Source organism: Chanodichthys erythropterus, chromosome 8, assembly GCF_024489055.1.
Source record: "Chanodichthys erythropterus isolate Z2021 chromosome 8, ASM2448905v1, whole genome shotgun sequence".
NCBI lineage: Eukaryota > Metazoa > Chordata > Actinopteri > Cypriniformes > Xenocyprididae > Chanodichthys > Chanodichthys erythropterus.
Genome location: NC_090228.1, coordinates 33,783,844 through 33,911,567, shown reverse-complemented (window position 1 = coordinate 33,911,567; position 127,724 = coordinate 33,783,844). Strand labels below are relative to the sequence as shown.

General features: G+C 39.7%; 9 protein-coding genes across 11 annotated transcripts in view; 5 read left to right on the top strand and 4 right to left on the bottom strand.

Annotated features, from left to right (window-relative positions):
• The first annotated feature begins 6,252 nt into the window (after positions 1 to 6,252).
• Positions 6,253 to 11,113, top strand: LOC137024796 (oocyte zinc finger protein XlCOF6-like). The gene is made up of 3 exons (XM_067392679.1): positions 6,253 to 6,299; positions 6,947 to 7,103; positions 8,959 to 11,113. Exons 2-3 carry the CDS (start codon positions 7,019 to 7,021, stop codon positions 10,290 to 10,292), a joined length of 1,419 nt encoding a protein of 472 aa, XP_067248780.1. The 5' UTR covers positions 6,253 to 6,299; positions 6,947 to 7,018; the 3' UTR covers positions 10,293 to 11,113.
• A 10,823-nt stretch (positions 11,114 to 21,936) lies between these two features.
• On the bottom strand, positions 21,937 to 28,694 carry LOC137024784 (uncharacterized). Its single transcript, XM_067392662.1, has 6 exons — positions 25,201 to 28,694; positions 24,925 to 25,093; positions 24,046 to 24,263; positions 23,478 to 23,750; positions 23,269 to 23,375; positions 21,937 to 22,845 (listed from the first exon to the last, which is right to left on the bottom strand). The coding sequence occupies exons 1-6, from the start codon at positions 28,692 to 28,694 to the stop codon at positions 22,634 to 22,636; spliced, it is 4,473 nt and encodes a 1,490-aa protein (XP_067248763.1). The 3' UTR covers positions 21,937 to 22,633.
• A 69-nt stretch (positions 28,695 to 28,763) lies between these two features.
• On the bottom strand, positions 28,764 to 47,594 carry LOC137024787 (uncharacterized). 3 transcript variants are annotated; one of them, XM_067392664.1, is made up of 7 exons: positions 44,526 to 47,594; positions 42,219 to 42,343; positions 41,193 to 41,274; positions 37,711 to 37,933; positions 35,075 to 35,173; positions 30,701 to 30,951; positions 28,764 to 30,605 (listed from the first exon to the last, which is right to left on the bottom strand). In XM_067392664.1, exons 3-7 carry the CDS (start codon positions 41,259 to 41,261, stop codon positions 28,764 to 28,766), a joined length of 2,484 nt encoding a protein of 827 aa, XP_067248765.1. In that variant the 5' UTR covers positions 41,262 to 41,274; positions 42,219 to 42,343; positions 44,526 to 47,594. The 3 variants fall into 3 exon arrangements, with proteins under 3 accessions (XP_067248765.1, XP_067248767.1, XP_067248766.1); XM_067392666.1 differs by having other exon boundaries at positions 42,219 to 42,307; XM_067392665.1 differs by lacking the exon at positions 44,526 to 47,594 and having other exon boundaries at positions 42,219 to 42,423.
• A 63-nt stretch (positions 47,595 to 47,657) lies between these two features.
• On the bottom strand, positions 47,658 to 67,544 carry LOC137024786 (uncharacterized). The gene is made up of 2 exons (XM_067392663.1): positions 66,986 to 67,544; positions 47,658 to 56,405 (listed from the first exon to the last, which is right to left on the bottom strand). Exon 2 carries the CDS (start codon positions 52,543 to 52,545, stop codon positions 49,813 to 49,815), a length of 2,733 nt encoding a protein of 910 aa, XP_067248764.1. The 5' UTR covers positions 52,546 to 56,405; positions 66,986 to 67,544; the 3' UTR covers positions 47,658 to 49,812.
• Positions 67,545 to 67,757: 213 nt separating this feature from the next.
• On the top strand, positions 67,758 to 70,691 carry LOC137024806 (ladderlectin-like). Its single transcript, XM_067392695.1, has 7 exons — positions 67,758 to 67,870; positions 68,410 to 68,509; positions 68,629 to 68,707; positions 69,214 to 69,308; positions 69,793 to 69,918; positions 70,199 to 70,307; positions 70,458 to 70,691. Exons 3-7 carry the CDS (start codon positions 68,647 to 68,649, stop codon positions 70,523 to 70,525), a joined length of 459 nt encoding a protein of 152 aa, XP_067248796.1. The 5' UTR covers positions 67,758 to 67,870; positions 68,410 to 68,509; positions 68,629 to 68,646; the 3' UTR covers positions 70,526 to 70,691.
• Positions 70,692 to 87,185: 16,494 nt separating this feature from the next.
• On the top strand, positions 87,186 to 89,780 carry LOC137024807 (ladderlectin-like). Its single transcript, XM_067392696.1, has 6 exons — positions 87,186 to 87,279; positions 87,399 to 87,477; positions 87,674 to 87,768; positions 88,887 to 89,012; positions 89,306 to 89,414; positions 89,565 to 89,780. Exons 2-6 carry the CDS (start codon positions 87,417 to 87,419, stop codon positions 89,630 to 89,632), a joined length of 459 nt encoding a protein of 152 aa, XP_067248797.1. The 5' UTR covers positions 87,186 to 87,279; positions 87,399 to 87,416; the 3' UTR covers positions 89,633 to 89,780.
• A 4,472-nt stretch (positions 89,781 to 94,252) lies between these two features.
• Positions 94,253 to 96,454, bottom strand: LOC137025166 (E3 SUMO-protein ligase ZBED1-like). Its single transcript, XM_067393199.1, has 2 exons — positions 95,360 to 96,454; positions 94,253 to 95,044 (listed from the first exon to the last, which is right to left on the bottom strand). The coding sequence occupies exons 1-2, from the start codon at positions 96,452 to 96,454 to the stop codon at positions 94,253 to 94,255; spliced, it is 1,887 nt and encodes a 628-aa protein (XP_067249300.1).
• Positions 96,455 to 101,925: 5,471 nt separating this feature from the next.
• Positions 101,926 to 103,839, top strand: LOC137025165 (ladderlectin-like). The gene is made up of 4 exons (XM_067393198.1): positions 101,926 to 102,058; positions 103,101 to 103,226; positions 103,517 to 103,625; positions 103,772 to 103,839. The coding sequence occupies exons 1-4, from the start codon at positions 101,927 to 101,929 to the stop codon at positions 103,837 to 103,839; spliced, it is 435 nt and encodes a 144-aa protein (XP_067249299.1). The 5' UTR covers position 101,926.
• Positions 103,840 to 127,158: 23,319 nt separating this feature from the next.
• Positions 127,159 to 127,724, top strand: part of LOC137024804 (ladderlectin-like) — a 2,580-nt gene continuing 2,014 nt past the window's right edge. The window contains exons 1-2 of the mRNA XM_067392692.1: positions 127,159 to 127,190; positions 127,631 to 127,724. The exon at positions 127,631 to 127,724 is cut by the window's right edge and continues 102 nt beyond it. The gene's annotated coding sequence lies outside the window, so the exon portion shown is untranslated. The remainder of the gene's footprint in view (positions 127,191 to 127,630) is intronic.

Sequence of the window (127,724 nt, the reverse complement as noted above, 5' to 3'; positions counted from 1 at the left end):
CCATTGCAATGGCACTGAAAATTAAAATGACTAATTTCAGAGAAAAAAAAGCTAAAATAAAAACTAGTTCAATCAGTGAGGTCATGAGCAACTCTTTAACAAATGCCATCATTATTCAACAACTCACATCTGCAGGCCAAGAAGAAAAAGATCTGAATTAGTTCCAGTCTTAACGTGCATTTCATTATGAAACGAAGTTGTGAAACACTTCATCCAAACTCATTTGTTAAACAGTCAGTGATTCCTCTGTAAGTCACACACAAAAACAAGCAGACACATTTTAACAAGCTTGAAATTAGGTAAATAAATTCACTCTGACCAGAAGGTCACTCAAGTTCATTGGTGCAATAGCAAGCAGAGACAGGGGCTCTGGGCAAAAAAAAATAAAAACTTAAAATAACCTAAATTTGAAACGTGTTTTTACCGGGCTGCTGCACATTTAAAAACAAAAATTAAATTTAGGCCTTTTTACGACCTGAATAAATGAAAATTAGTATCGTACACACATAAAGAACAAACTTACCATTCTCAAAATACTTTCAACAGGCCATTGAAGTCCACTATAAGGAGAATAATTCTGGAAGGACATGAACATCTTGGATAACATGGGGGTGAGTAAATGATCAGGAAATTTTAATTTGAAAGTGAACTAATTCTTCAAAATCAGTCAGGTAACATCTTAAAACATGTTATAGTGCTTAGTAAAAGTTCAAATATTACATGGATAACTGGATGTGACGTTACTGATCAAATAGCACGTCAAATGAGTGTTTTTTTCAGTCTAATGTTCATCCACCATCCTACTGGCATTTCAAAAACCAAAAACCATCATTCATTCCACACTATAGCGGTGTTCTCCGTTTTGATCCATAATAATGAAAGTTAACATAAGTAACTGTTTCATCGGTGGTCCAGCACCTCAGATTGCTGTGGGTAAGCGCTGTGACTTACAGAGCATACCTACAGCAAGAACCCACAAAACCTCAGCATTCAGTTTTGCTGATGGTGCAAAACTTGCAACTTGGCAGTTGTGTTTGCAATTGTGGTCACCAGATTAGAAGAGCTGCTGCTAGAGGAAACATCATGAAAGTTGCTCAACGGTACAGAATTAAGTTACAAAACAAAAGAGTGTCCCACTTTATAGTGGGTGGCCTTAAGGATTAGTCCACTTTCAAATAAAATTTTCCTGATAATTTAATCACCCCCATGTCATACAAGATATTCATGTCTTTCTTCAGTCGAAAAGAAATGAAGGTTTTTGATGAAAACATTCCAGGATTATTCTCCTTATAGTGGACTTCAATGACCTCCAGACAAAATTACAGTTTCAGTGCAGCTTCAAAGGGCTAGAATAGGGAAGGCTTAGGACACACAGCGTAAGCGTTTCGAAGAATGGAATAATTGTTCTACCTGGTCGAATAAATGGTGCGATATGGAAAATGCATTAGGGGGCATAGGAATAAGGTGGATAGAATGGGCTTCCTGATCCAGCAGATCACTCGAGCCAGCAAACGAGGACTGAGGAACTGAAATCCCTTCGTTAAATTCCTCGGCCAGCTTGACCTGCAGTTGAAGTCTCCACTGTGCCTCAGCAGCAGCAGGAGCCAAACCATGGAGTGCAGATGCTTGTGCAGAACTAACTTTAAGATTTACCATGAAAGCAAGAAAAAAAAACACAAATTATCTTAAACAGTCTTAAGAATCTGACATGATCACCTCTTACATAGTATTTTATTCTCAAAACAAGATAAATAGGATTTTACTGATTCAAGATTGCAAGTCATTTCAGTGTAGCTCTTTGGGGCACTTCCTTTAATGTGAGAGAAGAGAACAGAAACATGTCAACGAACAGCAGAAAGAGGAAACCAGCACTTCAGACCGCAGCCTCAAGATACACTTGACACCTAACAATCATAGAGACACACATACACAGCAAAATCCCCAGTGTTGAAATGAATGAGATAACTGTGAAGATTGAGCATTAGTGAAGACATCTGTTAACAAGCAGAATCACTGAAGAAAAGAGGAACAGATGAGAAGTGGCCACAGCCTTAGATTAAATCAACTGTACATTAAAACTCATATCAGCTAAGTGTGATTAAACAACTCCAAAAAAAAAAAAAAAAAAGCATTACAATCACTTACTACTAACCAGTTTGACTTTATTTCTTTCATACATCTACAAAAGTTCTTGCTGAGAATTAACAGAGGTTTAGTTGTAGTTACTGTTGATATTTCGGAATAGATTGTTTTATTCTGTTGGCTAATTACTAGTTGCACAGGAACATGAAACCAGCATGTCAGACCGCAGCCTCAAGATATACTTTACCCACACAAACATTCAAAGGTTACACAGCAAAAAACACAGTGTTAAATGAACACCGCTCAGTGATTATATAATCCACACACATTGTTAAAAGTAATACCATGACCACAGGAACTACGGGTGCTGAGGGTGTTGCAGCACCTCCTGCTGACAGCTGTTTCACTACATTGAAATTTAAGATGTCACGACTTTGTTTTTCAACATATCTTTAATTTTCCACCTTTATTCATGCAATTACTTTTTGTTTGTATATGTTGTTAAATATATATTGAGGACCAGCTGTTACGGTATGCTGGTGCAGAGATGAGGCAGACATGTACAAACATGTAATACTTTTAATGAACAAAAGGCAGAGTACACCAAACATACACTTAACATGACAGAGAACGGACCAGGAGTGAAGGGAGTGAGTGCAATATAAAGGGGGTGCTGATAATAGAGTCCAGGTGCAGGTGATCCGTGATGATAGGAGATGACGAGGGAAGTGAGTGCAGGTGAAGAAACAGGAGGATCATGGGAATTGAAGTCCAGGGAGACAGGGGATCTGTGACACCAGCATGTCTCAGACCTCATTTAATGCATGTTTATGTAGACACTTGATTAAAGCATTAATCAGCATTAGGTACCGTCGCTAGAGGGACATGTTTAACCGTTGCGCTTTGCAGATTTATGTGCTGCCGGCAGGTAGTGAAATATTTAGTGTCTTTTACATTTATTTAATAATGAGTTATAAGTGTTATCTAATACCTCAGTCCCCTTTTTTTATGTTCATCTGTAAGTGTTGTTTAGGCTGTTTAATAGAAGGATTTTGTTTAAAGTCCTCCACTACAGCACTGCCCCACAATATCAAGCCATGTCCCCCAGCACCCCCTTGATAAAATATGTTTCTGTGACTATGAGTAACACTAAAGCAGTGTTGCAGCTAATGAGATAATTAAGTCATTAATTGATTATTGAGTATTAGTGAACACCGGCTGTTAAAGGATTAGTTCACTTTCAAATGAAAATTAGCCCAAACTTTACTCACCCTCAAGCCATCCTAAGTGTATATGAATTTCTTCTGTCTGATGAACACAGTAGGAGTTATATTAATAAATATCCTGACGCATCTGTGCTTTATAATGGCAGTGAGCGGGATCAATGAGTATGAGCTGAAGAAAGTGCATCCATCTACATCCATCCACCATAAACGTACTTACTCCACACAACTCTGGGGGGTTAATAAAGACCATCTGAAGCAGAGCGTATCCATATTTCCATATTTAACAAGTTATGAAGTAACATATCTAGCTTCTGCCAGACTTTCTTCTGTATTCAATGTACGAAGAAAGTGTAAATCTGTTATAGTTCAAAAACCTTACACAACATCCTTGTTACATGTGCACTGGGTCCGTGCTCTATTCTCATTATATGGACTCCATTTCCCACAATTCGCCACCTAGGAACCAATCACACACTCACACCTGTTTTCCATCAGTGACTCTTTATAAGCTACACTCAGACACACACATTGCTGAGTATTGTTTATCCATTGGTTTGCATTCCACTTGTTCCTTGTCCTGTGTTTTTGACCCTGGGCTGATTCCTTGTTTGATGATCGCTTACTCTTTTGCCTTGCCTTCCTGTTCCTGTTTGCTGGTGTTTGACCCACTGCCTGTATGACTACGCTCTTTCTGTAAATAAAATCTGAATGTGGATCTCCAACTACGCTGTCCCGCTTCCAGTCCGTTACAGAATTCTCAGCCATACCAAGATCCAGCAGCTTTTATGAGCGTTTCCAGCATTTCACATCTCAGTAGATCTTCCAGAGCCTCGTCCTAAGATGGCTGCCATGCCTGAGCCCTCAGAGATTGCAGCATTGGCCATTATGGTTTCCTGTCTGTCTGGACACGACCACGGAGGTCGTCTCTTAGTTTCCCATTTGTTCTGACACAACCGCTGAGGTTGTTCCTGAACTGTTTTCCCACCACAACATGACCAGAGAGGACATTTCAATCAGAGCCCTGGAGGGCTTTTCTGAGCTCATGGCCCTAGTGGCCAATGCTAACCTCTCTGTGCTTCATGTTTCAGTTTCTCCTATTCAGCCATGTGGGTTTCCAGTATTACCTGATCTGCTGTTGTGGTCATCTGCTCCGCCGTGGGGGTCTTCAGCCCGTCTGAACTGCTTTGGTGGTCATCTGCTCCACCGTGGGGGTCTTCAAGCCCGTCTGAACTGCTTTGGTGGTCATCTCCGCCGTGGGCTCTCCAAGCCCGTCTGAATTGCTTTGGTGGTAGTCTGCTCCGCCATGGGGTCTTCAAGCCCATCTGAACTGCTTTGGTGGTTGTCTGCTCCGCTGTGCGGGTCTTAAAGTCTGTCTTCCCTGGCCGTCTGTCCAGTCTTCTTCGCCCTGGCCGCCTGTGTTTTGGATTACTCTTTTGTCTTGCCTTCTTTTTCCTGACCATGTGAACGTAGCCTCAGACACAGTCATCAAGAACCAGTGTATGAATCTCAGTAACGGTGACATGCTTCCTGTCGGAATGCATACTAGAAGCCACCATGCTATAGAACTTGTCCATGGCTTGCTGACATCATGCTTTTATGTGCACATGCTCATGGAATAATCGGAGATTAACAATCAAAGTCTGAGTTGACAGAGAAAGTTGATGATCAGCGTCATGGTACCAACAAAGCCTGGTAGAATTGGTTTGGTTTTGTCAACTCAAAACTAATCCTGTAACCCTGAGTTTGTCCGAGAATGGTCTAGAGCTGATATGTGGAAAGTTTGGTCTGACAAACAGCAAAGGAGGAGAAAAAGTCATATTTAAAATGGAATAAATTATAATAAATAAATAATAGAGCTGAAAGCAATGTTTCAGAAGAAAAGAAAATTGATTCTGCCACACATGGTTGTGGAGTTATTGGCCAAAATGTAAAGTTGCTAATTATAGTGCCACCTTGTGGCTGATTTTCGTAATCGGTACACATTCATTTTTACACAATGTACAAATACATTATTGTAGCAGTAGGCCATTCAGATTTACTGTTATTAGACAGTGTCATATTGGACATATTAGAGGATATGTTAGGACGAAATAATGGATACCAATTTTCAACGTTATGGATCATATGGTTGTGGAATCATAATGTTTTTTTATTATTATTGTTTGTAGCACACCCATTGTTATGCAATGTTAAAGTCTGCTTATGCTAATCATTGCGATAATAAATACACATATGTTTATAGAAAATACCATAGATTGCTTGAAGAACTTATATGATTATAAAAAATTTTAAATTGTACATATTAAACAACTCATATGTGATTATTATTGAGTATTTATTTGGTTTCATGTTTCATCTGTCTCTTCTCTGTGTCTTTGTTGATACCGTACTAATGCATATGTAATAAAAAACATGCACTCCGGTTAAATCGTATAACACATAATTTTGTGGGAAAATTAATAGAAATGCACATTCTTTCTAAAGAAATGTGACAAACATATATTTTATCTTTTAAAAACAGAAGCAGACATGACTGAATAAGTTTTCAATATTCAATAAAAAAGTATACACTCTTTTATGTGAGATAATGACAAATACCAGTTAGATTTTAACTGGTATAATAGGTTTTTAAGAATATTAAAGATGGTGTAAATTTTTTAGGCAGAAATGGAATTGAGATGTACAGTTTGTAGGCAAGCTTAACCCAAGGATTCTGGGGAAAAGATGTTTTTGCAGGAGATAAAACTAATACATTGTTTCTTTACTTCTACAAAACTCTTTAAATTGGTAGTTCTTTTCAGCACATCACAGAACAGCATGCATTTAAATATATATTTGATCAAGAATTCAATGCTCGGACAGTTTTATTATTATGCATTTTTGTGATTTTATCCTCTGAAGTTGTGAACGGGACTTTTATTTTGGTGTGTCGATGTGACGTCATAAGGCTGCGTCGCGCTCCAGCATCTGTTGTGATTCGTCTGAAGAAAGGTTTGTGTTTTAAGCATTTTAAATGTTTAAATCGATGCAACCCGTTCAGACAATTTTCTACTTGTTACAATGACCTCAAATTGAATAATTTATAATTGAATGTGACGTTGTAATGCCTTATCTAACATTACTGAACGATATTTAAGTGAGTAACGCGCAAATCCACACGTGAATAACAGAAAAGTTGAGTCTCAATTCGCCCCTTATACTATATCATGAATCAGTAAATCATAAACACGAATTCAAGTACTGGTTTGTTTGTCAGTGATGGGAGAAACTGAGCGAAACTGCGAGTCATTTGAACTAATTCACCAAATGATTCACTTGAAGCAGCGCTCGCTGACGACACCTGCACGTCACAAGGGGGTCATTGCATACCAATTAAAATGTTTATTTTCATGAAAGCTTAATTTAATGATACAATGAATACATATGTGTCTATTATAATACACAAATCAAAACATATAAACTAAGAACAATAACTAAATATGAAGTGTCAGTAGTTTTTGTTCTTTTAATTTGTAGCTTTTTTTCTAATCAGATTATTAAGTCCACTAACTCTTACTCTGACTCTCACCAGTCACCTGAACTACTGAACTAGAGCTGATTGAGATTTAGTTTGGATTCATTTTTCTCATCTTAAACAGGACAAAGTGTCTATAAACAAAGGAAAAACTCCTGGTGAAGCGACTGAAATCCATGTGACATCTATTATAAAGATGGCGTTTATTAAAGAGGAGAGTGAAGATGTGAAAATTGAAGAAACATTCAGAGTGAAACATGAAGAAACTGAGGAACAAACAGGTTGGTTCCATTCTCAAAGCTGAACTCCTTATTACATGTCCAGCTCTACAGAAATGAATGATATTTTTGAAGAATGTCATAGGAGTGTCCTAAGTAAGGCAGTTTTATTGGAGAGACATTGAGATCACATGACTAATGCTGCCTCACTGAGAAGATCCAACTTCCACATTGTTGTATAGATTTATGAATTTGTTTATTCCTGCAGTGATCATGTTCTTACCTGTAAACAGAGCTGGGTAGAATCAGTTACTGATTTCAAGTTACATGAAAAAAAAAACGTATTCCATTGCATTACATGTGCAAATGTAATGTAATCTAACTACTTTTAGATTACATTTGAGCAAACTCATTTATCACATAAATTTGAATAGGGTAATCTTGTACCATATTGAAAAAAAACAAAGAAATAGGTAACATATTCCATTCTTTATCAACAACATGAATTGTATTAAATATTGCATTAAGTCAGGGTTTCCCAGACTGGGGTTTGTGAAGGAACTGCAGGGGTTTATTGAGTTTAATGAAAAACTATTATGTAATTAAATCATAAAAAATAAAATTTAAAATGAATAATTTTAAAATAAAGAGCTATCAAAATAAAACGCTTACTAAAAAGGATATGTTAGGCAGATATTTTAAAGCAAAATAAAAAAATAGATACCTGGAAAAGACACTGCAGATGTAGACCTGTGAAATGATTCTTGACAACATAAATAATGCTGTCATAGCAACGTGTTAAACTTTAATATTTTTAAGGTGTTTTTGAGACTTTTTGCATGCTTCAAATTGTATGAAACTCAACACACACATCAGGGTTGTCAGCCAGAAGATATGGACAAAGTATTATAAATAGTTGTGCAAGAGTGGCTCTATAGCACCACCTTTTAAATAAAGTTAGAGGTTAGTTTTACCTACAGTCCAGTTACCAAACTTGGTACATTTGTTGTTCTCATTGAGCCGGACAACTTTCTAATTTACAGTCCGACCAACAGTAAGTCTGCTATATTTGTTTGTGGATTTTTTTTAAATCAAGCTCTGAGTTTTTAACTAATGCTCCAAAGGCTGTCTTCTGCTTTTACACCATTTATTTCTACTATATAAAATAATAGACTGGCAAACAGACAGACAGACACACACACACACACACACACACACTGAGAGAGAGAGGCAGAGTGAGTTGGATAATGTTTATCAGTTAGTTGAGCTAGAAAATTCAAATTATATGTCATGTTTAATCTGTGCTGTGCCAGGTTGCCTCAAAAACTTGGTTTTAGACCACATCGAGAGCAGAAGATAGTTCCTGGTATTGGTGTTTTTGCATTATCTAAGCCACGTAAACTCCATCAGCCATTCCTGTTGGAAATATAGTTGCCTTGCCTTTTTCACCACAGCAGCTTCTTTTGACTCGTCAATTGTTTTTTTGTTTTTTTTCTTCTCTGCAATATGTTGCCCTGTGGCACATTTTTCTCATTTGATGAGATGTCTCTTCATTTATACTAACAAAGTGGTAGCAGTTGGATCGATTGGAGAGAACCTGTGTTAATGACTGTCCACAAATGTCAACACACATCTCAAGCTAAAGATGTTAAGGAGAATGCTCATATGTTTTCGTAAAATCTATTTGCACTAGAAGAAAGATGTAGCTGTAATCATAAGTAATACAAGATGGCTTAAATCCTGACTAAAATGCACAAATGATGTTTCTCTGAAAAAGAGAGCGAAGAGTTACAGTTAACATTTTTCCAGCAGCTTTGTGGGTATTTGATCTATTATACACGTTGTTGGATGTGATGCCTAAATGTTGCTTTTTGCCAATAAACTGGGGTTAATTTGTATTTGTCTGTTTTTGTCTTAGACCTGACGCCACTGAAAGAGGAGAGTGAAATACTCAATGAAAATGAAGAGAAAGAGCAGTATGAGATACATCATGATTTAATTACTGGAGAAAAATCTTTTAGTTTCTCACAGGATAAACAGACTTCCTCACGAAAAATGGCTCAAAAGACAGGAACAAGAAGTTCTTTAACTTGCCATATATGTGTAAAGAGTTTCAGTTGTCATGGAAATCTTAAAGTCCACATGAGAATTCACAATGGAGACAAGCCTTACACCTGCCAACAGTGTGGAGTAAGTTTCACTCAAAATGGACACCTTAAAGTCCACTTGAGAATTCATAGTGGAGAGAAACCTTACACCTGCCAACAGTGTGGAAAGAGCTTCACAACAGAACTAAACCTTAGGTATCACATGAGCATTCACACTGGAGAGAAGCCGTTCACATGTGATCAGTGTGGAAAGAGTTTTTCACGTAAGGTAAACCTTTATAACCACTTCAGGATTCACTCAAGAGAGGACTGTTGTCGTCACTGTGGAAAGAAATTCTCAGGCACAAACAGCCTTACCCGGCATATGAGAACTCACTCTGGCGAGAAGCCTTTTGAATGCCACGAGTGTGGAAAGCGTTTCACTCAACAAGGAAGCCTTAGCACCCACATGAGAATTCACGCTGGGGAGAAGCCTTTCACATGCCAACAGTGTGGAAAGAGTTTCACTGTAAATGGTCACCTTAAAGCCCACATTAGAATTCACACTGGAGAGAAGCCTTACACCTGCCAACAGTGTGGAAAGAGTTTCACTGAAAAAGGAAGCCTTGAAAGGCACCTAAGAACTCACAATGGAGAGAAGCCTTTTACCTGCAAATTGTGTGGAAAGAACTTCATTGAAACCGGACACCTTGATGTCCACATGAGAATTCACACTGGAGAGAAGCCTTACACCTGCCAACAGTGTGGAAAGAGTTTTTCTCAACAAGGAAACCTTAAAGTCCACATGAGAACTCATATTGGTGTAAAGCCTTACACCTGCCAACAGTGTGGAAAAAGATTCACTGAAAAAGGAAGCCTTGAAAGGCACTTAAGATCTCACAATGGAAAGAAGCCTTTTACCTGCAATTTGTGTGGAAAGAACTTCATTGAAAACGGACACCTTGATGCCCACATGAGAATTCACACTGGAGAGAAGCCTTACACCTGCCAACAGTGTGGAAAGAGTTTTAATCAACAAGGAAACCTTAATGTCCACATGAGAACTCATACTGGAGCAAAGCCTTACACCTGCCAACAGTGTGAAAAGAGTTTCACTGAAAAAGGAAGCCTTAAAAGGCACATGAAAATTCACAATGGACTTTGAACTGCAGACAGTGATGAATAAGTTTCACCTGAAAAGGAAACCTTGAAGTCCACATGAGAATTCACACTGGAAAGAGTCCTTACACCTGCAAAATGTTTGGAAAGAGTGTTTCTTGAAAAGAAAATACATGAGAGTTCACACTGGAGAGAAGCCATGTGATTAGTTTCACATGTAAATAAACCCTAAATTGCCACATAAGGATTAACTCGAGAGAGCTGTTTTTTGTAATAACTTGCTTTGGAGAGCAGCGTTGTCATCACTGGAAAGTGTTTCAATCATAAAGTAAACCTTAAAGGGTTAGTTCTCCCAAAAAAAAAAAAAATGTTCATGTCGTTCCAAACCCTTAAGACTTTGGTTCATCTTTGAGACACAGATGAATATATTTTTATTGAAATCTGAGAGTACCTCCATTGAGAGATTTCAGTCCATGCAACTACTACTTTGTTGCTACAAAATGTCATTAAGATATTGTAAAACTAATCTATATGAACAGAGTGGTTTAGTCCAAATTTTATTTTATGTATTATTTTATGTTATATGATTAATAGATTGAATTTAGGCTTTTATTCCCATATAAACATTCATCAGCATATATAAACAGAAGCTCAACCATACATGCGTGAAGTGTGAGAACAAACTTTATTGGTTTTTGCAGCTCAAACGTGCTGTGTAAAAAGTGAATGAACCTCACTGGGTCTTGCTGAAGCTCAAACTTGCTGAGTAACACAGGAAAATGAACCTCACTGGTTCTTGCTGAAGCTCAAACGTGCTGCGTAATACAAGAATGAACCTCATTGGTTCTTGCTGAAACTCAAACGTGCTGCGTAACACAAGAATGAACCTCATTGGTTCTTGCTGAAACTCAAACGTGCTGCGTAACACAAGAATGAACCTCATTGGTTCTTGCTGAAGCTCAAACGTGCTGCGTAACACTAGAATGAACTTCATTGGTTCTCGCTGAAGCTCAAACGTGCTGCGTAACACGAGAATGAACCTCATTGGTTCTTGCGGAAGCTCAAACGTGCTGCGTAACACGAGAATGAACCTCACTGGTTCTTGCTGAAGCTCAAACGTGCTGCGTAACACGAGAATGAACCTCACTGGTTCTTGCTGAAGCTCAAACGTACTGCGTAACACGAGAATGAACCTCACTGGTTCTTGCTGAAGCTCAAACGTACTGCGTAACACGAGAATGAACCTCATTGGTTCTTGTGAAGCTCAAACGTCCTGCGTAACCCGAGAATGAACCTCACTGGTTCTTGCTGAAGCTCAAACGTACTGCGTAACACGAGAATGAACCTCATTGGTTCTTGCTGAAGCTCAAACGTACTGCGTAACACGAGAATGAACCTCACTGGTTCTTGCTGAAGCTCAAACGTACTGCGTAACACGAGAATGAACCTCATTGGTTCTTGCTGAAGCTCAAACGTGCTGCGTAACGCACGAGAATGAACCTCACTGGGTCTTGCTGAAGCTCAAACGTGCTGCGTAACACGAGAATGAACCTCATTGGTTCTTGCTGAAACTCCAACGTACTGCGTAACACGAGAATGAACCTCATTGGTTCTTGAGGAAGCTCAAACGTACTGCGTAACACGAGAATGAACCTCACTGGTTCTTGCTGGAGCTCAAACGTACTGCGTAACGCACGAGAATGAACCTCACTGGGTCTTGCTGAAGCTCAAACGTGGTGCGTAACGCACGAGAATGAACCTCATTTGTTCTTGCTGAAACTCCAACGTACTGCGTAACGCACGAGAATGAACCTCACTGGTTCTTGCTGAAGCTCAAACGTGCTGCGTAACACGAGAATGAACCTCATTGGTTCTTGTGGAAGCTCAAATGTGCTGCGTAACACGAGAATGAACCTCATTGGTTCTTGCGGAAGCTCAAGCGTGCTGCGTAACACCAGAATGAACCTCATTGGTTCTTGCAGAAGCTGAAACGTGCTGCGTAACACGAGAATGAACCTCACTGGTTCTTGCTGAAGCTCAAACGTACTGCGTAACACAAGAATGAACCTCATTGGTTCTTGCTGAAGCTTAAACGTGCTGCGTAACACAAGAATGAACCTCATTGGTTCTTGTTGAAGCTTAAACGTGCTGCGTAACACAAGAATGAACCTCATTGGTTCTTGCTGAAACTAGAACGTGCTGCGTAACACGAGAATGAACCTCATTGGTTCTTGCTGAAACTAGAACGTGCTGCGTAACGCGAGAATGAACCTCATTGGTTCTTGTTGAAGCTTAAACGTGCTGCGTAACACGAGAATGAACCTCATTGGTTCTTGCTGAAACTCCAACGTACTGCGTAACGCACGAGAATGAACCTCACTGGTTCTTGCTGAAGCTCAAACGTGCTGCGTAACACGAGAATGAACCTCATTGGTTCTTGTGGAAGCTCAAATGTGCTGCGTAACACGAGAATGAACCTCATTGGTTCTTGTGGAAGCTCAAGCGTGCTGCGTAACACCAGAATGAACCTCATTGGTTCTTGCAGAAGCTGAAACGTGCTGCGTAACACGAGAATGAACCTCACTGGTTCTTGCTGAAGCTCAAACGTACTGCGTAACACAAGAATGAACCTCATTGGTTCTTGCTGAAGCTTAAACGTGCTGCGTAACACAAGAATGAACCTCATTGGTTCTTGTTGAAGCTTAAACGTGCTGCGTAACACGAGAATGAACCTCATTGGTTCTTGCTGAAACTAGAACGTGCTGCGTAACACGAGAATGAACCTCATTGGTTCTTGCTGAAACTAGAACGTGCTGCGTAACACGAGAATGAACCTCATTGGTTCTTGTTGAAGCTTAAACGTGCTGCGTAACACGAGAATGAACCTCATTGGTTTTTGCTGAAACTAGAACGTGCTGCGTAACACGAGAATGAACCTCATTGGTTCTTGCTGAAACTAGAACGTGCTGCGTAACACGAGAATGAACCTCACTGGTTCTTGCTGAAGGACACAAACACATTGCTTCACTTCAGAGGGCCTTTATTAACGCACTGGAGCTGTGTGGAATGCTGCGTTCACACCGAACGCGCCTGTGGCGTCTGATTTACATGTTAAGTCAATGTAAATGCGCGTCTAGACGTCCTGCGGCGCGAATCAGCCGTTGACACGCGAATGGTGTGGCGCGAATTGAGCGTTCACGCGCCTGATGCACAAATTGAGTGTCTGACGCCCGAGTTGAAAAATCTGAACTTTGGTGAAAATTCGCGGTGCGTTAACCAATCAGGGACTCTGCTTTGGTAGTAACTTGGTTTAATTGAACTAATCTTTTAAGATTAAATGAGGCTTTATACTGGAGAAAAGCCTTTTCTGTGCCTTCAGTGTGAGAAGATTTTCACCAGAGAGACCCGAATTATGAACAGTTTACAAATGACTTGACCTTTTAAATGTGGCCTCTATTATACTCATCAGGTGACACTCTCAGAACTCTCCACTCTGGCTATTCATCACAAGTTATTTGTGGCCATTTGTTGTTTGCATCTTTATTGTCTATAATTTGCCTTTATGCCTTTTTCTTTTCTTTTGGCATGTACAATGAACGATACCACACCTAAACATTTGCTTTTCTATTGTTTCAAATATTGAGCAGTTGCAGTCGGTGTCTAATTTATTCTATTGAATAGTACTTTTGTTTTGTTACGTTGATTCATGTCATTTTAAAACCTCAGATTCACACCCGCTATTTTTGTTGCCCTCTTTGAAGGAACTCAGTTCATCAAAATCTCACAAAGTTCTGTGGTTGAGTTAACTTAATTATAAGTTCTTAATTCTAACCTCTGACTGGCCGTTGTGTTCAAGAAATCAATAAACATGTCAAGGATAGAGTGAGCATTACTGAGTGCTAAACACGCATCAATTTCATTCATATTGGAAGCTAGAGGGCGCCCTCCTGCAGAAACTTTTAATATGCCTCACAAAAGTAAATATTGGGCAAATTCCAAACAGCATTTTTGCACCCTTGAAGGGCACTTTGAGAAGGGGACGCCATTTTAATTAAACACGAAGACAATAAACACACAACTGCTGCAATATTTTGTGCATTTTAGTTCTTCAAGACTTTTGGGTATTTTCATAATAATAAAGTATATATATATAACGCAATGATAATCGACATGTTATAATCAATATGTTGACTGCCTTTCTATGTTAAGTAACTGCTTTAGATCCCAAATGGAAGTTATTTCAAACACAACAGCTGATAATATGAATTGAGTTTGGAATAAACACATTTTACTAAATGTTGTCTTTTGTTAGACAACGGGTTTATAAACACTTAGCATTACAAGTTTGGCAAGATGTTTGTCGCATGTAGATTTTTCAAATGCATGATGTAAGTGACTGAAACTCCCAGTGCTTTTAAAGATGGAGCAGCATGTACTACTGAGCTCGGAGTGCATACTAAATAATCAAAGCGCATACAGCCAACAGCTCACCCCAAATTAAATGATTATTTCTCTGTGATAACATACACTGTTAGCAATTTCTGTAAATAACAGTATTTAACTGTAATATGAACTGTATTTTACTGTAGGACATTTATACAGTATGTTACTGTATTTTAAAGTTGCATTGTGGGAAATATCCACCATTACAATACAGATTTTTAATATACTGTAAATCGAAATACATTACAAAAAATGAGTGCGAAACCTGACCAATCACCGAAAAAGGTATTGATTTCCCGCTTGGAGAAAGAAGAAAACCAAGACACAGATGCAAGAACCTGGCAGCTGCAAGGTGTGTGCAAGTATTCCTGCATTTTCTTAACATATTTGATATTTTTGTTTTAATTTAGTAATTTTAAAAAGGGCGTCACTTAATGACGCACAGTTACCTCACACATTATGGTGTAGACGAGAGCTCAGCTAGAGAGATTTGTGGCGGAACCTAAAATATTTCTTTTCTTTCCTTTTTTTAGAACATTTGACCATTGAAATATAAGCATAAACGGGTCTCTGTCTTGGGGTGACCACGTTTGGAAGCAGGTGAGTGTTCATGTGAACTGTGAGCCGACAAACCAAGCTTTTGTGGGTTTACTTTGAAGTCAATTGTTTTGTTGTTTTAATCTGTGTATAATCGTTTTTAGGTAACTTGTTAACCCATATGAATGTACAGCATGCATTTATCGTTAGCGTAACACCTGCAGTGTTCGTATGCAAACATTGTTGCGTCTCTCCCTGCTGAAAAAAACCCAGCATATGCTGGTATGGTAAGTTTTGGAACTGGTATGCTGGTTTGAGCTGATCTATGCTGGTCCTAAAATCCTGGAATGTTTTCATCAAAAACCTTCATTTCTTTTCAACTGAAGAAAGAAGGACATGAACATCTTGGATGACATGGGGGTGAGTAAATTATCAGGAAATTTTAATTTGAAAGTGAACTAATCCTTTAAGTTTTTGAGAATGGAAGAAAAAAAAAAAAACTCTTTAAAGGCTCATGAAACGTACTCTGTTACTAACGTAACCTCGGTTCCCTGAGATACGGAACGAGTACTGCGTATGGGGAAAGGTCTCCCTTTTTCCCCGCTGCTGAAGCCTTTTTCAATAACGCAGTGTAACTGCACCGTCATTGGTTCACTCATAGACAAGTTGTTGAACCAATGGCGGCGCGGCATAGCTGCGCGGCCTATGGCGACAAAGCGCGCGAATATTCCCGCCGAAATGGACGGGGTATAGGGCTATATAAGCAGGCGTTTCGCCATAGGATTTCAGTCTCAATCGACTGAAGCAACGACCCTGAGCCGCAGCCTCGTGGCACGGCAAGTGACGCAGTACTCGTTCCGTATCTCAGGGAACCGAGGTTACGTTAGTAACCGAGTACGTTCCCTTTCGATACTTCACTCGTACTGCGTATGGGGAACGAATTCAACCACGCCGTGCCACGGCTGGGAACGATATAGCTTGCATTTGGCCAACCCAGAGGGGGGCCAAAAGGACAAGCGGAGGCAAAGCCTAACCGAACCCATGGTTACACTGAAGGAAGATACTTCCTATGGTGGCGTGAAGCGGGACTTGTTGAAGGCCGCTAATCACACCGACAGGACCCGAGCTTGTAAGGTCGGGACATCGAGGTGATAGAACCTGACAAAGGTGGACGGCGAAGACCAGCCGGCCGCCTCACAGATGTCTTGGATGGAAACTCCGTTGGACCAAGCCCACGAGGAAGCCATTCCTCTAGTGGAGTGGGCCCTGACTCCTATGGGGCAATTAGTGCCCAGTGAGGAGTAGCACAGGTTAATAGCATCCACTATCCAACGGGAAATGCGTTGTTTCGAGACCGGAGACCCTTTGGTGCGGCCGCCAAAACAAACAAAAAGCTGATCCGACTGTCTGAAAGACTGTGATCGGTCTATGTAGGTCCTCAATGCCCTGACTGGGCAGAGTAGCTGCAGCTCTGGTTCGTCCGCCGAGGGAGGAAGAGCAGAGAGCGAGACGACCTGAGCTCTAAACGGAGTTGAGAGCACTTTAGGGACGTAGCCATGCCTAGGTTTCAGAACGACCTTAGAGTCACCAGGCCCGAATTCGAGGCATGCAGGGTTCACGGAGAGGGCCTGCAAATCGCCAACACGCTTTACCGATGCTAGTGCTAGTAGCAGAGCGGTTTTTAGCGTTAGGGGCCTGAGGTCGGCGGAACCCATTGGTTCAAATGGGGCTCCTTTCAAGGCCCTGAGGACCAACGAGAGGTCCCAGGAGGGAATAGTGAGAGGGCGAGGAGGATTCAAACGCCTAGCACCTCTCAAAAAACGGATCACAAGCCCGTTTCGTCCCACCGATTGGCCAGCAACAGGAGCGTGGAACGCTGCAATGGCTGCTACGTAAACCTTAAGCGTGGAAGGGGAGCGCCCCATTTCCAAGCGTTCTTGGAGGAAAGACAGTATGGAAGATACGTCACTCTCCACAGGGTCTATGTTGCGTGTTGAACACCAATCGACAAAGACTGACCACTTCTGGTCATAGAGGCGCCTCGTAGACGGGGCTCTAGCTTGAGAAATGGTATTTAGGACGTCCTCGGGGAGGCTAGTCGGCTCCCATCGAGGGACCAGAGGTGCAGAGCCCAGAGCTGCGGCTGTGGGTGCCAGATTGTTCTGTTTGCCTGAGAGAGGAGGTCCCGTCTCAGGGGAATCGGCCACGGGGCTCTCAGAGAGAGCCTGAATAGCTCTGAGGACCAAACCTGGTTCCTCCAGAGCGGGGCCACCAGAAGGACTCTGTGCTGGTCTTCTCTGATACGCCTGATGACCTGGGGGATCAGTGCGATCGGAGGGAAAGCATAAAGGAGCGTGCTGGGCCATGTGTGGGCCAGAGCATCTACTTCCTTCGAGAAAAATGTTGGGCAATGAGAGTTGTCTTCTGAGGCGAAGAGGTCTACTTCTGCCTTCCCGAAGAGCTCCCAGATCGTGAGGACCACTTGGGGGTGGAGCATCCACTCATCGGAGGGGATGTTGCTCCGTGACAACATGTCCGCACCCGGATTGTTCCTGCCAGGAACATGAGTCGCTCTGAGCGACTGAAGCCTCGGAAGAGCCCATTCCAGCAGACGTTTCGCCAGAGCGCATAAGCGGCTGGACGAAAGACCGCCTTGGTGGTTTAGGTATGACACCACCGTCATACTGTCTGACCGAACTAGAACATGACGTCCCGTCAAGTAAGCCTGAAAGAACTGAAGGGCTTTCATCACTGCTAGCATCTCTAGACAGTTGATGTGTAGATGGCTTTTCTCGTGGCTCCACGAGCCGAAGGCCGGTCTGCCCTCGCACACAGTGCCCCAGCCCAAGTTGGAGGCGTCTGTTGAGAGCACCGTCCTCTGTGAGTCCGCCCGTAAAGGGACTCCGCGCTGGAACCATACTGGATCCATCCAAGGTTTCAGGGCTAGAAGACAGGCCCGATTGGGTTGAATAATGTTGGGTGACAGACCGCCGTTGAGAGGGTCGTACACCACGAGGGGTGGAAGAGGAAATTTGCTCTTTTTGTGATGAGGTAAAAATTTGTTCGCCGTGAAAACGCTGTTTGGAGTGGGCGCAACAGGTGTGGGCCCAGCTGTCACTTGGAGTATGTTTCCCACGCCCGGAAATAAACGAGGCGGAGGGGAAATTACTCGTGGGAGCTTTTGGGGTGGTCCGGTCGTAACGGGACGGTCCCCCATCCTCTTCCTGTCCGACGAATCAGGACGACTTCGGAGGCACCGGGTCCAGCACAATCCTGGGCCGGGGTCCCTGGCGCCTCGGGAAGGGAGGGCGCTTCGCAGGGCGCGAGCGCTGGCGATGCTCCTGGGGCGGCGCTGCCTGTTTTGCAGGTGGGGCTGGATTGTTCTGCTGAGCCGGCGCAGTCCTGGGGCGGCTAGACGCAGAAGCGGAGCTGGAGCGCTTAGGCAAGAAATGCCTCATAGCCTGAGACGATTTCTGCGCGGCAGTAAAGCGCTCAGTGAAGCCATTCACTGCAGGCCCGAAGAGACCGGAAGGCGAGACCCGGGCGTCTAAGAAGGCCGTCTTGTCTAGGTCTTTGATCTCCGTTAGGTTGAGCCACAGGTGGCGCTCCAACACGACCAGGCTAGCCATGGAACGACCGATGGCCTGGGCCGCAGCCTTCGTAGCTCGCAGGGCAAGATCCGTGGCGCTGCGGAGATCTTTGAAGGCTGGCGCGTCGATTCCAGACTCATCCAGAGAGCGGAGGAGTTTGGCCTGGAATACTTGAAATATGGCCATGGTGTGGAGCGCAGAGGCAGCTTGGCCCGCCGAGGTGTAAGCCCGACCAGCCAGAGTAGAGGTGGTCCGACAGGGCTTGGAAGGAAGGGCCCTCTTCGTCTTCCAACCCACAGCCGCGGGAGGACAGAGGTGAGCAGCCACCGCTTCATCTAGGGGTGGCAAGCGCTCGTATCCCTTCTCCCCGGCGCCGTCGACGGCGGTGAGGGCGGAGCGGTGCGTAGTGTGGAGGCGGGCAGAGTAAGGAGCGCGCCACGACTTCGTCAGCTCTTCGTGGACCTCAGGAAAGAAGGGCGCTGAACGCTGGCGAGGTGCTTGGCGGCGGCCTGGCAGAAACCATTCGTCCAGGCGGCTGCGAGACGGCTCCTCTGGAGGGGCCCACTCGAGGTCCAGCTCTTCAACGGCCCTAGACTGGATGCGGAAGAGCTCGGCATCCATGCCCTTGCCATGCTCGATGGGTTCCAAGGGAGGCGGTGGAGCGGGGTCTTCCGGCTCGCCAGCCCAACCTTCCGCTTCGGAAGCCGCAAGAGACATGGAGTCGTCTTGTTCGTCGTCTGTTCCCCCGAATGAGACGAGGTCACTCGCTTCTGCGGAGGGACGCTGCTCAGGGCGAGAGAACAGAACGGGAGAGAGTTCCCTGGGAGGAGAGGGCGAGGCACGCGGGGGCTGGGCCGGCGTGAGCTCGCTCAACTCCTGGCGCTGAGTCGCTCTACCCCGCCGTCTTTTCCTCACCGGCTCGCGGGAGGAAGGAGACGGGAGGGTGCGAGCGGCGAGATCGCCCTCAGTGAAGAAGGCGACCCGCGAGCGCAGGGAAGCGAGACTCATACACTCGCAGTGCGGGCATGAGTCTCCAGCGAGCGCGCCGTCTGCGTGGGGCTTGCCCAGGCAAGCGACACACTCGCTGTGTCCATCGTCGTCGTGCAGGGGGGCCCTGCAAGTACCACATGAGTGGCGGGGCATCGTGAGACGCCGCTGCCGTGAAAACGGCAATTGGGTGGCTCTTTTAGAGCGGCGAGGGCCGCGGAAGCTCTTAGAGCGGTGAAAACCGCTGAAATTCGCTCTTTTAGAGCGGCGTTTAAGCCGCGGATGAAGCTCTCAGGCGGCGCGCCGGATGGCGGCAGGGAACACACAGGAAGCGGCCGGAAGCGGGAGGCGGCGGCTCGGCGACGGCGCTAGAAGCTGCAGTCCGCGAGGGCGCCGGCGCTTTCTTCCACCGGTGAGTCCAGGCGAGTCCGCTGCGGGAGCCTCTTCAGACGGCGGCGAGAGCAGAAGGCGGCGAGCTTCTTCGGCTTCAGGCGGAGATCAGCGAAGAGAAGTAGATGTCATCGCTGAAGGAGAAAACACTGAAATCCTATGGCGAAACGCCTGCTTATATAGCCCTATACCCCGCCCATTTCGGCGGGAATATTCGCGCGCTTTGCCGCCATAGGCCGCGCAGCTATGCCGCGCCGCCATTGGTTCAACAACTTGTCTATGAGTGAACCAATGACGGTGCAGTTACACTGCGTTATTGAAAAAGGCTTCAGCAGCGGGGAAAAAGGGAGACCTTTCCCCATACGCAGTACGAGTGAAGTATCGAAAGGGAACCCCCTGTTTCAGCACTGGTTAGTTCTCACCTCAGTTTTGAAAAATGTTACAAATGTTGGTGTGGTAAGCTGTGGAGGGGAGACAGACAAACATAACACCGTCTTCAGATTCAGACAGTTTAATTTATTTTGCAATTCACCATTACATGCAACAAAATGAACTTATTTTCTGTGTGGTTTTTTAAGCTCTCCATACATTTCATTCATCCAAAAATTAAACTTGTCATTTACTGCATAAAGACATTCTAGAAGTAATCCATAAGATTTATTTTAGCTTTTTATTCAAATACAAACATTGGTCATCCAAATACATAGCACATCAAATATGGTAAACAGAATCTACAATGTGCTTGAAAACCAATTAGGTGTCTTAAAACTATCAAATTTAGTTTTAAAATGTCTTTATGCACTTGACTCTAAAAGACTTTGGTTGCCTGGATAAAAATGAAGAATATTAATTTGTGTTATGAAAATGCACCACTCTTGAGGGTGAGTAAATTACAAAATTATAATATTTGTCTCAACTAATGTTTAAAATGTTTTACACATCAAATGATCTAATGAATTCTTTCTTTTGTGTAAAGGTTCATTGTGAGTATAAACCCCAACAACAGCAAGTGCTCCTTAAAGTTTCAAGTCAGCAGAAGAAGTGGGAAGATGGTGCAAAGAAGAATTCTGGCCTAAACCCTCATGTATTCTCCTTCATTAAGGACTTTCTGGATTTCAGCTGGCAAAACTATTAAGCTGCTAAGAGCAAATACATTCTGCTTTTTTGAATTTTTGACTGTTCGGATGACTGAATTTAATCATTGTTTAAAAAAAAAACTATAATATAAAACCCTTATCTATAAATGTTACTGCGTTTTTTTTTTGTTTTTTTTTTGTAAAGTTAATATTGTTATGACTGAACAAAACAATAAAAAGCACATAAAACTAGCCACAGTGTACATAAGCATTTAGCGTTTTTGATGACATGAAATAATAGAGTTGTAACTGTTTAGTGTCTTACTGTTTGGTATTGGTAGATTATACATTGGTAGAATGTGGTTTATAATATGTTCTGATATATTCCCAACATTATTACTGATCATTGAAATACTAATGCTGAATAAATATTTTATATAAATAATATACCATATTTGGTTGATATTGAGAGATTGTGATTTCGGCTTGAGTCAGTTACATTATTTCAGTATTAGATGGTGACAAAGACTCTTTATCAGTAGCAAAGACTTATATTGAATCGAGTCCACCATGTGTTTAGTCATTTATCTCTTTCCTACTTTCACAGTTGCTTATATAAGAATAAAATAGGCACAAACATAACATAAAATAATCACATTTTATTGGCAAAATTTTCAGAAGATGAAATCAGTTGCAAGTATAAATCCATTCAGATTAGTAACAAAATGTATTACATGTGCAAAATGTAGATTATTAAAAACTCCCTTCATTTCACTGATTATGAAGAATTATGTAATTATAAATTCAGCACACAGTTTCAAGTAAATGATTTTTTGTTACATTTAATCAGAGAGAAGCATGTTCCTGATCTACATTACAGAGCAGTAATGTGTACATCAGTCTACTGAAGAGAAGCTGAACATTGCTTTTTGAACATTGCATTGATTTTATTACTGTTATATATATTTGAAATTTACTCAAACTCAACATGATTCTTATGTTTGGAACAACCATGTCATATTTGGAACCACTACATGTTTAAACCTCAAACACACACACTAGAACATTATTACCATGCAAACTAAAGTAACTACAATAAAACATTTTTTTTTCAATAGAACAATGTTTCTAGACATTTTTTACAGTTTTTGCTCTTATTCTATCACGCCATCCTAGAAATAAATGCTTAAAATTACCAAAATAATCTACCAATAGAACGTCATCTTTGATTTTTTTTTTTTTTTTTGCAGTAAATGCAGTTTCAGTGGAAGAGATCAATCATTTCCTACTTTCTGTAGCCATCATCTTCATCACCACCACTATCCTCTTCATAATGAGGTGCTGAAGAGAAAAAGTGTTCATTTTCACTTTAATCCCTGCAGAAGTTGGCCGTATTCGACAGTGTTGTTGTCCTCATGCAGGTCCCGATTCACCCACTCATCCAGACGCTCACGCTGCTTCTGATCCAGGATTCCCATGCGGCTGTACTCCGACACCAGGTTTCGGTATCCTGCTTTGTAGTAGCCTCGGATGCCTTCATCGGACAAAACGTGACACTGAGATGAAATGCTTTCACCTGGAATTAAACAAAAGAATGTTATTAAGTGCAGAAACACGACTGTTTTTTACTCTTAGAGATTGACAACTCTCAGTTGTGGTATGCTGTGCATTTAATATCTTGTGCTGTATTTATTGTTGTGTTTACTGCCACTTTGTCTTCTCATTTTTGTGCTAAATGTTGTTGAGTGTATTCACTGCTGTCTGTGACTTATTTTTGTTGTACCAAAGCTTTGAATTAGGGACTGTTATTTCCTCTGTACAGTTGTATATGGCTCAAATGGCAATAAAACTCTTTAATCTCTCAAATCTAATTGGTCAAAGATTACATCAAATAAACTGCATTATCATACCTACTATAAACACCCTGATAACTCACAGTATGTGTTGGAGGGTAGATTATACATGTGGTTTGCGAGATTAACACCTCAGAGTTTCTTACCTAGAGCTTCTCTGAGCTTTTGTGAGGTAAGAGGGTGGTTCAGAATCATGCAGCGTTTCAGCAGAAGCTCCATGTCTCCATTAACCATGGCATCTGCTAGAAGTTTCCTGTAAAATAACAGAAATGTTTAATGTTTAATACTACTCTAAATTCCTGTAGTGTTCATTGGAATTCTGTTGAATTGTCTTGAACGTGTCCGTAAACGTTACCTGGCCATCTGTGAGCGGCTGCTTGGGCCTGTAGTTAAAGCTTGTTTGTGATCTTGTCCCAGAACCTCCATGGCAATCAGGCTCAATCCATTATTGTCAGTCTTTATGCTGCTGATCAGTTTATAAAGCTCTGGGTTTTTATTTTTAATCTCGCTCACTGAGTTTGAGTTTTCTATGACCATCTGAGCCAGTCTGATGGAGTCCTTCGGTGGAATATGGCTTGTGTTGAGCGTTCCTTTGTTGTTCTCACTGCACCTCAAAGCACTTTGAACTCTGTCCAGAGAGAATGAGAATGAAATTAGCATGAAATCTGCTTATTTTAACTAGCCAATTTAGAGCTCAGGTGAGTACTTCCTCTAACTAAACTTGAAACTAGAGATCTTCCTCTAGTTTCTTTCGCTTTATGGAATCAAATAAATGGACACATAACACTCCTGATTAGGTGTACTATATTTCAGTGCTTAAATTATATTAATTATTTGGTGTATCAGGTAAATTCTCTTTCTTTCCTTTGTGGATCTCTATACACACTGCTGTTTTGTTCTGAATAAATAACAGAAAACTTTACCTGTTATATTCACCAACAAATCCAAGATGGTACACTTTGATGAGGATACGTTCATCACTTCCGATGAACTTAACACTCTGCAAGTATTTCTGCAGTGCAATATCTGTCTCCTTTCTACTTCCTCCAGTTATGCTGTATTTCCTGGGGTTTTTGAGACAGAAGTCGTATCCTCTCTGGAGAATAAGCAGGGGTGTGTACGATTCAAGGTTTATCTGGATCTAATGAGAAATTAAGAGTGTGAGATTAAACACAATCCTGATCATCTCTCATCATTGAATGAACTGAATTTCCCTCTGATATAAATAAAGTGATCTATAAGTTAGTCGTTCAGTTAGTCCGTCTGAGAAACAGCAAGTGATTTCAGGACATCAGTCAGTCTGAGCATATCTTGAACTAAAGTCTGGCTTTTGCACTCAGGATGTGCACACTGGATGGAACTGGAATAAATACTTTGAATGTTGCAATCCCATCTGACTTATGATAGCTACCTGAATAGTAACAAAGCACTGTTCACCAGAGGAGAACTGGCCCCCTGACTAAGCCTGGTTTCTCCCAAGATTTTTTTCTCCATTTTAACACCTGTTTGCCACCTGATGTCACCTGTTGGAGTTTGGGTTCCTTGTCGCTGTCGCCTTTGGCTTGCTTAGTTGGGGACACTTGACATTTGACTTGACATTTAATATTCAACAGTGCTTTGATCTGCCTGCATTGAAACTACTCTTTAAGAGCTGCTGTGCAGCCAAAATGATATACCAGTTATCACTGTAAAGCTGCTTCAACACAATCTGCATTGTAAAAAGCGCTATGTACTGTAAATACAGGTGACTTGACACACATCATCCCATGAAGAAATCATAGTCATAAAGTAAGTGTACTCACCTCATTTTTCACTTTCTTGCGTAGTATCAATGCTTCCTCCTCCATCTTGCTGCCAGTTGCTTGTGCTACAGCATGATAAAGAGCATTCTGATGATCTGAGTTAACGCTGATTATCTTGCCATCATCCTGGACAATATCAAAATGGCCACTGTATAGCTGTGCATCAACTCTGTTTTTAAAATTAAAAGTAATTACATTCAGTACACAAAGTTCATTATTAACACTGAAAAGAATTTCTATGCATGAGCAGGATAATGCTTTAATGATTAGTCTTACTGTGATGTATGTGGGGCTTTTGCAGATTTGGTTACTCTCAGTTTTATATCTCCTGCTGATTTGGTGGTTCCTGGGTAACGTTCCTCAGTGAGCTGTTTTCCATTTTCATCAACGACTGTGAGTTGAATCCCTTTTCCATCGAGCAGGTTACTTTTTGTGAGCACGTACACATCGAGCGCTGTAACAGGCTGATCAGTTTTGCTCATATTTTCTGTATACTGCATTAGTTTTGTTTTGTCCTCATCTGAAAGTTGTTCCACTTCCTTGTGACTCGCAGATTTCTTGTTGTGTTTTCCTCTCTGATCATCGAAGAATTGCTGAGTTTTATGTCTGCGCATGACTTTATCTACTGCTTTTCCTGTAGCACTGTTCAACTCTTTCTTAAATGTGCCAGTCATGAAAGAAGTTATGTGTTCAGAACAGGAACTGATGAATTGCTCAGAAACTTTCTGTGTGATAATCTGCAGAAGTTCTCCTTTAAGGCGTTGTACATCCTGTAAACTGTGTCGTCCATCTTGGTCATACTTTGTCCTTTCTTTTTCATGCTCACTGATGCTCTCCAGTAATTCAGGAATAAATTTATTTTGCATTTTCTCTTTTGTTGGTATGGCACCCAGTATTTGACAGAATTTAGTTTCATACTCAGCTACTTTCAGAACCAGCTTTGCCATTTCAAGCACACCTGACTGACTCTCTTTGTTCATAATCTCTGTTGCTGCATCAGACACATCAGAGAGTTTGCTGATAACATCCAGTTCTTTGGTACAGTCTAGTATGAGGTGAGGAGTTATCTCTTTGCAGAACATATCAATTGATTTTTTTATTTGGCTCTCATAATTCTGGTCAATCTTGAAATTCTCTTTTTCTAAGGCAGCTTTTGGAATGCCTGAGCTGATGAATTGAGCTAGATTCTGATCCAGGTCACTGCTTTGCTTCACTGATGAAGTAACAGCATTCTGAAAAATGCTTTGTAAAATCTTCTTAAAGATTTCCTGGAGTGCTGCATCGATTGCGTAGTTCATGGCAGTGAGCACAGACTTTTTCCCGATTTCTTTAACTGCATACATAGATGCTGCTTTTAAGTTCTGTTTGACCACTGTTGAAGATGTCATGTTTTTCATTGCAGACTTAAAAGATTCTTTACTGAGTGATGATAAACCAGACTGAGCACTTCCTTTGATTGAAGTAAACATTGTCTTTCCTGATTTGATGAATTCATTCGCAACAGAAGAGAAAGACTTTGTACCATTGAGAAGACTTTTTGTTACTTTAAACACTGTGGTAACTGCTTTCTTGATAACGCTAAAGCCAGCCGTTAGCAAAGCAAGCCCAATGCTGATACTCTTAGATATTGCCCATTTCACCCAACTAAATGTGCCGTTTATCATCCCCTCTACTCCATTGATCATGTCAGACACTCCTTCTGAAATCAGGGTCAGTCCAAACTGGCTGGCTGTTCCAAGTGACAGCGCACAAACAAGAACCCCAGCGAGAACCTGTACCACCCCGAGAAAGAAACATATCAAAGCATCAAAGCAAAACTTGGGCTTGTTTTTCACCTCAAAAACAACACCGAGGCCATAGTCGTATAATGCTCTCATCTCATTAGTGATGATGAAGTTCTTTTGTTCAGACAGCATGTAGACTGAACAGTCCTCTGTAATGGCATCACTGTTGCTTTCCTCCAGCTCTTTAAGTTTATTCAATGCTTTATCAATGTATGTCATCCAAGACTTAAAGATGTTCATTCTGGCCTCCATTTGACTCTGAAAGTTGTTGTTTTTGTCTGTGCTCTGATCTTTGTTACCAGTGACTGATAAGTTACATGAGACCATTGTGTTTGAGACTTCTGAGACATAGACGTCAATTGATTTCTTTGCATCTTCCAGCAGTTTCATAGCGTCTGCTTTATAGTTACCCTTACTAAGGTTGATGGTGATGTACGCCTGGTTATAGAGTGCCACAGCCTTGTACTGTGGGTCAGAGTTAACAACTTTTTGCCAATAGTATTCAGCTCCAAAGGCATTGTTGGATTTGTCACGGCAGTGTAGATCAGTTCTTACAATTGCCTGTTTGATGTGATCGTAGAAATTATCGCATTCTCCTTGCAGCAGCTTTCCACTTGTTTCGTTTATTGTGCTGATAAGATCTGATTCAAGTTCTCCTAAGTCATCATGTCTATTGATGTGATCCTCGTGAAGGATCAACCACAAGGCCCAAGATTCTTTCAAAGCATTGATGGCAGGCTGATAATCAAACTTAGGCTGATGATGTTTAAAGCAATCTGGAATATTTTTAAGATGCATTTGCATGGGGTCCAGTTTTTCTTGCTCTGTGTAATTCCCATCAAAGTCCTTCAGCAATTTACAAAATGTGGAGAACAGATTTTCCTTTAGGTTTATTTCAACCAGCTCATCACTTTCCATGTCGTGGATTCGTTTAATTTCATAGTCCTCTCTTAGCTGGCGCATGATTTCCACTGACTGGTCTTGGTAAGCTGGTGCAAGATGATCACAGTTCACAACCATTTGGACCATCCCAGGATTGCCTTTTCGAGATGTACGACCAAATATTTGTTTCTCGACTCTTCGGTTTTGAGGAAAGTGAGTAAGAAGAACAAAAAGACCACCACACTTATTTACACTTTCATCAACCTTTATGTCTGTCCCTCGTCCTCCAAGATTTGTAGCAATGATGATTCTGCCTGCACAGAATTTCTCTCTTTCAATGTTGTGTTTCTCACTGATTGTGTACTGAGTAATCTTTTCTGCCTTGAATCTGCCATCGCCTTGTATTTTCTCTTTTAGTTCATCTGCTGTTTTAACATCTTCACAAATGACCAAGACAACTTGTCCTCTCTCTGCTACTTTCCATGAAGTTTCACAAATAGTCTGGATCCATTGGTCATTCCCACCTTTGACCTGGATGACTGGAAGCTCCACCACCCTTTTATGGCGATATGCAGGTACAGTGTAGCTCTGTGCTTTATAATGTCTTGCCAGAAAATCCCGATCTGCCTTACCTCCTAATGTACCAGAAACACCAAAAATACCACTCCCACTGAGATACCTTTTAAAATAATGGAAATTTGACATGTAATTTGTCACATTGGATATCGGTGAAATCGCAAGTTGGTGCTTGAACTCCAAAAACTGTTGCAGACCATTTCCCCATTTCTTGTTTTTCTCCAGCACACCGCTTGCTTTGAAGTCTACTGGAATTATTGCATTATACTTTTCTCTGTCATGAATGCCAGCAACTTCTCTTTCAGCGGCCGGTGAGGTGTAAATCATGTATTCGCGGTCCTGTGACATCTCAACAGCCCTTAGTGCATTCTCAACAAAAACTGGTAACTGATTCTCAATGTAGCTTTTCAAAAAAACAGGGATGACAGTGAAGTTGTTGGATTTTTCGACTGTTTGAGGGTTATCTGAGTACATGATATATGACTTTATTGTGCTCACAGTAGCATCAATTAGTGATTTCTCAGACATGATTTCGCATGCCAGTCCTCCTTCCAGCAGTAGAATTTCAACATTAAGATCACCTTGTTTTTCCTGAGCTTAAAAACATTTTGCTTTCTTTTTCTCTAAAGAATAGCAATTAAACACTGCACTGTTTTCCAAAACCTCCTCAAATATACGCAGAAGATCATACTGTTGTGAAACTCCAAGTTTCTTCATGACTTCAGATAATGCTTTAGACATTCCGTCCTCATTCCCATCATCTTCATTTTCTTTCTTGCTTTCAGCTTGATGTAACTTTTCAACATCCTCCTGGGTGTAGAATCCCAAATTCACTCCAGGTAGCAAGATCTCATTTGCTGAAAAGCTTTCTGATGTTTCCAGTCCCATAACGGCTGTTGTTGCAGCTTTATGAAAGTACTGTATCCTTGTCGCCCATTTTATTTCCCTTGTTTCAAGCATTTCAATTGGTTGACAAATAGATATCATGGCCCATATGTTGGAAAGGACTTGCTCCACATGCCTAAATCCAGTAGATTCATGGGACAAGAATGTTACTTGAACGCCACTGTCTAAGGTCATGTAGTCCACTTCATCCACTATTACAAGCTCAAATGTCCTTGTATCACGAGTAGTTCTTTTCTCAAATTCCTGTTTAAGTATGTCTGCTGCAAAGACTCCCACTGTGCCATATACTATTTGTTTACTGTAAGCATCTTTAAGATCTTTCTCTTGTTCCTGTTGTGAGTAGGCACTTGCATACTGTGGAGGTACTACAGATGAGGTGACGCCAAACATTTCAAAAAACTTTGTCCACTCTTCTTGATCTCGCCTGGCTAGAACCGGAGAGCTTGTCACAATGTCCACTTTTGTTCCACGAATGGCCAGGATTGTTGCAAACATGGCTAAGATACAGGACTTTCCTTCACCTGTGCCAATCTCTAGAAGACATCCTTTATCTTCTGTCAGCTGTGCCAGGAGGAGCAAAAGCAATGATGCTAGTTGTGTACATCTTGGAAAATAGCCTTGAATCTTTGTGTTGTCTTTTGTGGTGATTGTTGAGCAGTCTTGCACTGCTATTGACATTCCAATTAAAACTTCTTTCAGAATGTTGATATCTGGGTTTTTAAGATTAAGGGATGTTATCTTCCTTTTCAAATTAGCAATTTGTTCTTCAGTAAGGTCCACCAATTGATATCTTGGGAGTTCCAACTCTACATGTCTAAGAACATCCTTCAACAGCACCAAGACTTTCTCTGGGCAGTTTGCTTCACGAAGTTCCTTCACAATTGTATCAGCATCTTTGTCCTTGTCATTTTTTATTTGTTCTTGAAGAAACATTAAGGGGTTTTCATTTGTAAGAGCAGAGAGAACGTGGATGCATTCCAGGTGGTATGTTTGTGCTGTGTGGAGAACTGAATCAAGTTGATCACAGTTGATAGCTGAACTTTTACAAATGAAGAGCATTATTTCTGTTGGTGTCCAGATCCTGTTAAACAATATTTGACCCAAAATGTCCCTACTTTGTGGTGAAAGCTCTGAGATCATGTCAAGTACATTTAATAAAATGTGATCTGCCAAAGTTGGATTTGTGGAATGAAGCTGCTCCACCAAACCCAAGAGAAAGTCATACTTGTTCTCCCAGCCAGGCGGCTGATCTTCATCATCTTTAGCATCTTCAGTGCTACTGTGCAGAATGAACTGTAAAGATGCCTCGAGAACTGTGAGCTTCTCTGTGAGAGACAGTTCGCTATATCCTACAGCTTGATCAAAGGTAAACTGAGACCATACTGAAAGGTTGTGTTCTCTACTGTATTGAACGGCAAGTTCATTCTGGAGCATCTTAATCCTGTCCCAAATGTGGTACTGCTGTATCTCTTTATCTTCTGTGATCTGGTACTTTAACAAAATGTCTTTGAATTTTTCTTCAACCTCAGTAACCTTCATAAATGTGCAAAACATAAATGGGTCTCAGTAAAAAGTGATATTTTATCACATGCTGTATATATATTGCTTAATCCAAATTAAAGTCATACCTCGTCCCTCTCGATTGCAGCAGCATCGTCTTCTATTTGTTGATGGAGAGCTTGTGTGCGTTCATGATGTTGCTCGCGACCTCTGAAGCTCTGTTTTTCACGAAGACGCTCTGTTGCTCGAGAAAGCTTGAGTCTGGATGATTCACTCTCTCGGTCCAGCTCCTGTTGAATCCTTTTCTCGCGTTCCAAACGTTCTAGACGTCTTCTCTCCTCCTCTTGCTGTCTCTGTTTTTCATCTTCTTCAATTTGTCCTGTTTAAAGATGAAATCAAATAGCATGGTATTGGAAACAACATATAGATACTTTATAAATCATTCTAATATGCTGATTTGCTGCTCAATAAACATTTCAAATTATTATCAATGTTGATAGCAGTTTTTGCTACTTAAAGAGATAGTTCACCCAAAAATGAAAATTAGCCCATAATTTACTCACCCTCAAGCCATCCTAGGTGTATATGATAGTGATAGGTGTATAATAAAAACCAATAGGGTGACGGGACGTCAGAGTGGGTGTAGCCACAGACCAGGAAACTATAAAGCACTCCTGAGAACAAAGAATGCCAGCTTCTGTGTCTTCAGCAAGCGCTCTGTGTTATTGTGTGTCTTATTTCGTGTTGTCTGTCAGTTACATACACAGTTCAAAATATCTCTTTGTCTGAGGACAAGAGTAATGGACGGATTAATAAAACGTCATAAAAAAAAACTGCAACTCCTGCAGCCGCATTTAAATGCAGGAGTGTAGCCTATTCTATTCCTTAAAATATCAAATATCAAATTCAGAAACAACACATTCCAGCGGATAGATCGCCTCTTATTAACACAGAGCTACGAATTTATTATCAAATTGAGATATTTCTTTCTTTTTAGGTACAATTATTCGCTGAGTTTAAGTTCATTTTTGAGTCGTTTCAGATTCTCGCAGAGAGACAGCTAAAAGCTCACCCTGTTTTTTATTTATTTTACTTTATTTTTCAAAAGTACAAGGTTTTGTTGTTATTGTGAGCGTAGCTACACAAAAAGAAGTAGACCTGTCATGATCACCGTCTGCTCCTGTCAGTTCCCGGACTACACTTCCCACAATCCTCCGTCAGTCACATGTTCACATCACACCAATCACCCGTTGCCACATCCACCCTAGCACACCACACTGATCACCGCACCCAGCTGCTGCTCATTAACAGGACTATAAAGGACTTCCACTCACACCACCTCACCGCGAAGTATTGTTAACACTGTTGCAATTTCTGAGCGTTTATTCCCTGTTTGCCTGTCTGTTCTCGACCTTGTCTGTTCCTGTTTATTGACCCGTTGCTGCCTGTCCTGATCCTTGCCTCGTATACTGTTCTGTGAGTGATATCTGCCTGCCTTTTGACCTACCGCCTGTACCCTGACTACGACCCTGCCTGTCCTTTGCTGCTCCTGTTTGTTCCTGATTGACTCTGCCTGTACGACCATTCTCACTGTAAATAAAACGCTGCACTTGGATCTCCAACCTGAGTCTCCCATTCGTAACAAGACCATTAGTCTTGCACTAATCTGTAGACTATCGCCAAAAATGACTGAAGGCCTGTTTTAAGTTGTTTCAGCTGTCATGAGGAGAAAATCCATCAGAACGCGCCGGCGCTTTCGTCTACATCACCTATTGACATCTTCTCCGTCATGTCGCTAGGCAATCTCCCTATCCCGCGGTGTTTTTTTTAGCCGCCCATTCCTGCCCGCAGCAAAATTCAAACCGCCCGCTCCCGCGAGATTTGCGTTGGGTCCCGCGGGACCCGGCGGGACTCAATCCCAATGCAGCCCTCTAGCCTGCTGCACATGAGACCCTTACAGTGGTGGCTTGAGACAAAGGAGTTTTCTCAGAGGGGAAATCCTTTTCACATGATCAAGGTCACGCAGCGATGCCTTTATGCTTTAGTCATGTGGAAGAAGCCTTGTTTCCTGTCCCAGGGACCTGTGTTGGGGGCTCCTTGTCGTCGCGTAATGCTAATGACGGATGCTCCCCTCATAGGCTGGGGAGCGGATCATGAGTGGTCGCTCAGCTCAGGGTCTTTGGGGACCATCTACTTTCCTGGCACATAAATCGGCTGGAAATGATGGCCGTATTTCAAGCTCTCAAATACTTCCTCCCAGACCTGAGGGGCCATCACGTGTTGGTCCGCATGGACAACATGTCGGTGATCTCCTATATCAACCACCAGGGGGGTCTGAGGTCTCGCCAGTTGTGCAAGTTAACCCATCAGATCCTCCTGTGGTTCCAGGGGAAGCCCCTCTTACTGAGAGCAGCTCATATCCCAGGGCATCAAAATGTGGGGGCAGACATGCTGTCAAGGCAGGGGCCGTAGCCCAGGGAATGGAGACTCCACTTCCGAGGTGGTAGAGCTCATCTGGAATAATTTTTGTTGCTCCCTCATGGAATTTGCACCTGGTATGGTCAAGGCTTTCCTTCATCCTAGACCTGGGTATATACCCAAGGTCCCTGCCAACGTCCCAGGGCTGATTGTACTGTAGGCTTTCTGTCCTCTTCCTTTTTCTAATCCGGATCAGGAAAAACTTAATCTGCTTTTCCCAGTTATGACAATAGACACTTACGTCCACAGAGCTGCCTGTCGAAACACTGAACATTTTTTTGTTTGCTACGGGCCTCCTAAGAAAGGGGGCCCTGCATCTAAGCAGAGGATGAGCAAGTGAGTAGCTGAGGCCATCTCACTTGCTTATGAGTCGGCCAGACAGCCTTCACCTTTGGCTGTCTGTGCCCACTCTACTAGGGTTATGGCTGCCTCAAAGGCTTTAATCTCGGGGGTTTCACTCCATGAGATATGTGATGCAGCTGGGTGGTCCTCTCAGCATACCTTTATTAGGTTTTACAACCTTGACTTGGGCTCCACTCCGGGGTCCTCGGTGCTCTTGTCTTGAGGATAACAGACAGGCACTTGGAATTATGGTGTAGTTGGGATAGGGTTCCCAAAGCGTTTGACGTAGTGGCTACATTTACATGCACCCAAATAATCAATTTGTAATCGGACTGATGGCTCAATCGGATTGAAAAACGTTCATGTAAACACCTTAATCGATCCGATTGAGCTCGATCCGAATTAAATTTCGATCGGATTGGAAGGGGTGGTTTATTCCCTTTCTAATCCGATCCAGTGGCAAAAATTTACCATGTAAACACTATGGAGTCTATGTCTATGGAGCACATGCGTAGTGCAATGTTGACACGCATTACGCAGTGCGCAAGGTCACGTTCACATCTTTAGTTGTATCCCTTCACCATAATATTGGAAATATTTCAGTTTTAAAACAAGAATGGAAGCCAAAGGATATTACATAAGAAGCAACGTGCAAATTTGCGCAAGAGTTATGCCGGAGAAAAAGTCTCAACGGTCAGTATATTCACTAAAGAAAGTGAAAGTAAAAAGTGACAGAGCTGTCACTTAATAATTTTATAGGCCTATAATTCATTGTATAAGACCTAAAAAAATTATAAATAAATAAATCATTTTCAAAGATAGCAAATAGCTTAATCTTATATTATCCTCAGAGCACGTCAGTTATGCGGTGATGCGCACTGAAATTATTGCGGGGCAAATTTATTATAATATTAATTTAATAATGAAAGAAAGAAGCCTTCTAATATTGCCAAGATTTGATGCTTTTGACTATCGGCTATCTGGCTATCGTCGATACATGATCATCGTCTGTTGACGTAACCTGGGTTACCGCAAGTATGATTGATATGGCGTCACATAGCAGAGCGTGTGAGCAAAAGTTTTAATCGGAATGTATATAAAACACATATAAACGGATATTTAAATCAGATTACAATGTTTAGAGTACATGTAAACAGATCTGCAATTTGATTAAATTCATTCGGATTGACGAAAATTGGTGCATGTAAACGTAGCCAGTGTCTATGTTCCCATGAAAATGAAAATCTTGGGTTACATCTGTAACCCTGGGTCCCTATATAGGGAACGAGACGCTACGTCGCCTAGCCATACTCCCTGCACGCCTGTGAGTGTCTTGCTTCAGCCAATCAGAAGGCGGCGTTCTTTGTTCTCAGGAGTGTTTTATAGTTTCCTGGTCCGTGACATCACCCGCTCTGACGTCCCGTCACCCTATTGATTCTATTTCACAAGTGCTTCATGATGCAATCATGCAAAGGCGTTCCCAAAGCATTCAACGCAGCATCTCGTTCCCTATTCTGGGAACCAGGGTTACAGACGTAACCCGAGACGTTTTCTATATTTAGATTCCAACCACTGAGCCATCATTGGAGGACTCTGCAGCCAGTTCTAAGTAACAGTTTTTGTGTTTGCTACCTCCAAATTGTACTGATTCTTATAAATGTCCAAGTTAAAGATATACTCACTCTTTCTGTCCAGCTCCTGTTGAATCCTTCGCTCTTGTTCTAGACGTCTTCTCTCCGCCTCTTGCCGTCTCTGATTTCTCTCATCTTCTTCAATTTTTCCTGTTAAAAAATATCATCAGACACCACAGGATTCAAATCAACATACATATTACACTTTATCATTTTATGGGTTACTTAATTTGCACAGGAAATAATTACCCACTATCACTCAGCTCTATACACGTGCTGCTGTCACAGCTGTACATTACAGATGTATGCACTGTTTGTATTAACTGCATGATTGAGACTTATATCTTGAACAGTCCATATATTTGTCGTGTTCAGTTAATGGTGGCACGTGGATGGGAATATGCATAGTAATGAAATGCAGATGACATTATGGATAGTAAAACTAGGTGTTGTAAGCTTTATATATGGTTATGATTACACTAGTAGGTGTAATCAGGAGCCAGGGTGCTGGTAATATGCTCTGGCCCCGTCCCAATATACAGCAAAGCTCATACTCTTAGAACAGCCAAGGCCAGCAGAACCAGCGAAAAAAATTCCCTTTATAAAACCCAGTCAGTGGAAGATTGTGCGTACATGAATCTCCGCCCCGTCTCCTCCAAGAAATAACCATATATAAAGCTTACAACACCTAGTTTTACTATCCATGATGTCATCTGCATTTCATTACTATGCATATTCCCATCCACGTGACAACAAGACAAATGAGATGCAGACTATATGCCATCACATCGTGAGCTCATTAATTCTTTCTCACAGTACCAGTGACTGCAGTGAGTGATTTTACCAATCGCACTGAGACATTTAAAATGATACCAAACATCAAAAGGAAAAATAGATTCACTTAATGTGTGGTATATAGACATTCATAGTGAACTTTGAGTGACTTGAATAAGTTGGAAAGGAAGGGAGGAAGGAGAGGGGGATGCAAAGACAATGAGGAGAGAAGTTTGGACAAGGCTCTTTTTATGCTCTTTCTCTGAGACCTTCTCTCAAGATTGGTAAGTTTTATTGTTTTATTGCAGGGTGTTTGATCTCAACTGTTTGTCTTAGCAGGAAAATCAAGTCTTACAATACATTGGTGTCTATAGGGATGTCAGCAGAAAGCTTTCAGATTTCATCAAAAAATATCTTAATTTGTGTTCTGAAGATAAATGAAGGTCTTACAGATGTGGAACGACATGAGGGTGAGTAATTAGGGACTGAATTTTAATTTTTGGGTTAACGAACCTTTTAAACCCGATTTTAGAATAGTTTGAATTAAAACTATTTTAGAACAATTAAAATTAAATTAAATCAATCATTTTTTTTAATTTTAAAAATACTTCAGCAGAGGCAGGGAAATTTAGACTTGATATAGTAACAAACATACTGTATATTTACTGTTAAAATCACATGATTACAATACTTCTGATTGTACTGTGAAAGGGGCGAAGGAACAAAAGATTATGTGATACAAGAATATGTTTTTAAAAAATTAAGAAATTATTTTGTGATATCAGAATTATGAATGCTCAACCTCTAGTCAGGGATTACAAATGAATTGTTTTTCTTTTCGGTTTGCTCTTAGAAAAAAAATAGTATTTTTTTTAAATATTTTTTTTTATTTTTTGTTTTATTAATAAAATGATTTTTAATATAGCATTCTTTTTTATAAAGATAGTATTGTGCAAATATGCTTAAAGGGTTAGTTCACAAAAATGAAAATACTGTCATTAATTACTCACCCTCATGTCATTCTACACCCATAAGACCTTCGTTCATCTTCAGAACACAAATTAAGATATTTTTGATGAAATCTGATGACTCAGTAAGGCCTCTATTGCCAGCAAGATAATTTATACTTTCAGATGCCCAGAAAGTTACTACAGACATATTTAAAACAGGTCATGTGACTACAGTGGTTCAACCTTAATGTTATGAAGCAACAAGAATACTTTTTGTGCACCAAAATTAAGAAAACAGTGACTTTATTCAAAAATATCTAGTGATGGGTGATTTCAAAACACTGTTTCATGAAGCTTTGAAGCTTTACAAACCTTTTGTTTCAAATCAGTGGTTCGGAGCGTGTATGAAACTGCCAAAGTCACATGAACTATTGATGTGACTTTGGTACTCCGAACCACTGATTCGAAACAAAAGTTTTGTAAAGCTTCATGAAGCAGTGTTTTGAAATCACCCATCACTAGATATTGTGGAATAAAGTCGCTGTTTTGTTATTTTTTTGGTGCACAAAAAGTAGTCTTGTCGCTTCATAACATTAAGGTTGAACCACTGTAGTCACATGAACTGTTTTAAATATGTCTTTAGTAGCTTTCTGGGCATTGAATAGGGGAGTGTTCTTGCTGGCTATGCAGGCCTCACTGAGCCATTGGATTTTATCAAAAATATCTTCATTTGTGTTCTGAAGATGAACGAAGGTCTTAAGGGTGTAGAATGATATGAGGATGAGTAATTAATGACCGAAATTTCATTTTTGGGTGAACTAACCCTTTAAAAATAACATCAAATCGAACACAGGGGAAATAAATCTGGAATGGGACACTCAACAATCACATATGGGTGGGATGGTCAAGGGTGCACAAAACTGTATAGTGTAGTGCAGAACTGATATGTTTGCAGTAACTTACCATAGTTGGGACAGTAACGAGTGCCACCCTCAGAGGTACAGTGCAACTGAATCTGGGAACGGTCGTAGGTTTCTTTTAAGATAAAAGAGGTGTCGCCTTTATGGGTGTTAAACTCATAGGAAAAACTATTCCATGAGTGATTATTATATCTGATGTGGATGTAGCGATGGATTGCCTTGGCCTCCTCATAGGATGTTGTGCCGCCAGAACCAATGCATTCATACTGGGAAGCAGAATTATACATCAGTTTCCATCAGAAAAGCAGTCAATAAAATGACACGTAAAGAACAGACTTATATTGTAAGATATTATGTCATACTCTCATCTGGCTAATCAGAGGACATGCTATCTAGTGCCCGGGCTGCACTGTGGCCTCAAACAGAAAAAGCTCGGAAAGAAGGGAAAAAAGCTTTCTTCAGAGGTCCACATGGTTACATCAAATTAATGTTACCTAGTCGATTTTTTGCTATATTATCACACAAGTGTATCTGTATTTTACACAAGTGTGTTTTTATTTTCTTTGTGTTGATTTTGTACGTTTTCTGTTAAAATGCAGTTTTTGATAATTTCACATAAGGTCAGGGTATTACAAACTTAGTCAAAATCAGTGCTTGTTCTCTGAGCTTTTAGATATGATTGTAGTGTTAAGGAATAAAGATTATTGAAAAATTGATGCAGATTTTTTGTTTAATGAAGTTTTTTGTAATAAGGTAAAAGAGTTAATTCAGAAAATTACAAAGGATGCAACATTTTCCACTCATGTAAATAGATGGGAATACCTTAAATTTAAAATTAGATATCTTTCCATTAATTATAGTAAAATATTAGAAAAGGTTAAAAGGCAGATTGAATTTACTCTTATTCATCAAATAAATAAACATTGTTTAAAGAGGTTTTAAGGGCTGCACGATAATGGTTAAACTGATAATCACAATTATTTTTCTCAAAATCATAATCACGATTATTCTATCAAACAGGGTAATGTAGATATTATTGCCATTTTGCACGTCCTTTACCAACCTACACTTCACCAAAAAGGCCTGTAGGTGGCACAGCGACTTCATTTAACCAACTATGATAATTTTGTTAGATTGTAAATCAATACAAAACATGGCTTTGGTGAGTGCTTTATAATCTGTATTCACATTAGATTTTAAAGCAACACAATTAATTTGCAAATGAGACAAACCACAGATTCAGATTGCCCTGCAAATTTGTAAAGCAAAGAACAATGCTTTTTTATATAGCCTAATAAATATATATATATATATATATATATATATATATATATATATATATATATATATATGTCCCTTGGCTAGAGAAATTAAATAATTTATTGAATAGTTTCTGTATCTGTGCAGTTAATAAACACTGCAGTCTGCTGCTGTCACTTTAAGACCTGCCGCACACGGACTAGTGAAAAACGCTTAACGTGGCGTAATGTACTGAGTATTAACTATTTTTCTGTATAGTATGCTTTATTAGTATAGTGTTTACTAAGTTTGGTCTTTTAATGTCACTGTCTTAGTACATTAAGCCATGTTAAGTATTTTCTTTATGGGAGAAAAATGCTTCATTAAACATGTTGCAATTTTATTTTGGGCTCATCTGCTTTTCTGTACGTAGTATGCTTTTTTAGTATGATGTTCACTAAGTTTGGTTTGTTAATAACAGTGTCTCAGTAAACTAAGCCACGTTAAATTGTTAGTTCACCCAAAAACGAAAATTCTGTCATTTATTACTCACCCTCATGCCGTTTCACACCCGTAAAACCTTCGTTCATCTTCAGAACACAAATTAAGATATTTTAGTTGAAATCCGATGACTCAGTGAGGCCTCCATAGAGAGCAATGACATTTCCTCTCTCAAGATCCATTAATGTAATAAAAACATATTTAAATCAGTTCATGTGAGTACAGTGGTTCAATATTAATATTATAAAGTGACGAGAATATTTTTGGTGCGCCAAAAAACAAAACAAAATAAAGACTTATTTAGTGATGGCCGATTTAAAAACACTGCTTCAGAAAGCGTCGGAGCGTTGTGAATCAGCATATCGAATCTGGTGTTCGGAGCGCCAAAGTCATGTGAGTTTGACCTGTGATCCGAATCATGATTCGATACACTGATTCATAACGCTCCAAAGCTTCCCGAAGCAGTGTTTTGAAATCGGCCATCACTAAATAAGTCATTATTTCGTTTTTTTTTTGGAGCACCAAAAATATTCTCGTGGCTTCATAATATTAATATTGAACCACTGTACTCACATGAACCGATTTAGATGTGTTTTTAGCACCTTTGTGGATCTTGAGAGAGGAAATGTCATTGTTAACGAAGGTCGTAACGAAGGTCTTACAGGTGTGGAACGGCATGAGGGTAAGAAATAAATCACAGAATTTTCATTTTTGGGTGAACTAACCCTTTAAACATTTTCATGTTAAGCATTTTCATGTTAAATGTTTTAGAACGTCCCAGTGGCGATATATGATATGATCAACTGATTAACATTATGAAAACTGGTAAAACCTTTAGGAAGTTCAAAAGATAAAACGCCAAAACTACTAATATTTTTTCCAACAATTCCAAATTATGTTCACTTTCCCGATTGAATTGTCACATGGGTTGCAAAAGTGCATTCTGCAAACATTAAAGTGGAGATCATTGTTGCATTTGTTGAAATTCATCGCTGAAGGTTTGATCATGGCAGTGATGAAGATTTGCAGATAGAGGAATTAGATTTAGCTGTGAAAAACCTCAAATTAAATAAATCACCTGATCCTGATGGGCTTACTTTAAACTTTTTATAGATTTCTTTGGAAGGATTTAAAAGAATTATTGTTTAAAGCTTTTCTACAATCTATTAAAGAAGACACATTAAGCTCTACACAGAGACAAGGACTGATTACGTTACTAACTAAACCCGATAAAGACTCTAGATATATAGATAATCTGCGTCCGATAACCTTGTTAAATACTGATTATAATTTTTTTTCCAACAGACTTAAAAAAAAAGGTATAAATTAGGTTATTAATGAATCTCAATCAGGTTTCTTGGCGGGTCGCTCCATTCATAGTAATATAACATTCATTATGGATTTGTTGGAATATAGTGAGCGGATAGAAGCTTTTTTGAAATCTAAACATAAAATAAAACTTTACACCACATAATTCCTTAATATGGAATAATAAGTTTATTCTACATAGAGAATATATGTATTTACCCATTTACAGTATTTAGGAATTATTTGAGACAATACTCAAAAACTTTGTTAAAAGCAAAAAATATGTTAAGTCTAAGCCCCTTAACACTGATGTCTTTGAATGTAAGTATGCCAATTTGTTTTGTAAAGTTGTAATATTTTGTTAATACTTTAAAAATAAAAAAGGACATTCTAACTAGGGAAAAATAACTATGAAACAGTATTTAGAATATAGTATTTCATAAGTAATCTGGTGTAGTGAATGCTCAAAGTTCTTACCCCTCTGTTCTGGGTGGCAAAGTACCAGGTATAAGGAGTGCCATTGACGACTGAAACCTTGGCACCCATTATTCAGGATATTCTGTTATATTAAAACAGTAAACACTAGTCAGTATGTAACTTTATGATAATAAAAAACAACAACAATTGAAATTGCATTATTATAACAATTTATATTTAAAGGAACACTCCACTTTTTTTGAAAATAGGCTCATTTTCCAACTCCCCTAGAGTTAAACAGTTGAGTTTTACCGTTTTCGAATCCATTCAGCCGATCTCCGGTTCTGGCGGTACCACATAGCTTAGCATAGTTAATTGAATCTGATTAGACCGTTAGCATCGCGCTTAAAAATGACCAAAGAGTTTTGATATTTTTCCTATTTAAAACTTGACTCTTCTGTAGTTAAATCATGTACTAAGACTGACAGAAAATGAAAAGTTGTGATTTTCTAGGCTGATATGGCTAGGAACTATACTCTCATTCCAGCGTAATAATCAAGGAACTTTTCTGCCGTATCATGGCTGCAGCAGTGCAATGATATTACGCAGCGCCCGTGAGCCCCTGCTTGCACAGGGAACGTGCCTTGCAACCATGGAGACGTTTGTGAGAGACGCTGCGTAATATCATTGCACTGCTGCAGCCATGATACGGCAGAAAAGTTCCTTGATTATTACGCCTGAATGAGAGTATAGTTCCTAGCCATATCAGCCTAGAAAATCACTACTTTTCATTTTCCATTGGTCTTAGTACACGATTTAACTACAGAAGAGTAAAGTTTTAAATATGACAAATATCAAAACTCTTTGGTCATTTTTAAGCGCGATGCTAACGGTCTAATCAGATTCAATGAACTATGCTAAGCTATGCTAAAAGTGGTACCGCCAGAACCGGAGATCGGCTGAATGGATTAGAAAACGGTAAGACTCAACTGTTTAACTCTAGGGGAGTTGGAAAATGAGCCTATTTTCAAAAAAAGTGGAGTGTTCCTTTAAGTAACCTAAAAGGTAACTGAAAAAAACCCTCACCAAATACAACCTGATTTCATTTCTGTGCAGAGAAGTTGATGGCTGGGAGAAAAGTGAAGTAGCTCATGCAGTCTGATGCTCTTTATAAACTGTCCATCAGACGTTGAGGACAGAAGGGGGCGGAGCTTAGGAATATTTAAGACAAATCATTACTCCAGTCTTTAGTGTCACATGATCCTTCAGAAACCAGTCTAATATGCTGATTTGATGATCATGAAACATCTCTGATTATTATCTTAAAACATTTTTTCCAGGATTATTTGATGAATAGAAAATTCAAAAGAACAGCATTTATCTGAAATAGAAAGCATTTGTAATATCACTACCATTCAAAAGTTTGAGGTCAGTAAAAAAAAAAAAAAAAAAAACTGAGAAAGAAGGAAAAAAATAATTTTATTTAGCAAGGATGCATTAAATTGTTGTTACAAAAGAATCTATTTTGAATAAATTCTGTTCTTTTGAACTTTCTATTCATCAATAAATCCTGAGAAAAATGTAAACATCTGTTTTAACATTGATAACAATCATAAAAGTTTCTTGATCATCAAATCTGCATATTAGAATGATTTCTGAAGGATCATGTGACACTGAAGACTGGAGTAATGATGCTGAAAATTCAGCTTTGATCACAGAAATAAATTACATTTTACAATATATTCACATAGAAAACAGATATTTTAAATTTTAATTTCACAATATTACTGTTTATTTTGTATTTTTAATCAATTGAATGCAGCCTTGGTGAGCCCTTGGTAAGAGACGTCTTTTAAAACACTTAAAAAAAAAACCAATCCCAAACATTTCAACAGTATACAGCCAAACCAAAAATTATTCAGACACCAGATATTAAAAAAAAATAATTAAAAGTAAAAAATCCTAAATTAAAAGTTGCTTTCAATTATACTGTATGCTGAATGGTTATAATTAATGACTACATTTTAGGGGAAAAAGTGTAATAGAGACATCAGTATCAGCATTGATATCAGTGATACCGACCTTTCAGATGTCATTAAACAAATATTTAAAATATACTGTCTTTACTCAATGTGAAAGTGTTACAATATAAAAATACATTAATATCCGTATTATTAGGTGTGAATAATTGTGTTTATTTACAGAAACATTTAATTAAAGTTGCCAATGGTATTATTTAACTCCTGGGTTCTTGTTTTATCATATATTATATTATTAACAAGAACTCAGGTGTTAAATATTATCACTGACAACTTTAAATATGTGTTTTGTACTTTTTATACGTTTTTGTACATTTATCTTAAATGTTCCTAAGTTTAGCCCCCTTCTGTTCTTATAAATGAGGCTGTCACTAATATTTGAAAAATTATCACATAAACATGTCCTAAACACTGTTTTCAGTTTCAACTTTAATTGCAATTTCCTCTTTTGTGTTCATGATAGGGAAGCACCAGAATTTAAAACAGGAATTAGAAAATACTCTCTGAGAGAAAGTCAAACTGAAAGTTGAGGGTTTTCAGGGAGTTCAGAGAGAGTTCAGTATAAGGACATGCATATATGTACTTCTGTTCAAAAGTTTGGGATTGGGAAGATTTTTATTTATTGATTTAAACATTTATTTATTGATTGATATATTTATTGATTCTTCTGCTCACCAAGGCTGCATTTATTTAATTTAAAATTAAGTTGTAAGCAGAGATGTCTGTAACAAAATTCTACATTTTAATTTACTTTACTGTAGGCTACATTCACACAGTCATTGTTTGGGATAAAAAAACCTCTCCTGTCTCCTGTTCATTCATACAACAACGTACAGTAACAGCTTGCATACTGTCTGTATGCACAAATAACCCCTTTTTTAAATAAAGAGGCAAAATATCACTTTTCAATTACATGAGTCAGAATCAATGTCAGAATCAATCAAAGATGGCTGCCTGACCCTGAGTGTGTGTTGCAGATCCAGGGTTCTTTGACATAAATTGGCTACTAACCTTTGATAATCTGATCGGTCTGTGAAGTAACTAAACAACAAAGCTCCTCAATGAAGTAACTTTGAGACAACCATAATGAGAATACTCAAGACCACGCCAGCAAACAATGGAGCAAGCCACGGATATCACACTCAAGCATATCTGGGATGCAATTCTTCAGACTAAAACTGACATCTATGCACATATTGATGCAAAAATTGCACCAATACAAGCAAGCATTGAAAAAATACAAGGCTCTATGTCAACAATAAGTGACCAGATAAATATGCTGGAACAAAGAGTGAGCTCCAACGAAGACAATGTCGTGAAACACGTGAAGCTACTTGAAAAAGAAAACATTTACCTGAGAGCCAAAGTTGACGATGCTGAAAACAGGAGCCGTGCTTGTAATCTCCGGTTCATAAATATTCCTGAAAAGTCTGAAGGCAGGGACACCACTGCATTTATGAACCTGTTAATTCCACAGCTCCTGGGCAAGGAAAGTTTTCCGACTTCGGCTCCTATTGAGAAGGCGCATCGCACTCCAACTTTCCTGCCTGGGAACAAAACACTGGAAATACTTGCTTCCATTAAAAACAGTTATGATGACTTCTACTTGAAGATTCAGCAAAGTTTTGATAAACTGCATAACTGAGCAGTAGACATTGCTATTTGCCGTAAAGTGCATACACGCTATAACGTGATGATGTAATAATTGTTGTAAAATTGGAATGCAGACTTCTCATAGGCCCTCGCTTTTGGTTACGGCTGATATTGGCAAAATAGAAAGATGAAATAGTAATTTAATTTTATATGGTGTGCCTACCATTTATTCAAACTAGGGTTCTCTTTGTTTTTCTTTGTAAGCCATTATTTCCATTTTTCCTTCATTGATACCTGGGTCTGCTGAAACATGCAAGAATACAAAATGTGTCTCACGCAAGTCTTTGTTTGTCTTTGTCTCTGGATGTCTATGTTTGTGACAGAATGTATGTCTATGTATATCTGGGTGTATGTGTGTGTATGTTTGTCTAGGTCTCCCTGCTCACCATCGCCTAACTCCTGTCCCAGTGAAATCCCACTTTTAAGAATATATTAAACTAGATAATATAATAGAACTAGTAAAAGGCTTAAAAAATAATTCATTTAAATATAAGGAGCTTACCCTCGAAAATTAACCTTGTACGGGCCGGGGTCACTCTCTACAAACCAAATATTATAACAATTTCTGAAACTTGGCTACATTCTAATACTGCAGATACTGAAATTATAATTGAAGGATTTACAATGTATAGAGCTGACAGAGGTACGAGAGGATGTGGGGTAGTGATCTATGTGGACATGAGTCTCAATTCCAAATGTATTGTATTTTCCATTGAGCCAATTAATTTTGAGAGTATTTTTGTAAAAATAATATTTCATGCCAATAAGTCATTAATTGTGGGTAGCTTTTATAGGCCCCCCTCTGCTCCAACTGACTCTTTGTCAAATATCCTAAATACAATTGGCTCATTAGACAAAAGCAACACAAAAGAATTAATAATTTTAGGTGACTTCAATAGAAATTGGCTTGACCATTCTCCTACTAAGGACAAGAACTTAATTAAAAGTGTAAATTTCACTCAGCTAATTAATGAGCCTACCAGGGTTAACGGCCAATCATCATCACTTCTGGATTGGATTTTGGTCACCAACCCAGAACGAATAATTACATCAGGGGTAATGTAACGGATTGTATGAGTGATTCCATTGTATACTGTGTGTGGAAAATTAAAGTACCAAAATTAATTAATAACATTTAGGCAATGTAAAAATTTTTATTTAGACCACTTTAGAAATGACTTACTCAATATACAATGGAATCATATGTCATTAATCCCTTCAATTGATGATGCCTGGGAATTTTTTTTTATTCTGAAGTGATGAATGTGATTGATAAACATGCCCCATATAAAATTCAAAGGGTTAAGGGAAGGACTCTGCCAGGGTTGAGCTGTGATTTACTGAGCCTTTATAAACTAAGAGATAAAGCATGGGATAAATATCATAACAGTAAACACCCTGATGACTGGGAGGTTTACAGGCGCCTACGCAATGACTGCAAAACTAGGACTAGAAATGCTCAATCCAATTATCATAAAAACAGCCTGTCCCAAGAAACCAATAAGCCAAGGCAATTTTGGAAAAAGCTAAATGCAGTTCTTAATCGCAACAACAAAAATCTGATTAAACAGATCTGTGTAAATGATGGTTTTATCTCTAAGCCAGAAGAAATATCCCATATTTTTAATGAACATTTCTCAAATATCAGCCAGTCACGACCAACCCCGTATTGGGATACAACATACCAAAATGACACTCCCATACACCATTTTTGTTTTAAAATGACTTCACCACAGGAAGTGCTTAAAGTTAGACATAAAATGAAAACCAATACGAGTGCTGGGCCTGATGGCATTGAAGCAAAATTTATCAAATATGCTGACCATATTCTTATGTATCCCTTGGCAGAGCTCTTTAACTTGTCTTTTATAACCAATTCACTGCCATCTATCTGGAAATGTGCCAGAGTAACACTAGTGTTTCTACAGATATCAACAATTACAGACCTATCTCAATTATATGTGCTGTCCAAAAGATATTTGAAAAACTAATCTTTAATCAACTATCATCATATGTCAACAACAATAATATTTTATATCCCTGTCAATCAGGGTTTAGATATAACTATTCAACAACAACAGCTTTACTTCACCAATGATATCTATACAGGTTTTGATAAGCAAGAGTCTACCGGTGCAATTTTTATAGATTTGACCAAAGCATTTGACACTGTTGACCACTATCTTTTGTTGGACAAGCTTTATTCAATTGGTGCCTCCAGAGAGGTTTTGCTCTGGTTCAATTCATATTGTCACGGCCAGCTCGTTCTTGACCGTAACATAAAGAGGATCACACACACAAATGAGTTCTTTGAATTGCCATGTCGTTTATTACAAAATTATCTGTTCCAAACAAAATAGCACAATGTCTAGGGGAATAAATAAACCAAAAGAAAATAAGAATCCAGTGGGTAGGAAAGGTTGGGAAGAACAAAAATGAAAACAGGTTGGAGCAAACGACTTCTCTGGAGAAACCCGTTCTACCAGAGGAAGTACTGTTGAGTAGATCAGCCGGCTATTTATACTCTCCACCCATGAATTATCCAATTGGACTTTACACCACATCCAAACGCCACACTGCCACCACCAGGTGACGAAGGAAAAGACAGGGTCGTAACACCTCCCTCCTCAAAAAGATTCTGCAAAGAATCAAAGAGAAAGAGGAAAAAAAACACAAAAGCAAAATGTGGAAAAATACAAAAATCAAAAATATGGTCCATCCATTTATAAAGCGCTTCTCACTCCACCTCATCTTCCAGCACCTCTGGGCCCTAGAGACGCAGAAAGAAAGAAGAGAGAGAAAAAAAAAAAAAAGCAGAGACATCATGGAATTATGTTCTAGAAAGAGCGTCGGCGATTATGTTATCCTTCCCCGGCACGTGCTGAATTTCCAAGTGGAAAGGCTGTAAAATTAAACTCCACCGCATAAGTCGTTGGTTTCGATTTCTCATGCGATTTAAAAAAAAACAGAGGGTTATGATCTGTATAAACAATAATTGGGGCAGCAATTGAACCCAAATATATTTCGAAATGTTGTATAGCCAACACAAGGGCAAGGGCTTCCTTTTCAATAGTTGAGTAGACCTGTTGATGATGAGTGAATTTCTTAGAATAATAACTAACAGGATGTTCAACTCCGCTTGAATCCTCTTGCAAGAGAACAGCGCCTGCACCACAAGCGCTGGCATCAATTGCAAGTCGGAAAGACTTCTCGAAGTTTGGAGCTTTCAAAATGGGAGCATTGGCCAATAAAGCCTTACAATTTTCAAAAGCATTTTGGCAGGTCTCAGACCATTGAAAGACAACTTTCGGACTCAATAGATCAGTCAAAGGCGAAACCACGCTGGCAAAATTCTGGCAGAAACTCCGATAGTAACCTATCATTCCGAGAAATCTACGCAATTCACGACGATTGGTAGGGATAGGAAAACTACATATGGCTTCGACTTTAGCACCGATTGGAGATACACAACCGTTTCCAACTATTTTACCCAAATAAGTAACAGTCGCTTTTCCAAACTCAGACTTAGTTAGATTGATGGTCAAATTAGCCTCAGTTAGACGTAAAAATAAGTCTTTTATTTGGTTAAGATGTTCAGACCAGGAGGAACTATACAAGACAACATCGTCAAGATATGCCTCGCATCCAGACATTCCATACAGTATACGATTTACCAAACGTTGGAAAGTAGCTGGGGCGTTGCGGACCCCAAAAGGCATAACCGTATATTGCAGGAAAGCATCAGGGGTAACAAATGCAGATAACTCCTTCGCTCGGGCAGTTAGAGGCACCTGCCAATACCCCTTCAGGAGATCAAACTTACTTACATATTGGGCAGAGCCAACATGATCCACACAGTCGTCAACACGAGGTAATGGGAAACAGTCAGGTTTGGTTAAGGAATTAAGTTTCCGATAATCGGTGCAAAACCGATATGAGCCATCTGGTTTGTTCACTAGCACGGAAGGAGAGCTCCACGAACTAAAACTGGGTTCGGCCAATTTGTGAGTGAGTAAATAGTTCACTTCTCGTTGTAACAATTCTCGTTTTACTGGATTAACCCTATAAGCATTTTGCTTAACAGGAGAAGAAGTTCCAACATCAATGTCATGTTCAATGACGGAAGTACAACCAGGAACATCAAGGAAAAGTGAAGGAAAGGACATTACCAAATCAATGATGTCATTTCTCTCTTTCTCAGCCAAATAAGACAGATGATAAGACAAATTAACAAGAATTTGAGAGTTGTTAAGTCGTCCGTCTACTTTTTCTTGAGAAAGATTCCCGTCCTCATCAATATCCTTGGAAAACTCACCACTCCTACTACAAGAGAGAGAAGGAACCACAGACTGACCTAAATTAGATGGATCACATAATGTTACAATGCCGACAGAAGCAGAACTTACCGGAGCAACATAGGACTTTAACAAATTAATGTGACAGACCTGCACTTTTCTTCTACGATCAGGAGTATTCAACAGATAGTTATTATCCGAAAGGCGCTTAGCCACACTGTAAGGTCCAATAAACTTGGCTTGAAATGGATTTGTAGGGAGAGATAATAGAGCCAATACCTGATCACCTACCTGAAAACTCCTAAACTTAGCCTTCCTATCAAAAAGTCATTGCATTTTTGTTTGAGACTTACCCAATTTCTTTTGAGCTATCGCCCGTGCCTCATAAAGTCTACAACGAAATCCACTAACATAGTCTGCAATACTGTCTGGGGGCTTAGTAGTACGCCATTCATCAGCTAAGACTGCCGTAGGTCCTCGTACTGGATGACCAAACACCAATTCATTTGGACTAAAACCCAAACTTTCTTGAATTACTTCACGTATAGCCAATAACATCCATGGCAGCCCCTCTTCCCAGTCTGCATCGAGTTCCACACAGTATGACCTCAAGAGAGACTTTAAAGTTTGATGAAACCTTTCAAGAATCCCCTGACTTTGTGGATGGTAGGCACTGGAAACATTGTGTGTAACTCAAAGTTGACACAAAGCTTTTGAGAACTGCTTCGACATGAAATTTGAACCTTGATCTGATTGAATAATCTTGGGAATACCAAAGATAGACATAAAGTTAGTGAGGGCTTTCAAAATAGATTTAGTGGTGATAGATCTCAATGGGTAAGCTGCAGGATAACGGGTAGTCTGGCACATGATGGTAAAAAGATAATGGTGACCAGCCCTAGACCGTGGCAGAGGACCGACACAGTCAATAACTAGATGTTCAAAAGGGTTGGAAACCACAGGAATGGGCTGTAGCAGAGCAACTGGCACTTTTTGATTGGGTTTACCGGTAATCTGACATGTGTGACAAGATCGTATATATTTGGCCACATCTCGTTTTACTTTAGGCCAATAAAACTGCTGCATAATACGACTATAAGTTTTCCGGACTCCAGTATGACCAGCGAGTCTTTCATGAGCCAATTTCAAAACAGGTTCTCTAAATGGCAGAGGAACTACAATCTGAATTTTTGGTTCCACCATATCCTTATGCATGGTCCCCTTCCTACAAAGAAGGCCGTCTTCAAAGAAATACAATGAAGGAAGATCAGACCACTTATTTGACCTTGCTGCAAAGAATAAAAACTTAAGTGTATCATCAGTCTGTTGTGCTCTAATTAGCTCCTCTCGAGAGATCTGTAAAAGAGAAGTCAAAGAACAATCAACATTAGAAAGTTCAGTACCAATGCTTTCAGAAGTGGATAGGACCTCAGATGTATCAGATTCGTTTTGCAGTTCTGTAAACTCTTCCTGATCAGAAGATGGCAAAAAGCAAACTTTCAAGTCACTTTGTTCAGAACATTTAGAGACATCAGATTCACCTGTATTAACAGTAGAAAAGAAGGTGTCATTCAGTAAAACCTCATCATCCTGGTTTTCAGATGGACGGTTAGCCATCGATCGAGTGACTGCACAAGCTGGGAACAAATCAGAAAATTCTTTATGGATTTCAACATCAGTTTTTCTGGGTACAGATACTACTATGGGTGAAGCTGCCACATTACCCTCACCCCAAACATTCCCCTCAGCTAGATCATTTCCCAGAATAAATGTAATCCCAGGAACTGGAAGTGCAGCACGGACACCAACTACAACATCACCAGATACTATGGCAGAGGAAAGATGGATTCGATGCAAAGGCACTTTAACAAACCCCATCTCAAAACCCCGTACCAACACATGAGTTCCAGTAGATGTTTCAGAAGTCAAAGGCAAAATTCCTTCCAGAAGAAATGACTGTGCAGCTCCTTTATCTCTAAGAATGCACACAGACACAGTCTCCTTTGAACCAGATAAAGAAACAGTTCCTTCAGTGATGAAAGGTGTATAATCAACAGAGCCAGTAACACTCTGCTCAGCAGGTTTACCACAATGAGACAAAGGGCTCTCTCTTTCCTCAAAAGTATCATTTATGAATGGGGATGTAGCAACCAAAGCAATAGGTTTTGAGAGTCTCTCTTTTTTCTTAAGAACAAGACAATCAGAGATCTTATGGCCAGGTTTTTTACAATAAAAGCAAATCATGTCTTTTGAAAATACAGGCTTTGACTTCTCAACTACTGTCGCTTTAATATTTGGCCCCATTGAAACAGACTTTGTCTTGGCTTGAGTACAAAACTTAGACTTACCCGTGTCGTTCTTAAAACTGACTGAACCAAACGACCCACGATGGGTTAACACAAACTCATCAGCCATAATAGCAGCTTCTGAAAGTTTACTCACCTTATGCTCGGTAAGATATGTAGCTACAGCATGAGGAACACAGTGTTTAAACTCCTCCAAGAGCACCAATTCTCTTAACTGCTCTTTAGTGGTGATTTTCATTGAGGTACACCATCGGTCAAATAATGTCTCTTTCTCTCTTGCAAATTCAACAAAAGTGCATTCATCATTTTTGTTAAAATTCCAAAATTTTTGTCGATATGCCTCAGGCACAAGTTCATATGCATGTAACACGGCAGTTTTCACTATATCATACTCACCACTCTGTTCCAGACTGAGAGCTGAATAAACTTCCCGAGCTTTACCTGTGAAAACACACTGTAACATTAAAGTCCAAAACTTCCTTGGCCATTTCAAAGACAAAGCAACTCGTTCAAAGTGATAGAAATATTTCTCTATTTCTTTTTCAGAAAACGGAGGAACTAATCTCACATTCTTGTGAACGTCAAACACAGGATCATAATCAGCCGACGAATACGATTCAACAAAAGGCATATTAATTTGCGGGGCTTCCGCTTTTTTTGCTGCTAACTCCAACTCCAACTTCTTTATCTGAAACGCTCTATCTTCCCGTTCTCTCTCCAACTCAAGTTCGAGTTTACGTACGGATAACTGTTGCTCTAATTTCCTTGCTGCAAACTCTCTTTCTACCTCCCTCTTTCTACGGACTTTCGCCGCATCTAAATACAGCTGCTTCTCTTGCAGTGACATATTTCGAAATTTCAATTCACTTTCAACCTCAACGTCACAAGGAGAAAACACAGAAGAATCACTGGGAGCAATAGACTCAGTTCTTACCTCAAAAACTCCTCTATCAACGAGTGATCGTTTTAATGTCGTCTCAAGCGTTTCCTTCAGTTTCTTATCTTGAGTAGTAAGATCGATACTAAAGCGTTCGGCAATTTGTAATAATTGCTCCTTTGTACACCTCTCAAGTAAAGATTCTGAGGGACACGCAAAGAAATCTTCGAGCACCGAAGACATCTTCGTTCTCACACATCTATGCGACAATACAAACAAACGGTTCACGCACGTGGAACACTCGTGATTACTAGAACTACAACTCCCATAAGCCACTGCTTCATTTACGTCATTCCGTTACGTAACGCACTCATTCACAAAAACTTCAAAGACTTACCACAAGTTGAAAACACGTTGCAGGTTCGCGGGAAAGAAGAGAGCGCACTAAAACACAAATTATTATTATTTCACAGATTTTGCTGTATAGGTTCACCTCCATGAACTGAGAAACTCCAGCTCCTACCTGAAAATAATCACTAACTAATCACTATCTAATCTTCGAGGATGTACCGGGCTCGGGGCGGCATTAAACGCTAAACTCAGTGACGATCAGTCAAACTGAAAGTCCGAAAGCGTACCCCCAACAGAGATTTATATCTCCACCCAGGATAATCCTCAAAAATAAAAAAGGCAAAATAATAAACAAAAACAACAACCAGTGTTCCGAAGGAAGGATTGTATACACAACCCAGCTGGATACACTCTTCCTAACCAGAGTTCTCATTCAAAAAGGTGACCATTCACAAAAATAGTTATACTCACCAACATTTCCCACTCCAAAGGATCACGGACGAGCCACCCAATTTATGTCACGGCCAGCTCGTTCTTGACCGTAACATAAAGAGGATCACACACACAAATGAGTTCTTTGAATTGCCATGTCGTTTATTACAAAATTATCTGTTCCAAACAAAATAGCACAATGTCTAGGGGAATAAATAAACCAAAAGAAAATAAGAATCCAGTGGGTAGGAAAGGTTGGGAAGAACAAAAATGAAAACAGGTTGGAGCAAACGACTTCTCTGGAGAAACCCGTTCTACCAGAGGAAGTACTGTTGAGTAGATCAGCCGGCTATTTATACTCTCCACCCATGAATTATCCAATTGGACTTTACACCACATCCAAACGCCACACTGCCACCACCAGGTGACGAAGGAAAAGACAGGGTCGTAACAATATTTACATTGTCGAAAACAATTTGTCATGGTACAGGGTAAATCTTAGGAGACTAACATAATTACCAAAGGTGTTCCACAAGGCTCATCTCTGGGGCCCCTACTATTTTCAATCTACATAAATGACATGTCTAAAATAATTGAAAAATGTCAAATCCATATATTTGCTGACGACGCCGTTATCTACAGCTCTAACAAAAATGTACATAATATACAAGAGTCACTTCAGTTCGATTTTAATCAAATACAATCTTGGCACACTCAGCATAATCTTTATTTTAAATAATAAAAAATCTTTCAGTATGCTTTTTTCAAAGCGCCCGGGTCTAAATCTGCAGAGCATGACCATATATTTATCAGATAGAAAACAACTCGAAAGCACAGACTCTTTTAAATATCTGGGGGTGTGGGTTGACCCAGAACTTACCTTTAAACCACACATTGACTATATAATTAAAAAAGTCCATTCATGTCTTGGTCAGCTCTACAGATCAATAAATAGCTTTACACAAACGATTAGGAAAAGAATAGTACAGCAACTTATGCTGCCAATAATTGACTATGGGGATGTAATCTATCAAAATGCAACAGAATCTACTCTTAAACCTGTAACTACATAAACCAACTCACTATGCAGATTTGTTTTAAAATGTCATTACAACACTCATCACTGCTTAATGTAAAACTCTCTTAATTGTCTGCAGCTAGAAGAAAGGAGAACATTCCATTGGTCAGCCTTAATTTTTAAGTGTATCTATAATGATTTTCCCTATTACTTGAAAAAATACCTGGTACCATTTAGGTCTTCACATGCTCTCAGAAATGTAACATCTCCTTTCTTTCGAGTTCCTTCAGTAAAAAGAGAAACTGGAAAGAAGGCCTTTTGCTTTAAGGCTCTGTCAGATAATTTGCCAGCTGCTCTTCATTCTATAACGACACTACAACTGTATAAATCTTCATTATGCTCCTAATTAAATACATCTTGCACTTGCTATTGATGTACCACATTATAAATGTTAATAATACTATTTTTCTCATGTTTGGTATTCCTACTACAGATGAATGTTTATCTTGTATATGCATCAGAAGTATTTATATGTTATATTAATTTATACCAAATAACATGTATGAATTATGTGAAATCTTACAAAGGACAGTGACTTAATGTTAATCTAATGTAAAAGAAATTATGTTACCATTAAAAGGTGAGGATTCTGGGGGAACAGGGTTAAGGACGTGTTGAGCAGGACAATTGTTAATTATTTATTGGTATGTGTTGTTGTTATGTGTTTGTTGTATAATGTGGGATGTATTGTGATGTTGTACATGTAACAGCCATCCTTGTGCTTTAGGACCCCCTCTTAAAAGAGATGGATCATCTCAAGGGTCTATCCTTAAATAAATAAATAAAAATACAAAGAAAATACAGCAATATTGTGAAGGATGCATTAAATTGATCAAACGTCACAGTAAAGACATTTATAATATTACAAAAGATTCTTTTGCAAATAAATGCTGTTCTTTTTCACCAAAGAATCCTGAAAAAAAAATGTACAGAACTGTTATAAAACTGATAATAATCATAAATGTTTCTTGAGCAGCAGATCAGCATATTAGAATGACATCTGAAGGATCATGTGAAACTGAAGACTGGAGTATTGATGCTGAAAATTCTGCTTTGCGTCACAGGAATAAATGACACTACACACACACACACACACACACACACACACACACACATATACTATATATTCATATAAAAACATATTTTAAATTTGTAATTTAAATTTAAATATTTTAATAACTGTTTATTTGAATTTTTAATCAATGCACTCTTGGTAAGCAGAAGAGACTTGGAGATCAGGGTTGGGAAGCTTACTTTTAAAATGCATTTCACTACAGATTACAAAATACTTTTTCTAAGAAGGTAATTTGTAACGTATTTTGTTAGATCTTATTCTAAATACTTTGGAATACTAATAAGCATATAACAAAAAAAGTAATTGCATTTTTATCTCACTATTCTGACTTTTTTCCTCAGAATTGCGTGATAATAAAAGTTGCAATCATGAATAAATTCAAAATTGTGAGATATAAACTTGCTATATTGATAAAAAAAATTTTTGAGATGAATTTGAAAATTAATTTTAAAATTTTGAAAAAAAAAAAAAAATTGTGAGATGCAAACTTGCAATTGCAAAGGAAAAAAATTCAGAACTGTGAGATAAAAATTCACAATTACAAATGAAAACAGTCGTGGATCATCCAGGTAATGATAGGCCCAAGGGTATGCAAATTTTTGAATGGGCAATTTTTATAAATTCAGTAATTGTGGTTTGTGGAGTATATGTAAATATCTGTTTTGTGAAATAGCTTATTCAGGGCAGTACTAAATGAAATTATCATACAATCTTTATAATCTCTTATTTTGTTACAATTATTAAAATGTTGCATATTCTGCAAGGGGTATGAAACTTATGAGCAGAAACATGACTTAGGATGCTTTTGCAGACTGTCAGAGACGGACCAATTGCTGTTTACATTAATTACCTGTCAATGTTTAAATGACATATGTCAGGGAATCACAAGGCTCCACCTACACAGCCTTCACAGAGTTTAATCATCACCAGCTGTCACTCATTTCACCTGCACCAGTTCAGAGGACTCTACACACACACACACACACACACACACAAACACACTCTCTCTGTCTAGTCTGGTCTTAAACTTACCTTGTGACTCTCTCAGCTTGTTCCCTACCTGACAATTCCTTACCTGCTTTTCCTCTCCTCACCCGGGTCTCCATTCTCCATGTCTTCGATCTCCAGTCTCCTGTTCCGTCTTCTCCTTTAAGTCTCATGGATTCACTGTTCAAAGAGAAGAAAAGGAAAGTGTTCATTATCAGTGGCTGAATAATGTGTTTGTGTTTCAATGTACCTGTCTGTTATCCTCCAGCTGTTTCTTCACTATTCACCTGCTTCTCCATTCTCTGATACCTTACAGACATTTCATAAAACTTGCCTTTTATCATACTTACCATCTCTCAGGTATGTGTATCCTGACAACGTTACTAAACACAAGATTAAAAATGTCAAGTCATTATTGAGCATTCACAAAGACCTGCCCCCCTTAGTTACTGTTGCTTTGTGACAGCGCCATGGCTTGTTGGATGCCACACGCAGTGAAAAATACATCGCAGATCAAAGAGGACACTGATAACACGTCGACAGACAAGACAGAGCAGATTACTTATGATATTAAACAAAGTCCCAGCTTTCAAACTGTAATTTTTTTTAAAGAAATTCAAACAATAAAAACGTTTTGTGGCTCTTTAATGTGTTGTGACAGATCGCTGTAGCGCCTCATCTCTTCCTACTAGTTCATTTATAGCATCAAATAAACATGAATGAACATCAGAAGGAATGTTGTTTCAAATGCAGAAAGATATAAGTACACACTATTTTTCAAGTTCTTGTCCACCGAGGTTAATCTTCTAACTCCTGAATGCTTTGTTGGACAAAATGGCGGATTTGGTGTTATGATTGGTTAGATCGCTTGTCAATCAAACTCCCGGAAAACGGTCAATTACAGTCGTAAATGTGTTAGGGTTAGATGAATGCAAACAGTTGTGAGAAAATAGGATGTGTGTCAGATCCGTCATGTGCATCAGTGGCGGTCTTAAAGTGACAGTTGTTAGATTAAATTAAATAAAGCTGCTTTCAATTATACTGTAATGCTGAATGGTTATAATTCATAACTAAAATTGAGGGGGAAAAGTGTAATGGAGACATCGGTATCAGTGATACTGGCCTTTAAGATGCCTTTAAACAAATATTTTAAATGTACTGTCTTTACTCATTGTGAAAGTGTTATAATATAAAAATATATTATATTCTTAATGTTAGGAGTGATTAATTGCTATTAATTACAGGAAAATTTGCAATTAATTAAAGTTGCCAGTCTTTTGCAATTAATTAAATATGCAAATCCATATTTAACTCCTGTCCCGGTCCTTGTTTAATCATTTATCATTCACTACATTCTTAACAAGAACCCAGAAGTTAAATATCATCACTGGCAACTTTAAGTATGTGTTTTGTAAATCTAATATTTGAAAATTTCTTGCATAAACATCCACACACACTGTTGTATATTTCCACTTTCAACTTTGATTCCAGCTTCCTCTTTTGTGTTCATGATGGGGAAGAACCAGAATTTATAGAAAACAGGAAGAAGAAAAGAAAGAAGTCTCTGAGAGAAAATCAAGGGTTGAGGGTTTTCAAGGAGTTCAGTATAAGGACATGCACTATAATATAATAAAATAAAACACATTTTTGAAAAATGAATGTTTTCTAATAAGCTGTTTTTGTCTTTTCTCTGCTGACAAATGTGCTCTTCAGAAAGTTCAGTTCAAGTTCTCACATCACTCTGATCTGCAGTTCAGCAGTGTTTTATTCCTGTCTTGTCTTGTTTTAAAATTAAAACTTTACTCTTTAACATGTAAGATTGGTATCAGAGAATATTTTAAATATATTTATACCATGGTCTGCCTGAAGACTCTATTCTGATTGGCTGGAAGGTGTGCAGTAAAACCTTTTAATGCACAGGTACTTCAAAGTCAGTCAATCACCGTTCCATATTAATGCACTGCTTTCACTGAAGTACATACCCTGCAAAAAATGCTTTTCTTGCTTAGTATGTTTGTCTTGTTTCCAGTCCAAATATTCACAATTTAAAATGACATTGACAAAGTAAAATGACATAAGATATTATGTCTTTGTGCCAAGCAGGATAGAAAGCTGTGGAAACGGAGCTAGTGCTAATGAGCGTCAGCTGTGCTCCACACTGGCCTCGAGTCTCACGGAGGAGCTCTGGAAGGACAAAAAGAGGAGTTAAGACAGTGAAGGGGCGAGAGAGGATCAGGCCTGGACATTTATTTTGTGCTTTTATTAAGTTGTTATGCTGCTGTTGCAGTTTATGATGCGTAAGGGGCTGCAGCTTTACTTTCGTTTTGTTGTTTGTTTCTGGATTAAAGTTTATGTTTACTCTTTCCCTGAGCCTTTGTTACAGTCTTGTTTTCTGAGAAAAAAAGTTTTTGCTTAAAACGAGCAAAATGGCAATGGTTTAAGAAAATTTTTTGGTTTCACTTTGTATTAGGTGTCCCTAAAGTCCCCCTGTAGTAAATAATTTTATCCCTTAAAACTAAAAAAAAAATCAAAATTACATATTTAAATGTTTTTTCCTTGAAAAAAATGTTTCATGCCTTAAAATATCTTGAATGTATTTAACAACTTTTTGTCCATTTCATTCATGATATTGTTATGCCAGTGCAGCTTATAGCTTATTTTAGGATTCATCACTGTGGAGTATATAGTTTAATTGTATTAATAAATAAAGTTTTTTGGAAGTATTTAATGTGTCAACTCTCACTCATACCTGCTTAATCATGGCTTTAGTGGTTTTAGGGAGTAGGAGCTGGTATACATATTCATGGGCTCACAATGATGGTCATATCTGACCCGTGCTGGCAAAATGAGTGGGAATGTGCACGGGCTAATTATGAGCTATAGGCAAAGCAAGTCAAAAATGTAATTTTTTTCGTCAAATTTGAGGTTTTCACAAAAATTAGTTCATTAAGCCCTCATTCAGCAGTTTCAATAATCCAAACAGAAAATAAACACCTAAAAGTATCTATTTGTATTATTACTGGGAGGAGTACCTTTCCTTTGACCATGAAAAAATGCCTCTTTATTTTTTGCTCGCTTCTAGATAACTCATGCTTCCTCTCAGCACAAGTTTGAATACTCAGTGGCATGAGCCAGGTAGTCCTGTTGCCTCCCCAGGAACTGCCCTCGGCCAGTGGTTTTCCCTGACCGGCGAGTCGCTCGGCACTGATGCCCTGGCACTCAGCTGGCCCCGGGGCCTACGCAATATGCGTTTTCCCCCAGTGAGCCTTCTCGCACAGCTCCTGTGCTAGGTCAGGGAGGATGAGGAGCAGGTCTTGTTAGTGGCTCCATATTGGTCACTCGGACCCGGGTTTCGGACCTAATGCTCCTCACGACAGCCCCTCCTTGGCCGATTCCTCTGAGGAAGGACCTCCTGACTCAGAGATGGGGCTTCCTATGGCACCCGCGTCCCGACCTGTGGAACCTCCACGTGTGGTCCCTGGACGGGATGCGGAGGTTCTGGGTGATCTCCCGCAGGCGGTCGTAGACACCATCACTTCCGCTAGAGCTCCTTCACGGGGAGCCTCTATGCGTTGAAGTGGAACCTATTCGTTGAATGGTGCTCCTCTCGCAAGACGAGAGGACCCCCGATCATGCTCGGTCAGATCTGTGCTTTCCTTCCTGCAAGAGGGCTTGGAGTGAATGCTGTCTCCCTCCACCCTCAAGGTGTATGTTGCCGCTTTGCTGCACATCTCCATGCAGTTGATGGCAAGCCCTGGGGAAACTCGATCTGATCATCAGGTTCCTGAGGGGGGCGAGGGGACTGAATCCTCCTCGCCCACCCTCCTTACCCTCTAGCTAACTTCGGCGTCATCCCTTGAGCCTTTGCAATTAGTCGAGTTAAAAGTACTGTCTCTTAGACCGTCCTCCTGGTTGCATTGGCCTCATGTTAAGAGGGTAGGGGACCTGCACGCATTTTCGGTCGACGAATCGTGCCTGGAATTTGGGCCTGGGGATTCTCACGTCATCCTGAGACCCCGGCCTGGATATGTGCCCAAGGTTCCTACCACTCCCTTCAGAGATCAGGTAGTGAACCTGCAAGCGCTGCCTTCGGAGGAGGCAGACCCAGCCCTGGCTTCGCTCTGTCCAGTTTGCGCCCTGCGTGTTTACGTGGATAGAACTTGAAGCTTAGGACCTCAGATCAGCTCTTTGTCTGTTACGGAGACCAGCAGAAGGGAAAGGCTGTCTCCAAGCAGAGGATGGTCCACTGGTTAGTGGATGCCATCGCTCTGGCTTACGTTCCCAGGGCGTGCCTTGCCCGTTCGGGTTGAGAGCCCACTCCACCTGAGGAGTGGCCTCTTCCTGGGCGCTGGCTCATGGCGCCTCGCTGACAGATTTGTAGAGCTGTGGGCTGGGCGACACCCAACACGTTTGCTAGGGTTTTTAGCTTACGTGTAGAGCCGGTTTCTTCCCGTGTACTCGCTTCCACCAGCCGGTAGACGCGTTGAACCTGTTCTTTGTGTCGGCTTGCAATGCCAGGTATGGGCCAGATATGTGCATCTGTTGACTCCAGTCGTGTTCCCCGTTCGGTGAACCCCGTCGAGTTCCTCCGCCTCCACCTTCGGCTCGGGCATTGCGGAGTGTCTGATGCCAGACCAACATCCATCTTCGATGTTGTCTGTTGGTTGGGTTCCATATGTTGCAATCCCTCTTCGTGAGTGATTCCATATGTGTATTGTCCACGGTTACTCCCTACGGTGAGCCCGTGTCTTTCCCTTAGCAGAGCTTCTGCTTTCACCTGTCAGATGAGTCTCCCCCTACTCAGGTGGAGCCATCCCAGGGACTCATATGCGTTCTGCCCTGCGGGCCAGTCCATATGTTTTCCATGTAAATTCCTTCCCCTCTGGGTAGGTAGTGATTTACGCAGCGTTCCTTACGGGTTCGCTTCCCCAGTGTAGTCTAGTTTACTTAGTGGGTATATCGGAACAGCAGTAGACTTCCCGGCGTAAGCTCGCCCCCTTCTCCGTCCCCTTGGTGCGACGGGCGGCTAGAGCCTGGGCTGGGCACTGGAAGGGGTTTCGTAACTGTGGCATCCCAATTCGTCGGTCACTACTGACGTACGTCGAACGTGACCGACTGAAAGGGAACGTCTCGGTTACGTATGTAACCCTCGTTCCCTGAAGGAGGGAACGGAGACGTACGTCCCATCGCCACAGTTTCTGTACCCTCGCTGCAGTGCGGACACCGGTTGTCTCCTCAGCGAAAAACAGAGTGCGATTGCATCTGCCCCCCTTTTTATATCCACCTGTTAGGGGAGGTGCGCATTATGCAAATATCGCACGCCAATGTCCATTGGTTTGTTTTAGTTCTCTCGAAGCTGATAGGGGCTCTCTAGCGATATCCCAATTCATCGGTCACTACTGACGTACGTCTCCGTTCCCTCCTTCAGGGAACGAGGGTTACATATGTAACCGAGACGTTTTGTTTAGTTTTAGCCAAAGTGCTACGTATCTTACGCTGTTCAGCGAGAGACGTCCTCACCCTCCGGCGACCAAACTGTGGGTCAGTCATGAACGATTCGTTCATTTTGAACAAATCCTTCACATGACTCAGCAGTTACAAGCTCTCTTGAAGTGTGATTGGTTCTTTTTTTTTTAGAGATAGATATAGAGATCACAATTCTCCCATGATACTGAAAACAAAACAGACAACCAAATAAAATAACAGGTTTTGACAAAATGTTTTTTTAATGTTATAAATGAGTCCATTTATAAATGTCTATATGTTATAAATGAGTCTATTAAAATGTTTATTCATTTAAATGAATTAATTATGTAAAATCGTTTGAAATTAATGAATGAAGACTTGTTTCAATCAGAGTTTTTGAACGAATTCCATCATATAGGCTAGAATGACCATGCTAAATTTTAGAGAGGAGAATTTTGCTAAATATATACCAGTTCTTCCCACACATAGACTTCACTTGGGCGGGCCACCGGCCGGTGGATATTTCACATAGACAGGGCTTGACAGTGTGGGTGCTTCTGTGTGCCAACTGTAAAATGTATTTAGGAGCATGTGTGTGAATAAATGTGAGATTTCTTAAAATGATCATTAAAACATAATGTATTGAAGATTTTATATTTTGGGGATCTAAAAACATAAATAGCCATACAGCCTATTGATTATTTAACTTCAGAAGGATATGATTTCATAAAAAAAAAAATAGCACTGCACATTGCAAAGTCACAAGGTGGCGCTGTTTGCTTTCTACAGGCTCACACAACAGCGCTTCAGACTGCTTCAAAGTGATCCTCAATAAATGAATAGTGCACATTTATGCCAAGCGATTGCTAATGAACTTGAGTTGATGAATTATGACAATGTCTACTTTATGGCCTTTACTTAATGTTTTAGACAGTTGTAAGGATGCATAAAAAATAAACAACTTAATCAAAATGGCTTTGTTGTTTGTATTTATTAAAGATTCATAATTTTTGATCCGCCTGAATATGTAAGTGCTCACGGCATGAATAATGTATGAAAACACATTTAGAAATGTTATTTGTGATATAGCCTGTGATCACTCTCTGTGTTATAAAGATTTTACTACTATCAGTAAAATCTGTGTCCCATTCACTGAGAGAGACACTATATGACAAAGCGAGGAGAACTCTACCATTTAAATGCTGTAGTTTTTTCTATAATTTACAATTCATAATAATGCATAATAATTAAAAGGAATTCCAATACATAAAAATATTGTTAAAAATCACACATTATTTGTTTGTCGCATGTAGCAGACAATTTTTGTGCCGTGGGTACAAGGAGGATTTTCCTGTATTTTGCTGTATGCTTACAGCGTTAGTTGAGAGATTTATTTCCTTGAGAAAAATTAACTATTGTACCTGATATGTATGCAAATGATATTGAATCAAGATCGGAATCGAATGTATCGAATACTTACTATATGTATCGAGTCATCCCCCCAACCCATAACTCTCACTCCAAACTAAACTCAAAAGTTGTCAGCCCTGGATAACAATAATGATATATCAAAATATAGATATTCTGGTTATTTTATATTTGTTATTAAATATAAGAACAAAGAAGGATCAATCGCTTTGTGTTTCAATGGCGGAAAGATGTCAATAAAACAGATACACAATACGTCATGCAGCATTTACCTCAGAAAAGCCACTCAGTGTCCTCAACAGCTCGTTAGTTGGACATAGAAATGAACTCTCACTTAATATATGCACTGTATTAGCCTATATAATTATATAAGGTCATTAAGTCATTTTAATTAAACTTTTAGTGATGTCTTGAGTAATTTATGTTTATATAAATCAAATGACAACCACTGTGTATAGAAATTATATTTCAACAACAAATAGAAGTAAAAACCTTTAGAAGTTAATGCAAAAACTGCCTTAGCTGCAGCGTACATGTTTGCACACAATTTGTTATTTGAGTGCTGATTATTTTATCAAAAAATAAAAATCAATTACATTTAGTCTAATAGTTTGGGCTCCCTACATAGTTTATAGCATTAGCAAATATACTTTTTTTATCCTTAAGAAACTTTTAGTTATAATTTAATTTAATATATTTAAAGACAAAAAACACAATTTGTTCAGTAAACTACTGTTTAATAAAAAAAGGGAATTTAATGTTTAGTTTTCTCCCCACCTGCTGTACTGAAAACCATACCGAACCGTGAGTTTTGTGTACCGTTACACCCCTATAGCGCACACACCCAGATACACAGGATTCGCAGCTTCACAGGCCCAGTTTCTCAAAACATACTGATAAGTTGTACTTCTCTCTCAATGAGAGGTACAAATGAAAAGGAAATTAAATGCTTTGAAGAACTGAAGTTGAAGAAGTCATTCATATAATTTAATATTTGGAAAGATAAATGTTGATTAATAACTTGATTATATATCACTCAAAATATATATATTGAAGCATTCCAGAATCCACCGTTAACTGCTTTTTATTTTTACAGGACAACAGTATGGATTATTACAATATAAGATATAACTTTTAATGTTATAAAATGTATTTATTTATTTTTAAGTAAGAAGTGCAAAGGCGTGGCCAGATTTTCCTGCTTTTTTATCTCTTGCTGATCACATGCCTGTTTACTTAATGTCAAGAGTCTATAGCAGGGATGGACGACTCCGGTCCTGGAGGGCCAGTGTCCTGCAGAGTTTATCTCCATCCCTGATAAAAACTCACTTGCCTATAACTTTCTACTAATCCTAAAGACCTTGATTAGCTGGTTCAGGTGTGTCTGATTAGGGTTGGAGCTAAACTCTGCTGGACACTGGCCCTCCAGGACCGGAGTTGTCCATCCCTGGTCTATAGGCTAGTAGAATAGTCATGAGGATGATACAGGATGTTATTGTTTGATATAAAATGAAATCCAAATATTGGAGAAACAGGGATGAGCCTGTAGAAATTTAAATGTTAGGTTACATTTTTTTATTATTAATTATAGTTATAAGTTATTATATAGTAGTTATTATTAATAATAATAATACACACACATACACACAAACACTTTTATCTTTTAGTTGCACCAAACCTGTTGTAACCATAGCCAATGATTAGCTAGGAGAATTTTGGAAAATTGCCTCCTCTAGTAGATGACTAAAGGTTTGCTAGTAAAATCTCACATTTGCAGCTGTTTCACTCCTGAATTAACAGGTGCTCGTATAAATCCTTTTACATGCACTTGGACTTTCAGTTTGTTTGTTGTCATCTGTCACATGTTCCTTTGTTCTAGTTTCCCGCCACAATCAGTATCCATGCACACTAATCCAATTCATCACAGCTGTTTGTCATTGGAGTTATTCAGTCTGTCTATTTAAGTTCCTGTTTCGGTTCAGCTGGTGGTCGGGTGTCGTTCGAGTATACTATGGTGTATGTTCCTGTCCTGTTCCTGTACTCTCCAGTTGGATTATCTGATAAAAGACTTGTTTTGATCTTATCTCCTCGTCGTGTGCTTTATACACCAGTGGTATTGTAACAAATTCCATTGTCAGAAGCACCTTGGTTGATCGTTGAACAGTTGATCAGGACGAGAAGCACAATGTGCATAACAACTGCACACTTGTTTGGTCAACAGGTTTGTCACTGGAACATTTTAACCCAGCCAATATATTTTGATGACCACACAAGTCTGCCAGTGTATGTAGGCCATTGAATCAAGTGAAAACTAAATAAATCATTATTTTGCCATAATAAGACCATATTAAGCGCCAGTGATGACTCACGTGAGCCATTCGCTGGTGCATGTGCAAATAACATCTGTCTATTTAAAATATTTTTTTTTATCTCACAATTATATAACTTATTAAATCTTCACTTAATCTTCTAACGATGATGGCAAAAAAACAAGCAGTTCATCATAGAAGGCAAGAAACATTGCGTGTCGACACATGCAAATGTTTAAATGTCTTTAAACTGTCTTAAATATTGACATTAACAATATTATTTCTGTTATCAGTGATTGTCATGGAAAACATCTAGAATAAATATCGATTTCATTGGTTTTCCTGTGAACACCTTTTCTCAGTTTCCTTGTATTATACAAACAGACCACAGCTCTGAACAGAGTTATTTTTAGGTTATATAATTTTATCATGACTATTTAGGTCTTAACTGGCTACTTGAGACATGAAATAGCCTACTGTTATGTGAAATAGTCTATTGTCTGTGGACGTGACAAATTTAGCTTCTTAAATTTAGCTTGATGCATGTCTATCTGGTTAAATTTGCTTCATGCAGAAAGCAATTTTTCAAAAAATTTTTTGTTCAAAATGTATTTTATTCTATTATTCATTCTTTTATTTTGTTCTTATCAGTAATACTTTTGGAAAAGAGACCTCTGAACTCTGCAAACAGAACAAAAATACTGTTGATCATCAAACGAACCGGACTGAAAAACAATTTGTTTTCCATTTCTGGTTTGAATTGTGTTCTAAATTGGAGAAATCACATTCTGGGTGCTTTTTTTTTTTTTCTTTTCATGCCAATGTTTCAGTGCACTGGAAGGGAAAGACCTGCTAGAGTTTAATGTTGTTATGTTTGATATTTAAAAGAGTTTCTGTTATGTTGAAGTTTTTGTGATTACATTGTGCTGAAGAGTAGACTAATGGGTGTGTTTTGGGTGTAACGTGCAAAAAAACATCTCTAGTGCTGGGCAGCATGACCAAAAATTTATATCACAGTATTTTTCAAAATTATATCGGTTTCACGGTATATGACAGTATTTTTTCCCCCTATTCATGATCGGGCATTAACCATATTTTCTACTGATTGAGAGAGGAAATTCTGCAGTAGATTGACTAGAATGCCCTGTTTTACTATCATGATGAGTGAATATTGTAGAAAAATTCACACTAGAGTTAATACAGGTTTACAAAGCCCCACAAAATGATGCTGTGGGGAGACAACAACCAATAAAACACTGACCTGCAACACACTCGTCATTACAGACACATGAATATTAAAATATGACCATGGAGATAGAAAATAAAAGAGTCGGGGGCACCTTAAGCATTTTAAAAATCTAACCCTATATAACAACAAACTGCCAAAAATAGGGAGAAACGCGGAAGAACATTTAAACTGTCTAAGGATATTTTCAGTACATTTAAGAGCACTACAGTCTCTGAACAAATGACACACGTATGTTTAACACAGAAAGAATAAAGCAGTAAAAATTTTGCGCATTCTTCTTTGAATTGTAAGTCTATTTATTAACTCACATCGTCTTCTGTGTAGCAGAATAACCCATGATGTCATCGCGGTCGTGATCAGACGTACAGTTCAGACGTTACATTTCATTTGAAGAAGACGTGATGAAATATGTGCGCATACACGCTGCTGGTTCATGTTTAGAGCACTAGAGTATATGAAATAAGTCCATAAAAAACATAAACATGCTCGCTCCGGTCTATATAATATGATCCATGTGGAGAAACTTAATCTCATCACGGCGCTGCGCGCAGAAACCGCTCTCTCTCGTGCGCCGCATGTAGTTTGAAGTCTCCGCTGTAATCAAGGCTGAATCCGAAATCGCCCCCTATATCCTCAAATAGGGCATTATTTGTAGTGGTGTCCGAAACCATAGTGGACATTATTGAGTGCACTCTTTCAATCTCACATTGCACCACAATGAGTGTACAGCCGATGTCTGAATTCACTCACTTGTTTTCATTCACTCTTTCAAGTGAACAATATAAGTGGATAACGTAGGGAATAGTTAATGAGGATTTAGGGGGTGATTTCGGACTTACCATAGGCTGTGATGCGATCTCAGCTGTGCTCTCACTACAGTGCAACAGTGAAACGGGACGCTCTCAACGTTGGTTAAGCGACACATAGGCTACCGGTATTGCTGTATCATCAAAATTCATATCATAACAAAAATAAATATCGGTATTCAGTATGAACCGGTATACCGCCCAGCACTACTCATCTCCCATTCCCTTTAAAAGCCTGTCGCGTTCGGCCCATGGCAGATGCAATATTTCTTTACATGCCGGAATTTGTAAGTGGAAAAACTGAATGCTTCAGGAAACAATGTGACTTTTCTCAAAACACCTTTTTATGTTCCTCAACAGACGAAAGTCATTTGGAACGACATGAGGGTGAGTAAATGATGATAGACTTTTAATTTTTAGGTCAACTATACCTTCAAGATAAATGATAAAGTGTGCCCCCTAAAAGCACAACTGGCCCCTTCCTGCCATCTGCCGTTGTGTTTGATTGAGTCAACATTTTCAGGCCTACTTTTTATTTAATTTTGTCATTACATTTGATGGTTTAAATGCAGTAAACTGATGTTCTTTCTTTCCTAGATCAGATAATAGGATGAATTAGAAATACACATTCGGAATTTATAAACAGGCACTGTTCACAAAAAAAGTATTGGATATTTCTCAAAGTTTATACAGAATGAAATGACTATAATTCAAAATTTATGCTATTTCAAATATTTAATGGGGATTATGTCCTTTATTTACCTTAACACTTAACAAATACTTAAAATACATTTAAAATATATTTGGCTGAACTAACATTTATTCTACAGGCTCATTTTACACCGTTCTCCAATATTAGGATTTTATTTTCTGTGTACATAAATTCTACATATCAAACAATCACATGTCATCCTTGTGACTATAAGCCCACACACACTTGACGTTAAGTAAAGTATAAAAGCAGAGCTGTTTCTGGATCTTCACAAAATCTTCCTCTGAGACTCTACAGGAGACAACGAAACCAAGGTGAGTTTTGGGAACAAAACTTACTGAATAACATTTCTAAATGATCTTTGTCTTTAAAATACATTGAGAATCCACATATGAGTGCAGACATCTAACTTTTCCTGCTTATTCATTTTTAGGTTCATTTCAGGTTCATCATGGCAGTGCTGAGAAGTCTAATGCTTCTTTTCATCATCTTCTCCATGGGGAATGCAGAAGGTAACCAAAACATTTAATTGTAAAAACCCTTTCTATTCCATTTACTAATATTTACATGATTATTGAGGGATTTACAGTGTCAAATAGGGCTGGCCGATATATTGAATGCTTTTGTCACGCGCATTTCGTCAGTAAAGCCGGTTCCCTGATTACCGCTAAATCGCCATCACCTGCTTTCAAATGGAGCGACAGAGCCGTAGTTCACTGACAAGCCACGCAATATCGCGTTCATATCGCATATCGCCAGTGAACTACGGCTCTGTCTATTAAATGTCGCTCCATTTGAAAGCAGGTGATGGCGATTTAGCGGTAATCAGGGAACCAGCTTTACTGACGAAATGCGTGTGACAAAAGCATTCGATATATCGCCCAGCCCTAGTGTCAAAGTACACTTAATTTAAATCACACAAACATAAAATAAACTACATAAAATAAGAATGAAAAAAATAAAAACATACTTTGCTGTGAATATTACGAATGCCCTAACATTTATGTACTGGATGCAGTTGATTTAGTCATAAAATGCCCCGCTGGATGGAAAAGTTTTGGACTCCGGTGCTTCAAGTACTTCCCTCAGTCGGTTAACTTTATCACAGCAGAGGTAATGTGTTGAGTTACAACAAGGTGATTTGTTCAAACTTTACATTAAGTGTCTTTCACTACATCTAGATAAATCAATATGGTACAATGTACTTTTTTGTGTTGATGTTGTATTGCAAATCACTTGCACTATTGTATACAAATCACATGCTGCTATTGAGGTGGATACAGTGTAATCATTAGTCTAATTACAGATGTAATTACACGCAGGTATTTTTTTACAATGCAAAACATGTATCTAAACATTACGTGTACTGAATCAGTTGATTAATTTAAATGTTAGTACATAGTAGTTAGAGACTGGGAATGGTGATTTTTATTATTTTTAAAGTAAACCTTTCTTTTCTGCAAATAAACAATACAGAAATCTAATACTGTGCAAATAATCAATCAGACTTTGTTTGAAAATGACTAAAAAGTCACTTATGCTTTAAGCTAAAAAGATTCGATTTTGTATTGACAATAAAAAAAATCTGTCTCTTTAGAGAAACTGCCAAAGTCTTGGTGCGAATCTCGCATCTGTGCATAATAAACAGGAAAATGAGTTTCTGCTGGGTCTGTTGCCTACTGCTTCCTCACGTGGTTGGATTGGTGTTCATGATGGTGAACAAGTAAGTTAAATTGTGTGTACTAATGAGATATATTTATTTGTAGACTGGAATTTCAGTTTCACTTGTTTTTTGATGGTCCGTTTAACAGATTCTGTTGATTATAAGTAACGTTGCGTCTACATGTCAACTAACTTAGTTGAGAATTAGTAGACTGGAATTTCTGCTCTAAACAGTAAATTTAAATGTTCTAATGAAGATGGGATAAAGCTGAAATTAATTAGCTCTGTACTGAAGTCTGAGTACAGTAATGCACTCTTATAATCATGTCTTTGCTCTTTAGGAAGGACAGTGGTTGTGGACTGATGGTACTGTGAATGACTTTACCAACTGGTGCGCTGGAGAACCTAACAATGTGGGTACTGAGAACTGTGTGGACATCAGCTCGACCTGTAAGTATGCAGTCTGGTTTTTGAATACTTCACATAATAATTTACATTACTATAATTTCATAATTTCACAGTAACATGTAATGGCTCATTTGGATTTCACAAAGTGCCTATAATGATCAGAATAACTTAATTTATTTTTCCACCCTACAGCTAACCGTTGCTGGAACGACTGGACCTGTGCAGGCCAAATAGGCTATTTTTGTGTTACAGATGCTTGAGATCATATGCAGTCATGCTGCTCCATAGTTACATTGATTTTACACTTTGTGATTTTATCTTTACAAAAAATGATATTTTAACATTAAACTTCATTTGAATCTTTTCTAAGCTTTAATCTCTTCTCAATACCTTCTCTGAAACACTCCTCTAATCAATAAAAGCATTAATAAAGCAAATCATGTGTGTTGTGGAGTTAAATCAAATAAATGTATAAAAATAAGAATATTGTGTCACAAGGTTTGAGGATATGGTTATTAGAATGATATTAAATGACATAATCATCATGGGAGGAGTTTAAGGAAGCTGCACACAGCTGCTTCATCATTGACAAACACTAGAAGACATTTGCACGTTTGTTTCCTAGGCAAATATCACCCTCATCCAGCGCTCTTTTTGTTTTCTGTCTTATAAAATATCCCATTACTATTTTGGTGTGAAAAACTGAATCGCAAACAATTTCTGTACCTGTTTGACCGATCAGGTCAATAGTGATTCATTCACTATTATGGCATTGCTAGTTCTGAATCTAAACAGCTGATAGAAACCAAACAGAATATGACTGCTGAAATATTATAGGAGAAAATTATTCTCATGCCAGAATAGGGCAATGTCCAACATCAGAGAAGGTTTTCTTTCATTATCTCAGCTAAATCTGGAACCGCATACTTCCCTACTATATAGCAGGCAAAAAGCAGTAGGCGAACGGTCCTCTATTCCAATAACAAGTCTGTCGTGAATGTGTTCGTCTTTCTGTGCTCCAAATTCACAATGCTTGGACAGCTCATACAATTGTAAGACTGGTGCCAGACTGTCTGGACCAAGAGAGGACTTCTCTCTGAGAAAGCAAAGGAAATTAACATTTGAACTCTTTCTTCAAAATTAGCATCCCCATCTGACTTGATCAAACCTCAGCATTGCCTTAATCTACATTGCCTTTTTTTTTACCCCCTCTTCCCCCATTTCTTCTCTCTACATGCAGAGATGACCTGAAATTCACCCAAAAAAAAAAAATCGATATGGTTTAATGTGAACAGTTATCACTATACATGTATGGAAGTAAATTAATTAAATGTGCTTGCATTTTGAAGCATTGTATTTATCAGTCTTGCATCTTTATGTGCTGAAATTCAACATGGTTGTATATTTAAGCTATGAATATTTCAATTCAAAACATTTCACACACATTTTCATTATTAAAAGTTAATTAATTTATATTCACCTTTCAGATTTTACTTCCAAAATATTAATTCTGTTTAAAAATACAATCTATAATATTCAAACTGGCAATTTCCAGTCCACTTTATTTCACTTCCACAAATTCAGTGGTTCACATTCGGCAGAAAATTCAACATTTCACATCCGGGAGCTGCAGGAAAAGCAGTAGAGTGCAGATGCATGATCTCCATCTGCTGTTAGTCGTCCTCACCAGCAGGTGGCGCTAGCGGCTGTTTACGAAGACCAGAGCAACAGTTAGTAAGTCATCATTCATTCATAAAAACGGATTTAAAGAAATATAACAAGCGGTAAGTGAACGTATGATGATTATCAGGGACAGTATATGCAGAAAAGCTGATAAAGACACAAAAGCTGCATTTATGTTTAATTCAGCATCTTCCCGATTACTTTCCCTGTGTAGGCTACATGTTAGCAGCTTTCTCTCCAGTAAACAAGATTATAACATTATTCCCCAATGTTGATATACAGATCAAAGTTAAATCTGAGGTAGACATATATTTCTCTCTGTTGTTAAGTTTCCTGAACTTTATATTGCGGCACTGTGTTGTAATACTAGGGTTTTCCTCATACTTCATAGGATTCCCCTGCCATCAGGACATATAAAACTCTTAACACAGCTTAATGGACAAGTACAGTGATATAAAAGACCAAACTCACACCTCATTTGTGATGTAAGTTATACTATATAGACTCCACGAAAGCAGATACTGGCATAAAGTTACGACATTGGTATTCACATTTCTACCTTCAGTAGCGTTTAAAGAGAATGACTGACAGTCACAAAACCAACTGTAAAGTGTTCATATCCTCCGATATCAGAGGATTTTAAAGTTAGAGGAGAAAATGAGTTCCCTTTCAGTCGGTCACGTCAGTAGTGACCGCATAGCCGTATAGCGTTCGTGCCAGGCCTGGTCCCTCTTCTGCCTACACCACTCTGGATGATGGTCCCATCCCAGGCCTATAAATTCTCATCAAGCTTGAGAAAGCAAAGAATGCTTACAGAGCCTGCGGACAGGCTGCCTCTGCCTTTCATGCCATGGCCCTGCTACAGGTCTATCAGGCCAAAGTGCTCATGGACATGCCCCAGGGTGGTCTTGACCAACAGCTGCTGGGGGAGCTGCGCGCCACCACTGACCTCACCCTCCGGATAACTAAGGTGATGGCTCACTCTGTTGGTCAAGCAATGGCTATGCTTGTAGCGCAGCAGCGCCACCTCTGGCTGACCTTGGAGGACATGAGGGAGACCGATAAGTATCGGTTCCTGGACTCCCTCGTGTCTCAGGCTTTGCCCAGCAGTTCTCAGCCGCACAGAAGTGTCTGTGGTGCCTTTGGTCCCGCTGTCCCGCTGAGTCTGGGAGCCTGGCTGTTGCTTTCCAGCCTGTTCCTCTGGCTATGCGATTCAGTTCGTCCGGCGTTCCATGGTGTTCAGGGGGTGTCCATTACACTCGTGTGTCCCTGGACAATGCACCTGTTTTCTGGGCGGAGGATGCAATCGAGCCAGTCCCTCCAGCTGATATGAAGTCCTAAGTCCTACTTCATTGTACCCAAGAAAGGTGGTCGGTTACGGCCAATCCAGGATCTGCGTGTCCTGAATTGGTCCCTTCACAGGCTGCCATTCAAGATGCTTATGCAGAAGCACATTTTTTAATGCATCCGTCCCCAGGATTGGTTTGCAGCGATCGACCTGAAGGACGCATACTCTCATGTCTTGATTCTGCCTCGACACAGACCCTTCCTACGGTTTGCGTTTGAGGGTCGGGCATAATCAGTACAAAGTCCTGCCCTTCGGGCTGGCCCTGTCGCCCCACGTCTTTACCAAGGTTGCGGAGGTGGCCATTGTTCTGCTCAAGGAACAGGGCGTTCGCATTCTCAACTTCCTCGATGACTGGCTCATTCTGGCAATTCTGGCTTTTTGCAAAATAAAGAACCTAACATGATGCATGATCTGTCGTCTCCCTCTGAACGAAGTCAAATCTGATAGTTGTCAGAAAATGAACTGTAACTTAGTGAATACTAATCACAGAAAAATTTGACTTATGTCTAAAGAAACACTGAAATGTGTAAGTCAAATCGAAAAAAAATATTCTATGTTTATGTAATCTGTATAAAAGAGAGCCATGTCAGACGCCCATGATTCAGCTCATTATCTGCTAATTCAGCCACACCCACGGAGCAAGCACTATTCAGACGCAAATTCTGAGACAATACATGTATACATTGTCGCAATCATGTATTTATTATCTTCAAAAGTGTTTATCTGCATGTTATAGCCATGATTATAGCGATCTCTGTAGGCCTCTGTTAGTTCCTGGAATGTCACATGGTATGCCTGTTCTTCACTGAGTCATTTGTGGACTAAAGGTGCACAGAGCGCCCTCTGGCTGCAAGTATGAATCAAAAACACAGTTTCCAGCGCTCATAATGATGACAATACATATAGAATAAATATTACTCTGTATAGAAAACTGACATGAACATATGAGAATCCATCAATATTTCTCAATGTTTTCTGCATGCTTTTAAGCTAAAAGGTTATATGAAATGACATTAAGGTAACATGAATGTTCAGACACTTTGCATCACAGAACTACATTATATTTTAAAGTATTGTCACGGTGCACACAAAATCAAGAAGATAGGATCCAATAGCAGCAGAAGTTTAATGGGTATTCCAAATCGTAATCCAAGAACAGGCAAAAAGGTCAAAAATCCAGAAGTCAGTCCAAACAAAAACACACAAAAGACAGAAAACCAGGGATACCAAAAGTGCATGTAACATTGCATGTAACCACAACCAAAGACAGAAACAACTCAGTATAAATAAACAGACACTAATAACATAATACAATCCAGCTGGTTGCAATGAAGTGATGACAAGTCCAGGCAGTGTGTTATGGGATATGTAGTTTATGTAACGGGTGGAAATAAGAGTCCGGGATGGAGTGCCCTCTAGTGGCTGATAGAGCACTCTTACTGGTGATCATGACAAGTATATAATAGAAAACCATTATTTTAAATTGTAAGTTCACAGTATTGCTGTTTTTTTCTGTATGTTTGGTATACAGCATGATGAGCTTGAGACATGATTACAGAGGGTTTTTTCACATAGCCTACCTGACTGAAAGGCCTCATTATATACGTCATTATGCAAATCGTTTGTCTTCTCAGGTGTGAATCACAGCATTATTCATGAAGACAAAATGTGTCTTACAAAATTTAAATATCTATATTGTTTTATATGAACGAGTAGGCAGGATAATTTTTACATCATTTTGAAGCAAAAATTCTATTCTACAACCTCCAATACCCAGAAGTCTTGTGAACACAGGTTTAATTTTATTTTTTTGGCCTTATTTCAGTGACTTAAGTTTTATTTTTCAATAACTATGCATAAAATGTATTCCTTCAAAAATACAAACATGTTCATACATGTTCCTCACATATTATGGTAGCCAAGTTCATGCTGTATATAGTGTAATGACACTTTGTCCATTAATATGTTTATGAACTACTGTAAAAAGCTCAAATGTCAAGGCATGTCAAAACTTCTTCAGGGCCCCAAATCAGCCTAAGACTCCAGACAGGGTTCATAAACATTTCTACCAATACATTTCCATGACTTTTCAATTACTTTTAGGCAAATATTCATGACCTAATATTCCATGAAACGCCTGTGGATACATGTAAAATAAGAATAAAAATCCATGTTCAAATGTCAAATCACAGCATATCTTAACTAATTAATGTCAAGCTATGTAGTTTAATACAAAAGAAATGCTGGCACACCAGTAAGATGGTGACATAAAATACTGTGTCTGACCCTAGCAACAGATTAACATACATCAATAGGAGGCAATAATGTTAAAAAAAAAAAAGTGTACAGTAACACTGACTGTAACTTTACAAGGTTGCAGGGCTAGAGACAAACTTTTGGAATACAAAATTTGGTAACTGAGAAGTTTTAAAAACAGCTTTGCCTCCTAGTCCTATTTACCATTCATCTCACTGGAAAACCTTCAATCATCAAGATAACATCCCTATTTAAATGTATTGTTTATTTATTAATTTCTGCAATTTACACCTATACAAACTGCAACTGCCAGACATTACCCCATGCCAGGGTCAGAAATAAACTTTTTTTTTTTTTTTTTTGCAATTAATTTCCTGGGGCATTTTATTTATGTATAAGTGCAATTTTTTATGATTATTTGTATTGTTGTTTGTCAAATACTTAGCTTTAACCAATTACTTAAGTCAATCAGAACACTATATAGAGTGTTACCAATAAAATTTTAGCATCTGCCTAGTATCTTTACACTACAAAGATGGAACAGAAGCTGCACCTGAAATAGCATAAATGTTTATTTACAAAGACTGTTTAATGTTACTGTTCTGCCCTCTTCTCAAATGCCCTGCTTGATTTGACAGACAGATAACGCCTTCCAATAATGACAGACTCAAGAAATCCTTTCTCCAACTTTACTGTCAGTCTTGGAATAATGTAAAACTGATACATGCAAAAAAATTCAGAAATATAAGCTCTTTATGCAGAAAATTACTAATATTGCACAATCAGAAAAAGGTTGCACAATTTGCACAATAAAGGCAATAAAGTTAACATCTTGGCAAATAAAATATAAAGAATTAAATAAATATACAACACATAGAATCACAATATAGAAATACTTTCATACCGAATGTGCCTTCTGGCCAACTTAAATCAGGGAATGATAGCAGCCATAACCGCATGGTCTTCACAGCTGATGCTGGAGATCTGTCTTGTAATTATGATGTCATCATAAAAGGACTCTACAACATTACATGCAGTACCCAACTTGAACACAAGATGGTGCTAACTATAACTTTTAACTTGGACTAAATATTGAATGTTCTCATAGAACAGCACAGTTACTCAAATTATAAAATTAACAGGACCTCTTTACAGAGTCATTTTTGTCAATTAATGCTCTTGATATTGTAATAATGATTATTAATGTTGATTAATAGATACATAAAATGTTTTTGTGTTTGGGGAAACTGAACGTTATTCTCTGGCTACAAAGATAAAACAGTCTTCGAAACAAATTCGAAAATGAAGACTTCAGTTGATCTTACCAGCATGATGAATAAATTATATTAACTGGAATAAACTGTATATAGAGGGAGCAGAGAATGGGACTGATTGTGAAGCTGTCCATAACTTGGTTGTAGTGCGAGTTTAAGCACTCTCACAAACACTCCTTTTAAAATCACAGAAGCTGATGACACTGCGACATGAATCTCTTACATACAATCTGCACTTTGTTGTTTATTATGGGAAAATTTGTGAGTTTCAGTCAGAATTTAGACAGAGCATGCGCACTGAACAAAACTCTTAATTTCAGCGATGAGTCAAGTCAAATCACCTTTATTTATATAGCGCTTTTTACAATGCAGATTGTGTCAAAGCAGCTTTACATTGATAACTGGTACATAAATTTTGGCTGCACAGCAGCTCTTAAAGAATAGTGTCAATGCAGGCAGATCAAAGCACTGTTGAATAAATGTCAAGAATACTGTTGGAATATCAAATGTCAAGTCAAATGTCAAGTGTCCCCAACTAAGCAAGCCAAAGGCGACAGCGGCAAGGAACCCATCAGGTGACATCAGGTGGCAAACAAGTGGCAAATATGTTAAAATGGAGAAAAAACCTTGGGAGAAACCAGGCTTAGTCGGGGGGGCCAGTTCTCCTCTGGCGAACAGTGCTTTGTTACAATTCAGGTTGCTATCATAAGTCTGATAGGATCGCAACAATCAAAGTATTTATTTCAGTTCCATCCAGTTGAGGATCCTATTCATCACGCCGGTATGGACGGTTTGTTGAGGAATTGTGCTGCTGTCGTGTTGATGAGGCCTTCACAGTGAATGATCTAGTTGACTCGATCTCTGCTGATACTTCAGGGCTGCGTTGTGGTCGTGTCAAGGCGCAGGTCGTTGGTGTCATCTGGATAAGGCCCAGATCTGGTTGACTACGGTAAACCTCGGGATAAACAGAAAGACTAATATTAGCGTAGATGCCATTCTTTTTCTGATGTAACGAGTATATCTAGTGTTATAGGAAGTGTTCCCGGTTCCGGCTGACCTAATTTATGCAGCCTAATAATCCTTTAACGGATTTGAAAATATAAATTGATAATGTGTTATGTGTATGCCAGGTTAAAGAGATGTGTTTTTAGTCTAGATTTAAAATGACAGAGTGTCTCTGCATCCCGAACAATGCTAGGAAGATTGTTCAAGAGTTTGGGTGCCAAATAGGAGAAGGATCGGTTGATTTTGATATTCTAGTTATTATCAGCTGGCCTGAATTCTGAGATCGCAATAAACGTTAAGGACTATAAAGCATTAAGAGCTCGCTTAGGTACTGGGGAGCTAAACCATTCAGTGCTTTGTAAGTAATTAACAAGATTTTAAAATCTATACGATGTTTAACAGGAAGCCAATGCAGTGATGACAGAACTGGGCTAATATGGTCATACTTCCTAGTTCTAGTAAGGACTCTAGCTGCTGCATTTTGTACGATCTGTAGTTTATTTATCAAGCGGGAGGAACAACCACCCAGTAGAGCATTACAGTAATCTAGCCTCAAGGTCATGAACGCATGAACTAACTGTTCTGCATTTTTCATTGAGAGCATATGTCGTAGTTTAGATATATTTTTAAGATGGAAAAAAGCGGTTTTACAGATGCTAGTAACATGGCTTTCAAATGAAAGATTGGTATCAAAGAGCACACCCAGGTTCCTAGCTGACGACGAAGACTTAACAGAGCAGTCATCAAGTGTTAGACAGTATTCTAGGTTATTACGTGAAGAAGTTTTTGGTCCAAAAATTAGAATCTCAGTTTTTTCTGGATTTAGTAGAAGGAAATTACTGGTCATCCAGTTTTTTTAAAATCAGCTATACATTCTGTTAATTTAGCGAATTGGTAAGTTTCGTCAGGGCGTGAAGAAATATAGAGCTGAGTATCATCAGCGTCACAATGAAAACTAACGCCATGCTTCCTAATGATATCTCCCAAGGGTAGCATGTACAGAGTGAAAAGCAACGGTCATAGTACTGAGCCTTGCGGTACTCCATATTTAACTTGTGATTGATATGATTTCTCATCGTTTACTACTACAAACTGATAACGGTCAGATAAGTATGATTTGAACCATGCCAATGCAATTCCACTAATTTCAACGTAGTTTTTGAGTCTATTTAAAAGAATATTGTGATCCATAGTGTCAATTGCAGCACAAAGATCCAGTAACACTAATAGAGAAAAACAGCCACAATCTGATGATAAGAGCAAATCATTAGTAACTAGTAACATTAGTAACACTAGTACTGAGAGCAGTCTCAGTACTATGGTACGGTCTAAATCCTGACTGGAAATCCTCACAGATACTATTTCTTTCTAAAAAGGAACATAGTTGTGATGATACTGCCTTTTCTAGTATTTTTGACAGAAAAGTGAGATTTGAAATCAGCCTGTAATTGGCTAATTCTCTAGGATCAAGTTGTGGTTTTTTAATAAGAGGTTTAATAATAGCCAGCTTAAAAGTTTTTGGTACGTATCCTAGTGATAAAGATGAATTAACAATATTAAGAAGAGGATCTATGACTTCTGGAAGCATCTCTTTCAATAGCTTAGTTGGTATAGAGTCTAACATACATGTTTGTTGATTTTGATGATTTAACAAGTTAAGACAATTCTTCCTCTCCTAAAGCAGTAAATTAATTGAATTTTTCTTTAGGGACACTACAATGCACTGTCTGACACAAAACTGTAGTAGACGGTTGCATGGTTATAATTTTTTCTCTAATATTATGAATCTTGCAAGTAAAGAAGTTCATAAAATCATTACTGCTGTGCTCTTTAGAAACATCAGAAGTTGAAGCTTTATGTCTTGTTAATTTAGCCACTGTATCAAATAAATACCTAGGGTTGTGTTTTTTTCTTCTAAAAGTTTAGAAAAATAGGCAGATCGAGCCGTTTTTAAGGCCTTTCTGTACTCAATCATTTTCTCTCTCCACGAAATGCAAAATACTTCTAGTTTTGTTTTCTTCCAGCTGCGCTCCATTTTTCTAGCTGCTGTTTTTAGGGCCCGAGTGTGCTCATTGTACCGTGGCATTGGATTAATTTCCTTACTCTTTTTTAAATGCAAAGGAGCAACTGAGTCTAATGTGCTGGAAAAGACAGAGGCAATAGTTTCTGTTGCAACATCTAGGTCTTCTAAGCTGTCTGGTATGCCAAGGCGATGAAAATGATCAGGATGACAAATCTGAACGCTTCTGATTGGCCATCTCACTCAACAGAAACACCTGTGATTGATTATATGCGGCGGTCGGGTGGATCGAAGTATGTTTACAAAGTTTCAAAGTTTGTTTAACCAATATTATCACTTAAACATATATTCTATTACATAAATATTTTGAAACAGATTTCCATGACTTTTCTAAGACGTTCTGGTTTATTTATTTTTCCATAACTTTTCCAGGCCTGGAAATCGCTCTTTTAAAGTTCCATGACTTTTCAAGGTTTTTAATGACCGTACGAACCCTGATTTTCAAAATCAACCATGAAGTTTATTTTTATTTATTTTTTTAAGACTAAACGGTCCTCATTTTACACTCAATGCATGTGTTTTTAAGGTTAAATAAGAGTGAAGAGGTTTTTTTTTTCATTAAGACTTTGTGTACCATTACCATTATTATGTATTTACAGCAGCTCCATAGATTTCCACTAAAGAAACCTAAGCAGTCAGAGATCAACATGTGCAATTACCTGCATCTGTCCTCCTTCACGTCAAGTCATATTAATGAATATTTGTTATAATAAATTAAACAAGAGATGTGTGTGTAAGCAAAGACTTAACACTTACATAATATCGGCTCTGTCACGATCACAGTCTGTTCCTGTTCACTCCGGACTCCATTTCCCATAATCCTCCCTGTCAATCACATGCACTCACTCCACCAATCACCTGTTGCCACATACAGCCATGCACACTCCACACTAATCACCACACCCAGCTGATACTCATTACCAGGACTATAAAAGACTCACACACACCACCTCACCGCGAAGTCTTGATTCCTTGTGACAATTCTGAGCGTTTCCTTGTATCCTGTCTGCCTGTGATTGATCTTGTCTGTTACCCATTCTTGACCCGTTGCTGCCTGTCCTGACTCTTGCCTGTTATACTGTTCTGTGTATGATATCCGCCTGCCTCGATCTACTGCCTGTGCCCTGCTTACGACTCTGCCTGTTCCTTACTGTTCCTGTTTGTTCCTGTTTTGACCCTGCCTGTACGACCACTCTACTTTAATAAAATGCTGCATTTGGATCTCTGTCTCAGTCCCGCATCGTTACAGGCTCAGTCTTTCCATCTGTTATTTATCCAAGCTCAATATCGAGCTTAAAAGAGGAAACATTTTCAAAATATATCAGTGTTACTAACAATATCAGAACTTTTGCATTGTCTATTAAAATATCTTAAATGGATATTACACCAAAAAATGAAAATGTTATTGTTACTCACCCTCATGTTCCAAACCTGCATGAGTTTCTTTCTTTTGCTGAACATAAAATATATTTTTAAAGAATGCTGGTAACCAGACAGTTGACGGTAGCCTTTGACTTCCAAAAAATATATAAAAATACTATATGGAAGTCAATGCATAGCATCAAGTGTCCTGTTACCAATGTTCTTAAGAACGTCTTTGTCATGATCACCATCTGCTCCTGTCAGTTCCCGGACTACACTTCCCACAATCCTCCCTGCCAGTCACATGTTCACTCTACACCAATCACCTGTCGCCACATACAGCCATGCACACTCCTCACTAATCACTACACCCAGCTGCAGCTTATTACCAGGACTATAAAAGACTCGCACACACACCACCTCACCGCGAAGTCTTGATTGCATGTTCCTGTGTACTGGAAGATTTGCCTCAGTCCCGCTTTGTTACAGTCTTCTTGTGTGTTCAACAGAAGAAACAGGTTTGGAACAGTATGAGGGTGAATAAATGATTTTTGGTGGAACTATCCCTTTATGTAAAAGCAGAAAATAAGTAAAGACTGAAATGCAATGAGACCTACCTCACCCAGCATTTCCGAGCAGCATTAGTAGGCCTACTCAAAGATTTCAGCCATTGTGGGAGTCCCCTTCGATGTTCATCTCCACTGCTGATTAAATCAAAGAACAAAAAATTGAAGAACAAAGTATTGATCTCAACAAAATTCATTCATTTCTAATATCTATCAAATAGTCAGATGATGTAATAAGCTGCAAGTTATTATATCATGAGAAATTTAAAGGCCTAACAGTCAAGGCATTAGATAGACAGAACATGGATTGCAAATTATATTGCCCAAAAAAGTCACCAAAATACGTTACCTGGATTTGACGGCACTCTCCAGCATTTGTGGTAGGGCTCCTGTGCTTGACGTGAAATCGGTTAAACCTTCATCTCTGTCAACATCAACAAATTCTTGAAAATAAGTTTAGTGTTAATCTAACAACGTCCTTGAAGAAAACTCATACCGTAGAAAGTAATGCGATGAGAACAGACAACATTTCACTCGGTCAACCGCAAAAAAACATTACAGGAGCACTGTGATCGTACCTGATGCAGAAAAGCAAACGCTCCATGTTAAAATTTTCACTTATAATATGCTCTTTTATGTGTGTATAATGATCTGGTGTGCTGGACAGCTTGTCGTGCGCTCTGCCTGGCGAACACATCACACTTCGATTTTTTTCAGCACTACGCATTTTAACAAGTATTATCTACTGTAACTTACGGATGGGTCCAAAGCATCGCTATTCCCCTCAAACCAGGCCGAAGTGAAAAGAGTTCGATCATTCATTCATTATTCATCGAGCTTTTTATGTGCTACCATATGAAATATATGTATTGTTTTTATTTCCATAAACACAAACTGCCCGCCCAGGAGATAACACATTTATTGTGTCAATCTGTCCAAAGCGAATTTTTTTAAAAAAATACACATTGTGTGTTAAAATCCTACACAACATGTGTCAAAATGCTGTCAACACAGCCATGTGTGTTGTTTTTTGGCACATCTCTTTTTGCAGTGTATTGCCAAAATTTTTGTAATTGTGTATACAGCAATATTTTTGGGTTGATTTGGAAAATGTTCATCAGAGGGAAAACATATTCATGTAATAATAATTATGTGTGTGTGAGTGTGTTAGTAATATAGGCCTATAATGAATTTATTTATTTATTTAAATGTATATTATGTACATATGTATATATTGTGATGTTTGTTTTAATATGTATTAGTATGTTGGTATTTTATTGATAAAATATTAATATTTTATTTTACTAAAATGTAATCACCTCAAAAATTATAACAAGTCAAACTAAAAAAAAGTAATTGTATTTAATGTTTAAGTCCACTGTACTTAAACTATTGTCTACCATACATGTTGTTTCTTAATTTTCAATTATTTTGATGAATGTTGAGTTACACAAAAATAAATCTAAACTCCTCGTTCAGAAAATTTTAGTTTTAAGTTGCATCAATGATTTATCAGACTTAATAAAAAATCCAAATGTGGCATTGTTGTTTGTAATCATTATTTATTACAGATTCATAATTTTTGATCCGCCTGAATATGTAAGTGCTCACGGCATGAATAATGTATGAAAACATGTTTAGTCACTCTCTGTGTTATAATGATTTTACTACTATCAGTAAAATCTGTGTCCCATTCACTGAGAGAGACACTATATGACAAAGCAAGGAGAACTCTACCATTTAAATGCTGTAGTTTTGCATAATAATTTACAATTCATAATAATGCATAATAATTAAAATGAATTCCAATGAATAAAAATATTGTCAAAAATCACACATTATTTGTTTGTCGCATGTAGCAGACCATTTTTGTGCCGTGGGTACAAGGAGGATTTTCCGGCTACCACCAAATATATTTCAAACCTGTATGAGCACTGTATGAACTATATTACATATTTATTATATTTTTACTCCTTTATCATTAAAAATATAACATTATTTGATTAAATATGCATTATATTAATTGTAATCGAACCGTGAGTTTTGTGTACCGTTACACCCCTATAGCGCACACACCCAGATACACAGGATTCGCAGCTTCACAGGCCCAGTTTCTCAAAACATACTGATAAGTTGTACTTCTCTCTCAATGAGAGGTAAAAATGAAAAGGAAATTAAATGCTTTGAAGAACTGAAGTTGAAGAAGTCATTCAAATAATTTAATATTTGGATAGATAAATGTTGATTAATAACTTGATTATATATCACTCAAAAGATATATATTGAAGCGGCAGTGGATTCCAGAATCCCCCGTTAACTGCTTTTTATTTTTACAGGACAACAGTATGGATTATTACAATATAAGATATATCTTTTAATGTCATAAAATGTATTTATTTATTTTTAAGTAAGAAGTGCAAAGGCGTGGCCAGATTTTCCTGCTTTTTTATCTCTAGCTGATCACATGCCTGTTTACTTAATGTCAAGAGTCTATAGGCTAGTAGAATAGTCATGAGGATGATACAGGATGTTATTGTTTGATATTTAGACATTTGTGTACACATAAAATGAAATCCAAATATTGGAGAAACAGGGATGAGCCTGTAGAAATGTAATGTTAGGTTACATTTTTTTTAATTATTAATTATAGTTATAAGTTATTATATAGTAGTTATTATTATTAATAATAATACACACACACAAACACTTTTATCTTTTAGTTGCACCAAACCTGTTGTAACCATTGCCAATGATTAGCTAGGAGAATTTTGGAAAATTGCCCCCTCTAGTAGATGACTAAAGATTTGCTAGTAAAATCTCACATTTGCAGCTGTTTCACTCCTGAATTAACAGGTGCTCGTATAAATCCTTTTACATACACTTGGACTTTCAGTTTGTTTGTTGTCATCTGTTACATGTTCCTTTGTTCTAGTTTCCCGCCACAATCAGTATCCATGCACACTAATCCAATTCATCACAGCTGTTTGTCATTGGAGTTATTCAGTCTGTCTATTTAAGTTCCTGTTTCAGTTCAGCTGGTGGTCGGGTGTCGTTCGTGTATACTATGGTGTATGTTCCTGTACTCTCCAGTTGGATTATCTGATAAAAGACTTGTTTTGATCTTATCTCCTCGTCGTGTGCTTTATACACCAGTGGTATTGTAACAAATGCCATTGTCAGAAGCACCTTGGTTGATCGTTGAACAGTTGATCAGGACGAGAAGCACAATGTGCACAACAACTGCACACTTGTTTGGTCAACAGGTTTGTCACTGGAACATTTTAACCCAGCCAATATATTTTGATGACCACACAAGTCTGCCAGTGTATGTAGGCCATTGAATCAAGTGAAAACGAAATAAATCATTATTTTGCCATAATAAGACCATATTAAGCGCCAGTGATGACTCACGTGAGCCACTCGCTGGTGCATGTGCAAATAACATCCGTCTATTTAAAATATTTTTTTTTATCTCACAATTATATAACTTATTAAATCTTCACTTAATCTTCTAACGATGATGGCAAAAAAACAAGCAGTTCATCATAGAAGGCAAGAAACATTGCATGCTGACACATTTTGCAAATGTTTAAATGTCTTTAAACTGTCTTAAATATTGACATTAACAATATTATCTCTGTTATCAGTGATTGTCATGGAAAACATCTAGAATAAATATCGATTCATTGGTTTTCCTGTGAACACCTTTTCTCAGTTTCCTTGTATTATACAAACAGACCACAGCTCTGAACAGAGTTATTTTTAGGTTATATAATTTTATCATGACTATTTATGTCTTAACTGGCTACTTGAGACATGAAATAGCCTACTGTTATGTGAAATAGTCTATTGTCTGTGGACGTGACAAATTTAGCTTCTTAAATTTAGCTTGATGCATGTCTGTCTGGTTAAATTTGCTTCATGCAGAAAGCATTTTTTCATAACTTTTTTGTACAACATGTATTTTATTCTATTATTCATTCTTTTATTTTGTTCTTATCAGTAACACTTTTGGAAAAGAGACCTCTGAACTCTGGAAACAGAACAAAAATACTGTTGATCATCAAACGAACCGGACTGAAAAACAATTTGTTTTCCATTTCTGGTTTGAATTGTGTTCTAAATTGGAGAAATCACATTCTGGGTGCTTTTTTTTTCTTTTCATGCCAATGTTTCAGTGCACTGGAAGGGAAAGACCTGCTAGAGTTTAATGTTGTTATGTTTGATATTTAAAAGAGTTATGTTATGTTGAAGTTTTTGTGATTACATTGTGCTGAAGAGTAGACGACATGAAGGTAAACACTATAGCATCTTACTAACATCTTACTTGTTCATTAAATACAGTATATGTGCTAAATATGTGCTAAAAGAGTAATTAATTGTGCCATAACTGTTAAGCTCCATGAAGAAGAAATTACTTGATGACCAATGTAGAATAGCATGAAGGGCCCTATTTTAACGATCTAAGCGCATGGTCTAAAGTGGACGGCACAAGTGCATTTAGGGCATGTCCGAATCCACTGTTGCTAGTTTAACAATGGGAAAAAATGGTTGCGCACCCGGTTCATGGTCTAAAAGGGTTGTCCCTATTCTCTTAATGACAAATAGGTGTGTTTTGGGTGTAATGTGCGAAAAAACAGAGTCTCATCTCCCATTCCCTTTAAAAGCCTGTCGCGTTCGGCCCATGGCAGATGCAATATTTCTTTACATGCCGGAATTTGTAAGCGGAAAAACTGAATGCTTCAGGAAACAATGTGACTTTTCTCAAAACACCTTTTTTCGTCAACAGACAAAAGTCATTTGGAACGACATGAGGGTGAGTAAATGATGATAGACTTTTAATTTTTAGGTCAACTATACCTTCAAGATAAATGATAAAGTGTGCCCCCTAAAAGCACAACTGGCCCCTTCCTGCCATCTGCCGTTGTGTTTGATTGAGTCAACATTTTCAGGCCTACTTTTTATTTAATTTTGTCATTACATTTGATGGTTTAAATGCAGTAAATTGATGTTCTTTCTTTCCTAGATCAGATAATAGGATGAATTAGAAATACACATTCGGAATTTATAAACTGTTCACAAAAAATGTTTTAGATGTTTCTTAAAGTTTATACAGAATGAAATGTCTATAATTCATAATTTATGCTATTTCAAATATTTAATGGGGATTATGTCCTTTATTTACCTTAACACTTAAAATACATTTTAAAAATATATTTGGCTGAACTAACATTTATTCTACAGGCTCATCTTAAACCGTTCTCCAATATTAGGATTTTATTTTCTGTGTACATAAATTCTACATATCAAACAATCACATGTCATCCTTGTGACTATAAGCCCACACACACTTGACGTTAAGTAAAGTATAAAAGCAGAGCTGTTTCTGGATCTTCACAAAATCTTCCTCTGAGACTCTACAGGAGACAACCAAACCAAGGTGAGTTTTGGGAACAAAACTTACTGAATAACATTTCTAAATGATCTTTGTCTTTAAAATACATTGAGAATCCACATATGAGTGCAGACATCTAACTTTTCCTGCTTATTCATTTTTAGGTTCATTTCAGGTTCATCATGGCAGTGCTGAGAAGTCTAATGCTTCTTTTCGTCATCTTCTCCATGGGGAATGCAGAAGGTAACCAAAACATTTAATTGTAAAAACCCTTTCTATTCCATTTACTAATATTTACATGATTAATTAAGGATTTACAGTGTCAAAGTACATCTAATTTAAATCACACAAACATAAAATAAGTTACATAACATAAAAAATAACAACATACTTTGCTGTGAATATTACGAATGCCCTAACATTTATGTACTGGATGCAGTTGATTTAGTCATAAAATGCCCTGCTGGATGGAAAAGTTTTGGACTCCGGTGCTACAAGTACTTCCCTCAGTCGGTTAACTTTATCACAGCAGAGGTAATGTGTTAAGTTACAACAAGGTGATTTGTTCAAACTTTACATTAAGTGTCTTTCACTACATCTAGATAAATCAATAAGGTACAATGTACTTTTTTGTGTTGATGTTGTATTGCAAATCACTTGCACTATTGTATACAAATCACATGCTGCTATTGAGGTGGATACAGGTAAGGTTAGGGACAGGTGTAAAGTGTAAGGAAAGGTCAACAGTGTAAAGGGGGTCGCACACCGGACACGAAGCTCGGCGCCGCGCAGCGCCACGCCGCGTCTCAGGTATCTCACACCGGCCACGCACATTATATACGCGCAAGCTCAATTTTGACTCGACTCCTGATAGAAGAGCTGCACAATGGGAGTGTTTTACGTCAACAAGGAAACGTTACATGCCTATGCTTTAATATTTCGCACTGAGGTTAGTGTACATGGAAAAATGGCACAACAAAGCAAAAGGAAAGAAAATGCTACGTTTATTATACATTTTTAGACTTTATTCAAGCTGTTAAACTAAGAATGTGAAATTGATGTATCTTGCAGCACAGGGTGAAGTCAGTATGTACATTAACGATGATTTGAGAGAAATATAATATACATTTAATGTAAAACAATGTACATGGCGCTGTGTGGCGCGGCAGGATTTTAAACAACTTCCTGAGTCGTTGCTGGGCGCCGCGGACAGGCGCCGAATGTCGCCGCCGGTGTGCGTACTCTCATAAAAAACATTGCGTTCGAATTTTAAAGACGTGGCGCAACGCTGCGCGGCGCCGAGCTACGCGTCCGGTGTGCGACCCCCTTAATCATTAGTCTAATTACAGATGTAATTACACGCAGGTATTTTTTTACAATGTAAAACATGTATCTAAACATTACGTGTACTGAATCAGTTGATTAATTTAAATGTTAGTACATAGTAGTTAGAGACTGGGAATGGTAATTTTTATTATTTTTAAAGTAAAATCTTTCTTTTCTGCAAATAAACAATACAGAAATCTAATACTGTGCAAATAATCAATCAGACTTTGTTTGAAAATGACTAAAATGTTGTTTAAAAAGTCACTTATGCTTTATGCTAAAAAGATTACATTTTGTATTGACAATAAAAAAATCTTTCTCTTTAGAGAAACTGCCAAGGTCTTGGTGCGAATCTCGCATCTGTGCATAATAAACAGGAAAATGAGTTTCTGCTGGGTCTGTTGCCTACTGCTTCCTCACGTGGTTGGATTGGTGTTCATGATGGTGAACAAGTAAGTTAAATTGTGTGTACTAAAGAGATCTATTTATTTGTAGACTGGAATTTCAGTTTCACTTTTTTTTTTTTTTTTTTTTTTGATGGTCTTTTTAACACATTCTGTTGACTATAAGTAATGTTGCTTTGACACGTCTACTAATTTATTTGAGAATTAGTAGACTGGAATTTCTGCTCTAAACAGTAAATGTAAATGTTCTAATGAAGATGGGATAAAGCTGAAATGAATTAGCTCCGTACTGAAGTCTGATTACAGTAGTGCACTCTTATAATCATGTCTTTGCTCTTTAGGAAGGACAGTGGTTGTGGACTGATGGAACTGTGAATGACTTTACCAACTGGTGCGCTGGAGAACCTAACAATCTGGGTACTGAGAACTGTGTGGACATCAACTGGACCTGTAAGCATTCAGTCAGGTTTTTGAATACTTCACATAATAATTTACATTACTACAATTTCATAATTTCACAGTAACATGTAATGACTCATTTGGATTTCACAAAGTGCCTATAATGATCAGAATAACTTACTTCATTTTTCCACCCTACAGCTAACCGTTGCTGGAACGACTGGAACTGTGTTGGCCAAATAGGCTATTTTTGTGTTACAGATGCTTGAGATCATATGCAGTCATGCTTCTCCACAGTTACATTGATTTTACACTTTCTGATCTTTACAAAAAAAATGATATTTTAACATTAAACTTCATTTGAATCTTTTCTAAGCTTTAATCTCTTCCCAATACCTTCTCTGAAACACTCATCTAATCAATAAAAGCATTAATAAAGCAAATCATGTGTGTTGTGGAGTTAAATCAAATAAATGTATAAAAATATGAGAATATTGTGTCACAAGGTTTGAGGATATAGTTATTAGAATGATATTAAATGACATAATCATCATGGGAGGAGTTTAAGGAAGCTGCACACAGCTGCTTTACCATTGACAAACACTAGAAAACATTTGCACGTTTAGTTCCTAAGCAAATATCACCCTCATCCAGCGCTCTTTTTGTTTTCTGTCTTATAAAATATCCCATTACTATTTTGGTGTGAGAAACCGAATTATGAACAATTTCTATACCTGTTTGACCGATCAGGTCAATAGTGATTCATTCACTGTTATGGCATTGCTAGTTCTGAATCTAAACAGCTGATAGAAACCAAACAGAATATGACTGATGAAATATTATAGGGAAATAAATATTCTCATGCCAGAATAGGGCAATCTCCAACATCAGAGAAGGTTCTCTTTCATCATCTCAGCTGAGTCTGGAACCGCATACTTCCCTACTATATAGCAGGCAAAAAGCAGTAGGCGAACGGTCCTCTATTCCAATAACAAGTCTGTCGTGAATGTATTTGTCTTTCTGTGCTCCAAATTCACAATGCTTGGACAGCTGATACAATTGTAAGACTGGTGCCGGACTGTCTGGACCAAGAGAGGACTTCTCTCTGAGAAAACAAAGGAAAATTAACATTTGAACTCTCTCTTCGAAATTAGCATCCTCATCCAAGACGCAATCACACTCGATCACACCTCAGCATTGCCTTAATCTACATTGCCTTTTTTTACCCCCTCTTCCCCCATCTCTTCTCTCTACATGCAGAGATGACCTCAGATTCACCCAAAAAATCGATATGATTTAATGTGAACAGTTATCATACAACACTATACATGTATGGAAGTAAATTAATGCCAAATGTTTTTGAAATAAAAAGCTTGTTGAATTGCACTTATTGAAACAAAAATATGCAATACAATAAATGTGCTTGCATTTTGAAGCATTGCATTTATAAGGCTTGCATCTTTATGTGCTGAAATTCAACATGGATGTATATAGTTAAGCTATTAATATTTCAATTAAAAACATTTCACACACATTTTCATTATTAAAAGTTCATTAATTTCCAGTCCATTTTATTACACTTCCACAAATTCAATGGCTCAAATTGGTGGAACCCTCCACCGTGTCCCGAGCGCTCGCGGCTGGTTGATTGGTTTCTGGGCTCGGGGCGCAGCTCCCAGCCGCGTCCCGCCCCAGTGCCTTTCTTCCCGGAGGTGCTTGAGGAGCTCCAGAAGACCTGGTTGGCACCTCACACTGCCAGACTATGGTCTTCTGCCTCCACCACTCTCACTACCCTCGATGGGGGAGCCGCCAGGGGCTACGTGGACATTCCGCAGGTGGAACGTGCGATTGCGGTGCACTTGTGCCCGCAGTCCGCGGCCACCTGGCGGAATCGCCCGCGTCTCCCGTCCAAAGCGGGTAAGACCACGGCCGCTCTCGCGGCCAAGGCTTACTCCGCTGCTGGACAGGCGGCTTCTGCCCTGCACGCCATGGCGATCCTGCAGGTCCATCAGGCGAAAGCTCTGACCTGCACGAGGGTAGTGCTGAACCAGGGTTGCTGCAAGAGCTGCGCGCATCGACCGACCTCGCCCTCCGGGCAACGAAGGTTACAGCACGCGCCCTGGGTCAAACGATGTCCACCCTGGTGGTCCAGGAACGGCATCTTTGGTTGGACCTGGCTGAGATGAGGGAGGTCGACAAAGCATGCTTTCTTGACACCCCCATCTCCCAGGCCGGCCTCTTTGGCGACACTGTCGAGGACTTCGCTCAGCAGTTCTCTGCAGTGCAAAAGCAGACGGAGGCTATTAAGCACATCTTGCCCAGGCGTGATGAGGCCACCAATCCACCTCGGGCTGCGTCTTCGTCTGCTCCTCGCCGAGGGCGTCCCCCTGCGGCTCCGGCTCCTGTGAGGTCGGATTCGTCCCATCCTCTTCGAGCCACCCGCAGGAAGGCCACGCCCCCCGCCCAGGCCGCCAAACCGCCTTCCAAGAGGAAGAAGAAGGCGAAGAAGCGGCCCTGAGACAGGAGACCCGGACGTTTTGGAGGTTGCCCTGGAGACGGTGACCGCACCGCTCCCTCCCCCGGGACAGGGCCCGGGGGAAAATCCTGTGTTCCCTTTTCTTTCTGTTCCGCCGCTGGCCGCTACCCACATATTCGATAAAAGAGCAATTTCCAAAACCTCTGGGTCATATAAGAAGGTCTGCGCTGGGGGTGAGCGAGCTTTCGCTCCCTCTCTCTCAGCCATTCCTTCCTTCGCCACGGAGCCATGTGAGTGGACCCCACTCAAAGCCTCGACTTCGGGACGCACTGCCTCCCGAGTTGGGCCACAGTGCTCCATGCTGCCCCCCCGTGGGTACTTCTGTTGTCCGAATGGTTACACTCGTACGGGGCTTGGGGGCGTGGCTACACCTTCCCAACCTGTCCCGTTGGCTCATTCGGATAATCAGACTCGGCTATGCGATTCAGTTCGCCAGGCGTCCCCCCAGGTTCAGCGGCGTTCTGTTCACCTCGGTGACAGGTCCCAACGCCTCTGTCCTGCGGGCGGAGATTGCGGTTCTTTTGGCAAAGGACGCAATAGAGCCTGTCCCTCCAGCCGAGATGGAGTCTGGGTTTTACAACCCTTACTTCATAGTACCCAAGAAAGGCAGGGGGTTACAACCAATCCTGGACCTGCGTGTCTTGAATCAGGCCCTTCACAGGCTCCCGTTCAAGATGCTCACGGTGAAACGCATTCTCATGTGCGTTCGCGCCCAGGATTGGTTTGCAGCTATCGACCTGAAGCACGCGTACTTTCATGTCTCGATCCTTCCTCGACACAGACCGTTCCTACGTTTAGCGTTCGAGGGGCGGGCATATCAGTACAGGGTCCTACCCTTCGGGCTGTCCCTGTCTCCTCGCGTCTTTACCAAAGTCGCAGAGGGGGCCCTTGCCCCGCTCAGGGAAGTGGGCGTTCGCATCCTCAACTACCTCGACGACTGGCTCATTTTGGCCCAGTCGCGAGAGCAGTTGTGCGAACACAGGGACCTGGTGCTCAGGCACCTCAGCCAGTTGGGGCTTCAGGTCAACCGGGAGAAGAGCAAGCTCTGCCCTGTGCAGAGCATCTCTTTTCTCGGTGTGGAGCTGGACTCGGTCAATATGACAGCACGTCTCACCAACGAGCGTGCACAGTCGGTGCTGAACTGCCTGAACTCGTTCTCGCGGAAAACAGAGGTCCCACTGAAACAATTTCAGATGCTCCTGGGGCATATGGCATCCGCAGCCGCGGTCACGCCGCTCGGATTGCTTCATATGAGACCGCTTCAGCACTGGCTTCACGACCGAGTCCCGAGGTGGGCATGGCACCGTGGCTCACTCCGTGTGGTCATCACACCGAGTTGTCGCCGCACATTCAGCCCATGGTCGGACATTGCTTTTCTACGGGCCGGGGTGCCCCTAGTGCAAGTGTCCAGGCATGTTGTTGTCACAACAGATGCCTCTGCCACCGGTTGGGGTGCCATATGCAGTGGCCAGTCGGCGTCGGGGTCCTGGACGGGACCCCATCGCCATTGGCATATCAACTGCCTCGAGTTGCTGGCAGTACTCCTTGCGCTGCGCCGGTTTCGACCGCTGCTGCAGGGCAAGCATGTACTGGTCCGGACGGACAACACATCGGCGGTAGCGTACATCAACCACCAGGGTGGTCTACGCTCCCGTCGCATGTCGCAACTCGCCCGCCATCTCCTTCTGTGGAGTCAGCGCCGACTCAGGTCACTGCGTGCCTCCTACATCCCGGGCGAGCTCAATCGTGCGGCCGACGCGCTCTCACGACAGCTCACGCTCCCGGGGGAATGGAGTAGGGCTGGGAATCACTGGGTACTTCACGATACGATACGATACGCGATACATTGCTCACGATACGATAATATCACGATATGGCGATAATCAATATATTATCAGTAATAACTCACAATATATCATGTTTTAAGAAATAAAAAGTTTTTTTTTTTTAATTAGTAAAATGAGTCTCCATTTATTTATTTTGGATGAAACAATAACAAAAACAACTTGTGACTTAGTTGCAACAAAACAGTCACAGACACTATTTTAGTGTAACATTGCTGCAATCAGTAGTAATATATGTCTTCGACAAACGGTGACACCATTTGGGTGCAAAATAGCTGTAAGGCTGAGGACAGATTCAATGTAAACAATACTATATGATTGTCCTTAATAAACATGAACAGTGACACTATTAAGTGCAAGAAACATAAACCTTTGGGCTACTGCTTTCAAATAAAAAATAAAATAAATATATCAGGGATAAAGTACATCTAAAATGTACCTAACTTAAAGTGCATCCAAAAATAAACATTTTTCAGAACAAAATAGAAAACAGCTTCATGTGATGTGTTTTATATGTTCATATTTTTCTTGAGAAAGAGGAGTTGGTCAGCATGTTCAGGAGTGAGTGAACTTCTTTGGGCACTGATGATATCTCCTGCAGTTGAAAAGATCCTCTCAGCTGCTACACTGGTCCCAGGAATACACAAATGCATATGGGCCAGCTTGGAAAGGAGAGGGAACACATGTTGCTGAGATTTCCACCACAACAGTGGATCTTCAGTGAGAGGCAGAGAAGGAGCATCTTGATATTGTTTTATCTCCTTCTCTGCAATTGAGGTTGCTGATGTAGAGACATAAGAGGTCTTCTTGAAGGTCTGACCGAGAAGATCAACAAGCGCAGACTTTCTTTTCTTTGCCGTGCAGGTCTCCTCTTCCTCTAAATCCCCCTGAACATCACCACAAGGCACTGGATCATCCTCTTTTAAAGCTGCAGCTTTTGACTGTAGTTTTGCATAAGTGTCTTGCACTTCTTCAGGTGACAGAAATAAAAGGGATTTAAATCTAGGGTCCAGGGCTGAGGACATGCGTAGGAGATCTTTTTCCACCTCTGACTGATATCTCTTTGAAAGGTCTTGATTGATGGCTACCTTAATCTCTCGAACCAGAGGGGAATCTTCTTCAGTGCTGGTTGTGTCTCGCAGCAGTTGGGCATGAAGAGGAGCAACCACTGAAATGGTGGGATTCTTTTCCTCACACATGATATTTGTTGCCACAAGCATTGGTCTAAATGCTTCCACCATCTCTTCAGCACTTGAGATGTCCTTCTCTGTCAGAGCACAGTCAGTCACATTCTTTCTCACCTTAAGAAAAAAAAAAGAAAAAAAAAGGCAAAATACAATTTATTAATAAAATGTATATAATTATTGTTCTTTATTTTAAAGCAAATAAAGCATGAACTGTATGATGTAATCTAATGTTTTTATTTGGAGTTTATATATACAGTATATACCTTTTTAATATGTATAAAGTATTTATTCATTGTTTATTCATTGTATCAAGCAAGTTTATATCATATGAATTAGTATTTATTTACAAACTTATTAATTGTATGCGATAAATTATTCACATTTATTACACATATAGATTACAACTTCTACATTGCAAACTTTTCTTACCTCTGGTGATAAGAGGGCAGCACAGACAGCTGGCTGTTGCTCAAGAAACCTGGAGACCATCTCATATGCACTATTCCAACGAACAGGCATGTCCGTGATGAGCTTGTGAAGGGGGAGGCCAAGGAGTTCCTGGTTTCTTTTCAGTGCTTCTGCTCCAGTTGTGCTTCGATGAAAGAATGTTGAGATCCTCCTAACTTTGACAAGTACCTTGGTAACAGCAGCTATTTTCAGCGCACGTTGGGATGCAAGATTTAAAACATGAGCAAAACATCTAACATGTTGGTATCCTGTTAAGTCCATTGCTACACGCATGTTTGATGCATTGTCGGTGACAACCACTGGCTTCTTAGCGTCAAGATTCCACTCCCCCACTGCGGCTTTCAGTACATCGGCAATGTGTGCCCCAGTGTGCGTTTCGTGCATTGCTCGGGTTTGCAGGACATATGACTTAATTTCCCAGTCTTCGTTTATAAAATGTACAGTGATCGTTATGTAGGACTCTGTGGCTCTCGATGTCCATCCGTCACACGTGAGCCCCACTCTTTCTGCCGACTCGAGTGCCGACTCAACTTTAGCCCTGGTCTCGTCATAAAGTGCAGGAATCATTTTTTCAGCAAAATATTTCCGAGAGGGAATATTAAAGCGTGGCTCTAAGATATTCATTAAAAAGCAGAACCCTTCGTTCTCCACCTCGCTGTACGGACGGAGCCCTTTACACATGTAAACAGCGATCCCATTTGTGATTGACTTTGCCCTAGCAGAACAAGGTGGTAGCTTTGCCTGGAAAAGGGTGTTTACGCCGGGGTGTGTCGGCTTTGAGCCAGCACCAACCACGGCTTTCTCACAGAGCTCCGGGTGATGCCGCGTGAGGTGGCTGTGCATGTTGGTCGTGTTTCCCGTGTAGCGCACTTTTGCAAAGCAGTTCTTGCATATTGCGAAGTCCTTTTCTAGCTTTGCCCCGTCCGCACTGTTATAAAATCCAAAGTAAGTCCACACTTTGGATTTAAATGTTGCTGGAGCGTCCTTTAACTTTTTGATCTCACTACTATTTTTCTCGCTTGACTCCGCCATTTCAAGTGTACATGTGTACGTCATGTGTACGTCTTCTTTTACGCTCACAACACAACAGCCAAACTCGCAACGCGCGCCCCCTATCTACTTCTGGAGAAGGGTCAAGGGATAATGAATACTAATAGAGCGTTTTATAACGGCTTTTAAGATCGATACTTGGCAAGAGCGCATCGAGAATCGATCGCGGGAGAAAATATCGCGATATATTGCCATATCGATATTTTGGCGCACCCCTAGAATGGAGACTCCACCCCCAGGTGGTCCAGCTGATATGGAGCCGGTTCGGGGAAGCACAGGTGGACCTGTTCGCTTTTCTGGAATCCGCCCATTGCCAGTTGTTTTATTCGCTGACCGAGGGGACCCTCGGCACGGATGCACTGGCACACAGCTGGCCCCGGGGCCTACGCAAATATGCGTTTCCCCCAGTGAGCCTCCTTGCACAGACACTGTGCAAGGTCAGGGAGGACGAGGAGCAGGTCTTGCTAGTTGCGCCATACTGGCCCAACCGGACCTGGTTCCCAGAACTCATGCTCCTCGCGACAGCCCATCCCTGGCGCATCCCCCTGAGGAAGGACCTCCTCTCTCAAGGGCAGGGCACCATATGGCACCCGCGCAAGTATTTTTGGTCAGCGATTCGTGCCTGGAATTCGGGCCGGACTACTCTCAGATTATCCTGAGACCCCGGCCTGGATATGTGCCCAAGGTTCCCACCACTCCCTTCAGGGACCAGGTGGTGAACCTGCAAGCACTGCCCCTGGAGAAGGCAGACCCAGCCCTTGCGTTGCTGTGTCCCGTTCGTGCTCTGCGCGTTTACATGGACCGCACGCAGAGCTTCAGAAGCTCTGAGCAGCTCTTTGTCTGTTTTGGAGGTCAGCAGAAGGGAAAGGCTGTCTCCAAACAGAGGTTGGCCCACTGGATAGTGGATACCCTCGCCTTGGCGTACCAGTCCCAAGGCGAGCCGTGCCCTCTCGGGTTGCGAGCTCACTCCACTCGGGGTGTTGCTTCTACCTGGGCGTTGGCGCACGGCGCCTCTGTTGCAGACATTTGCAGAGCTGCAGGCTGGGCGACACCGAACACATTCGCACGGTATTATAACCTCCGAGTGGAACTGGTGTCCACCCGTGTGCTTTCTACTCGTAGTTAGCCATGGGTGTTCGCTTGCTGTGCCGTTTCCCTCGGGAGAGGGAATGCGAGCACTTTTTCCGCTCCTCAGTTCAGTTCCCCGTAACGGCGAACCCTGTGGAGTTCCTCCTGCATCTTGCGGCGGCCAGACGTGGCGGAGGCGTCCGGCGCTAGGTCCAGTACTCGTGTGTATGCCCAGTTGGTCTGCCCTTGTACTGGGCTAGATGCCCATATATCGTGATTCCCCTCGGGTAATCCCATATGTGTTTGTCCACGGTAAGGTTTCCCTGACGGTAAACCCGTGTCTTTCCCTGGGCGGCTTCGTTTTGCCCCGTCTCTGATTGCTAGTCGTTCCTCCCGAAAGGTAGGACCTACATCAGAGATCTTCCATATGCGTTACTGTTCTCAGAGCAGTCCATATGTGTCTTCCACACGTTACCTCCCTTCGGGCAGGGTGTGGTCTCCGTAGCTTTCCCCTCCTCGGGGAACGCTTTCCTGGCGTTTTTGTCGTTGCTGAAAAACAAGGGATTGAGTTCCGGAGCACTCTTCCCCGTGGGGTAGGAACAGCAGCTTCGACTTCTCAACGGTAACGCCCTGTCCTCTCCATCCCACCGGTATGGAAGACATTCCTGGGCTTGCTCTGGGCGCTGGAGGGTTGCGAGTATGGGCCGCATTTGCATTTGGCACGCCTTAGCCTGCCAGCACCTGCCTCCCTAACACTCGTAACGTGGTTTAGTTGCTATGGCGTTTTCCACGGGACCACATTACGTCAGTATCGACGTAACGTCGAACGTGACTGACTGAATGGGAACGTCTAGGTTACTAGTGTAACCCCCGTTCCCAGAATGAGGGAACGGAGGTGTTACGTTCCCCTGCCATAGCTTTGAGCCACCACTGAGCGGCCAGATACCTGTCTCGGCTCCTCAGCAAAAATATGAATGAGGGTGAGTATGCCGGCCCTATTTATACCCGGATGCCGGGGGAGGGGCCCGGCATGTAAATCTCACAGGCCAATTCCCATTGGCTTGTTTTGTATCCTTGGAGGTGATTGGGCTCCCTAGCGAGACCCCATTAAGTCAGTAACGACGTAACGTCTCCGTTCCCTCCTTCTGGGAACGGGGGTTACACTAGTAACCTAGACGTTCTTCACTGAGTCATTTGTGGACTAAAGGTGCACAGAGTGCCCTGCGGCTGCAAGTATGTATCGAAAACACAGTTTCCAGCACTCATAGTGATGACAGTGCATATATAAAATAAATATTACTCCTCTGTATAGAAAATTGACATGAACATATGAGAATCCATCAATATTTCTCAATGTTTTCTGCATGCTTTTAAGCTAAAAGGCTATATGAAATGCCATAGAGGTAACATGAATGTTCAGACACTTTGCATCACAGAAATACATTATATTTTAAAGTATATAATAGAAAACCATTATTTTAAATTGTAATAACATTTCACAGTATTGCTGTTTTTTTCTGTATGTTTGATATATAGCATGATAAGCTTGAGACATGATTACAGAGGGTTTTTTCACATAGCCTACCTGACTGAAAGGCCTCATTATGCAGGTCGTTATGCAAATATTTTGTTTTCTCAGGTGTGAATCACAGCATTATTCATGAAGATTCACGCCTCCATGAAGACTGTTTCTTGACAAAACATGTCTTACAAAATTTAAATCAATATATTGTTTTATGTGAAGGAGTAGGCAGGATAATTTTTACATCATTTTGAAGCAAAAATTCTATTCTACAACCTCCAGTAACCAGAAGTCTTGTGAACACAGGTTTAATTTTAGTTTTTTGGCCTTATTTCAGTGACTTAAGTTTTATTTTTTAATAACCACACATAAAATGTATTCCTTCAAAAATACAAACATGTACATACATGTTCCTCACATATTATGGTAGCCAAGTTCATGCTGAATATAGTGTAATGACAATTTGTCCATTAATATGTTTATGAACTACTGAGAAAATCTCAAATGTCAAGGCATGTCAAAACTTCTTCAGGGCCCCAAATCAGCCTCAGACTCCAGACAGGGTTCATAAACATTTCTACCAATACATTTCCATGACTTTTCAATTACTTTCAATTACTAACGTTCCATGAAACGCCTGTGGATACATGTAAAACAAGAATAAAAATCCATGTTCAAATGTCAAATCACTGCATATCTTAACTAATTAATGTCAAGCTATGTAGTTTAATACAAAAGAAACGCTGACACACCAGTAAGATGGCGAGATAAAATACTGTGTCTGACCCTAGCAACAGATTAACATACATCAATAGGAGGCAATGATGTTATCTTTTAGTTGCACAAAACCTGATGTAACCATAGCCAATGATTAGCTAGGAGAATTTTGGAAAATTGCCCCCTCTAGTAGATGACTAAAGATTTGCTAGTAAAATCTAACATTTGCAGCTGTTTCACTCCTGAATTAACAGGTGCTCGTATAAATCCTTTTACATGCACTTGGACTTTCAGTTTGTTTGTTGTCATCTGTCACATGTTCCTTTGTTCTAGTTTCCCGCCACAATCAGTATCCATGCACACTAATCCAATTCATCACAGCTGTTTGTCATTGGAGTTAATCAGTCTGTCTATTTAAGTTCCTGTTTCGGTTCAGCTGGTGGTCGGGTGTCGTTCGTGTATACTATGGTGTATGTTCCTGTCCTGTTCCTGTACTCTCCAGTTGGATTATCTGATAAAAGACTTGTTTTGATCTTATCTCCTCGTCATGTGCTTTATACACCAGTGGTATTGTAACAAATCCCATCTGATGTGGTGACAAAACTGAATAATAAGCAGGTCTACATTATGTAAATCTTGACTCTTAATAAAACAGAACCAAAGACAAGTGTCAGAAGCACCTTGGTTGATCGTTGAACAGTTGATCAGGACGAGAAGCACAATGTGCACAACAACTACACACTTGTTTGGTCAACAGGTTTGTCACTGGAACATTTTAACCCAGCCAATATATTTTGATGACCACACAAGTCTGCCAGTGTATGTAGGCCATTGAATCAAGTGAAAACGAAATAAATCATTATTTTGCCATAATAAGACCATATTAAGCGCCAGTGATGACTCACGTGAGCCACTCGCTGGTGCATGTGCAAATAACATCCATCTATTTAAATTATTTTTTTTTATCTCACAATTATATAACTTATTAAATCTTCACTTAATCTTCTAACGATGATGATGGCAAAAAAAACAAGCAGTTCATCATAGAAGGCAAGAAACGTTGCGTGTCGACACATTTTGCAAATGTTTAAATGTCTTTAAACTGTCTTAAATATTGACATTAACAATATTATCTCTGTTATCAGTGATTGTCATGAAAAACATCTAGAATAAATATCGATTCATTGGTTTTCCTGTGAACACCTTTTCTCAGTTTCCTTGTATTATACAAACAGACCACAGCTCTGAACAGAGTTATTTTTAGGTTATATAATTTTATCATGACTATTTATGTCTTAACTGGCTACCTGAGACATGAAATAGCCTACTGTTATGTGAAATAGTCTATTGTCTGTGGACGTGACAAATTTAGCTTCTTAAATTTAGCTTGATGCATGTCTATCTGGTTAAATTTGCTTCATGCAGAAAGCATTTTTTCATAACTCTTTAGTACAAAATGTATTTTATTCTATTATTCATTCTTTTATTTTGTTCTTATCAGTAATACTTTTGGAAAAGAGACCTCTGAACTCTGGAAACAGAACAAAAATACTGTTGATCATCAAACGAACCGGACTGAAAAACAATTTGTTTTCCATTTCTGGTTTGAATTGTGTTATAAATTGGAGAAATCACATTCTGGGTGCTTTTTTTTTCTTTTCATGCCAATGTTTCAGTGCACTGGAAGGGAAAGACCTGCTAGAGTTTAATGTTGTTATGTTTGATATTTAAAAGAGTTTCTGTTATGTTATTACATTGTGCTGAAGAGTAGATGACATGAAGGTAAACACTATAGCATCTTACTAAAATCTTACTTGTTCATTAAATACAGTATATGTGCTAAATATGTGCTAAAAGAGTAATTAATTGTGCCATAACTTTTAAGCTCCATGAAGACGAAATTACTTGATGACCAATGTAGAATAGCATGAAGGGCCCTATTTTAACGATCTAAGCGCATGGTCTAAAGTGGACGGCACAAGTGCATTTAGGGCATGTCCGAATCCACTGTTGCTAGTTTAACAATGGGAAAAAATGGTTGCGCACCCGGTTCATGGTCTAAAAGGGTTGTCCCTATTCTCTTAATGACAAATAGGTGTGTTTTGGGTGTAATGTGCGAAAAAACAGAGTCTCATCTCCCATTCCCTTTAAAAGCCTGTCGCGTTCGGCCCATGGCAGATGCAATATTTCTTTACATGCCGGAATTTGTAAGCGGAAAAACTGAATGCTTCAGGAAACAATGTGACTTTTCTCAAAACACCTTTTTTCGTCAACAGACAAAAGTCATTTGGAACGACATGAGGGTGAGTAAATGATGATAGACTTTTAATTTTTAGGTCAACTATACCTTCAAGATAAATGATAAAGTGTGCCCCCTAAAAGCACAACTGGCCCTTTCCTGCCATCTGCCGTTGTGTTTGATTGAGTCAACATTTTCAGGCCTACTTTTTATTTAATTTTGTCATTACATTTGATGGGTTTAAATGAAGTAAACTGATGTTCTTTCTTTCCTAGATCAGATAATAGGATGAATTAGAAATACACATTCGGAATTTATAAACAGGCACTGTTCACAAAAAAATGTTTTAGATGTTTCTTAAAGTTTATACAGAAGGACTATAATTCATAATTTATGCTATTTCAAATATTTAATGGGGATTATGTCCTTTATTTACCTTAACATTTAACAAATACTTAAAATACATTTAAAATATAGTCTTGAAATGCCCCGCTGGATGGTCAAGTTTTGGACTCCGGTGCTTCAAGTACTTCTCTCAGTCGGTTAACTTTATCACAGCAGAGGTAATGTGTTGAGTTACAACAAGGTGATTTGGTCACACTTTACATTAAGTGTCTTTCACTACATCTAGATAAATCAATAAGGTACAATGTACTTTTTTGTGTTGATGTTGTATTGCAAATCACTTGCACTATTGTATGCAAATCACATGCTGCTATTGAGGTGGATACAGGTAAGGTTAGGGACAGGTGTAAAGTGTAAGGAAAGGTCAACAGTGTAATCATTGGTCTAATTACAGATGTAATTACACGCAGGTATTTTTTTACAATGTAAAACATCTATCTAAACATTATGTGTACTGAATCAGTTGATTAATTTAAATGTTAGTACATAGTAGTTAGAGACTGGGAATGGTGATTTTTATTATTTTTAAAGTAAAATCTTTCTTTTCTGCAAATAAACAATACAGAAATCTAATACTGTGCAAATAATCAATCAGACTTTGTTTGAAAATGACTAAAATGTTGTTTAAAAAGTCACTTATGCTTTATGCTAAAAAGATTACATTTTGTATTGACAATAATAAAAAAAATCTTTCTCTTTAGAGAAACTGCCAAGGTCTTGGTGCGAATCTCGCATCTGTGCATAATAAACCGGAAAATGAGTTTCTGCTGGGTCTGTTGCCTACTGCTTCCTCACGTGGTTGGATTGGTGCTCATGATGGTGAACAAGTAAGTTAAATTGTGTGTACTAAAGAGATCTATTTTTTGTAGACTGGAATTTCAGTTTCACTTTTTTTTTTTTTTTTTTTTTATGGTCTTTTTAACACATTCTGTTGACTATAAGTAATGTTGCTTTGACACGTCTACTAATTTATTTGAGAATTAGTAGACTGGAATTTCTGCTCTAAACAGTAAATGTAAATGTTCTAATGAAGATGGGATAAAGCTGAAATGAATTAGCTCCGTACTGAAGTCTGATTACAGTAGTGCACTCTTATAATCATGTCTTTGCTCTTTAGGAAGGACAGTGGTTGTGGACTAATGGAACTGTGAATGACTTTACCAACTGGTGCGCTGGAGAACCTAACAATCTGGGTACTGAGAACTGTGTGGACATCAACTGGACCTGTAAGCATGCAGTCAGGTTTTTGAATACTTCACATAATAATTTACATTACTATAATTTCATAATTTCACAGTAACATCTAATGGCTCATTTGGATTTCACAAAGTGCCTATAATGATCAGAATAACTTCATTTTTCCACCCTACAGCTAACCGTTGCTGGAACGACTGGACATGTGCAGGCCAAATAGGCTATTTTTGTGTTACAGATGCTTGAGATCATATGCAGTCATGCTGCTCCACAGTTACATTGATTTTACACTTTCTGATCTTATCTTTACAAAAAATGATATTTTAACATTAAACTTCATTTGAATCTTTTCTAAGCTTTAATCTCTTCTCAATACCTTCTCTGAAACACTCATCTAATTAATAAAAGCATTAATAAAGCAAATTGTGTGTGTTGTGGAGTTAAATCAAATACATGTATAAAAATATGAGAATATTGTGTCACAAGGTTTGAGGATATAGTTATTAGAATGATATTAAATGACATAATAATCATGGGAGGAGTTTAAGGAAGCTGCACACAGCTGCTTTACCATTGACAAACACTAGAAGACATTTGCACATTTGTTTCCTAGGAAAATATCACCCTCATCCAGCGCTCTTTTTGTTTTCTGTCTTATAAAATATCCCATTACTATTTTGGTGTGAGAAACTGAATCATGAACAATTTCTGTACCTGTTTGACCGATCAGGTCAATAGTGATTCATTCACTGTTATGGCATTGCTTGTTCTGAATCTAAACAGCTGATAGAAACCAAACAGAACAAGATTGCTGAAATATTATAGAGAAAAAAATATTCTCATGCCAGAATAGGGCTGTTACGAATGGGAGGCTCAGGCTGGAGATCCAAGTGCAGCGTTTATTAAAGTAGAGTGGTCGTACAGGCAGGGTCAAAACAGGAACAAACAGGAACAGTGAGGAACAGGCAGAATCGTAGTCAAGGGACAGGCAAAGATCAGGACAGGCAGCAATGGGTCAAAAAACAGGAAACAGGCAGTAACGGCAACAAGGAACAGGCAGACAGGGAATACAGGGAAACGCTCGGAATAGCAACAACAGTTAAACAATACTTCGCGGTGAGGTGGTGTGAGTGGAAGTCCTTTATAGTCCTGATAATGAGCTGCAGCTGGGTGTGGTGATCAGTGATTAGTGTGAAGTGTGTGCAGGTGAGTGGCAGAGAGGATGATGGGAGATGTAGTCCGGGAACTGACAGGAACAGACGGTGATCGTTACATAACGCCCCCCTCCCGGAAGGCGCGTCCTCGCGACGTAAAGGAACAGCTAGGGAGGGGGGGTGGGTGCATTGGAGATCTAACAGCAGCCGGGAACGGGATCTCCAATGCAGCCCCAGGGACTCAGGCAGCCACGGCAGGTCGGGTGGTTCAGGCAACCACGGCAGGTCAGGTGGCTCGGGCGGCCACGGCAGGTCAGGTGGCTCGGGCGGCCACGGCAGGTCAGGTGGCTCGGGCGGCCACGGCAGGTCAGGTGGCTCGGACGGCCACGGCAGGTCAGGTGGCTTGGACGGCCACGGCAGGACAGAGTCCATACATGGCCCTAGTGGCCTACAGTCCATGAATGGCCATAGTAGTTCAGAGGCCCTTAAAGGCCATGGTTGAGCAGGGTCCCCACCCACAAGCTCCCCACCCCTAGGTATACTGCCCCCCCCCAAAAAGTTCTTGGGGAAATCAAGGGAGGCATTGGCGGGTTCATGGGCAAGGAGCTCGGGTGGCGCCAGCAGGGCAGATGGCCTGAGCGGCAGCGGTAGAGCAAATGGTCCAGGCGGTGGTGGCAGGGCCGACCAAGGCTGCTCTGTGGCCTTATCAAGGAGAGCGGGCAGTTCGGTGACGGCCTCCATGGCCGTATCAGGGAGAGCAGACAGCTCCGGGACGGCAGCGGGCTCGGGCTGCTCCGGGACGGCAGCGGGCTCGGGCTGCTCCGGGACGGCAGCGGGCTCGGGCTGCTCCGGGACGGCAGCGGGCTCGGGCTGCTCCGGGACGGCAGCGGGCTCGGGCTGCTCCGGGACGGCAGCGGGCTCGGGCTGCTCCTCAACGCACGTAGGACAGCCAAGACATAAAAAGTGAGCACAGCCCTCTGGGCCAAGACAGGACAGACCAGGAGAGCAGGCTGTGCTGGAGCGGACTCACTGGCTGGAGCGGACTCAATGGCTGGAACAACCCCTGCATCCTTGAGCACCGCAGGGGCGGCCATCTTGCCCGTGGGCACTGGCAAAGCAGCCATCTTGTCCATCGCGTCCAGGGCGCTTGAGAGCGTTGCAACAGGCGAGCTTGAGAGCGTTGCAACAGGCGAGCTTGAGAGCGTTGCAACCGGCGAGCTTGAGAGCGTTGCAACCGGCGAGCTTGAGAGCGTTGCAACCGGCGAGCTTGAGAGCGTTGCAACCGGCGAGCTTGAGAGCGTTGAAACCGGCGAGCTTGAGAGCGTTGAAACCGGCGAGCTTGAGAGCGTTGAAACCGGCGAGCTTGAGAGCGTAGCAACCGGCAGGTTTGAGAGCGAAGCGGCAGGCTGGCTTGAGAGCGAAGCGGCCGGCTGGCTTGAGAGCGAAGCGGCCGGCTGGCTTGAGAGCGAAGCGGCCGGCTGGCTTGAGAGCGAAGCGGCCGGCTGGCTTGAGTGCGAAGCGGCCGGCTGGCTTGAGTGCGAAGCGGCCGGCTGGCTTGAGTGCGAAGCGGCCGGCTGGCTTGAGTGCGAAGCGGCCGGCTGGCTTGAGTGCGAAGCGGCCGGCTGGCTTGAGAGCGAAGCGGCCGGCTGGCTTGAGTGCGAAGCGGCCGGCTGGCTTGAGTGCGAAGCGGCCGGCTGGCTTGAGTGCGAAGCGGCCGGCTGGCTTGAGTGCGAAGCGGCCGGCTGGCTTGAGTGCGAAGCGGCCGGCTGGCTTGAGTGCGAAGCGGCCGGCTGGCTTGAGTGCGAAGCGGCCGACGGAGACTTGGGGATGCCAGCTGCTCGGACTGAAATCAACGGTGGATCGGTCACACTGGAACGCAACCCTCTCCGCTCCCGGACTGATCTAGAGACCTGACGTGACTCTGGGCGATCAGCGGCGACATGACTTTGCTCTGGGCGATCAGCGAAGGCGTGACGTTGCTCTGGGCGATCAGCGAAGGCGTGACGTTGCTCTGGGCGATCAGCGAAGGCGTGACGTTGCTCTGGGCGATCAGCGAAGGCGTGACGTTGCTCTGGGCGATCAGCGAAGGCGTGACGTTGCTCTGGGCGATCAGCGAAGGCGTGACGTTGCTCTGGGCGATCAGCGAAGGCGTGACGTTGCTCTGGGCGATCAGCGAAGGCGTGACGTTGCTCTGGGCGATCAGCGAAGGCGTGACATTGCTCTGGGCGATCAGCGGCGACGTGACTTTGCTCTGGGCGATCAGCGAAGGCGTGACGTTGCTCTGGGCGATCAGCGAAGGCGTGACGTTGCTCTGGGCGATCAGCGAAGGCGTGACGCCTTGTTGGGGCCGCCATTTGGTGAGTGTCATCTGGCGCGGCGGCCATCACACACCCAGACGAGGAATCGCGTTCCTCCGCGACACCCACAGTAAACGGAGATCCACTCAGTAGCAACGCCAGCTCTATATACTGTTCTAAAGTCCCATTTGGCTCATGTATTGGCTTAATAGAGCTGAGCGGTTCAGACAGTCCCCCGCGAAAGAATGTCATAAGACATAACTCATCAAAGCATGTTAACGGAGCCAGTTCAATAAAGTCCAAAACATAATCTTCAATGGATCTGTCTCCTTGACGGAGACCGATCAACTGGGCGGATGGATTCATAATAGTTGAGACAGGAACACTCACGGTAGCTGCTGGATCTTGGTATTGGCGAAGTATTCTGTTACGAATGGGAGGCTCAGGCTGGAGATCCAAGTGCAGCGTTTATTAAAGTAGAGTGGTCGTACAGGCAGGGTCAAAACAGGAACAAACAGGAACAGTGAGGAACAGGCAGAATCGTAGTCAAGGGACAGGCAAAGATCAGGACAGGCAGCAATGGGTCAAAAAACAGGAAACAGGCAGTAACGGCAACAAGGAACAGGCAGACAGGGAATACAGGGAAACGCTCGGAATAGCAACAACAGTTAAACAATACTTCGCGGTGAGGTGGTGTGAGTGGAAGTCCTTTATAGTCCTGATAATGAGCTGCAGCTGGGTGTGGTGATCAGTGATTAGTGTGAAGTGTGTGCAGGTGAGTGGCAGAGAGGATGATGGGAGATGTAGTCCGGGAACTGACAGGAACAGACGGTGATCGTTACAAGAGCAATCTCCAACATCAGGGAAGGTTTTCTTTCATCATCTCAGCTGAGTCTGGAACCGCATACTTCCCTACTATATAGCAGGCAAAAAGCAGTAGGCGAACGATCCTCTATTCCAATAACAAGTCTGTCGTGAATTTATTTGTCTTTCTGTGCTCGTAATTCACAGTGCTTGGACAGCTCATACAATTTGTTGTGGAAACTGCTCTAACAAATATGAACTGTATTGAAAATTTCCTACCAAATGAACTAATTCATCAGGAGAAACCTAGAGTTGATATGGTCAATCTGATTACTCAAGGTCTGCAAACAGAACAAGATGAAATCAAGAAGGAACAAGAGGAGGAAGAGAAGAAGAACCACGAGAGTGGAAGGAATGAAGATGGATCCAAAGGCCAAGGAAATGCTTAAATTATAGAGACAACAGCAAAGAATTAATTTGAGATTGATCATGCTTATTTAAACAATCATGTATGTTGAATACTTTTATGTGTGACTTAAAACAGATTACAAACGAGGTTGAAGCTTTGAATATAAAAGCTTCAGCGCCGGTTCAGTCTGAGTATTATAGTTAAAGGCCAAAGAGGTCAACATTTAGAATGGCCAATATGTATTTTTGTTTCTTTTACATTTTCTTATTTTTCTTAGAAGTGATAAGCAGAGCTAACGACAGTGTATGCTTTAGTTGCAGAAAGGGGAAATATTAAGAAGAACAAATGCAAGGCTAACGTATGTTTTTTACCACAAGTTAATCGAAATGTGTATTTTTAATACAAGCTATATGCCTCTTTGCAGAACTAGAATGTTTAATATGAAAGTCGTTGAGTTTAAGTTAGAAAATGTGTTAAGACGTGCTGCACGTGTGTAGCCCGTAGATGACCTCTGTATCTTGTACTCTAACAAACAAGGAAATGTTTTCAAAGTCAGGAAAGAGGATGTGTTTAGACTATATATTGGAAGTTGTACAACAAAAGATTGCCACACCCCGGGTAAAGACTTTACTCGCTTTTATGTTCTTTGTAATTTTTTATTTCTGTATCTTGTTATTAAACCAAAGCCATTGTATTTGGCGATTCGTAAACTTTACTAAACAAGACTCAGAGTGAAATTACTTTTTACATAAGACTATTGTCTGAACCTGCAATTACTTTACTCCATCGAGCCTCAAGAGCACCGGACCCTGACTGAGCTGGTGAGGACTCCACCTTGAAACCACTGATCTTCATACAACGCTCTCAATCCTTGGTAAGTCCAAATCTTTTCATGAAGTTAAGGATTGAAGAAATGTGTGTATGATAAGTTGGAGGTTGGGGGGGATAATAAATACAACAAATTGTAAGACTGGTGCCGGACTGTCTGGACCAAGAGAGGACTTTTCTCTGAGAAAACAAAGGAAATTAACATTTGAACTCTCTCTTCGAAATTAGCATCCTCATCCAAGACACAATCACACTCGATCACACCTCAGCATTGCCTTAATCTACATTGCCTTTTTTTACCCCCTCTTCCCCCATCTCTTCTCTCTACATGCAGAGCTGACCTGAAATTCACCCAAAAAATCGATATGGTTTAATGTGAACAGTTATCATACAACACTATACATGTATGGAAGCATTTTGAAGCATTGCATTTATAAGGCTTGCATCTTTATGGGCTGAAATTCAACATGGTTGTATATTTAAGCTATGAATATTTAAATTCAAAACATTTCACACACATTTTCATTATTAAAAGTTCATTAATTTATATTCACCTTTCAGATTTTACTTTCAAAATATTCATTCTGTTTAAAAATACAACCTATAATATTCAACTGGCAATTTCCAGTCCATTTTATTTCACTTCCACAAATTCAGTGGCGCAAATTCGGCAGAAAATTCAACATTTCACATCCGGGAGCTGCAGGAAAAGCAGTAGAGTGCAGATGCATGATCTCCATCTGCTGTTAGTCGTCCTCACCGGCAGGTGGCGCTAGCGGCTGTTTACGAAGACCAGAGCAACAGTTAGTAAGTCATCATTAATTCATAAAAACAGATTTAAAGAAATATAACAAGCGGTAAGTGAACGTATGATGATTATCAGGGACAGTATATGCAGAAAAGCTGATAAAGACACAAAAGACTTAAAGAGAATGACTGACAGTCACAAAACCAACTGTAAAGTGTTCATATCCTCCAATATCAGAGGATTTTAAAGTTAGAGGAGAAAATGTTCCCTTTCATTCAGTCATGTCAGTAGTGACCAACGATTTGGGATTTTACCAGAGAGCCCTATCAGCTTCAAGTGAAACTAAACAAGCCAATGGAATTGATGTGCAATATTTGCATAATGCGCACCGCCCACCATCGCCCTCTGTCTTTCGCTTCAGAGCCAACCTGTTGTGTTCCTGCTATTTGACTGAGAGTGACTTCTCAAGCCTTTGATTCATCGTACTGGTGTTAAGGCACTCTACAGCGAAGCAGCGAGCTTTCACAGGCCACCACTGACCTCACCCTCCAGATAACTAAGGTGATGGCTCACTCTGTTGGTCAAGCAATGGCTATGCTTGTAGCGCAGCAGCGCCACCTTTGGCTGACCTTGGAGGACAAGAGGGAGACCGTTAAGCATCGGTTCTTGGACTCCCCCGTGTCTCAGGCTTCGCCCAGCAGTTCTTGGCCGCACAGAAGTGTCTGTGGTGCCTTTGGTCCCGCTGGCTCTGAGTCTGGGAGCCTGGCTAGTGCTTTCCAGCCTGTCCTCTGGCTATGCGATTCAGTTTGTAGCATATGAGGAACATTTATACTGCTGTGAAATATTCTAATTAATAATATAAGTACAGCTGTTTTGTATATATGTTTTCCCCTGTGTTATGTTGCCCGGACATGTGTTTGTGTTCCCGTTTTACTCACGCGAGACTTCTGTCGGGAAGATCCAGGGAATCCCCGTGACGTCATGGGGTTGGACAGCTGATTTTCACGTCTGATAAAAGAAGCCGGTTTACCGGTGTTGGGGAGAGGACGCTCTCATTGCTACGTGGATAACGCGATCGATCGCTCTACACACTACTTGTTTGTCATCGTCTGTGACTGATTATCTCGTTGTGGAGGTAACATCCATTGGATTATTTCACCTTCGCGATACTGAACAGGACAACACTATACATCGTGCTCCCGGACTAAAAGCCATTCCGGTGAGGCCGATTCAACACACACACACACACACACACATTACATTGGACTGAAACGGACTATTCCAACACGCATACATACATTTTTGTTTTATTCAAACACGTTAAAAAAAAAAAAGGTTAAAGAACCAGTTTGACATTGTGTAAACTGCCTTATATAGGCTGAGTGTTACAAGTTCGTCCGGCGTCCCATGGTGTTCAGGGGGTGTCCATTACACTCGTGTCTCCCTGGACAATGCACCTGTTTTCTGGGCGGAGGATGCAATCGAGCCAGTCCCTCCAGCTGATATGAAGTCCTAAGTCCTACTTCATTGTACCCAAGAAAGGCGGTTGGTTAAGGCCAATCCTGGATCTGCATGTCCTGAATCGGTCCCTTCACAGGCTGCCATTCAAGATGCTTATGCAGAAGCACATTTTTTAATGCATCCGTCCCCAGGATTGGTTCACAGCGATCGACCTGAAGGACGCATACTCTCATGTCTTGATTCTGCCTCGACACAGACCCTTCCTACGGTTTGCGTTTGAGGGTCAGGCATAATCAGTACAAAGTCCTATCCTTCGGGCTGGCCCTGTCGCCCCACGTCTTTACCAAAGTTGCGGAGGTGGCCATTGTTCTGCTCAAGGAACAGGGCGTTTGCATTCTCAACTACCTCGATGACTGTCTCATTCTGGCAATTCTGGCTTTTTGCAAAATAAAGAACCTAACATCATGCGTGATCTGTCGTCTCCCTCTGAACAAAGTCCAATCTGATAGTTGTCAGAAAATGTCTAAAGAAACATTGAAATGTGTAAGTTAAATTGAAAACAAATATTCTCTGTTAATGTAATCTGTATAAAAAGAGAGCCATGTCAGACGTCCGTGATTCAGCTCATTATCCGCTAATTCAGCCACGCCCACAGAGCGAGCACTATTCAGACGCAAATTCTGAGGCAATACATGTATACATTGTCGCAATCATGTATTTATTATCTTCAAAAGTCTTTATCTGCATGTTATAGCCATGATTATAGGGATCTCTGGAAGCCTCTGTTAGTTCCTGGAATGTCACATGGTATGCCTGTTCTTCACTGAGTCATTTGTGGACTAAAGGTGCACAGAGCGCCCTCCGGCTGCAAGTATGTATCGAAAACACAGTTTCCAGCACTCATAGTGATGACAATACATATATAGAATAAATATTACTCCTCTGTATAGAAAATTGACATGAACATATGAGAATCCATCAATATTTCTCAATGTTTTCTGCATGCTTTTAAGCTAAAAGGCTATATGAAATGCCATAGAGGTAACATGAATGTTCAGACACTTTGCATCACAGAAATACATTATATTTTAAAGTATATAATAGAAAACCTTTATTTTAACAGAGGGTTAAATTTTATTACAGAGGGTTTTTTCACATAGCCTACCTGACTGAAAGGCCTCATTATGCAGGTCATTATGCAAATCTTTTGTCTTCTCAGGTGTGAATCACAGCATTATTCATGAAGATTCACGCCTCCATGAATTCTGTTTCTTGACAAAAAGTGTCTTACAAAATTTAAATCAATATATTGTTTTATGTGAAGGAGTAGGCAGGATAATTTTTACATCATTTTGAAGCAAAAATTCTATTCTACAACCTCCAATACCCAGAAGTCTTGTGAACACAGGTTTAATTTTAGTTGTTTGGCCTTATTTCAGTGACTTAAGTTTTATTTTTCAATAACCACACATAAAATGTATTCCTTCAAAAATACAAACATGTACATACATGTTCCTCACATATTATGGTAGCCAAGTGCATGCTGAATATAGTGTAATGACACTTTGTCCATTAATATGTTTATGAACTACTGAAATCTCAAATGTCAAGGCATGTCAAAACTTCTTCAGGGCCCCAAATCAGCCTCAGACTCCAGACAGGGTTCATAAACATTTCTACCAATACATTTCCATGACTTTTCAATTACTTTTAGGCAAATATTCATGACCTAACGTTCCATGAAACGCCTGTGGATACATGTAAAATAAGAATAAAAATCCATGTTCAAATGTCAAATCACAGCATATCTTAACTAATTAATGTCAAGCTATGTAGTTTAATACAAAAGAAACGCTGACACACCAGTAAGATGGTGAGATAAAATACTGTGTCTGACCCTAGCAACAGATTAACATACATCAATAGAAGGCAATGATGTAAAAAAAAGTGTATAGTAACACTGACTGTATCTTTACAAGGTTGCAGGGCTAGAGACAAACTTTTGGAATACAAAATTTGGTAACTGAGAAGCTTTAAAAACAGCTTTGCCTCCTAGTCCTATTTACCATTCATCTCACTGGAAAACCTTCAATCAACAAGATAACATCCCTATTTAAATGTATTGTTTATTTATTAATTTCTGCAATTTACACCTATACAAACTGCAACTGCCAGACATTACCCCATGCCAGGGTCAGAAACAACCTTTTTTTTTTTGCAATTGCTTTCCTAGGGCATTTTATTTATGTATAAGTGCAACACTACAAAGATGGAATAGAAGCTGCACCTGAAATAGCATAAATGTTTATTTACAAAGACTGTTTAATGTTACTGTTCTGCCCTCTTCTCAAATGCCCTGCTTGATTTGACAGACAGATAACGCCTTCCAATAATGACAGACTCAAGAAATCCTTTCTCCAACTTTACTGTCAGTCTTGGAATAATGTAAAACTGAAAAAAAAAATCAGAAATATAAGCTTTTTATGCAGAAAATTAGTAATATTGCACAATCAGAAAAAGGTTGCACAATTCGCACAATAAAGGCAATAAAGTTAACATCTTGGCAAATAAAATATAAAGAATTAACTAAATATACAACACATAGAATCACAATATAGAAATACTTTCATACCGAATGTGCCTTCTGACCAACTTAAATCAGGGAATGATAGCAGCCATTAGTGATGTGTCATTCTTGAACGATTCGTTCATTTTGAACGAATTGTTCATTTTGAACGAATCTTTAATGTGACTCGGGAAGAACGATCGCAAAAACCTACCGTACATCAGACACATCTTTTTCACGAGATCCCAAGGGCCTGCAGAAACAATCGACATGTACGTCACTGATCTGAAAAGCAAAGCAAAAGACTGTGAGTTTGGTGATCTGCACGATTCATTAATTGTGATAGGATTGTATGTGGCATAAGAGAGGATCAACTAAAAGGCAGACTTCTGAGAGAAACGGATCTCACATTGGAAAAGGCCATAGACATTTGCAGGGCCAGCGAGATCACGTCGAGTCAAATGAAAGCACTCAATGATGAAGTAAATGCACACAAAGTTCCATAAAGCCAAAGAAAAGAGACACCAAATCAGAGCATACGTCAGTGATGAGAAAGGAATGCAGCAGATGCGGCAACAAGCATGAGTATAGGAAATGCCCAGCCTACGGGAAAACATGTAAGTCTTGTCAGAAGAAAAATCATTTTGCAAAGATGTGTAATACCAAAGACCTGCAGAGTCAGAGTAAAAGAATGCATGTGATTGAACAAGATGATAACATGTTTATTGGTACAGTAACAGTGGAAAAAGAAAGAAATGTAATGCCTATCAACTCAAGTAAGGAGGATGAACAATGGGTCGAGACAATCCAGATAAACAAGAATGATGTAAAAGTGACACTGGATACAGGAGCTGAATGTAATGTCATGTCAGAAAGAGTGTACAAGTTGCTAAACATAGCAGGGAGACTGCAGAGGTCAAGCTGCAAACTTGTTACACATTCTGGACACAAGATGGCGCCATTGGGCAAGAAAGCACTAAATTCTGTGTACAAAGGACAGAAATACAAAATCTTGTTTGAAATAATGAAGCATGATGCACCTGCCATTCTAGGACGATCTGCATGTCAAAAAATGGGCATAATTAAAAGACTGTATAAAATTGAAAAGAGCCGCAGTGACATTCTCAAAGATTTTGACGATCTATTTGAAGGTTTAGGATGTTTACCAGGAGAACAACACATACAAATTGATCCAAATATCAGACCAGTTGTACATGCGGCAAGAAGGATACCTGTAGCTCTGCGAGAAAAAGTGGTGGAAGAACTACAAAGAATGGAGCAGATGGGGGTCATTGCAAAGCAAACTGAGCCAACTGAATGGGTCAACAGCATGGTAACTGTACTTACATCGAAGAAAATGCGCATTTGTATGGATCCTAAAGATCTCAATCTGGCAATAAAAAGAGAGCATTATCCAAAGCTGACAGTAAAAGATGTGGTCTCAAGAATGCCAAAGGCAAAGTACTTTTCTGTGCTAGACGCAAATCAAGGGTTTTGGCAGATAAAGCTGGATCATGAAAGTTCAAAGCTTTGCACAATGAACACGCCAATTGGGCAAAACCGTTTTCTTAGGTTACCTTTCGGTATGTCCTCAGCGTCAGAAGTCTTTCAGAGATCCATTGCACAAATGATAGAAGGACTGGAAGGTGTGGTAAATATCATTGAAGGTGTGGTAAATATCATCAATATGACTTGCTGGTGTGGGGAGACTCCATTCAAGAGCATGATGAAAGGCTAATAAAGCTGCTGGAATGTGCAAGAAAAAACAATTTAAAACTCAACAGGAACAAATGCAAAATAAGAATGACAGAGATCAAAAACATCAAAAACTAGTGCTCAAGGAGTTAAGCCAGATGAAGAAAAGATAAGCGCAGTGACTGAAATTCCACCACAACAAAGCAAGCAAGAACTGCAAAGATTTCTTTGAGTAGTGCAATATCTGGCAAAGTTCATTCCCAATATGTCTGACATAAGTGCACCTTTGAGGAAATTGCTGGAGAAAGAGACAGAGTGGCACTGGGAGGAAGCTCAACAGCAAAGTTTTGAAAAACTGAAATATTTGGTTACTCAAAGTCCTACTTTGAAATTCTTGGATGTGAGCAAACCGGTCACATTGTCGGTAGATTCCAGTTCAGAAGGAATAGGAGCTGTGATTCTGCAAGAAGGAAGGCCAGTGGCTTATGGCTTGAGAGCTCTGAACGACTGTCAGCGGAGATACGCACAAATTGAAAAGGAGTTGTTAGCCATAGTTTATGGATGTGAGAAATTTCACCAGTATGTGTACGGAAAGGAAATCACGATTGAAAGTGATCACAAGCCATTAGAGAGTATATTTAAGAAGCCACTGCATCAGGCTCCTAATGAGACTACAACGAATGCTTCTACGACTACAGAGATACAATCTGAAGGTGATGTACAAACCTGGTAAGGAACTATACATAGCAGATGCTTTAAGTCGTGCTTATCTACATGAACAGAAGGAAAATCTGCTGGAAGAGGATCTAGCGGTAAACTGGATTGTCACAACTTCCTATTTCAGAACAGAAACTGGACGCTTTCAAAAAAGCAACAGCAGAGGATGCAGAGATGCAAATGTTAAAAAAGGCAGTGCTGACTGGATGGGCGAAAGAACGATCTATGATGCCAAGATCAATACAGCAATACTGGACATTTCGAGAGGAAATCAGTTATAAAGATAGTCTGTTATTGAAAGCAAATAAGCTCATTGTTCCAAATCAGCTAAGACAGGAGATGATCAACAAAATACATGAGTCATACCTGGGAATTGTCAAATGTAAGGCAAGAGGCAGAGACATTTTGTACTGGCCAGGTATGTCTACACAAATTGAGGATGCAGTATCCAGATTTGCTACCTGCAATGAAAACAGGAACAACAATCAAAAAGAGCCATTGTTCCAACATGAAGTGCCAGGACGACCTTGGGAAAAAATAGGTACAGACATTTTTTACCATGATGGTTCAGCATTTCTGTTATGTGTGGACTACTTTTCAAAATACATTGAGGTAAAACTACTCAGGGACACGACAAGCTGTGGAGTCATCAGAGAAATTAAATCCATCTTTGCAAGACATGGAATTGCAGATATAGTAGTATCTGACAATGGACCTCAGTATGCAAGTGCTGAATTTTCAAGTTTTGCAGAGGAATGGGGATTCAAGCATGTGACTTCAAGTCCTGGTTATGCACAGTCTAATGGACAAGCCGACAGAGCAGTGCAAACCGTGAAAAATCTCTTAAAGAAAGCGCAGAGTAGTCAATGTGATCCATACATAGCACTACTGGAGTACCGTAACACGCAAATGGAAGGGATAGGATTATCACCTGCACAATTACTGATGGGGAGACGTCTCAGGACGAAGCTACCAATATCATCTGCATTGCTTACCACGGAGACAATGTTGCAAGTACATGAGCAAGTACTTAAGCAGAGACAGAAGAAACAGAAGCAGTACTATGACAGGATGGTTAAATACTTACCTGATCTTCAACCTGGAGAAGGAATAAGGATGCAAAAGGGAGATTCATGGAAGCCAGCTGTTGTTCTGGACAAGCATGAACAGCCACGTTCTTTCATAGTAAAGACTCCTGATGGAAAGCTGTTCAGATGAAATCGCAGACATTTAAGAAAAACAAGAGAAACAGACTCTTCCACATTTGAGAAAAGCGTTGACATGGATACTGATAATCAGCAGTCGGTTGATGCATCACAGAGCAATGCACTTGACAATAAGGACATTTCAAATGAAAGAAATGGTAATGAAAGCGTAGAGAAAGAGCAAGCTTACCGTACAAGGTCTGGAATAATTGTAAAAATACCTGAAAAATACAAAGACTGAGAGTTAATACAATGTAGGTGTGTTGGGATGTACTACATTACCCATAAGGGATTTGGGTGTATGACGCAATACGAGGGGCGACTTGAGAGCGAGTCGCAGATGTACTGACTTCCACATGTGTCGGATGTGTTAACTGTTGCTCGTAATAAACCTAAGAGATAAGAGCCATACACTGTGTAGGCGTGTATGTGACATGGTGTCAGAAGTGCGTCATACCCACTTCACTAAATAAATGACGATGTCAATGTTTCAAGCACCGGAGTCGTTTGACTTCAGCCAGCCCTCCGCATGGCCTCTGTGGATCCAACGCTTTGCACGATTTCGGATCGCTACAAAGTTGAACAAAGAGGAAGGTGATGTGCAAGTTAACTCACTGCTTTACGCCATGGGGACGGAGGCGAAGACAATATTCTCCTCATTTCGGTTCACAGAGGCTTCCCATTCCAGTGACTATAATAAGGTAGTGGAAAAGTTTAAAGACCATTTCATACCTCGCAGGAATGTTATACATGAACGTGCATGCTTCCATCAACGTATGCAAAAGACAGGCGAATCAGTGGAGGCTTTTGTGAGAGGATTATATGAGCTGGCGGAATATTGCGAGTTTGGAGCACAGAAAGAAGAACACATTCGAGACAGACTGGTTATTGGGATAGCAGACCGGGGAGTGTCACAAAGGCTTCAGATGGAAAGCGAATTGACTCTGGAGAGAGCAGTGCAGATGGCACGCCAAGCAGAGCTCGTAAAAACACAAAACACGCTGTAGTGATGTCTGCGGAAGTGGCTGCGTTACAACAGCGGCCCAGAGGAGTTAAACACTATAATGCTGGTAAGAGAACAAACAATAGAGGACAGCAAAGTGATAAACAGACAGAAGTGCCCAGCGTATAATAAACAATGCCATAAATGCAGAAAACTCGGACACTTTGCTGCTGCCAGCCAAAGCAAGGCAGTGAGAGCTGTACATTTGCAAGACAAAGAAAAGGATGTCAGTGAGGCATATTTTCTTGTCAGCATTGAGAAAAGTGATTCAGAGTGTGATTGGCTGGTAAGTCTTCCAGTGTGTGGTAAAACGGTATCTTTCAAAATAGATACAGGCGCTGACATCGCGATTATGTCCAAGGATACGTACCAAGGCCTCCCACAGTGCCCCCCATTGACCAAAACGGAAATACAACTTAACAGTCCTGGTGGCAATGTGGAAACAATAGGAAAATTCTTGGCAGAGACTAAAAGACACACAACTCGTCATCAGTTTTGGGTTTATGTAGTGGATGGACCATATGCACACAACCTTCTCAGCAGAAATGCAGCCTGTGCTATGAGATTAGTAGCCAGAGCAGATCACATTCATGCCAATCTTTTTGGAGAAATTGGCTGTCTGAACTGTAAACCAATAAAAATTGAACTTAAGCAAGATGCACAAACCTATAGCTTAGCTACACCACGTAGGGTGCCCTTTCCCTTAATGCAAAAAGTTGATGAAGAGCTACAGAGAATGCAGTCTATGCAGACTATACGGGAAGTCACACAGCCTACGGACTGGTGTGCTCCAATGGTCCCAGTAGTTAAGAAAAACGGGAAAGTCAGAATATGTGTAGACTTGAAGCGTCTCAACAAAGCTGTGAAGAGGGAAAAATTCATACTCAATTGGCACTTTTAAGTTACAGAGCCACTCCAATTGCTGCCACGGGTGCAAGCCCTGCTCAACTGATGTTGGGACGACAAATTCGCACCACACTGCCTAGCCTTGAGAAGACTTTGCGTCCACGGCGTGTCAGCTTCAAGCAGGTATTGAAAAAGGATAAAAAAGCTAAAGCAGCTTACAAGCACTTCTTTGACAAAAGACATTCTGTCCGTACGCTTCCTTGCTTAAACCCAGGAGATCCAGTTCTCTTAAAATTGGATGTGGAGAAAGCATGGTGCACATCAGGTACAGTGGTGAGGAACACAAAGGAGCCACGATCCTATCTTGTTCAGACACAAAGTGGAGCTGTGCTTAGACATAACAGTTTCTGTGGACTCCACCTTCAATTGGTGGAGTCCACAGAAACTGATTTTGGAAAGACTAATGTGGACAGTTCTACACACATACCACCTGCACAAAACACACAGCAGCATTCTGCGCCTGTCATGAATGCAGAGCAAATTCCACCTGACTCTGTACCTTGTTCTAAAATGACCTCTAGTGGCAGGGTAATAAAACTGCCAGTTCACTACAGAGACTAGAAATAGAGACAAAAGTCAGGAAGTTATGATAATGGCAAAAGGGTGGTCAATGATTAATTTGATGTTTATGAAACAGCATTCCTTTTAATGTTTATGCATTTCAGATTTCTTAGTGTGGTGCTAAGTGTTTGAAGTTCAATAGTATACATGCCACAGTGATTTGATTGTTTATTGAATGCACTTTCTCTTTTGCTATGGTTCATAAGTTAACTGATATAAACCAATAAGTTATGTGGGGATAGTTTTGTTAAAATGGAGACTGTGTTCTGCACTTTAAATGTATCTCTGTTGGGGGGGGAGATGTGTTGGGATATACTACATTGCCCATAAGGGATTTGGGTGTATGACGTAATACGACAAGAGCGAGTCGCAGATGTTTACTGACTTCCACATGTGTCGGATGTGTGTAGAGATAAGAGCCATATACTGTGTGGGCGTGTATGTGACAGTAGGTGCATTGTTGGATGTGTAATAAGTTAAAATGCAATAGTTTGGGTATTAATGCATTAATGCAAAAATGTGTTTAATAATTTGTAGTTATGCTGAAAGTTTGGTTAAATCAAACTCAAATGTTGTGTTTAAAAGTTTGTGCAAAACTTCTATGCATCAGTATAAAGGAACATACTTAAGAAGGGGGATGTAACATATTGTATATGTTATACATATACGAGGTCATGAGGACATCTAGTGGTCATCTGATACAATGACATCCAGAGTCATGTGTGTATGTTGGGTTACTGGGAGAGTTGAATAAAGTGATGTGATGGCGCAGCAGCTCATGTTCGTCTGTCTGTCTAAAGAACAGAACTATTATGTCCTTTTTGAGCAATCTTCTTATACATATATTAGACCAATATGTCAAGTCTGCCTAGGAAAAGCAATTATTATAACAGCAAACTCAAAATTGGAGTAAAAATGAACAAATAGGCTATAAATACTTTGTATTGTAGGCTTGGATTATTATATTATTATATAGCCTAGTGTTTATTTACAGATAGACAGTAGTGATGGGAAGTTCAGATCATTTTACAGACTCAGACTTTTGAGTCTAGTTCAACAAAATGAACAAATCTTTTTTCGAGTCATTTCGTTCATTTTAGCAAAATGTAATTAAAATGTTACGTGTTACTTCCCCAACACATCTACTACTTATTTACCTGGGTCTTCAGTTTATGACAAGCTGATTAAGCTCACCTCACCTCTTGTCTGACAATTCTTCAGGTTTAAGTCATTCCTTAATGACGTGACAGGCAGTCCCATGCTAAACCAATGCAGTCTGAGCCGGTAAGAGAATTGATTAGTTCATCTCATGAGTCTTTCGGGTTTTTGAGTCGTTCCTTAAACACGTGACAGACCCATACGCTAAACCAATGTATTCTGAGCCGGAAAGAGAATTGATTAGTTCTTTTTATGAGTCTTTCGGGTTTTTGAGTCGTTCCTTAAACACGTGACAGACCCATACACTAAACCAATGCATTCTGAGCCCAAAAGAGAATTGATTAGTGCATTTCATGAGTCATTCGAGTTTTGAGTCGTTCCTTAATCACGTGACAGACCCATACGCTAAACCAATGCATTCTGAGCCCGAAAGAGAATTGATTAGTGCATTTCATGAGTCTTTCGAGTTTTGAGTCGTTCCTTAATCACGTGACAGACCCATACGCTATTTCTGACATTTCTGTCACTGTTTTTGTTAGTTTCTTGAGGATCTGTGGTGTGTTATTATAAATAAAGCCCTGTTATAAATAAAATATTGATTAACTTATCTTTTTGACTGTCTATTAGTGATGTGTCGTTCTTGAAGGATTGGTTCATTTTGAACGAATCTTTAATGTGACTCGGGAAGAACGATCGTGTCGGGTTTTTGAGTCGTTCCTTAATGAATATTTGTTATAATAAATTAAACAAGAGATGTGTGTGTAAGTAAAGACTTCACACTTACATAATATCGGCTCAGTCTTTCCATCTGTTATTTATCCAAGCTCAATATCGAGCTTAAAAGAGGAAACATTTTCAAAATATATCAGTGTTACTAACAATATCAGAACTTTTGCATTGTCTATTAAAATATCTTAAATGGATATTACACCAAAAAATGAAAATGTTATTGTTACTCACCCTCATGTTCCAAACCTGCATGAGTTTCTTTCCTTTGCTGAACATAAAATATATTTTTAAAGAATGCTGGTAACCAGACAGTTGACGGTAGCCTTTGACTTCCAAAAAATATATAAAAATACTATATGGAAGTCAATGGATAGCATTAAGTGTCCTGTTACCAATGTTCTTAAGAACGTCTTCTTGTGTGTTCAACAGAAGAAACAGGTTTGGAACAGTATGAGGGTGAATAAATGATTTTTGGTGGAACTATCCCTTTATGTAAAAGCAGAAAATAAGTAAAGACTGAAATGCAATGAGACCTACCTCACCCAGCATTTCCGAGCAGCATTAGTAGGCTACTCAAAGATTTCAGCCATTGTGGGAGTCCCCTTCGATGTTCATCTCCACTGCTGATTAAATCAAAGAACAAAAAATTGAAGAACAAAGTATTGATCTCAACAAAATTCATTCATTTCTAATATCTATCAAATAGTCAGATGATGTAATAAGCTGCAAGTTAGTATATCATGAGAAATTTAAAGGCCTAACAGTCAAGGCCTTAGATAGACAGAACATGGATTGCAAATTATATTGCCAAAAAGTCACCTAAAATATCCTCACATTAAAAATGCATTTACTGTACAAAAACAAAATACGTTACCTGGATTTGACGGCACTCTCCAGCATTTGTGGTAGGGCTCCTGTGCTTGACGTGAAATCGGTTAAACCTTCATCTCTGTCAACATCAACAAATTCTTGAAAATAAGTTTAGTGTTAATCTAACAACGTCCTTGAAGAAAACTCATACCGTAGAAAGTAATGCGATGAGAACAGACAACATTTCACTCGGTCAACCGCAAAAAACATTACAGGAGCACTGTGATCGTACCTGATGCAGAAAAGCAAACGCTCCATGTTAAAATTTTCACTTATAATATGCTCTTTTATGTGTGTATAATGATCTGGTGTGCTGGACAGCTTGTCGTGCGCTCTGCCTGGCGAACACATCACACTTCGATTTTTTTCAGCACTACGCATTTTAACAAGTATTATCTACTGTAACTTACGGATGGGTCCAAAGCATCGCTATTCCCCTCAAACCAGGCCGAAGTGAAAAGAGTTCGATCATTCATTCATTATTCATCGAGCTTTTTATGTGCTACCATATGAAATATATGTATTGTTTTTATTTCCATAAACACAAACTGCCCGCCCAGGAGATAACACATTTATTGTGTCAATCTGTCCAAAGCGAATTTTTTTAAAAAAATACACATTGTGTGTTAAAATCCTACACAACATGTGTCAAAATGCTGTCAACACAGCCATGTGTGTTGTTTTTTGGCACATCTCTTTTTGCAGTGTATTGCCAAAATTTTTGTAATTGTGTATACAGCAATATTTTTGGGTTGATTTGGAAAATGTTCATCAGAGGGAAAACATATTCATGTAATAATAATTATGTGTGTGTGAGTGTGTTAGTAATATAGGCCTATAATGAATTTATTTATTTATTTAAATGTATATTATGTACATATGTATATATTGTGATGTTTGTTTTAATATGTATTAGTATGTTGGTATTTTATTGATAAAATATTAATATTTTATTTTACTAAAATGTAATCACCTCAAATATTATAAGTAATCAATAATTATAACAAGTCAAACTAAAAAAAAGTAATTGTATTTAATGTTTAAGTCCACTGTACTTAAACTATTGTCTACCATACATGTTGTTTCTTAATTTTCAATTATTTTGATGAATGTTGAGTTACACAAAAATAAATCTAAACTCCTCGTTCAGAAAATTTTAGTTTTAAGTTGCATCAATGATTTATCAGACTTAATAAAAAATCCAAATGTGGCATTGTTGTTTGTAATCATTATTTATTACAGATTCATAATTTTTGATCCGCCTGAATATGTAAGTGCTCACGGCATGAATAATGTATGAAAACATGTTTAGTCACTCTCTGTGTTATAATGATTTTACTACTATCAGTAAAATCTGTGTCCCATTCACTGAGAGAGACACTATATGACAAAGCAAGGAGAACTCTACCATTTAAATGCTGTAGTTTTGCATAATAATTTACAATTCATAATAATGCATAATAATTAAAATGAATTCCAATGAATAAAAATATTGTCAAAAATCACACATTATTTGTTTGTCGCATGTAGCAGACCATTTTTGTGCCGTGGGTACAAGGAGGATTTTCCGGCTACCACCAAGTATATTTCAAACCTGTATGAGCGCTGTATGAACTATATTACATATTTATTATATTTTTACTCCTTTATCATTAAAAATATAACATTATTTGATTAAATATGCATTATATTAATTGTAATCGAACCGTGAGTTTTGTGTACCGTTACACCCCTATAGCGCACACACCCAGATACACAGGATTCGCAGCTTCACAGGCCCAGTTTCTCAAAACATACTGATAAGTTGTACTTCTCTCTCAATGAGAGGTAAAAATGAAAAGGAAATTAAATGCTTTGAAGAACTGAAGTTGAAGAAGTCATTCAAATAATTTAATATTTGGATAGATAAATGTTGATTAATAACTTGATTATATATCACTCAAAAGATATATATTGAAGCGGCAGTGGATTCCAGAATCCACCGTTAACTGCTTTTTATTTTTACAGGACAACAGTATGGATTATTACAATATAAGATATATCTTTTAATGTCATAAAATGTATTTATTTAAGTAAGAAGTGCAAAGGCGTGGCCAGATTTTCCTGCTTTTTTATCTCTAGCTGATCACATGCCTGTTTACTTAATGTCAAGAGTCTATAGGCTAGTAGAATAGTCATGAGGATGATACAGGATGTTATTGTTTGATATTTAGACATTTGTGTACACATAAAATGAAATCCAAATATTGGAGAAACAGGGATGAGCCTGTAGAAATGTAAATGTTAGGTTACATTTTTTTTTATTATTAATTATAGTTATAAGTTATTATATAGTAGTTATTATTATTAATAGTAATACACACACACAAACACTTTTATCTTTTAGTTGCACCAAACCTGTTGTAACCATAGCCAATGATTAGCTAGGAGAATTTTGGAAAATTGCCCCCTCTAGTAGATGACTAAAGATTTGCTAGTAAAATCTCACATTTGCAGCTGTTTCACTCCTGAATTAACAGGTGCTCGTATAAATCCTTTTACATGCACTTGGACTTTCAGTTTGTTTGTTGTCATCTGTCACATGTTCCTTTGTTCTAGATTCCCGCCACAATCAGTATCCATGCACACTAATCCAATTCATCACAGCTGTTTGTCATTGGAGTTATTCAGTCTGTCTATTTAAGTTCCTGTTTCGGTTCAGCTGGTGGTCGGGTGTCGTTCGAGTATACTATGGTGTATGTTCCTGTCCTGTTCCTGTACTCTCCAGTTGGATTATCTGATAAAAGACTTGTTTTGATCTTATCTCCTCGTCGTGTGCTTTATACACCAGTGGTATTGTAACAAATGCCATTGTCAGAAGCACCTTGGTTGATCGTTGAACAGTTGATCAGGACGAGAAGCACAATGTGCATAACAACAGCACACTTGTTTGGTCAACAGGTTTGTCACTGGAACATTTTAACCCAGCCAATATATTTTGATGACCACACAAGTCTGCCAGTGTATGTAGGCCATTGAATCAAGTGAAAACGAAATAAATCATTATTTTGCCATAATAAGACCATATTAAGCGCCAGTGATGACTCACGTGAGCCACTCGCTGGTGCATGTGCAAATAACATCCGTCTATTTAAAATATTTGTTTTTATCTCACAATTATATAACTTATTAAATCTTCACTTAATCTTCTAACGATGATGATGGCAAAAAAACAAGCAGTTCATCATAGAAGGCAAGAAACGTTGCGTGTCGACACATTTTGCAAATGTTTAAATGTCTTTAAACTGTCTTAAATATTGACATTAACAATATTATCTCTGTTATCAGTGATTGTCATGGAAAACATCTAGAAAAAAATATCGATTCATTGGTTTTCCTGTGAACACCTTTTCTCAGTTTCCTTGTATTATACAAACAGACCACAGCTCTGAACAGAGTTATTTTTAGGTTATATAATTTTATCATGACTATTTATGTCTTAACTGGCTACTTGAGACATGAAATAGCCTACTGTTATGTGAAATACTCTATTGTCTGTGGACGTGACAAATTTAGCTTCTTAAATTTAGCTTGATGCATGTCTATCTGGTTAAATTTGCTTCATGCAGAAAGCATTTTTTCATAACTTTTTTGTACAAAATGTATTTTATTCTATTATTCATTCTTTTATTTTGTTCTTATCAGTAACACTTTTGGAAAAGAGACCTCTGAACTCTGGAAACAGAACAAAAATACTGTTGATCATCAAACGAACCGGACTGAAAAACAATTTGTTTTCCATTTCTGGTTTGAATTGTGTTCTAAATTGGAGAAATCACATTCTGGGTGCTTTTTTTTTCTTTTCATGCCAATGTTTCAGTGCACTGGAAGGGAAAGACCTGCTAGAGTTTAATGTTGTTATGTTTGATATTTAAAAGAGTTTCTGTTATGTTATTACATTGTGCTGAAGAGTAGATGACATGAAGGTAAACACTATAGCATCTTACTAACATCTTACTTGTTCATTAAATACAGTATATGTGCTAAATATGTGCTAAAAGAGTAATTAATTGTGCCATAACTTTTAAGCTCCATGAAGAAGAAATTACTTGATGACCAATGTAGAATAGCATGAAGGGCCCTATTTTAACGATCTAAGCGCATGGTCTAAAGTGGACGGCACAAGTGCATTTAGGGCATGTCCGAATCCACTGTTGCTAGTTTAACAATGGGAAAAAATGGTTGCGCACCCGGTTCATGGTCTAAAAGGGTTGTCCCTATTCTCTTAATGACAAATAGGTGTGTTTTGGGTGTAATGTGCGAAAAAACAGAGTCTCATCTCCCATTCCCTTTAAAAGCCTGTCGCGTTCGGCCCATGGCAGATGCAATATTTCTTTACATGCCGGAATTTGTAAGCGGAAAAACTGAATGCTTCAGGAAACAATGTGACTTTTCTCAAAACACCTTTTTTCGTCAACAGACAAAAGTCATTTGGAACGACATGAGGGTGAGTAAATGATGATAGACTTTTAATTTTTAGGTCAACTATACCTTCAAGATAAATGATAAGGTGTGCCCCCTAAAAGCACAACTGGCCCCTTCCTGCCATCTGCCGTTGTGTTTGATTGAGTCAACATTTTCAGGCCTACTTTTTATTTAATTTTGTCATTACATTTGATGGTTTAAATGCAGTAAACTGATGTTCTTTCTTTCCTAGATCAGATAATAGGATGAATTAGAAATACACATTCGGAATTTATAAACTGTTCACAAAAAAATGTTTTAGATGTTTCTTAAAGTTTATACAGAATGAAATGTCTATAATTCATAATTTATGCTATTTCAAATATTTAATGGGGATTATGTCCTTTATTTACCTTAACACTTAACAAATACTTAAAATACATTTTAAAAATATATTTGGCTGAACTAACATTTATTCTACAGGCTCATCTTAAACCGTTCTCCAATATTAGGATTTTATTTTCTGTGTACATAAATTCTACATATCAAACAATCACATGTCATCCTTGTGACTATA

Excerpts from the sequence above, each read along its gene's own strand:
- LOC137024796 (XM_067392679.1), top strand. The coding sequence starts at position 7,019 with ATGGCGTTTATTAAAGAGGAGAGTGAAGATGTGAAAATTGAAGAAACA. Across the intron at positions 7,104-8,958 it reads AGAAACTGAGGAACAAACAG|ACCTGACGCCACTGAAAGAG; the intron begins GTTGGTTCCATT and ends TTTTTGTCTTAG.
- LOC137024784 (XM_067392662.1), bottom strand. The coding sequence starts at position 28,694 with ATGTCTGAGAAATCACTAATTGATGCTACTGTGAGCACAATAAAGTCA. Across the intron at positions 24,264-24,924 it reads GCAAGAAAGTGAAAAATGAG|ATCCAGATAAACCTTGAATC; the intron begins GTGAGTACACTT and ends ATTTCTCATTAG. Across the intron at positions 22,846-23,268 it reads AAAGCTCAGAGAAGCTCTAG|GTGAAAGCATTTCATCTCAG; the intron begins GTAAGAAACTCT and ends GTTTAATTCCAG.
- LOC137024787 (XM_067392664.1), bottom strand. The coding sequence starts at position 41,261 with ATGGGTGCCAAGGTTTCAGTCGTCAATGGCACTCCTTATACCTGGTAC. Across the intron at positions 37,934-41,192 it reads TTGCCACCCAGAACAGAGGG|TATGAATGCATTGGTTCTGG; the intron begins GTAAGAACTTTG and ends TCTGCTTCCCAG. Across the intron at positions 30,606-30,700 it reads CTGCAATCGAGAGGGACGAG|GTTACTGAGGTTGAAGAAAA; the intron begins GTATGACTTTAA and ends ACATTTATGAAG.
- LOC137024786 (XM_067392663.1), bottom strand. The coding sequence starts at position 52,545 with ATGTCTTCGGTGCTCGAAGATTTCTTTGCGTGTCCCTCAGAATCTTTA.
- LOC137024806 (XM_067392695.1), top strand. The coding sequence starts at position 68,647 with ATGGCAGTGCTGAGAAGTCTAATGCTTCTTTTCATCATCTTCTCCATG. Across the intron at positions 68,708-69,213 it reads CTCCATGGGGAATGCAGAAG|TTGATTTAGTCATAAAATGC; the intron begins GTAACCAAAACA and ends TACTGGATGCAG. Across the intron at positions 69,919-70,198 it reads GTGTTCATGATGGTGAACAA|GAAGGACAGTGGTTGTGGAC; the intron begins GTAAGTTAAATT and ends TTTGCTCTTTAG.
- LOC137024807 (XM_067392696.1), top strand. The coding sequence starts at position 87,417 with ATGGCAGTGCTGAGAAGTCTAATGCTTCTTTTCGTCATCTTCTCCATG. Across the intron at positions 87,478-87,673 it reads CTCCATGGGGAATGCAGAAG|TTGATTTAGTCATAAAATGC; the intron begins GTAACCAAAACA and ends TACTGGATGCAG. Across the intron at positions 89,415-89,564 it reads TGTGGACATCAACTGGACCT|CTAACCGTTGCTGGAACGAC; the intron begins GTAAGCATTCAG and ends TCCACCCTACAG.
- LOC137025166 (XM_067393199.1), bottom strand. The coding sequence starts at position 96,454 with ATGACGTACACATGTACACTTGAAATGGCGGAGTCAAGCGAGAAAAAT. Across the intron at positions 95,045-95,359 it reads CTGCCCTCTTATCACCAGAG|GTGAGAAAGAATGTGACTGA; the intron begins GTAAGAAAAGTT and ends TTTTTTCTTAAG.
- LOC137025165 (XM_067393198.1), top strand. The coding sequence starts at position 101,927 with ATGGCAGATGCAATATTTCTTTACATGCCGGAATTTGTAAGCGGAAAA. Across the intron at positions 103,227-103,516 it reads GTGCTCATGATGGTGAACAA|GAAGGACAGTGGTTGTGGAC; the intron begins GTAAGTTAAATT and ends TTTGCTCTTTAG. Across the intron at positions 103,626-103,771 it reads TGTGGACATCAACTGGACCT|CTAACCGTTGCTGGAACGAC; the intron begins GTAAGCATGCAG and ends TCCACCCTACAG.